Source organism: Mobula birostris, chromosome 1 (assembly GCF_030028105.1).
Source record: "Mobula birostris isolate sMobBir1 chromosome 1, sMobBir1.hap1, whole genome shotgun sequence".
NCBI lineage: Eukaryota > Metazoa > Chordata > Chondrichthyes > Myliobatiformes > Myliobatidae > Mobula > Mobula birostris.
The window spans coordinates 11,601,524-11,723,419 of NC_092370.1; the positions used below are offsets into that span (position 1 = coordinate 11,601,524).

A 121,896-nucleotide genomic window follows, 5' to 3' on the forward strand; every position below is an offset into this window, starting at 1 on the left:
AGGATTGAGGCTTCCCAGCCGGTTCTATCATGGGCACGATCTCCCCCGCCATCAGGGTCGCCCTCCTGAGGCCGTGCCCCAAGAAGGTGGCATCCATCATTAAAGACCCCCACCATCTGCGGCATGTCCTCTTCTCATCATCACAATCAGTGAGGAGGTGTAGGAGCCTGAAAAACTACTTTCAACATTTTATTGACCGAATTTTCCCCACCACCATCAGAGTTCTGAATGGTCCATGATCATGACCTTGTTATTTGCCTTTTGCGCTATTTATTTATTTATTTTGTAACTTAATAGCGATTCTAATGTCTTGCAGTGGACTGCTGCTGCATAACAACAAATTTCATGACAAATGCTTGTGATAAATAAACGAAATTCTATTCTGTTTGCCCATGTATCATGGACAACACATTGATTCATTTATCCATTCATTGTCCGAGACTGGAGACACCAGTGCATGTGCCTAAATAAATTTGAATTTGCATTTAAGTAATGAGGGAATAAAAGTTATACAACCTTTCATTTTTATCCTTCAATTTTCCAGTGGTTTACCTTACATTTAGTTGTTTTTCAGGAATGAACATTGGGCACATGGAGTACCGTTTTGGGACCCTTATCGAAGAACGGGTGTGCTGACTTTGGAGATGGTTCAGAGGAGGTTCACAGGAATGATCCCGGGAATGACAGGGTTAATGTACCAGGAGTGTTTGATGGCTCTGGGCTTGTACTCACTGGAGTTTAAAAGAATAAGCAGGGATCTTAATGAAACCTATTAAATATTGAAAGGCCAAGATAGAGTAGATGTGGAGAGGATGTTTCCTATAGTGGGAGAGTCTAGGATCAGAGGGCACAACCTCAGAACAGAAGAACGTCCCCTTAGAAGAGAGATGAGGAGGAATTTCTTTAGCCAGAGGGTGGAGAATCTGTGGAATTCATTGCCACAGACAGCTGTGGAGGACAAGTCATAGAGTATATTTAAATTTGAGGTTGACAGGTTCTTGATTAGTGAGAGTGTCAAAGCTTATGGGGAGAAGGTGGATGGTGTTGAGAGGGATAAGAAATTAACCATGATTGAATAGTAGAGTTGGCCTGAATGGCCTAATTTTGTTCTTATGATCAGTGTTTTACTGTTCATATTTTTATAAATGCTTTTCTTTGGTTAAATGTTTTATCAAACAGAGCAATTAATGTTTATCCAAATAAGTCTTAACACTCCACAGATGAATGCATATTTTTACTGCATCTGGAAAGCCAGTCATGGCTCAAACACACAACACTCAGGAATTCCACAACAAGATGGCAGTATAGAATATTGGCGTGACTGGGAAACTTCGCTTAACATTTCTTTCTCTTTAAGCAATACACTGATTGTTTTTGTATAAGATGTTTGCCCGTAAGAGTAACAGGTCCATAGCAGATGCCATCTTATTGGGTCTTCACTCAACCCTGCAATATCTGGACAGTAAAGATGCATACATCAGGATGTTCTTTATCGACTACAGCTCAGTATTCCATACCATCATTCCCTCAAAAGTAATCAATAAGCTCCATAACTTTGGCCTCAAAACCTTCTTGTGCAATTGGATCCTCAATTTCCTCACTTGCAGACCCCAGATTGGTGACAACATCTCCTCCACAATCTCCATCAGCACGGGTGCACCACAAGGCTGTGTGCTTAGCCCCCTGCTCTACTCGCTTCACACTAATGACTGTGTGGCTAAGCATAGTTTTAGTGCCATATTCAAGTTTGCAGACAACAGCACTGTCGTAGGTTGAATCAAAGGTGATGATGAATCGGCAAGTAGGAGGGAGACTGAGTGGTGCCACAGCAACCTCTTACTCAATGTCAGCAAGACCAAGGAGCTGATTTTTGACTTCAGGAGAAGGAAAGCAGAGGTCCATGAGCCAGTCCTCATTGGAGGGGCAGCAACTGGGGTTTTTTTTTCCTCAAACTTGGGCCCAACACGAAAAAGCAGTTACAAAGAAAGTATGCCAATGCCTCTACTTCTACAGATGTGTGGTGGAGAGTATATTGACTGGCTGCATCACAGCCTGGAACAGAAACACCAATACCCTTGAATGGAAAATCCTATAAAAAATAGTGGATACGGCCCAGTCCATCACGGGTAAAGACTCCCCACCATTGAACCCATCTACTTGAAACGTCACCGGAAAACAGCACCCATCATCAGCGACCCCCACCTCCCAGGACATGCTGTCTTCTCACTGTCGCCATCAGGAGGAAGATACAGGAGCCTCAGGACTCACACCACCAGGTTCAGGAACAGTTACTACCCCTCAACCATCAGGCTGTTTAGTCAAAGGGGCTAATTTCACTCAACTTCACTTTCCCCATCATTGAAACGTTTCCATAACCTATGGGCTCACTTTCAAGGACTCTTCATCTCATGTTCTCAATATTTATTGCTTATTAATATTCCTTTCTTTTTGTATTTGCTCAGTTTGTTGTCTTCTGCACATGGGTTGAACGTATTAGCTGGGCAGTCTTTCATTGATTCTCTTATAGTTATTATTCTGTAGATTTAATGAGTATGCCCACAAGGAAATGAATATCAGGGTTGTGCATGGTGACATATATGACCTTTGATAATATACTTAATTTGAACTTTGAAATAAACTTTATTTATAATGAATATTGATGAGAGGCATTGATCGTGTGGATAGTCAGAGGCTTTTTCCCAGGGCTGAAATGGCTACCACAAGAGGGCACAGGTTTAAGATGCTTGGGAGAAGGTACAGAGGAGATGTCAGGGGTAAGTTTTTTATGCAGAGAGTGGTGTGTGTGTGGAATAGGCTGCCGGCAATGGTGGAGGAGGCGGATACGATAGGGTCTTTTAAGAGACTTTTGGACAGGTACATGGAGCTTCGAAAAATAGAGAGCTATGGGTAAGCCTAATAATTTATAAGGTAGGGACATGTTTGGCACAACTTTGTGGGCCGAAGGGCCTGTATTGTGCTGTAGGTTTTCTATGTTTAATATATTTACAGAATAAACCGTGCAATCTCTTTCATTCTTACATTCATAGTCAATACTTTCAGTACTGTTCCTATTACATTTCTTAAAACCAATAGGAGGAACTTCATCACCCAGCCTGGCCCCTACCTCTCCAGCAGCGGAGGAACCCTATACTGTGGCCCTTCCCACTGAGCCCTTGTGGTGGCTGCACTAAGTTTCAGTGTGGCCCTCAGCACGAATGCCTGCAGCCTGGAATGTGCCAGTCGGCAGGATTCCATCACAATTCACAAAATACTGGAGGAGCTCAGCAGGTCAGGCAGCGTCTGTGGAAGGAAATGGACAGTTGACATTTTGAACCAAGACCCGGCTTCAGGACTTATCAGAGACGGGGATGGAGGACATGGTGCGAGCCTATCGAGGTTTTGCTTTCTACTTACACTGCAGAAGTAATTCACCTTGGTATTACAGGAGCTGCAAAGAAAAGAGCCATCAGGACCGTCACAGAGGCTGCCGAGCGAGCCTCCAGATGGTGATGGATCAAATGCTGTATCCCGTGGACCATTGCTGCTGTGACATAAGCCTGGGATATCTGATGCTGAAAGGCACAGATAGAGTGGACAAAGAGTCTCCCAAGTTTGAATAATCTATTACCAGAGGGCATGCATTGAAGGTGAGAAGGGATAGGTTCAAGGGGGATGTGAGGGTAAGTTTTTTACTCGGAGAGTCATGGGATGCGTGGAATGCACTGCCTGGTATGGTGGTAGAGGCAAATACATTAGAGGCTTTTAAGAGACATTTGGATAGGCACTTGGATGTAAGGAAGATGGAGGGATATGGACATGGTGAAGGTAGAAAGGATTAGTGTTTGGGTATTTTTAATTTGATTTTTCGATGGTTTGGCACAACATTGTAGCCTGTTCCTGTGCTGCACTCTTCTGTGTTCTAAAAGCCTACTAAAAGTGGTGGGTTCTGCCCAGCCCATCACAGGAAAAGCCCTCCCCACCATTGAGCACATCTACATGGACCAGCACCATCAAGAAGCTCCACCATCCAGGCCATGCTCTCTTCTCACTATCGAGAAGGAGGTACAGGAGCCTTAGATCCCACAGCACCAGATTCAGGAACAGTTACTACCCTTCAACCATCAGGCTCCTGAACCAGAGTGGATAACTTCGCTCACCTCAGCACTGAATTGATTCCACAATCCATGGACTAAGTTTCAAGGATTCTACAACTCATGTCTCAGTATTATTTATTTACTATTTATTTATTATTATTACTGGGGTTTCTCGTATTTGACAGTTTTGTCTTTTGCACATTGGTTGTCAGTCTTTGTGTGTAGTTTTCATTGATTCTGTTGTATGTCTTTGTTCTACTGAGAATGCCTGCAAGAAAATGAATCTCAGGGTTGTATGTGGTGACATATATGTACTTTGATAATAAATTTACGTTGAACTTTGCTTATCCATCCATTAGATTTGGAATTTTTGCAGAGGCAGAACCTGTGATATCTTTCCAGTGAATTGAGTTCCCTTTTGACTCAAAAGCTGTGAGAAAACTGTCCGCAAGGATCCATGACCACCAACTGGCCGTGAAGTGAGAAAACTGTCCGCAAGGATCCATGACCACCAACTGGCCGTGAAGTGAGAAAACTGTCCGCAAGGATCCATGACCACCAACTGGCCGTGAAGTGAGAAAACTGTCCGCAAGGATCCATGACCACCAACTGGCCGTGAAGTGAGAAAACTGTCCGCAAGGATCCATGACCACCAACTGGCCGTGAAGTGAGAAAACTGTCCGCAAGGATTCATGACCATCAACTGGCCGTGAAGTGAGAAAACTGTCCGCAAGGATTCATGACCATCAACTGGCCGTGAAGCGGTACAACCAACTCTCCCTGGTGGCCACCCACGGAGATCGAGAGGGGCACAAATTCAACTGGGACATCAATGAAAGTCATGGCGTAAGCAAACAAGGGAACTCCTGGAAGCGTGGCTTTCCACAAACAATTCTGTGAACAAACACGTTCTTATTTATGAGCCGACGCGGGCAACGTTCCGGACCACAGTACATGAATTTTGCCACATGGCCAATCAGCAATGAAATTTCCTCCCCGTGTTGTAACTGAGTTTCTGAAACAACGTTCAATTGAAAAGTATTTAAAGGCCAAGCACTCGGAGGACACACCTCAATCAACAGCGCACTGATGGTGTCTCCTCTCGTGGTGATGAAATATTTGTAAGTAAATTGCCAAGATGGGTGAGCAACTTAGCCCAACCATCAACCACCCAAGCTACACATCTTCCGAATTACTTCCAAATATAGAACAGTTTAGAACACAGTTCCCTAGCAGACCATGAGTTCTGCAATACACACACAATGCTGGAGGAACTCAACAAGCCAGGTAGCATCTATGGAAAAGAGTCCTGTTGACGTTTCGGGCGGAGACCCTTCATCAGGACTGGAGAGAAAAGAATGAGGAGTAGAGTAATAAGGTGGAGGGAGGGGAGATAGAAACACAAGTTGATCGGTGAAACGGGGGGGCGCTGAGATAAAGAGCTGGGAAGCTGATTGGTGAAAGAGATACAGGGCTGAAGAAGGGGGAATCTGATAGGAGAGGACAGAGGACCATGGAAGGAAGAAAAGGGGGTGGAGCACCAGAGGGAGGTGATGGCCAGGTAAGCAGATAAGGTGAGAGAGGGAAATGAGAATGGGGAATGGTGAAGGAGAGGAGGGAACAGGGGCATTACCACAAGTTTGAGAAATCAATCTTCATGCCATCAGGTTGGAGGCTAACCAGATGGAATATAAGATGTAGCTCCTCCAACCTGAGTGTGGCCTCATCACAATAGTAGAGGAGGCCATGGACTGACATGTCAGAATAGGAACGGGAAGTGGAAATAAAATGGGCGGCCACTAGGAGATCCCGCTTTCCCTAACGGGAAGCCCCAGTGGCCACCCAGGTGCTTGGTGAAGCGATCTCCCAATCTACATTGGGTCTCACTGATATTGGATACAGATTCATAGCTGAAGTTTGGGAAGACCGTTTGGGGCCTGAATAGTGGTGAGGGAGGAGGTGTAGGGACAGGTGTAGCACTTGTTCCGCTTGCAAGGGTAAGTGCCGGGAGGGAGATCAATGGGGAGGGATGTCAAGGGAGTTGTGTAGGGAGTGATCCCTGTGGAAAGCAGAAAGTGAAAGGGAGGAAAAGATGTGCATGGTGGTGAGATCCCATTGCAGATGGCAATTTCTGCAACAGGTTTGAAATTCCAGCTTTTTTTCTCCAGTCCTGCCGAAGGGTTTCGGCCTGAAATGTCAACTGTAATTTTTTCCATAGATGCTGCCTGGCCTGCTGAGATCCTCCATTATTTTGTGTGTGTTGCTCAGATTTCCAGCATCTGCAGATTTTCTCTTGTTTGTGAACAGGTTTGAAACCTTGCCCTTCAAATACATTAGAGACAATGGTGAATTTTATCTTCTAATAATAGGTGGTGGCAGATATATTCACTACAGAAAGCTAATCTCATTGAAAATCTTAGTGCCCATGTCCAATTCACATCAAGTCCTATGCATCCTGCTCGCTTGCTAACCTATTGGTAAAGCCTAATTTGGAGTATTGTGCACAGTTTTGGTCACCTACCTCTAGGAAAGATGTAAATAAGGTTGAAAGCATACAGGGAAAATTTACAAGGATGTTGCCGGGTCTGGAGGACCTGAGTTAAAAGGAAAGATTGAATAGGTTAGGACTTTATTCCTTGGAACATAGAAGATTGCAGTGAGATTTGATAGAGGTGTACAAAATTACAAGTGGTATAGAGAGGGTAAATGGAAGTGGACTTTTTCCACTGAAGTTGGGTGGGACTACAACCAGAGGTCATGGGTTAAGGATGAAAGGTGAAAAGTTTTGGGGGGGCCCAAGATCACGAGAGTGTGAGACGAGCTTCCAACGCAAGTGGTGCATATGAGCTCAATTTCAACATATAAGCAAAGTTTGGGTAGGTCCATGGGCTATGGTCCCGATGCAGGTAGTAGATAATTTAAATGGTTTTGGCATGGATTAGATGGGCCATGGCCTGTTTCTGTGCTATACTTTTCTATAGCTCTACATTAATTCCAGATTTATCATCACTTCAATCCTAAAATTCTATCCTTTGTTTTATCTTCATTCCATGCCCCTCCCTCTATCCATTTCCAGTAGTAACTTCCAGGCCTTACTGGTGAAAATATCATTTCTGATCTGTTAGGCAATCTCAGTTTGAAATTCCTTCCCTTCTGGTATTTGTTCCACTAGCTATTGCAAATCTAAGTTCAAATTCCTCCCCAGAACCCGTATCTCTTTCCTCTTCTTTAAAATCCTCCTTAAAATCAAGCTTCTTGGTTAAGCTGTTGGTAATATTCCTCAATTTTTCTTCCTGCTAAGACATTTTTTTGTGGGTGGCGGTTTGGAGAAACGTCTCTACCGAAGGAGGTGTAAGGTGTTCCTTCCCTCCACTAGCCTGCAGGTCACCCTTGGGTGAGGTGTGGCACCTGTTTAGCACCCCTGATCAAGGTCATGTGAAGCCAAGGAAGCAGGTGGTGAATGGTTATATTAGCAGCCGGTGCATATCACAAGTCCTGGTTACGTGACCACTGATGCCAGGCAGACAATCTCTGAAGATTGGCTGGGGTCACCCATCTTGTAAAGACACTGCCCAGAACAACAATAATGATTGCCTACATCATACGACATGGCACATAATGATGATGATAATGACACCTAGCTTAGTAATGTTCCTGTGGAGTAGGAGCATCATTGCAATGCATTAGAGACACCATATAAATGCAGATTACTGTTGTTGCAATAACGTGGTGGTGTTTCATGTATTTACAGGAACAGTATGAACTAAAGTCTTGTGTGCATCTTTACTTCCCCTTGCCTGGGTAAAAATGGTAGCATAGTTCATTAGTACAATCGCTCCACAGCACCAGTGGTCGCCCACGGCTGTCTGCAAGGAGTTTGTATGTTCTCCCCGAGACCACATGGGCTGCCTCTGGGAGCTCCAGTTTTTTCCACTTCCCAAAGATGTATGGGTTAAGATTGGTAAATTGTGGGCCTGCTGTACTGGCACCAGAAGCGTGGTGACCCTTGTGAGCTGGCCGGTACCCTGCACATCCTCTGATTGTGTTGGTCATTGACGCAAAACAACGTATATGTGACAAAGAAAGTTCTCTCCTTTATCTTTAAATTCTTTGTCGAAAGGCATTTTCAAGTTGGAAATTGCTGGTCTTGAACACTTCCCTAACTTAGAACTTTGTTTGATTTCTAAATTGCTTTATCACTCCCTTCAACAACCTTTTTTAAAACAATTCACGCATTATTTACGTTTAGTTCTCAAATTAAATGCTCAAGTACTCACCTAGGCTAATACTTGGAATACATTTTCTTCTCTAACAGAGTGGATTACAAAACAAAACAAAGTTCAAACAGCAAGAATTTTACTGAAAGCTAGTATTTAAGATCTAGCTTTTACACCAGTACAAAGCTCAAAGTTCAAAGTAAATTTATTATCAAAGTACATATATGTCACCATTTACAACCTGAGATTCATTTTCATGTGGGAATACTCAATAAATCTATAGAATAATAACCATAACAGAATCATAGAAACATAGAAAATAGGTGCAGGAGTAGGCCATTCGGCCCTTCGAGCCTGCACTGCCATTCAGTATGATCATGGCTGATCATCCAACTCAGAACCCTGTACCAGCCTTCCCCCCACCCCCCATACCCCCTGATCCCTTTAGCCACAAGGGCCATATCTAACTCCCTCTTAAATATAGCCAATGAACTGGCCTCAACTGTTTCCTGTGGCAGAGAATTCCACAGATTCACCACTCTCTGTGTGAAGTTTTTCCTAATCTCGGTCCTAAAAGGCTTCTCCTTTATCCTCAAACTGTGACCCCTCATTCTGGACTTCCTCAACATCGGGAACAATCTTCCTACATCTAGCCTGTCCAATCCCTTTAGGATTTTATATGTTTCAATAAGATCCCCCCTCAATCTTCTGAATTCCATCGAGTGTAAGCCTAGTCGATCCAGTCTTTCATCTTATGAAAATCCTGCCATCCCAGGAATCAATCTGTTGAACCTTCTTTGTACTCCCTCTATGGCAAGGATGTCTTTCCTTAGATTAGGGGACCAAAACTACATACAATACTCCAGGTGTGGTCTCACCAAGGCCTTGTACAACTGCAGTAGTACCTCCCTGCTCCTGTACTCGAATTCTCTTGCTATGAATGCCAGCATACCATTCGCCTTTTTCACCACCTGCTGTACCTGCATGCCCACTTTCAATGACTGGTGTATAATGACACCCAGGTCAATGAAAGACCACCCAACTTGGGCGTCCAACTAGAGTGCAAAAGACAACAAACTGAGCAAACACAAGAAGAAGGAAATAGTGATAATAAATAAGCAATAAATATTGTGAACATGAGATGAAGAGTCCTAGGCTGTGGTGGTGCAAGTAGAGTGAAGTTATCCCCTTTGGTTTAAGACCCTGATGGTTGAAGGGTAATAACTGTTCCTGAACTTGGTGGTGTGAGTCCTGAGGCTCCTGTATCTTAATCCTGATGGCAGCAGTGAGAAGAGAGCATGACCTGGGTGGGTGGGGGGGTTCTCTGCTGATGACGACCACTTTACTGCGTTGTTTCATGTAGATGTGCTCAAAAGGTGCAAAATGTTGTTCTTTATCTTATAGTGTACATTGCATCAGAATAAACTATCAAATAGCCTGTTCATCTCTACATTATAAATGCTGTCTTGATGGTGATTATTCTGTAATTCCAATTCGAATACTTCTAACATCTGCATTGTCCCTTCACACACCCTTTTTGCTTGATCAATAGATGCTTTCATTAACTTGATAACCTTTGGGCCCATCTTCTGAATTTATTGGTTGGATGATGGTAGGATTATTGGTTGGATGATGGTTGGATTATTGGTTGGATGATGGTTGGATTATTGGTTGGTATGCCTCCTGCTACATTTAATATTCAGCATGTCACTAGAGCCGGAAGGGCTTTTTCAGGACCATAGTTCCCAACTATACACTCAGTGCTCGCTCCATTAGGTACACCCGCTCATTAAACAAATATCTAACGTGGCAGCAACTCAGTGCATAAAAGCATGTTGACATGGTCAAGAGGTTCAGTTGTTGTTCAGACCAGGCATTAGAATGGGGAAGAAATAGGATCTAAGTGACTTTGACCGTGGAATGATTATTGGTGCCAGACAGGATGGTTTGAGTATCTTAGAAACTGCTGATCTCCTGGGGTTTTCACACACAAGTCTAGCGTTTACAGAGAATGGTACAAGAAAAAACGTCTAGTGAGTGGCACTTCTGTGGGCAAAAATGCCTTAATGTTTGGGAGGTCAGAGGAAAATAGCCAAACTGGTTCAAGCTAAAGGCGACAGTAACTGAAATACCCACACATTACATCAGTGGTGTGCAGAAGAGCATCTCTGAATGCACGACATGTTGAACCTTGAAGTGGATGGGCTACGGCAGCAGACCAAACATAATGCTGTTTATGTAACACTGTTTCATTTGGCTGTATTAATAGGCATTCACCTATGGTTGAATGACAATCAAACTTGGATCTGAACACACACTCAGTCAGCCTCTTTATTAGGTCTAGGAAGTGGCCACTGAGTGCAAATTTCTCAGTTGTTTTCGTTGTACCTCTGAATGTTGCAAGGAAATTTTTCTAAATTAAAGCAAAATGAAGGATGTTGTGAAAAGTACATTTATCAGCAGTGCTCAAGGCCTCGGTGATTAAATGCCAGGTTTTGACTGATACATCTTTTGGGAAGTATTTATTCTGCACCTTGTTAACTACCAGCTTTCTACTTGCAAGGAAAAAGAGTAGGGTTGATCTCTGACCATAAAAAATTTCTTTATGTACTTAAGGTGGTTTTTCTAAGCATCAATCTGTAGTCACTGCTTCTGATCTTTTGACTACCCTCAACTGGACTGTTGCTTTGCCTTTAATCTCAGTCTGGTTGCCAAGTCACCTGTTGTAATAATATTATTGACTGTGTATGAAACAGTAGAACAATTATTTCTGCTATCAGCCTTCATTTGCTGGCTTCCAACTATGGGTTTGGTCTAACATTCTCCCAGGGTCAAAGTCAAGTTAATTGTCATCTGCAAAAAACCGTCCATGTGTGCACAGGTGCAATGAAAAACTTACTTGCAGCAGCATCACAGACAGAGAGCATCAACGTCGTCACAGTGTTGATCTGGTGATTAGAGTTGTGCCGGTTAGTTTACGAACCATATGGTTGAATGTAAGTATCTGTTCCTGAACCTGGTGGCGAGACTTCAAGCTTCTGTACCTCCTGCCTCACAGTAGCAGTGGCCCACATAGTGGGGTTCTTTGACGTTGGATATTACCTTCTTAAGGCCACACCTCTTGTAGAAACTACCGATGGTGGGGAGAGATGCATCCATGTTGTTTTGACCAAGTCCACTATTCTTGGCAGCTGCTTACATTCCTGCACGTTTGAATTGCCATACCAGACCATTATGCAGCCAGTGAGGATACTTTCAACTGTACATCGTTACAAGTCAAACCTTCTTAATCTCCTAAGAAATTAGCCACTGGCGTTCTTTCCTTGTGATTGCATCTATGACTTCAGGACATTTTTCATGTCTTAACTGCAAAGGATTTTGGTCATTCTTTGCCTTCTGGGGGGGGGGGGAGTGTGGTAGTGAAAGTGAACATAGAAGCTTCACCCCTCACCTAGTTCCACCAGCTCCTGTCTCACCTTCTCCCCTTTTCATATTGCAGATGTTCCCTCTATAATTGAAATCTTAATCTTAATCTGAAGCAGGAGATAATGCTATGACCACTACCATTATCCAAGGGGTCCTTGGATTCCAGGTTGGGAACCTCTGCTCTAAAGACTATGCTGGACATACTGAGTTCCTCCAGCAGTTTGTTCTTTTGTTGGTCCAGATTTCAGTACCTGCGGTCTCTTCTGCCTCCATCTATCATGCAATCTCTTTTGCTCTTTTGCTGTGCTCTCCCCTCTGGTCTTTGTACATCCCACCTTTACCCTAAATCAAACTAAAGTACAACTAAGCTGATTCTTGCCAGTCAGCCACTGCATTTTATTTTGGATGTAATATTCTATAATTCTTTGTTTCCTCAGCACAACCTCAAAGAACATGGGATCTATAAAGGCCACTCAAACCAACTATTAGCTATCCAAGAAAGCCTGCCGGCACCCCTTTTCAAACATTTCCTCAATTCCAAAAAAGTTATCCAGATGTGTGTGTGTCTTAATAGGATCCTTTATACATGTTAAAGGATGCTTTGACATCCTTGAATTAATTTCTCTGTTCACCTCATATTGTTTTATAAAACAAATTTGCAAAATTTTTCTTAGCACATTGGTTGTTCGTCTGTCTTTATGTATAGTTTTTTCATAAATTTTACTGTTTAGTTTCCTGTAAATGCCTGCAAGGTAGTAGCTGTTGGCATATACGTACTGTGATAATAAATTTACTTTGAACTTTGAACAGACTATAATTAGGGCCTCGATTAATGGCGCACTGACCTTGGAGAGGAGGTGAACACTGATTCACTTGTCCTGCTAGTGTATGTAAATTTTGAGAATTTTACGGAGGCAGTGTCGATGGTCGTGTCAGTGCCTGCTGCGAGTAACTGATGATATGATCCAGAAGCATTCAGAGGGTGTAGTGATCATCGTTGCCCTGCAGACCATGAAAATGAGCTCCAGCGTCAAGCACTTTTCCGAGATGACCAAGAGACTGCAGGCGATGGTGCTAATACCACAACGTCAGCCATTGGCAAGAACAGGCCCACAAGGGCCATGTATAGCTGAAGCAGACTGCTAGGGGACCATTGTATTGAGTGCAAGATCCATAAACATTATCACATTAATTTCAACACTTAACACTTTCTCAGAATTATTTGCAAAAAAATTAAACTTTATTAGAGGCAAGTTGAATTTATGCATATCTCAGAATAAGATCTCTAAATCAAGAAAAAAAAGACAAAGTTGCTGGTGCTTATTGTAATCATAAATTAAGTGAAACAATACCTATGGCTGTTCTTTTTGCACCAGGACACCAATAAATAAAATGAAATTTGAAATTCCACACCTAAAGACACTATAGTGCTTTATTGTAAAAAAAATTCTAACTGCCGAATTGAAGTGGGCAGCGATGCTGAGTCAATTTGATTTCTATTCATAATGCTTGACCTGAAAACGCTCGAATGCCAAGTGATAATTATAATCCCTCAACATTTTTGAAAGTAAGCAAACAATACTTTATTAACATATCAGTGCAGTGAGATTTGGTCACAGAGGCACAATTATGATTTAAATCAATTATAGGACAATTACATTAATTTCTGCTTTCAAAAGCATAGGATGTGATTATGGACTTTTTAAAATTTATTATGTTTAAATACAGAAACGCCTGCCCTCTTGGATCTACAAGCGGTTGTGGGCCATTAACAAAACAAGAAGCTGTTGTTTTTCTCACAACTGCTGCCTATCTACAGGTAAAAGATCTGACGTTGAACTGAAACACTAATAAATGTTCAAATGCAGAACCCAGGTCAGGCTTACAACAAAGCTGCTGCCCCAGTTGTTAATAAGGTCACATGAGCTAAAGGAAGCCTGGGAAGTGGCGGGGGGGGGGGGGGGGCAAGCTGCCACACGGAATTGAAATCAGAATATCTGTCTCCCCTGCAGATTAGCACCTCAACTATATGATCTTGCAAATACAGTTTCAGCTGGGCAAACTAGCAAAGGCAATAATACATTACAGCACAAAGAAAGGCAAAACATTTTAAAATAACAGCATATTTCAACATAAATTTCAAAACCAATAATCGAGAAACCAGACAGGTAAGAGGAAGCATAAATGCTTCAAATGAGACAATTATTGTGCAAAACTGTATCTACTGGCCATTTTCCTCTTCGTTATTTATAAAGACCACTTTGAACCACAATTTCTGGACTTCAGGCCCACCCTCAAACTCATTGCATTCTGAAACGTAGAGAGGGTGCGGATGGTGGCAGTGATACTTCCAGAAGTTTCAAACTCACAGTAAGGTAACTGAACAGTCAGGCTGTGTTTTCAATATGAAACATTTTGTACAGTGAAGTCAGATTCTAACATTTACATGGATTTGCACAAAGTCCTTTGTCATAATAAAGATAGCTTCTATATGCAAAAATGTAGTCCAGCTCAATGGGGCAAATTACTTCAGAATCACATGGTAGCCTTCCATATTTTCAGCTGTAAAATTAAAAAAATATATAGTATCAGTCTGCTTAACATTAGGCTACATTTACAAGCTGCTTAAGAAAACAATTACCTTTCACTGTGCTGATTATAAAGCAACTTTCATCTTGGAGGTTGTGAACCATCTGCAAAACAGATTTTCAGAAGGTGAGCATATCTTGCAAAACCTCTCATGGCCGAGAACACATCCTCCACAGTCAAGAAAGCTCCCCAACTTATTTACTTTCTGAAGAGGCAGAAGGGAGCTCATCTATGTACTCAAATACTCGCAACCACTGAACACACCTACATGGAGCGCAGCCACAGGAAAGCAGAATCCATTATCAAGGACCCCTACCATCTCTCTTCTCGCTGCTGCCATCGGGAAGGAGGCACAGGAGTCTTAGGTTCCACACCACCAGGTTCAGGAATTACCCTTCAACCATCAGGTTCTTGAACCAGTGTGGATAACTTCATTCACTTCAACACTGAATTGATTCCACAATCTACAGATTCACTTTCAAGGTCTCTACAACCATGTTAATATTATTTATTAATCATTTATTATTCTTACTAGTTTATTTTTTGGTTTTTGCAGTTTGTCTTCTTTTGAACATTTGTCATTTCCCCATCTGTTTTTCATTGATTCTACCATGCTTTGCATTTACTGGGAATGCCCACAAGAAATGAATCTCAGGGTAGTATATGGTGACATATACGTAACTTTGATAAATTTATTTTGAACTTTGACCTTCAACAGATGAGACTCTAAACACAACCATCACTCTGTAGTACAGAAACTGCACTGCAGCGGACAGGAGTTTTTACATGTATATTGTGTACATACATCTCTTGATGCTTCTCGACACATCTTCAGTGATCTTCCTGGAATCATCGGATGTTTCGGGAATCCAAGGGGGAACCAATATTCTTGTGGGAAGATTTACTGGAGCTGTTGGGGGTTGTTTCAACTAACAAGACAAGGGATTGGAACCAGTATGATAGAGGTGAGGTTGAGCCAGCAGGTTTACAAGTAGATGATGGATGTAACATGAATGTAAGGAAGGACAATAATTGGATACAATTGCAGACAGAACAAAGAGTTAAATTGTACCATAGAGGCAAAATTAAAATGGGCGAAGAATGCAACTGAAAGTGCTGTATTTAAATGCGCGTAGCATTCAGAATAAGGTGGATGAACTCGTGAAGTAATTACAGAATGGTCGGTATGACGTTGTGGGCATCACTGAGTCGTGGCTGAAAGAAGGCCATAGCCAGGAGCTTAACATCAAAGGATATACTTTGTATCGAAAGGACAGGCAGGAAGGCATAGTCAGTGGAGTGGCCCTGTTGGTAAGAGATGGAATTACATCTTTAGAAAGAGGTGACATAGGGTCAGAGAATGTCAAATCTTTGTGGGTGGGATTAAGAAACTGCAGGGTAAAAAAAAATACCATTATGGGAATCATATATAGGCCTCCAAATAGTAGCCAAGATGTGGGGTTCAGATTGCAAAGGGAGCTGGAAAATGCATGTAGTAAGGGCAATGACACAATTGTAATGGGGTCTTCAATATGCAAAAGGATTGGGAAAATCAGGATGGTGTTGGATTGCAAGAGAGGGAACTTGTTGAATGCCTACGAGATGGCTTTTTCTTTTTAGAGCAGCTCATGCTTGAGCTTACTCAGGGAAAGGCCATCTCAGAATCAGAATCAGGTTTATTATCACCGGCACATGTCGTGAAATTTATTAACTTAGCAGCAGCAGTTCAATGCAATATATAAATAAGTAAACCAATTACAGTATACATATATTGAATAGATTAAAAATTGTGCCGAGAACAGCAGTAATATATATTAAAAAAGTGAGGTACTGCCCAAGGGTTCAATGTCCATTTAGGAATCAGATGGCAGAGGGGAAGAAGCTATTCCTGAATTGCTGAGAGTGTGCCTTCAGGCTTCTGTACCTCCTACCTGATGGTAACAGTGAGAAAAGGGCATGCCCTGGGTGCTGGAGGTCCTTAATAATGGATGCCGCCTTCCTGAGACACTGCTCCTTCAAGATGTCCTGGGTACTTTGTAGGCTAGTACCCAAGATGGAGCCGACTAAACTTACAACCCTCTGCAGCAGCCCCCCAATCTTAGATTGGGCGTTGTGTAATAACTCAGATCTTATTAGAGACCTTAATGTAAAAGAACCCTTAGGAGTCAATGATCGTAATATGATTGAATTCCATACTGCAATTTGAGAGGGAGAAGCATAAGTCAGACTCGATGGGCTGAATGGCCTAATTTTTCTATGTCTTATGGTCCAAGAAATAAGACACAATAAGCAAAGTTGTTAACACATATCTGCAGCGTAAGAAGCAGTTATTTCATTGCATAAAACACTACAGCAGAGGAACAATCCCCTTGATCCATAACAATGTGCTAAACTAATTACATTAGTAATCAAATGCCCAACTAAATGAATGCTATCTGACTATCAAACGTCCATATCCTTCTTTTTTCTGCATTCATGAGCCTCTTGAACAGAATTTACCTTTGTCACCACCCTGGCAGCATATTCCAAGCACCCAACACTGTATAAAATAAACACTTGTCCTGCACATCTCCTTTGAACTTACCTTAAACTCATGCCCTCTGGTATTAGACATTCCAACCCTGGGAAGAAAGATGTCTACCTATGCCTCAATTTTATAAACCTCAATTGGGTCTCCACTCAGCCGCTCCAGAAAAAATAACCCTGGTTTATCCAACGTCTCCGTATAGCATATGCCCCCTAATCTGGTCAGCATCCTGGTAAAAGGATACAGTTATCTAAATTAAACACACTAGAACAGACTAGAGCCATCTAAAAGGTTGACACATCATCATGGGTCTGTACTGTTCTATGTAATATTCTTTATGCAAGCTGAAAAAATACATGAAATCCTCTAGATTCAAGATTCAAATTTATTTATCATGTGTACATCAAAACATACAGTGAAATATGTCATTGTGTCATTGATCAACACACTGAGGATGTGCTGGGGGAAGCCCACATATGTCCCTACATGTTCTGGTACCAACAATACTCAGCAGAACAACACAGAAAACAAGCAACAAAGTAATAGCAGCAAAACAAGCCCTGTTTCTCCCCCCCACACACACATAAACGGTCCTTTGATCCTAGGACAGGACACTTTCTTTGGCCTCCAGCAGACCTCAGGCCTATAGACTGGGGGCTCAACATTCCCAGCAGACTCAGCTCTGGACAACAGATTCAACCCTTGGACCTCAGTCCTCAGCAACAACCCCACAACGTGCCAAGTATCGAACACCAGGCCTTGAACTCTGGACTTACCGGTGACGGCACCCTGAACACTAGGCTTTGTGAGCTCCTGTTTCACTGATTCGAAAACTCCGGGGGGGGGGAGGGTTCACAGTACTTGTTCTGCCTGCCTGCACAGAAATGACTCTAGAATCTGCCAACATCTTGCTGACCTGGAGGGCCTCGTCTACTTTCTGCCAGCACAACATCTGACCATGGATGTTCAACACAGATGTGTCATTAGCCTTCAAAAACAGAGTGGAGACTTCAGACTCCAGCCTCACATCTAATTCCCCCTCAATACTGTCCCTAAACACTAATCCATCTCTGTTCCCAAAACCATCCTTGTGAATCTAAAAAAAACAATTTAAAAACAAACCCCTCACCTCAGGTATCAACCCAGTGAATCTACAACAGGATCACCTTAAACACAGATCAAATCTGCCTATAACGACTTAATCCAGGACATGCGTACATTTTGTTTGTGGTTGAAATCCATGATCCACTGACTCAGACATGTGTCATCCACTGAACCAATTTAATTACAGACAGGCTTCGATCCAGCTCATAACAGTGGCAGCAGTTGTTAGCATTAATAAATGACCTTCAGACTTGTCACTTACCTGATCGCTGACAAGAACATGAATACCTGTAGGACCTTGTCTGTAAACCTGATTTATCTGATTTTGGGATATGCTAAAGACAGTTGCAATCTTTTTGGAAAGTTCTGCAGTTGTCAGCTCTTCCAGGTAGATGGCATGATACACTAGAAAGAAAACAGAATAAAAATGTTTTAAAATGTGATCTACAAATTCCAGCCTAATGAAAAAAAATAAAATTGTAACTGTAAATTTAGACTCCACTCTGATAGATAAAAAATATGAATTTAATCAAATAAGATGGAATTTGCAGTCTGCAATAAGCTAGTTGACCTAAAATAACGTGGAATATCCATGTTTTTGATGCTTCCAGTGCCAGCTTGTGGGAGAAAGCTGGTCCGTTCTTTTGTGACATTGCCCTATATTCCAGCCAGTTGATCAGCACAGGCCTTTAGTACTCGGCCGTCTGAGCAGGATGCTTTCTGAGAGTTTACCTTCATGAAGGCCTGACATTGGCCTCTGAGACTGAAATCACAGGGTCATTGGGGACTGTGAGAGCTTGTAAATGTTCCTCCACAAACTGGAGGTCAAAGTGAGCATAAAAGGCATTGAGTTAATTTGGGAGCCAAGACTTAGTGTCACTTGTGTTGCTTGGTTTTACTTTGTAGGATAATAGCATTCAAGACCTGCTTCAATAAGCATCCTTCAATGATTCAACTTTGGTTCAGAATTGTCACTTTGCGCGTGAGATGGCTTTCCGGATATTGTACAAAGGGGGGAGATAAAATACCGACCAGCTAAACAAAATACTGCCTGAGCCAGAACTGTCAAAACTTTTAAGTTTTGACATTTTATAAACATTTCAAAGCCAAAAAAAAAACTAAAGTATTTAAATAAATAAAAGTTAAATTAGTCTGAATAATGGCTGAAGTTGTTTGTTTCAATCCCTTACAGCCTTTGCCTTCAATTCAAATCAATGGGATTCGGAGTCAGATTATTTATCACGTCACATCACACACAGTGAAATGCACCATCTGTGTTAACAACTAACAAACTCAAGAGCAAAGTAGCAACTGCTGCTTTTGTGTGGGAGGCAGGAAGTGGGGAGAGGGTCTTCGGCATTCTAATGTTTCTGTCATTCACATTTGGGTTTTTTTCTGTTTCGTGGATGTTTGCGAAGAGTAAGAATTTCAGGCTGTATACTGTATACATTCTCTGATATTAAATTGAACCATTTGAATTTCCTCACTTCTATACAGAGAAATCCAGAGGCTGATGAGGCCAAAAAAGTCTCCAAATAAATGTGTCAACAGTAATGGCGACCACAAAGTACTAAACTGCAAAAGAAAACTGTTCCACTGACATCTTACAGGAAAGGAATCCTCACCTCAGTAATGATCTGACTGCATCAATATACTAAGAAACATAAATGCAATGAATGAAACTAACTTGCAATCAGATTCAGATGTATAGATAATGGCTGATCTTAAGAGATTAAAAAAAACTGGAGATGCTGGAAATCTGAAAAATAGAAAATTCTGGAAAACTTAGCAGGTCAGTGTGGATCTGTGGAAAGAGAAGCAGGTAAAATTTGGGGCTCAAGACCCTTTATCAAAACTTGGAAAAGGGAAAACCAAGTTAGCTGTCAGCAACAGTGAAATGGAGAAGGATTAACGAGAATATTTCAGGTGGCGTGAAACCAACTCAATTTATGGAATAGAAGTCATCCTGAAAACCAAGAGTAGATGTTCCAGAGGAACAATGACCTAATATGCATTTTGTTTCTCCAGTGTAGCAACCACCACATTCTGAACACAGAGTTCATTGTATTAGATTGGAAGGAATCCAAATAAATCAGTTTCACCTCAAAAGGCTGCTTGGATTCCTGATTGGTAGGTAGTGAAAAGGCAAAGGAAGGCTTTGTAATATGGGAACTGAAGGGCCGACTAGGGAATCATCAAGAGAGTAAACATTGTATTATGAAAAATCAAAACTCTTGGCAACTTACACCACAAAACCAATTCTATTTTGTTGCCATGACTATGAAGTTATTGCTCAACAAGAAACTGCTCTTCCAAAATACAAACCTTTTAATCATTTAATTAAGATTTGGCTGTGTTTTTGTCAGGTTGATACAAAAGAATGGTTTGCTAGGCCATTTGAAAGCTGGTGGCTGCATCAATTACCAATGTACAGGCTTATCAAAGCTCTGCTGGCATCTAGCACATCAGTTCATCTTGTAAATTATGCTTCCAATTGCCTCAATTCCCTTTATAAAGGCTCCAATTTCTTTGACCCTTCCAGAGGCAGCAAACTCCAGAAATTAACTTGCACTCTGGTAAAATTCTTCTTCACATCTTCTTTGTAACATTTGCCCACAGATTTGAGCACGTGACCTTTGATCTTTGAAACATTCACTTAAAGGAACAGCCGCCATCTAAATCAAACTTGTCCACCTCAATCCAGCCTCCTCTCAACCTGATTCATGGTCTCGACCTTTTGCCTCCATGGATGCTGCTTAACCCAAGTTATTGCAGCAGTTGTTTTATGTGTGTCTGCTGCTACCCTTTCTTAATCTTCTTTGATCCATGCTGAATAATTACAGATTCTCCAGCCAAACCTTACAGTTGAGGTCCTTTATTCCTAGGATCATCCTAGTAAATCCTGTTTCTCTACTATAATGCTCTATGATCCCACTTCGGATAAGTACAAGGATGAAAGGGGTGGAGGGACTGAGAATAACTGCTCGGCATGGGCTGAAGGGCCTTTCCTGTGGTGTAGTGCTCTATGACGTTATATGCTTTCTTGACACTAATAGCTTCACATTAGTCCTCAGATATGGCAACCAGAATTGGACGCAGCAAGTACAAAATGACCTGCTTATCTTAGACCATAAGACAAAGGAGCAGAATTAGGCTAGTTGGTCCATTGGGTCAGCTCTACAATTCCGTCATGGCTGATTTATTACCAAACTCAACTCCATTCTCCTGCCTTCTCCCCATAACCTTTGACGCAGTGACTAAGTAACAACCTACCAACCTCCACTTTAAATATACCCAATGACTTGGTCTCCACAGCTGTCTTGGGCAATGAATTCCACAGATTCACCACCCTCTGGCTAAAGAAATTCCTCCTCATCACTGTTTTAAATGGGCATTCCTTTATTCTGAGGCTGTGCCCGCTGGTCCTAGACTCCCCCACTATAGGAAATATTCCCTCCATGTCCACCCTATCTAGGCCTTTCAACATTTGATATGTTTCAATGAGATATCCCCTCATTCTTTTAAACACCAGCAAGTAAAGGCCCGGAGCCATCAATCGCTCCTCACATGTTAACCTTTTCATTCCCTGAATGACACTCATGAACCTCCTCTGGACTCTCTCCAATACCTAGTTAAGGGGCCCAAAACTACTCACAATGCTCCAAGTGCAGTCTGACCAATACCTTATAAAGCTTCAGATACAAGAGCAAAAGCCTCAGTATTACATCCTTGCTGTTATATCTTAGTCCTCTCGAAATGAATGCTAACATTGGATTTGCCTTCCTCACCACCGACTCAGCCTGCAAGTTAACCTTTAGGAAAACCTGCACAAGGACTCCCAAGATATTTACACCTTGGATTTTTGATTCTACCCCCCCCCGCCCCGTTTAGAAAGTAGTCTACCCTTTTACTACTTCTACTAAAGTGCATGACCATACACTTCCCAACACTGGCAGATACACATCTGCCACTTCGTTGCCCATTTTCCTAATCTGTCTAAGTCCTCTGTAGCTTCCCTGCTTCCTCAACACTAACTTCCCTCTCACTATCTTAAGATCATGCGCAGACCTGGCCACAAAGCCTTCAATTCCGTCATCCAAATCATTGACATCTATCATGAAAAAAAGTGGTACCAACAGCACCCCCTGCAGAGCACCATTAGTCACCCACAGCCAAAAAGAAAAGGCCCCCTTTATTCCAACTCTTTGCCTCCTGCCAGTTAGCTAACCTTCTATCCATGCTAGTATCTCCCCTGTAATGTCATGGGCTCTTTCCTTGTTAAGCAACCTCATGTGCAGCACCTTATCAAAGGTCTTCTGAAATTCCAAGTTAACAACATCCACTGACTCTCCTTTGTCTATTCTGTTTGCTATTTCCTCAAAGAACTCCAACAGATTTGTCAAGCAAGGTTTTCCATTACGGAAACACTGTTAGCGTTGACCCATTTTATCATGTTCCTCCAACTGGCCAAAATGTTCATCTTCAATAATGGACTCCAACATCTTCCCAACCACTGAAGTCAGGCTAAGTAGGTGATAATTTCCTTTCTTCTGCCACCTTCCCTTCTTAAAGAGTGGAGTAACATTTGCAATTTTCCAGTACTGCAGAACCATTTCAGAATTCAGTGATTCTTGAAGGATCATTACCACTGGATTCTCTTCAGCGATCTCCTTCAGAACTCTCGGGTGTAGTCCATTTGGTCCAGATGACTTATCTACCTTCAGATCTTTCAGTTTCCAAGCACCATCTCCTTAGTAATAGCGATTACACTCACTTCTGTTCCTTGACAGTTTCAAAGTTCTGCAATACAGTTAGTACCTTCCACAGTGAAGACTGATGCAAACGTCCCTCAACAATGCCTTAAAGGGATTAAGCACAATGAATCCAGTGTATACAAGAATCAGGTCCCTAGAAATTAGTCTCCCATTTTCTATTAATGTTCAACCAACAATATACCCAAAGTTCAAGTCAAAATGAGAAAATATCTAAATAATCTATTTTCCCCAGTACGTTCCAAACAAGGTTACATAAAAATACTTACCATATATTGCACGACTGTCGCCCTCACCATTTTCACTATCATGTGATCCAGCCAGCTGTGAAACATTTCGTGCGCGCTGTGATTCTTGGCAGACGTAGATGGTTAACCTCGGTCTCACAGATCTGTATCAGAAAATACAATCTTACAACAAGGATACAAAACTATAAGATGGACATTTGGTGAAAATGACCACTGACCAACTTAAATCAATGAAAATAAAATGTAAAGTCGTAATCTTGGCAATCAAAATTAAGGCAGACAGCAAATTACATCTAATCGGCCTCAGGTGATGAAGGAAATCAGTCTTGCATTTCTTATTACATTGTAAATAGAAAAGCTAAACCATAAAGCTGCAACTAGGATGCATAAAACAAATTTAAAAGCTTTATGATTTTAGGAGGAAGGGAGACAGCCATAATTTCTAAATCCCAGAAGGAAAAGTAACTTGAAACAGTGGAGTGATTCTGGGCCAAATGAAGATCCAAAACAGCAATGATAGTGTTGTATTGATCGAATAAGTGCAAGAGATTGCAAGTCCAACCCATTAAATGAGTCCCTTTGCTGATAAAATTCTTGCACTGCAAACAGGAGATAAGAGTTCCTGCTGATATGAGAATGGTGGTTACACCTTGAACAGACTCCATTCTTAAAGCAACATTCGAGAATTAAGCAAAAAAAAAGGTGCAAAATAGAAAAAGGTTTCTGGTGACCGTTTGACAAGATGAATGTTTTTGGCGATGGATTGCTTCAAAACTAAAAATACAAGTGATACTACGACTAGAATTGCTCTAAAATACATTCAATATCTTCAAAATCAGAATCAGGTTTATTATCACAGTGCAGACACAATGGGCTGAATGGCCTTATTCTGTTCCTATATCTTATTAGTTTTGCAGCAGACTTTATGATCTTTACACCTTTATAATAGATCTATTTAAAGCACAAATGCTAATTATGCACAAGGGCCAATTTATAAGAGAGGGGTAAAGTCAAGGGTGGTTTATCAGTAATATGTACAAAATGCTGAAGGTACTCAGTCAGCCAGGCAGGCAGCATCTGTGGAAAGGGATACAACTATTGTTTCAGGTCAGAGATCCTTCATCAAAACAACTCTGATGAAGAGCAACAGACAGAAAATGTTGGTAGAACTTAGAAGGTTGGAGGGAAATGAAATTGATTGTAAGGGAGTTTCGATTTTTATGTTACTGCGGAGGCTAATTAAAATGGCGTTTTTGTTATGTTAATCTGGGGAATGCGGCTTTGTTGTGTTAAACGCTGAGAAAGTTTGCGCTAGCAGCTTATTGTGGTTTAGAGGGTGATAAAAGGGTGCTATTAACCAATTGGGATAGTTGTTATGGTTTTGGTGTATTTGAAGATACTGTATGTGCGGAGTTTTGGGGCAGAAGGCGGGAGAGCGAGACAGAGGATGGACCAGGTGCTGTGAGTCCGCTAACGGGGTCAGACCCCGAGCGGGACGTTCGGCGAGGAGACGGAGACGGACTCGTGTGGAGCGTCTGGTCGACCGTTGTTGGTCCCAGGCGGCCGGTCGAGGTGGTCCGAGGGGTCACAGGGTGAGGAAGAAGGTCCTTGAGCTCCAACGGTTTTTGTGCACGAAGAGATTGAACTTTGATAAGTGTGGCGCCTTTTATTTTCCTTTTATATTTTATTCTCTTTTAATTATATAGTTCCAGTAATATCTATAAACTGTAAATCATTTAATTGCATCTGGTGTAATGTCTGTTATTTGGGCGGGGTGGGTACCTCACACAGCATCCACACAAACTAATTACCCAGTTTGGCGGGGCCGAGGCTGTTTCCCTAGACGACACTGAGCCGAGCGACCCTGAGGGTGGCCAGGGGGGCTGCATTGTGGGGGCTTTGTCCGGGATGCTTGAGTCTGTTGGTATGCTGTGTGGGTGCCCTGTTTAAATCTGTAATGTGTGTCTCTGTGGGTTATTTGCTGTTGATTGCTGTATGCGTTGTGGGTGCGGTCTTTGTTCGAGTTCAGACTAGCATTGACGAGTTAGAGGTGGCACTCGGGGCTGTCCATGCAGTTGGGAGAAAGAGGAAAGAGTGGTCTGATTTGGAGGTAGAGTCTGCGAATAAATGTTCTAGCTCTGGCAGGCTCCGCCTGGCAGTGGGGATAGTGTCCACCCCAGGAGGGGCGGAGACGTGTGAGACGTGGCGGAGCGGATCTCTCAGTTGTTAGATGAGTGGCAGTGCTTGGTTGAGGGAGAGCGACAGGGATTGGTTTAAAGTTTGAGTAGGCGGGCTGGTGACGGTGTTAGAGCTGTCAGGCTCACTTACACCGTAGTGACAGCTGTCAGTTATTTGAAAGGGGGGGAAAGTTTTCAGTGTGTCTTCTCTGGCGAGGAGGGCGGCTAAATTGCTTGTAGTGCCAGGGGGATCAGTTGTTCAGCTGATCAGAGAGGTGTCGGGAAACTTAGTGGAGGCCCAGTGGGGGAACGGCCTGCGGTCTCTGGGGAAGCACGTTCCTAGCAATGTACCACTGAACTTCCGCAAGGAAAAGACCCTATTCCTGAAGGCTTAGAGGGACCACGCCCCAGGGTGTCGTTATGAATAGAGGGAAGTGATGCTAAAGGTATCCTCGACCGCGGGGCACAGGTCAAGTTGTTGTACAGTTTGTTTTACAACCGGTGTCTGAAGCATTTACCCTTGACAACCGCAAGGGCACCGGAGACTTTGGGTACTAGTGCCGGTAATTATCCAGAAGACGATGATTGGTTAATGACCCTGGAGTTCATGGAGGCATTTTCTGGGCACCCAGCGTGTCGAGTTGCTTCTGAGGACGTGTGTAGCAGCCTTGAGCCAGTACCGAATTTAAACGAGACCCAGCGGTGGTACGGCTTGGGGAAAGTAGCTGAGGGTGAGACCCTCTTAGTAGATGCTCCGAACCACCACGAGGGAGGGGAGTTGACCGCTGAAGACACCTCAGTGAGAGAGAGGTCGCAGCAACTGGACCCTGGCGGCGTGGAAGATGAAGGCAGCGTGTGTGTGGATGATGCGATGTGGTTTAATGTGCTGCATCTGAGGGGTGGATGTTGCCAGATCCTGAGGAGTGCGGCTGCTGAGCTGAAGATGGCCTTTACTAGTTCCCTAGGATTCTTCCGATCCGAAAAGATGCCCAAGGGCATATCCGGAGCCCCTGCATCCTTCCCGCGGGGCATGAGGAAAACCATAGGGGAAGTGAAGGTGTGTGGAGTTTTGACGTATGTGGATGACTGCCTAGAGCTTGGATTCGCCTGAGGGGACTATGAGGCGAGGCGAGTGGCTGAGCCCGGGCGACCGAAGCGAAGTGTCAAATGCGGAGGAGTTTTTGGCCAGAGGAGTTTGGTGCAATGTGAGGAAAATGACCCGACATACCAGTTGAACTTCCTGGTGTTGGGACAGACGGTGGTGGACCGGGGAATGGAAACCCAGGTCGTCAATCTGAATGAGACACAGGGAAGAGAGGGGATTTGCACCGCACTGCGGTCATATACTGACGAATTAATCCAGCGAGAAGAAACAATGACCCAGCTTCGAAGGGATCAGCAGAAACTCAAGACGTCCATTCAGAACAGATTGGAAGATTTACAAGTTGGGGAAGATCAAGGAAGTGTTCTGACTAAGATCAACATAAAACCGAGAGCCCAGGGAGGGGAGTTTGACTACACTCCTGAGGAGGCAAAGAAATGGAGGACAGATCTCGGAAAAGGGAGGCGGACGCTTGAAAGGAACCTGAAGATGACTATCGCCAGTTTAAATAAAGTGGAAAAACTGAAAGTTGACCTGGAAGACGCCCTCAGGAAGAAACAACCGGAGGCTGAACATCCTTTAACTGCTGCTTTTCAGGTCAGGGTGGAAGAAGCTGGTGGGGTAACTGCATCCCAGACTGAGATGGCCAGGAACCCTGAGTCAGAACTGCTGAGGCGAGAGTTGAAGGAGTCCCCGAAGAAGCTGACGTCTCGGCTGCAGGAGGCTGAAGCGGTAGCCCCGGCTAAATGTTTCAGTTTGGAGAAACTTAACCAGCAGCTATCGATCGAGGGAATGAGGAAGGATACGGATTCGAAGGATGATGTGCTGCACATGTGGAACATGCTGCCTTTCGCTAACTTCCCCGTGATTGAGGAAGAGACCTTTGGCCCTTCTCCCACTGAGTCAGGTGTAGTGGGGAGGGCTAGCTGTGGGCAGTCTGAGTTACGGCAGGATCAGGAAGGAGGAGAGGCGGGGCCCCGGACACGGGACGGGGGCTCCGAGCTGTAGTGGTGGCCTGAGTGAGAGAGGAGTTGGCAAGCAGGCCCCAGGTATCCCTAGTAGTGTCTGAGCCTTTTGGGTTTAGGTGAGGGGGTACAGAGGTCTCAGAGGGTTAAGAAGCTCCCAGATAGGTTGGCCTATTTAGCGCCCGTGGGACGGGAGTAAGGTCCACTGTTTGGGAAGCACTGTCACTGTGTGTATGTGTGTATCTGTGTATGTGTGTGTTGTGTGTCTGTAGGACTGGGTGGCGAGTTATTTAGAAGTCATGAGGACATGACTTTATTTGGTGGGGGGAGATTGTAAGGGAGTTTCGATTTTTATGTTACTGCGGAGGCTAATTAAAATGGCGTTTTTGTTATGTTAATCTGGGGAATGTGGCTTTGTTGTACTTTAACTGAGAAAGTTTGCGCTAGCAGCTTATTGTGGTTTAGAGGGTGATAAGAGGGTGCTATTAACCAATTGGGATAGTTGTTATGGTTTTGGTGTATTTGAAGATACTGTATGCGTGGCGTTTTGGGGCAGAAGGCGGGAGAGCGAGACAGAGGATGGACCAGGTGCTGTGAGTCCGCTAACGGGGTCGGACCCCGAGCGGGACGTTTGGCGAGGAGATGGAGACGGACTCGTGTGGAGCGTCTGGTCAACCACCGTTGTTGGTCCCAGGCGGCCGGTCGAGGTGGTCCGAGGGGGTCGCAGGGTGAAGAAGAAGGTCCTTGAGCTCCAACGGTTTTTGTGCACGAAGAGATTGAACTTTGATAAGTGTAGCACCTTTTATTTTCCTTTTATATTTTATTCTCTTTTAATTATATAGTTCCAGTAATATCTATAAACTGTAAATCATTTAATTGCATCTGGTGTAATGTCTGTTATTTGGGCGGGGTGGGGTACCTCACACAGCATCCACACAAACGAATTACCCAGTTTGGCGGGGCCAAGGCTGTTTCCCTAGACGACAGCGAGCCGAGCGACCCTGAGGGTGGCCAGGGGGGCTGCATGATCTTTTGGGACAAGACTCCATCATGACTTGACTCGATGAAGAATCATCAACCTGAAATGTCAGCAATTCCTCTTTTCACAAGTGGTGCCTGATCCACTGAATGTGCCAGCATTATTTTTACTTCAGAATTTCATCACCTGCAGTCTCCTGATTTTTCAATCTTCCTTTACAAAGGGGATGCATACAATGAAAAGAACGTCAAACAAATGGGAGTAAAGTTGCTGGATAGACACTATGGCAGAACTTCCAATGGCGAAGACCAAGTGTGAAAGAGAAAATTCTCAATTTGTAAGAAATTTCTCTGTGACAAATGGTAGGAGGGAAAGAACAGAATTTAACGGACACATCCGTAGAGATTATACAAGTTAGGATAAAGCTTAAAAAAAAAGAGAAGCTTATAACAAATACCAAGAACTCGAAAGTGTCAAAGCTTGGTGACACAGAATGAAATTAAGAGTTCCAATACTGAAGGTGGTTAAGACAGTTAATGAGATCCTTGTCTTTAATCGTGAAGGCTCAGAATACAAGAGATATGAGTTATGCTTCCTCATATTAGCTATTTCTGCCCTGATATAAAGATTCTCACTGTCTACTCTATGCCTCTTATCTTATACACTCCTATCAAGTCACTCCTCATCATCCTCTCTAAAGAGAAAAGCCCTACTTCACTCAAACTATCCTCATAAGATAAGATCTCTAATCCAGACAGCATCCTGGTAAACCTCCTCTGTGCCCTCTCTAAAGCTTCCACATCCTTCCTATAATGAGATGACCATAACTGAATACAATACTCCAAGCACGGTCTAACTACGGCTTTATATGCTTCTTTCTTTTTCTTGACTAAATTCACCACCTTTCTCGACATCTTTATTAATCTTTTTATTGATTTAAAAGGAACATAAATACAAACAAGAGGAGAATTATCTTAAACATATACAAACCCCATTTCCAGAAAAGTTGGGATATTTTCCAAAATGCAATAAAAACAAAAATCTGTGATATGTTAATTCACGTGAACCTTTATTTAACTGACAAAAGTGCAAAGAAAAGATTTTCAATAGTTTTACTGACCAACTTAATTGTATTTTGTAAATATACACAAATTTAGAATTTGACGGCTGCAACACACTCAACAAAAGTTGGGACAGAGTTAAAATAAGATTGAAATGTGCACAGAATATCCAAGTAACACCGGTTTGGAAGACTCCACATTAAGCAGGCTAATTGGTAGCAGGTGAGGTATCATGACTGGGTATAAAAGTAGCGTCCATCAAAGGCTCAGTCTTTGCAAGCAAGGATGTGTCGTGGTTCACCTCTTTGTGCCAAAATTCATGAGAGCATTGTTAGTCAGTTCAAAAGGAACATTTCTCAACGCAAGATCGGGAGTACCTTGGAAAACCATTGTCACTCAACACAGTCCATTGCTGCATCCAGAAATGCAACTTGAAACTGTATTACGCAAGGAGGAAGCCACACATCAACTCTATGCAGAAACGCCGGCCAGTTCTCTGGGCCCGAGCTCATCTCAGATGGACCGAAAGACTGTGGAACCGTGTGCTGTGGTCAGATGAGTCCACATTTCAGCTTGTTTTCGGAAAAAATGGGCGTCGAGTTCTCCGTGCCAAAGATGAAAACGACCATCCAGATTGTTATCAGTGAAAGGTGCAAAAGCCAGCATCTGTGATGGTATGGGGGTGCATCAGTGCCCATGCATGGGTGAGTTGCATGTATGTGAAGGTACCATTGACTCTGGGGCATATACTAGGATTTTAGAGTGACATATGTTGCCATCAAGGCGATGTCTCTTCCTGGGACGTCCATGCTTATTTCAGCAGGACAATGCCAGACCACATTCTGCATGGGCTACAACAGCATGACTTTGTAGACACAGAGTGCGTGTGCTTGACTGGCCTGCTGCCAGTCCAGGTCCATCTCCTACTGAAAATGTATGGCGCATCATGAAGAGGAGAATCAGACCACGGACTGTTGAGCAGCTGAGGTCTTATATCAAGCAAGGATGGACAAAATTTCCAATTGCAAATCTACTACAATTAGTATCCTCAGTTCCAAAACGATTAAAAAGTGTTATTAAAAGGAAAGGTGATGTAACACAATGGTAAATATGCCTCTGTCCCAACTTTTGTTGAGTATGTTGCAGCCATCACATTCTAAATTTGAGCAACACACATCAAAGTTGCTGGTGAACACAGCAGGCCAGGCATCATCTGTAGGAAGAGGTGCAGTCGACGTTTCAGGCCGAGACCCTTCGTCAGGACTCTAAATTCTAAATTGGTGTATGTTTACAAAATACAATTAAGTTGGTCAGTAAAACTAATGAAAATCTTTTCGTTGTACTTTTGTCAGTTAAATAAAGGTTCACGTGAATTAACATATCACAGAGTTTTGTTTTTATTGCATTTTGGAAAATATCCCAACTTTTCTGGAAATGGGGTTTGTATATCAATAACAATACAGACAGATTGAAATACACATTATCAAAATCATACATAGTTTAAGCTAGTATATAATATATACAAGAGAAAAGAGCAATTCTCCTCTTATCAGTTCATGAAGAGGAAAGAAAAAAAACTTTGAATTTTAAATGAAGAAAAAAAAGACCCCCACAACACCATACAAAAAAAGGGAACTGGGCAGTCCATTCTGAGGATACAACCAAAAAAAAAGAAAAACTTTCTCATCAGATCTAAAACTTCAAAAAAAAATAAATGGAAGAGTAATAAATCAAATCAAATGAAAATATTGAATAAAAGGTCGCCAGATTTGCTCAAATTTAAAGGATGTATCAAATGTCCGGCTTCTTATTTTCTCTAAACTTAAACAGGACATAATGGAGGAGAGCCAATAAAAGACAGTAGGTGGATTAGAATCCTTCCACTTCAGTAAAATGGCTCTCCTAGCCAATAAAGTTGAAAAGGCTATCATACGTTGAGCAGAAACAAGAATATATGCAACACACATCAAAGTTGCTGGTGAATGCAGCAGGCCAGGCAGCATCTCTAGGAAGAGGTACAGTCGACGTTTCAGGCCGAGACCCTTCGTCAGGACTGGAATATATCCTGGTTTCGATGGGGTAATCCCAAATATTGTCATAAGTAAATTAGGTTGTAGGTCCAGATCCAAGACTTTTGATAATATTTTAAAAACATCTCTCCAAAAATTATCTAGCCTTATACAAGACCAAAACATATGAGTTAAAGTGGCCAACTCACTATTACATCTGTCACAAATAGGATTGATGTTGGAAAAAATACGTGCTAGTTTATCCTTTGACATATGGGCTCGATGCACTACCTTGAACTGTATCAAGGAATGACGGGCACAAATAGATGAGTTGCTAACCAAATGAAGAGTTTTACTCCATTGATTATCTGAAAATGACTCTTGAACTTCCAATTCCCAAGCACGTTTAATTTTATCGTTAGTTATCATTCGTAAATTCAATATCCGTTTATAAATTATAGCTATCAACCCTTTTTGAAGTGGTTTAAGCTGAAAAAGAGCATCTGTCATATTAGGTGGATAAGCAGAAGGATAATTTGGCAGCAAACCACGTAAAAAATTCCTAATTTGTAAATATCTAAAGAAATGTACATTAGGTAAACCATATTTATCCACTAACTGAGAAAAAGACATTAAACAGTCCCATGGTGGTGTTGTAGATAGTGTAGAGGATTGTCGAAGATTGCAGAGAGACACTGACAGGATGCAGAAGTGGGCTGAGAAGTGGCAGATGGAGTTCAACCCGGAGAAGTGTGAGGTGGTACACTTTGGAAGGACAAACTCCAAGGCAGAGTACAAAGTAAATGGCAGGATACTTGGTAGTGTGGAGGACCAAAGGGATCTGGGGGTACATGTCCACAGATCCCTGAAAGTTGCCTCACAGGTAGATAAGGTAGTTAAGAAAGCTTATGGGGTGTTAGCTTTCATAAGTCGAGGGATAGAGTTTAAGAGTCACGATGTAATGATGCAGCTCTATAAAACTCTGGTGAGACCACACTTGGAGTACTGTGTCCAGTTCTGGCCGCCTCACTATAGGAAGGATGTGGAAGCATTGGAAAGGGTACAGAGGAGATTTACCAGGATGCTGCCTGGTTTAGAGAGTATGCATTATGATCAGAGATTAAGGGAGCTAGGGTTTTACTCTTTGGAAAGAAGGAGGATGAGCGGAGACATGATAGAGGTGTACAAGGTATTAAGAGGAATAGATAAGAGTGGATAGCTAGCACCTCTTCCCCAGGGCACCACTGCTCAATACAAGAGGACATGGCTTTAAGGTAAGGGGTGGGAAGTTCAAGGGGGACATTAGAGGAAGGTTTTTTTAACTCAGAGAGTGGTTGGTGCATGGAATGCACTGCAGTTCAACTTTGAAGGATTATGCAGAAATTTTGACGTTAATAACTCATCAGGGCTGATTGATGTTCGTAGCCTAAGGTAGAAGGAGATGTTATTAACTTCAAACTTTCTGTACAGCTCATCTCCTTTTACCATAGGCCACGAACTTATCAATAACCCCTGCTGTGGACACTTACTGGAGGTCCAAGATCTGTATGCTCCACGACCTCTGGACTAAGTGTGTAAATGTAGGAGGGGACGATGTTGAAAAATAAATGTGCTAGGTTTTCTAAAACTGACTCCTTCTACCTTAGGCCACGAACTTATCAATCACCCCTCATACTTCTGAAGTGTCTCTCACAGTCTAATACAAGGGCCAGCATTTTGGCAGGGCCCACATTAACAGAATTTGGAGATCATATCTTCCTCCTCTACATACTATACAGTTGTAAAACATGCTATTTTTCAGTAGTCTTTTAAGGACCTGAGTATTAAATAGCTTAAAGAGTTATCTACATTTTCAGTATTTTTTAGAACAGCTGTAGGACCTTTGGATACAAACTGACCCATATATGATTTCAGGGAACAGCTTAAAAACATATGGAGTCAATTGCTGCCTGGGATGTGTTCCTACCAGACAAATAATTGACTCTAGATCAGGAGTTCCCAACCCTTTTTTTTAATAAATGGAGCCTTACCATTAACCAAAAGGGTTGTGAACCCCAGATTAATCCTCACAATCATCTCAAGCAACCTGGTTGCAATTATTTCAACTCCAAATAACAACTGCAGAATCTTACACATAAGGAATGATATAAAATCTGTTAGCTTCATACTAAAAATACAGGGAAAATGTACTGATTTTAATTACATTTACTATATATAATAATGTGGATATTGCCATGTACATTGATATTTTGAAATCAAACCCAAGAGATAAACAGATTTTGTCATCTTCTATTTAAGCAAAGGATTTTATTTGGTTTCTGAAACGTTACCTTGCTTTAAGTGCATTGTACAATCTAATTCCATCGGCGGAGCCACAGATCTGGACCAGATCATCTCGAGTCAACTTTAATAAATCTGAACCTGTGGAAAGAATCTTCAGTGACACACAAATTATGGGACTTTAACACAGTTTAAGAATTTAAGTTTCTTGACTTGGATGTGAACAATATACTTTGTGTTTCCTTACACTGGTACTACAGATATTTATTTGCAATTGTGTTAAGCAAAAAAAATTCCACTTCCTTCTCAAGGACACGACCCACCCAACCAACACACTTTTCGTCCCTCTTCCCTCCGGGAGAAGGCTCAGGAGCTTGAAGACTCGTACGGCCAGATTTGGGAACAGCTTCTTTCCAACTGTGATAAGACTGCTGAATGGATCCTGACCCGGATCTGGGCCGTACCCTCCAAATATCCGGACCTGCCTCTCAGTTTTTTTGCACTACCTTACTTTCCATTTTTCTATTTTCTATTTATGATTTATAATTTAAATTTTTAATATTTACTATCGATTTGTAATCCAGGGAGCAGGAAGCACAAAATCAAATATCGCTATGATGATTGTACGTTCTAGTATCGTTTGGCGACAATGAAGTATAAAATATAAAGGCTGAGATATTAATTGTGCCATTTATTGGAATCCTGGTGCCAATTTGTTTTACTATCCTTCTCAGATCCAAGTACCATCGGCAGAGACGAACTGATCTTTGGCAATTCAATCTTAGAATAGAGCTAGGGTTTGTTTGTTTTTAAATTACTCCCCTTTTACCTACATTCTTGACCTACCTACTCCTATTGCGGGAAACAGATATTCATTCAGCAGTTCCAAAGATTAAGTTGAGAATGGGAACTAATTCTGCATTCTTACATGTTTCCAGAAGGACTACAAAATCCCATTTCACATCTCATTTCAACAGTTAGCATTACTTTTTAGTGACTTAACCACAGTTTTTTTTTGTAATGCAAACACCAGCAAACAGTACCTGAGAAGTTTGAAAATAATCTTGCGTACGTTGAGAATCGATTCTTGTGCAACCATTGCTGGGCCTCCTGTATTGTTGATGCCGGGCAGAGTTGCTGCAGGAGAAGGTGAAGGAAAAGGAAATGTTATTAATTTCAATCAGGTCTCAAAATATATTGACGAAGCATTAAACCTTCCTGCTGCAAACCCAACCAATGTGTAGAATGCATTAAAGCACTGATCTTCGAAAAATATTTCTCCCTTTTTTTTGACAGATATATTACATGGTACTGTTTGTTTAGAATGTCTTGTACATTTTAGAACAAAAAGTAAATAAAGCCTCTGAGGGCAGTACATGATACAGGTCGACCTTCACTAATCCGGCACCATTAGGACCTGAGGAGTGCCGGATTAGTGAAAATGCCAAATTACAGAAGGATCACATTAAGCATATATCAGTGCTGGATTATCGAAGGAACTGGATTACAGGTAGTCGGATTAGTGAAGGCTGACATGTACTTGTAACTATTTCAGGTCATGTTTTAGTCCAGAAAAGTAAGAGCTATATATAAGGAACAGAATTATGCTATTCGGCCCATCGAGTCTGCTCCATCATGGCTGATTTATTATCCCTCTCAAAATTCAAAGTATAGTACTGTTCAAAAGTCTTAAGCACATGTAAAAATCATTCTGTAAAGTGATGATGCTTTCAAAATAAATGAAGTGAAAAGCTTCTAAATATCAAAAGGATTACTATAAAGAGCAGTAAACGGTTAAAAACAAACTAAATCAAATCACCTCTCCTCCCCCCCATCTTCTAACTCTGACTCCTCATTCTTTTTTTCTCCAGTCCTGATAAAGGGTCTCAGCCTGAAACATTGACTGTACTCTTTTCCATAGATGCTGCCTGGCCTGCAGAGTTCCTCCCGCATTTTGTATGTGTTGCTTGGATTTCCAGCATCTGCAGATTTTCTTTTGCTAGTAAATCAAATCAATACTTGGCGTGACCACCCCTTGCCTTTAAAACTGCCTCAATTCTCTAAGGTGCTATGTACCTTAGCGAATCCAAGCATCTTGGAGAACTTGCGAGAATTCTTCTGCAGACTTAAATTAGTGAGGATTGTGCAGGGCAGCCGTGCTTTCAGTCCTAACACAGCATGCCTACAACTTACTAACCCGAGCTTGTAAGTCATTGGAAATTGGGAGGAAACCGGAGCACCCAGAGAAAATCCACGCAGTCATGGGAAGAGCATACAAACTCCTTAGAGATATCGGCGGGAACTGAACATTGATCTATTTCTCTGACCTGCTCAATGAGTCCATCTTCCAAAACTCAAGGTCAGTCAAAACAATCCATGATAAAGTAGCCCACTCACTCAACCACCGTACAAAGTGGTTACATTGTATAATATCTACAAAATATACTGCAGTTATTTGCCGAGGCTACTTCAATGAGAAGAGGTTAAGTCTTGGGTGATGGAGGTTCTTAATATGGATGCTGCTTTTTTTGAGGCATCGCTCCTTGAAGATGCCCTGGATACAATGGAGGCTAGTGCCCATAATGGAGTTAATTAAGTTTACCACTCTCTACATCTTACTTTGATTCTGTACAGTAACCCCCCACCCCCATACCAGATGGTGATGCAGCCAGTCAGAATACTCTCCATGGTACATCTGTAGAAATTTCCAAGTGTCTTTGGTGACATACTAAATCTCATCAAACTCCAAATAAAATATAGCCACTGTGGTGCCTTCTTTGTAGCAACATTGATAGATATCCTGCCCAGGATAGATCCTCTGAGATATTGACAACCAGGAACTTGAAACTGCTCACTCTCTCCACTGCTGATCCCTGAGGACTGATGTGTGTTCCTTCGTCTTACCCTTTCTGAAGTCCACAACTAGTCCTTTGGTATTACTGACATTGAGAGCGAGGTTGTCGCTGCAACACCACTCAACTAGCTGATATATCTCGCTCCTGTACGCCCTATTCTGCAGATATTTATCATGGGTATAATATCTGTTCAAGGATATCCTTAAAATGATATAATATCTTGACCTGGGAATATGTTGCTAGTCTCTCTATCACTGTTAGGATGAAATCAGTTCCCCATTCAGCATCATCATGAACACAAATATCTGCAATGGTTCATCGCAGCAGCTCACTGCTACATTCAACAGCAAGTAGAGATGAACAACAAGAATTGCTCTTTGTAATTAAGCCCAGATCTCAAAAATATATTCAGAAGAAGATGGTTAATTTTCAACATGCCTTTCACAGAGTATGACTCAAAATCAAGACCACTTCATGTGAAGTCAGAACGGGTAACAGAAAATGATAGTAAGCTGGAATCTAGACAACAGAATAGTCTATATCAAGACTTATAAAAGCAAAGCCTAAGAGATTTAGAACTTGGAAATCCAGAGGAGCTCAGCAGATCTATGGAGAGGAATAAGTAATTGGCATTTCGGGCTGAGACCCTTCATCAGTACTTGACTTATAAAAGCTTAGGAAACAGCTCTGATCCTGGCCCATTGTTTGGAGAGGATTTAGAACAGCTATTTAAATTTGGGGATAACATCAAACAATACAGTTCATACCAAAAATACATTGCAACATCTCAATTAGTTTTTGTTTTTTAAGACCCGTCCCAAATAAACATCTGCCCCAATTAATCAGTAGTCAATTAACTGGAATCCATTGTATTGTTAAATTATTGGATAATGCACATATCTTTATATTTCCCACCAACAAAGCTTTTCACAGAAGGACCATGATTTGGTACATCATTCCCTAAGCCTTTGAACAAGTTATTTTGAAACAAGTTGCTGTTGGGTCCTGCCGAAGGGTTTCAGCCCGAAACGTTGACTGCACTCTTTTCCTTTGATGTTGCCTGGCCTGCTCAGTTTCTCCAGCATTTTGTGTGTGTTGCTTGGATTTCCAGCTTCTGCAGATTTTCTCCTGATCCTGTTGAGTATACTATTTATTCTTTTCCATGGATGCTGCCTGACTTGTTGAATTCCTCCAGCATTTTGTGTGTTATTCTGAAAATACCTCTTTTAGTTTCATTACCCCTACATTAACTGGAAACTAGCAGCTGAATCAAACCAGTTTAATCCAAGGAAACCAATTCATGTTTTAGAAAGAAAACTATACTTAGCAATTGGATTTACTATTCTATGGCATTAAAGGAATGCTTATTCTGTGATATCATTCAAAACCCTGCACAACAGTTTGAAACTGAAACACATCACTGAAAGCCTGCTAGAGCCCTGACAGATTTGCCTAATATTAAAAGCAATCTGCATTCCAACAACATCTTCATTTTAAAGAGACTCTACATCAAATTGAGAACAGTAAATCCTCAATATTTTATTTAGGATGTCTGCTCAAGCAAATTATAATTGAGCAGATTATTTTTCATACATGCACCAAATAAATCCTTAAAAGTGCGATAGTTACCATTTGATAACATGAAAATTAGCTTTATTTATCAATGTACATTGAATCTTACAGTGAAATGCTTCATTTGCATCAAATCAAATCAGCGAGGATTGTGCTGGGTAGCCCACCAGTGTTGCCAAGTTTCTGGCACCAACACAGCATGCCCACAACTTCCAAACCCTAACTGTACATTTTTGGGACGTGGAAAGAAACTGGAGCACCTGGAGGAAATCCACACAGTCATGGGGAGAATGTTATATTCCCAGTTGAACAGTTATTCACCCTCAGTCTTTTTTCTTTGTAGGCAGCTGCACAAATAAAGCAATCGTGGATAGTAGAAAGGTAAGACAGTAAAGGAAGCAGCTTTTCCAAATTCACCCCAAAAGACCATATGTGTTATCTATTTCATGCTGCGAACTTAATGTTTTCAAAAATCAGAGAAGACAGCTTTTGTAACAAAAAATATTTTCTTTTTGATAAAGGTAATCCACTGCCCACCAGAAATAATCTTTACTGCCGTGCAGTCACATACCTCCACTACAAACTGTGGTGTTCCTTCTCCTTGATGATTTGGCGAAGAGGAATTACTGCAAAACAACAGCATTTATGAGATGCAGTTCCGACTTCAGGCATTTTTTTTAAAAAAGGAAGAAGACCGTATCTGTATTTTGAGATATTAAGCATACCAGGGCTAATAACCACTGTAGATTAAGTGTATTAAACTATTCTGGCAATGCCGTACCTGTCAGGAACACTGTAAGCACCAACTTGCCCTGGTGCAAATGCAGGAGTGGCAGAAGGACTACTGTTCACATATGCATTGTCTGGCCAAGGGGAGCACTACAGCATCAAGAAGGAAAAAAAAATGAGGTTAGAACTTGAAATTTTTAAAGAAAGCTGTGGACAAATGTTTGATGCATTGTGCATGGGAGGAAAGAATTGATAATTGAACATATTTCCAAATGATAAGTTGCTAAGGACAGCTAAACAGATCGAACAAATCTTCCCGTTTCAGCAGATAACATGAAAAATTGCCACCACATGACATACAAAAACAAAATGAACTTGGCAGATTCCAAACTATCCATGCACAACACAAATAAAATGCTGCAAGCCAGGTGCATATTTATAAAACGCCACAATGGTCTGTCTGCATTATCTTAAATTCAAACTGAGGCAATGAAAGTACTGCAATTTATTTTCCAGACATCATTTTGCATTATTTAGCAACACCCGAAGCGTTGCTGAGGATTCCTACCACCCATCTCACAATCTCTTTGACCCACTACTGTCAGGAAGGTGGTACAGGAGCATTAGAACTAGGACTGCCAGTATGGGCAAGTCTGTGAGACGAATGAATACCCCAACCCTGCCACCACCGAGGTCTCGTCACTAGGACAGCCAGCTGTTTACTGTACTAGTACTGTTTACTCTTTACCTGTGCTGTGCACTACATACACTGAATTATCTTTTCTAATTTTATTAACTTATTTCTGGTAATATTTTGTTTTATGTGCTGATACATGGTATTTATTTTGTGGGTGCACCATGGTCCAGAGGAACATTGTTTCGTTTGGTTGTATATATGTACAGTCAGATGACAATAAATTTAAACTTGAGATACTGCACAGTGCAGGAAGCGGTAAACATTCAATTCCTACTGAAGATATTAATTTAGCCCAGTATCATTCACATTTCTCAATTACTGCAGTTTGATAAGTTAGACTTTACAGAACTGTGAACAAAACTATCAATGCTCAAAGGACAGATGATTTCAGCCAATATTAGAGAGAAACTACTGACAATATTACAAGATTAGTTAAACTGTACCATAAGCTGACTAAGTAATTATTATTTGGATACATAACCATTCTTTCAGCTTGCCAAAACAGAAAGTGAAGATGCCCCAGGGATAGAGTGCTGCCTTTCATCTTCATGACTCCTTTCTAAGTGAATTTGGATATTCCCATCATTATCACAAGAAGCAAATGCTCGCATCCAGAGTCAGGGAATGTTCTGATGTTGTGATTAAGGGAAATTGCTACAACAAAGCAAATGCTCCAATCCCCTGGATTTAATTTGGGCATTCAAAGAGAAATTTTGCAGCATTCATAGATTTTTGTCTTAGTGAATAGAAAACTTTTGCAAAAATCAATGAGAGGGGTCATTCCAAAAGTTTCCCAATAAAACAAACTACTGCAAAATTCAGTTCATGACTTTCAGTTACAGCCAATAGTACAGAGATATGCACGAGTCAATTTAGGCACAAGGGAACTGCAGACAACAATTAAGTCTTAACAGTCAGTTAGTTTCTTTATGCTTATGCTGGTTGAAAGATGACATGATTGGCAAGGAATGAGGAAAAACTCCCTGTTGTTCCCTGACAGTGCATGGAACCTTTTCACATTGACCTACATGGATGAGATTTTAAACCACCAACTCAAAATACACTTCATTGATTATGTGGCATGACATTATGCAAAGTCCTGGAATGAGACCTGAACACTCAATCAGCAAGAACAGAAACTACCACCCAAGATCACTGTTGAACAGATGAGTAACGTCTCTTCTAAAAAACATAAAAGACTGCATACTTTGCAGTATTCTCCAAAGAGGTTTCTCAGCAAGACGTTATATCCGGCTAGAACAAATATTTTCCTTCTATAAAGCAAACTTTCAATGGTCCACTATAGGCTCCAATCCAATTCAGCTTAAGAAAACAGTTTTCAAATGACTAGTGCTAATTTTTCTTCCTTTTCCCTCACCTGGATCCATTTTCTCTTCAACAGAATTTCCTAACCCTAAAACAAATGAAAACATCTTTGCCGACATAGAAGATCCTAACAGGATTTTTTTCCTCATACCTCAACTCTGTTCCAAATCTACTTGTCTAATTGCCCTTCTGCTACATCCATGGCACCTCTCACACTCTGCACTATTTTGACAACCTCTGATTCCCTACCCTCCACTGCCTAAGAGTAATTCATAATCTGCCTGGGTAGCCGACAACCCAATGGTGGTATTAATGAAGCTTCTACCTTTGGATAATCCACACTCGCTATGTTACTTTCTCTCCTTACGGTCCACTACCCATCCCACTGCTAACTTTGCACCGATTTGCCCTGCTCAGATTATTAGTATTACAGTGGAGGAAAGGGAATTACTGAGGCATGAGAGAGAAGTTGGCCAGAATTGACTGGAAAAGAACATTGGCAGGGATGACAGCACAGTAGCAATGGATAGAATTTCTGGAAGCAATTCGGAAGGCACAGGATATATACATCCCAAAGAAAATGTAGTATTCTAAAGGAAAGATGACACAACCAGAAGTCAAAGCCAATATAAAAGCCAAAGGGAGGGCATATAATAGAGCAAAAATTAGTGGGAAGTTAGAGGATTGGGAAGCTTTTAAAAGGCAACTAAAAAAATCATTAAGGTAAAGATGGAATACAAAAGTAAGCTAGCCAATTATGTTAAAGAGGGTACTTCAAGTTTCTTCAGACAGATAAAGTATAAAAGGGAGGCAAGAGTGGATATCGGACCGCTGAAAAGGTAGTAATACGGAACAACAAAATGGTGAACAAAATGAATAAGTATTTTGCATAAGTTTTCACTGTGGAAGACACTAGCATTATGGTGGAAGCTCTAGGTGTCAGGGAGGATGAAATGCACATAGTTACCATAACTAGCAAGAAGGTTCTTGGGAAACTGAAAAGTCTGAAGGTAGATAAATCACCTGGACCAAATGGTATACACCCCAGAGTTGTGAAAGAGGTGGCTGAAGAGATCATGGAGGCATTAATAATGATCTTTCAAGAATCATTAGATTCTAGAGCGGTTCCAGAGAATGGAAAATTGCAGATGTCCCTCCACTCTTCAAGAAGGGAGAGAGGCAGAAGAAAGGGAACTATATGGTAACGCACTTTGGTAGAAGAAAGGAAAGAGTTGACTATTTTCTAAATGGAACAAAAATATAAAAAAAACTCAGGTGCAGAGGGACGTGGAAGTCTTGTGCATGATTCCCTAAAGGTTAATTTGCAGGTTTTGTCTGTGGTGAGGAAGGTAAAAGCAATGTTAGCATTCATTTCAAAAGGATTAGAATATAAAAGCAAGAATGTAATGTTGAGACTTTATAAAGCACTGGTGAGGCCTCACCTGAAGGACTGTGAGCAGGTTTGGGCCCCTTATCTTAGAAAGGATGTGCTGAGACTGGAGAGGATTCAAAGGTTAACAAAAATGATTCCAGGATTGAATGACTTGTCATATGAAGAGCATCTGATGGTTCTGGGGCTCTATTCACTGGAATTCAGAATAATGTGAGGTGACCTCATTGAAACCTATCAAATGCTGAAAGGCCTGATAAAGAGTGGACATGGAGAAGTTGTTTCCTATGATGGGTGAGTCTAAGACTAGAGGACACAGCCTCAGAATAGACGGGCATCCTTTTAGAATGTATGTAGAATTTTTTGCCACAGGCAGCAATGGAGGCCAAGTCTTTAAGTATATTTTAGGCAGAGGTTGACAGATTCTTGATTGGTCAGGGCATGAAGGGATACAGGGAGAAGGTAGGAAATTGGACTTGAGAGGAAAACTGGATCAGCCACGATGAAATGGCAAAGCAGACTCGATGGGCCAAATGACACAATTTTGCTCCTGTATCTTATGGTCTACTATGATGAACTGCATACAAGGCTTTGAGCCTAGTCCAGGCTGCTCCATGGATCCGGATCTAAGGACTTGGTTCGGAATGCTCGCTTCTATTGTTTATATGATTTATTTTGTCGTTTTTTTCCCTCTTTCTCTGTGAGCACCGGGTGGGGGGGGGGGGCACTGGTCTTTTTTTTTTAAATTGGGTTCTTTCAGGTTCCTTGCTTTGTGATTGTCAGCAAACAAATCTCCAGGTTGTATACTTTATACATTACTTGATAATAAATGCAATTTGAATCTTGGTTCCATTTACAGATTCCAGTATCTATGGCCTCATATCTCTACTTACGACTATTCAGTCGCTATCTCTACCTCAACCTCTTCCTTGTCCCATCTGGCTCCATCTGTCTATCATCTTCCCCCTTAGCTGATTCCACCTATCGCCTGCTAGCCCCTGCCTTAAACCTCCTGCTTTTCACTGGTATTCCCCCAACACCCTCAGTCCTGAGGGAGGGTCTAAACCTGAAAGTCAACTATACATTTGCCTTCACAGATGCTAGTCAACCTGCTGAATTCCTCTAGCACAAAATGGAGAAATCTGTAGATGCTGGAAATTCAAGCAACGCACACAAAATGCTGGAAGAACTCAGCAGGCCAGGCAGCATCTATGGAACAGAGTACAGCAGACTTTGCGGGCCAAGACTCTTTATCTGAATTCCTCCAGCAGATTGCTTTATGCTCCAGATTCCAGCATCTGTGGTCCCTTCAGACTTTTCCTGCTCCCCGATGTGTGTGAAAAACAAGGCAATGGCAGATTCACAATTCCTGAGTGAGCTGAGGATATTGTTAGCTATAAACATCATCCATTCTAAACTCTGCTGTCTGTAACCTGTTGTCAGGAGAAGTGGAGGTCAATAACTGACATCAGGACAGGCACTTAAATGGATAAGACAGAGAACACAGAACTAATGTTGGCAAAGGACAATGGTGAAGATAGGCAAAAAGACATCAGCATGGAATTGACAGACCAGGGCCCAGTGGACACGCTCAATGAACACCAGTGTTTCTCACGATAATGGCAAAATGAGGAATTGTCTCTTTAATAATGATACATTTTACTTTGTGTAGATTGTCATTAGTTATGGTTCCATGTTAAAGCTAAGATAATGCAGCTTAAAAAGGAGAGCAATGGGAACACAACATTGCTTTTCTACAGCAATAGTAACTTGTCTGGAATTCTCTCAATTAGGCCTACAGAAGTACAATTAAAATGAAGTATGCCAAAGACACTGTACTTGCAACAACCATTTAAAACTGACTTGAGATGAGGCCAAAATTGTTCAGTTTAGTATCCCAGCCCAAAGCATTGTGCCAAATCTTGTTGAAGCAAAATAGCATGTTCATGATGGAACATGCAATTCCAATTTACCAGTCATAAATCATCACTGTCTGATCACTTTTCTCAGCTCAAACATTCCCTCACTCTCAGTCTCGCAAGTAACAACATTTTTTTTCTCACATTAATTCCACAGTAAAATATTAGTGCACTTTTAAAGAAAAAGAGCAAGTAGCTTTTTAATGACCTGCTTTTAAATGCAATGACAATTATGACAAGAAGCATGATTTGAACTATATGTATTCATTGCAATATTTGAGACTTAAATATTTTTCTTGCATGTTTCTCTACTATTTCTGATGCTTTCACTCATTTTTCTTTCTAATCTGCATTCTTCACCCCAAGCAGTGAACCAATTTGTTTTCTAGTCCTTAAAATTTCAGGTAGACAAGTGCCCAGTATCACATTTCCCATTTTCAGGATAAAACTTCAGGCTGCTGAGCGCTAGAGAATTGATTTTACTGCACATTGAAGGCCTGGACCAGCCAGACTTAAACCATTGGGCCAGAATATGCTGCCAAAATAACAGGAAGACTAATGACACTTCATTTAAGGTCAAGGACCAGCTGCACAGTTAAGTGCAAACCCACATTCATTTAAATTATATTGGTTTCTTAGTAAATTTATGAAAATGATTGCTTTTAATCTTTTTTGTGATCGTGATCATTAAACTCAAAGACAATGTCATCTCAAGTACACATAGCTTTACACAGTAGGTGTTAAAGACTTTCAACTGATCCCTCTTGCATCAAAAACAACGTATGAAATCTCATTCCCTCAACTGTGAAGTTCTGGAGGAAAGGAGAAAGTTGATTACTTTCCCTTTTAGAACAAAGAATAGCACAGATCCTTCAGCCCATGATATTATACTGGTTCTTTAATCTATCTAAGATAAATCTAATACCTCTCATATAGCCATCCATTTGTCTATCATCCATGTACCTATCCAAGAGCCTCTGTTCCTAATGTATCTTCCTCTACTACCATGCCTTGCAGGGCATTTCATGCACCTACCAGCCTCCGTGATTTCCTTTGCAATCCCCAACTACGTTCCTCCCAACACTTTAAGGTTGTACTCACCCCTTGTACTAGCTATTTCTGCTCTGGAAAAAAGACTGACTGTCTATTCGATCTATACCTCTTATCCACTTTATCCTTCTTCGCTCCTGTTTTTCTTTTTTTTTTCAAAAGATGGGGTGGAGTTTGTTAGGTGTGTTCCGGAAGGTTTCTTGACACAATATGTAGATAAGCCTACAAGAGGAGAGACTGTACTTGATTTGGTATTGGGAGATGAACCTGGTCAGGTGTCAGCTCTCTCAGTGGGACAGCATTTTGGAGATAAGTGATCATAATTCTACCTCCTTTACAAAAGCATTGGAGAAAGACAGGAACAGACAAGTTAGAAAAGCATTTAATTGGAGTAAGGGGAATTATGAGGCTATCAGGCAGGAAATTGGAAGCTTAAATTGGAAACAGATGTTATCAGGGAAAAGTACAGAAGAAATGTGGCAAATGTTCAGGGGATATTTGTGTGGAGTTCTGCATAGGTACGTTCCAATGAGACAGGGAAATTATGGTAGGGTACAGGAACCGTGGTGTACAAAGGCTGTAATAAATCTAGTCAAGAAGAAAAGCTTACAAAAGGTTCAGAGAGCTTGGTAATGTAAGAGATCTAGCAGATTATAAGGCTGATAGGAACGAGCTTAAGAAGGAAATTAGGAGAGCCAGAAGTGGCTATGAGAAGGCCTTGGCGGGCAGGATTAAAGAAAACCCCAAGGCATTCTACAAATATGTGAAGAGCAAGAGGATAAAAGAATAGGACCTATCAAGTCTGACAGTGGGAAAGTGTGTATGGAACTGGAGGAAATAGCAGAGGTACTTATTGAATACTTTCCTTCAGTATTCACTGTGGAAAAGGATCTTGGTGATTGTAGTGATAACTTGCAGTAGACTGAAAAGCTTGCGCATGTAGATGTTAAAAAAGAGGATGTGCTGGAGCTTTTGGAAAGCATCAAGTTGGATAATTCGCCGGGACCGGATGAGATGTACCCCAGACTACTGTGGGAGGCGAGGGAGGAGATCGCTGAGCTTCTGGCGATGATCTTTGCATCATCAATGGGGACGGAAGAGGTTCCGGCGGATTGGAGGGTTGCGGATATTGTTCCTTTATTCAAGAAAGGGAGTAGAGGTAGCCCAGGAAATTATAGACCAGTGAGTCTTACCTCAGTGGTTGGTAAGTTGATGGAGAAGATCCTGACAGGCAGCATTTATGAACACTTGGAGAGGCATAATACGATTAGGAATAGTCAGCATGGCTTTGTCAAGGGCAGGTTGTGCCTTACGAGCCTGATTCAATTTTTTGAGAATGTGACTAAACACATTGATGAAGGAAGAGCAGTAGATGTAGTGTATATGGATTTCAGCAAGGCATTTGATAAGGTACTCCATGCCAGGCTTATTGAGAAAGTAAGGAGGCATGGGATCCAAGGTGACATTGCTTTGTAGATCCAGAACTGGCTTGCCCACAGAAGGCAAAGAGTGGTTGTAGACAGGTCATATTCTGCATGGAGGTCGGTCACCAGTGGAGTGCCTCAGGGATCTGTTCTGGGACCCTTACTCTTTGTGATTTTTATAAATGACCTGGATGAGGAAGTGGAGGGATGGGTTAGCAAGTTTGCTGATGACACAAAGGTTGGAGATGTTGTGGATAGTGTGGAGGGCTGTCAGAGGTTACAGCGGGACATTGATAGGATGCAAAACTGGGCTGAGAAGTGGCAGATGGAGATCAACCCAGATAAGTGTGAAGTGGTTCATTTTGGTTGGTCAAATATGATTGCAGAATATAGTATTAATGGTAAGACTCTTGGCAGTGTGGAGGATCAGAGGAATCTTGGGGTCTGAGTCCACAGGACGCTCAAAGCAGCTGTGCAGGTTGACTCTGTGGTTATGAAGGCGTACGGTGTATTGGCCTTCATCAATCGTGGAATTGAATTTAGGAGCCGAGAGGTAACGTTGCAGCTATATAGGACCCTGGTCAGACCCCACTTGGAGTACTGTACTCAGTTCTGGTCACCTCACTACAGGAAGGATGTGGAAGCCAAAGAAAGGGTGCAGAGGACACTTACAAGGATGTTGCCTGGATTGGGGAGCATGCGTTATGAGAATAGGTTGAATGAACTCGGCCTTTTCTCCTTGAAGCAACAGAGGATGAGAGGTGACCTGATAGAGGTGTATATGATGATGAGAGGCATTGATCATGCGGATAGTCAGAGGCCTTTTCCCAGGACTGAAATGCTGCCACAAGAGGACACACGTTTAAGGTGCTGGGGAGTCGGTACAGAGGAGATGTCAGGAGTAAGTTTTTTTTACTTAGAGCGTGGTGAGTGCGTGGAATGGGCTGCCAGCAAAAGTGGCAGAGGCGGATACGATAAGGTCTTTTAAGAAGCTTTTGGATAGGTACATGGAGCTTAGAAAAATAGAGGGCTATAGGTAAGCCTAGTAATTTCTAAGGTAGGGACATGTTCAGCACAACTTTGTGGGCCGAAGGGTCTATATTGTGCTGTAGGTTTTCTATGTTTCTGTGTTTCTAAACTGAGGTTAAATTTATCCCCTTTAATGCACTCTCCATCTCAGGGCTTTTCTTTAAATACTAATTTTCAGTCACGAACAAGGACCATTCCTAATTGCCCTTGAGAAATTGGTGGCAAGTGCCCTGTTTGCGCTGTTGTCCTATTGGGTTGCAAAATTGCCTTGCTCATTCAGTTCCCAATTACGTTCCATTTCTTTGTTGTCTACTGTAATGTTAGCTGATCATTTTAACAAATATGAGCAAAACTGCTTCGGATACAGGTGCAACTGTTGTGGCAGACTGCTCTGCAAACGAGTTCTACTTCAACATGCTCGGACTAGGTGTTCTGAAGTAGACATTAATTAATCTTGGAAAACCACGAGTGCATTCAAACAGACTGTCAACTTAATTCCTAAAATAAATAGACGCCCTTTGCCCTTTTAGCTGTGTTATTTTGAAGTTCTGTTCCAAGTTCTAAAAACTCAGCCAAAATGTTTGAAGAACCTGATGCGAACATTTAGCTTCCCAAACATCAAGGCTGGAACATGTATGCAGTTAGTTTCTACTTTTAAAAAAATCCCTTCTCATGTGATAACAGCAGGCTAGAGAATGACCTGGAGCAAGACAATATTTCAATAACCCATTACTTGTTACCCCAAGGAATCAGCCGTCGAATGAGTGACCGGAATCTCACGCAGGATAGGAATTTTGTGAACTATTGATGTTAACTCCTATCATAGTATACTTTTGGCACAAACATTATTACATTTAATTTTCTACATTGGCATTGGAGTTTACGGCCCACAGGTGTAACTTGTGAAATAAATATTAAGCTACTATATCCCACTCCTAAAAACTTTGATCTTTTCAAGAACCTTGCAAACTGACAAAAAAAATGTTATTTCCAGATACTTAAAATAATGCTTTGTGTTAAGAGTAATTTGAAACCTGGAAAATGCAGTCAAGCAAGTTTTAAATTCTCTATGAAAAGAGAATATGGAACAATTATACATATACTTCCCAAATTAACAAACAGCCCTCGAAAAATTATTTATAAACTCTTTGCATCTGTGCAAAGGGCATTTCTGCTACTCTGGGATAGAAAAGTATTAACAGCATAAACAGCTAACAGCATTTCAAAAAGGCAAGAAAGACAAAAGGCAAAAAAAGCAAAGGAAAACCCCAAGATGTACAAATTCTTCGTAACAAATTAGAAGTTTGAATTAATCTACTATGCACTTGTTAAATTATACAAAATGTTTCAGTAATTTAGGCCACAAAAACCAAAGTATATATTAATCTTTATACAGAACATTTTTGGGGGATGTGGAGGGGAGATATTAATATAATGTATAAATTTTTAATAAATCCTCAAACAGTAATTTCCCCCTGAACATTTTTATCTCAACTATTGTTGCAACTGCTCAAATTGGCAGGCAGTTTAAAATATGAAAATTAAGACAATTCATATTAAACAGACATTTTTGTGGCCTTTGAGGAATTAAGAGCTTCTGTATCAGGTGTTAGATTTAGGAGAGTTAAGGACGTTAAATTGAAAATTTTGCATTAAAACATCCAAAGTACGTCCTTTCACTGTTAAATGTTACGTGACTATAAAACATAATCCTATATCTAACACTTTGATTGTATTCTTGCACAAGCCATCTTGTACAACAAAAAGGTAAGCAGAAGTCCTTACACTGCCTCGCTTTGCCAGAGAATCACCGCAGTCTGCTGGCAAAGTCCGCTTGGTGGACTTTTTCTGCTCATGTTCAAGTGCATCTTCAATAATAGGCTCAAGTCTCATCTGGACAGACACCAAAGACTAGTATCAATTTATACAGTACATCATGAGCACAACACCTAGCAGTGTAAGCATTTCTTTAACACAAACAATTGTTTTAAATTCGATTTTCATATAGAAAAGAGAATCTTTCTAGACCTTCAATTTATGCTTCTGATGCTATGTATCAAATCTCTCAATATCTCATCTACAACTGTCAAGGAATTCTTGTCTCAATGGAAGAAATACTATTTTGCCAATAGCTGACTTCACAGTGGCATAATTAAATGTATATCAATCCAAACATCCTGAACATCCACTTAAAATACAAAAAAAACTTACACCAAGTTTATAGATTTTAACTTAAAAATTTCACGTCTATGTTCTAAAGGCATTAACAACATTTCAGAAATGGCCAAATTCAAGTTATATTGCACATTTATTCCAACAGTTGCAACCTTTTGCGCTAATATTAAAACCTTGGAATAATAAGGTACCTCACAATCAGTGATTAAACGAATACTTTCTACCATATATAATGCTGGAGTAAATGTATAGCAGGGAAAAAATCTCACCCATAAAGGAAATTTGTACTTCAGTTACATGAGAAATCCAGCCATTCTTGGTTTTAATCATTTGTAATCTTTGTATGGTTTTTCTATCTATCAATCGGTCACATCACTTAGCTGGGTAATAAAGAGTTCTAATCTTAATATCTCTATGCTGCTAGAAGTACACAATATCAGCCTTTTCCCTCCCCGAGAGCACTTCCCTTCCACATACTAGCCAAACTGGTGCAATTCAACACGTTAAGACTTAACTCGGAGCTCTAGGACTCAAAATTCCTAAGGATTCTGTCTACAATTCTTTTATAAAGGCTTAATAAAGATACACCTTATTCTATTTAGCTGGATAAACGCCAATGAAATTAGTATGGCTATAGGTCATCATCCCAAGGGATACACCAAGTCCTCAATATTCATGAGAGATGTGGGCATGGACTTCCTGCAGCTAACTATAACTGCTAATAGAACTCTACTCTGTAACCAACACAGCCACAAAACAAATACATATTACAGTAAAATGTTTAAATGTTAAAAGGAAGGATTAGCTAACAAGTGCCAATAATCTATTATCTGAATATTCAGGAAGTCCAATGGTTCCATATCTGGCTCATTGGATAGTGTTTAAGATACTCCCTTTCCACTTAGTAGGGAGTAGAGAGCATTTGAACTTAATGAGATCACAGGAAATTTATCATACGATATAATATCTACAAAATGAATTAAAAGAGTATTGAAGTATTGAATGAAGTAACATTCAACAGTTTAGAAAATCTGCCAATCCAGCCAAGTCCATAGCGTGCTAGATTATCAGAATTCAACTACTGCCAATGACACAATGACAATTTTGACATCACATTGGGGCAGCATGGCAGTGGTTAGCACAATGCTTTACAGTACAGGTAACCCAGGTTCAATTCCCACTACTGCCAGTAAGTAGTCCCCATGACCATGTGGGTTTCCTCCAGGTGCTCCAGTCTACTCCCACAGTCCGGAGACATAATTGGTTAATTGGCCATTGCAAATTGTCCCGTAATTAGGCTAGGATTATGTCAGGGGAATGCTGGGTGCTGCAGCTCACAGGGCCAGAAGGGCCTATTCCATGCTGTAGCTCAGTAAATATATATAAAATAAAACAAGGTACATCTGTGCAAACTGCTCTCAACTAGAACACTGCACAGCAGAATCACCTGACAAAGGGGATCTGGAAAACAGATCATGGTCATCCATCAGTGATGGATTCCTTGAAGCATCGAGATATATTTGCCAGTAAAAATTCAAAATGGGGCCTGCAGCTGACTTTGAGAGTTCTATAGATAAAGTGTACTGCGTGTGCTGCCAATACAAAACAGTACCGGCCAAAGCATTCAAATTTAGCCCAGGAGTTCAGCTTTTATGAGGCAAACTTGCTTTCTCAAAGTAATTCAAAGCACACAACCACTAAATACCTACCAAAGCCACACCTATGCACATTAATTAATGGTTAAAACATAACTGGAGATGGAGACCAAGTAATGTTTTTTGGCTCACCTATTCAAAAGTACTCTTGCAAGCCAAAATGAACTTCCAATTTCAAAACTTTTAATTTCAATGCTACACATTTACTAGATACTTGAATTTGAATAACCTTAAAATAATCACAAATGGAAAGCTTCCTCCTTCAGAATGGAACAGACAACATCAGCCTGACTAGTAAGAAATTTGGAGTTATTTCAAAAGGATTTCCTCATACTTCACGCAACACTGACAACTGGAACACAGTCCATGCAGCTATGGAAACCTAACAAATGCAAGTTTTGGGAAAATTCCAGCACCTTTACATCACTTAGCATGCAATAAAGTCATTTATATCGCCTTTATTCACTTGAGGAAATGCATTTACCCAATCCAGAAGCTTCAATTGTCTAGTCACCCCTCCAACTCCAAGTCAATGAATGTTGAAGAGAAAGAAAACTACACTGTATTGCATTAACATCAAGCATGCAAACCTTCAGTCCGATTGACTGAAAATTTCTGACAACTAATGTTAATAAAGAGGCCAATTACTGCCAATAGCTCCAAAACGGTTGAGTGCACCCTGCCAAAACTGACTTATTTCAGGTACAGTCAAATGGATGAACATATTTGTAGGGTGTAGCTCGGACACCAGTGACAGCATAAGAATTCAATTAGAACAAATCGGGCACTGCTATCCTGAAATACACAACACTGAAGGTTATTTGTACTATCATACATTTAAGGTAAAGGAAAAAAATTGTATAATTAGAGTGAAAACAAAATTCCAAATACAAATCAGTGAAGTGAAATGAAATTTGGCAAATGAAAACATGTGGGATGAACAAATGAGGAGAACAAAACAAAAACATAATTGTGTTAAGTGTGTTTCACTGTAGTCAGAAACACTAATAAAAATGGTGCAAATTGGATTTTCTTTCCCAAACCCCAAAAAACTGCCTTCATCAAAAAAAGTCAGCAGCATCGCAAAATTTAGTACATTCGCAAAAATGCACAATTAACGTTAAAACCAGGTGGCCATGTGATCAGAATAAAGAGTTGAACACAAGAAACTTTTGATCCATTTATGGGATAATGCTAGGCAGAAACAATTTTACTGTGTATTCAGGGATTCTGTAATAGGTGCAAGGTCAGGAAATAAAAGATATACAACTAACGAATGTCCAATGAATAAGGAATAGGAGATCAATTAGTGTGTGAATATTAACTGTTCACTGAAGCACACTGGCACTGTGAAGCTATGATCACCAAGTTATTTTTCCATGTTGGAGGTTGAAAGTCAAGGCACTTAGCTTCAGGTCAAAGTAAGTTATTTTAATCACACACTACTAACAGTGTTTTCCTGAAAGAAACATAATCATTTGTAAAAACAAATTAGTGGACCAACAAAGATCAATACACTAAAAGGCAGCTGAAGAAATTAAAGCTTCCAGTTATGAGGAGACACAACAGGTATTCATAAACATAAAAGAAGATCAGTCATGTTGCATCATAAGGTCTAACCCAACAAGGTAATTTGATTTTTAATGGTTTTCCCCAAGGGTTTTTGTTTAAACATGTCCAGAAACTTGAAGGCACTTACATACTTTAAAGAAAAACATGCCCTGAATAATTTGAAATGTGCTAAAATCTGCTATATTTAATATGAAATTAGCCACGACGTTAACTTTGCTGGTTTTGTTTTTGGGAGGGGAAGAATTGAACCAGACTTTCCATCATATTATAGTTATCTGCATCAGCCGCAGTGGCCTCCACAGTAAGTACTGTAATCGAGGCAATAATGACAGAACAGCTAATTGTGCAAGGTCTCCCGGGTTTTCAGTACTAAAGATATTATTAATCTGCACCTGCAGACAAGGGGAATGTTAGCTTGATAAAGGAGTCTCAGAAAAGATAACCGTGAAATTACGCCTAAGAATGAGAGACAGCATGTGCAATAAACCCTTTTACCAACATGAGGAAAAGCTCAGCACGGAATAAATGTATTGACTAAATAAATTATTCTGAAGGTCTAGGATAGAATATCTTCCAGAGAAAAATAAATCACCTACAACTAAACACCACTGATTCTAGGATACGTAACTCCACTCAAGATGTTATACTGAAGGATTAGATTGTGAATAAAGGCAAAAGCTGAGACATTATAAGGCATTGGTCAGGCAGGGCAGCTAGAGGCCATGGTCCACATCAATACCAATGACATGGGTAGGATGGGTGATGAGGTTCTGTAAAGCAAGTTCAAGGAGTTAAGTGTTAAATTAAAGGACATGACCACCAAGATTGAGATCTCAGGATTGCTACACGAGCAGATGAGGCCAGAAATTGAAAGATCATACAGATTAACATCTAAGGAGATGATGCAGGAGGGAGGGCTTCAGATTTTTTGAATCACTGGGCTCTCTTGGAGGAAAGGTGGGACCTGTACAGATAAGTCGGTTTGCATCTGAACTGACAGGGGACCAACATCCCTGTGAGAAGATTTCCTTGTCCTACATGCGGGGGTTTAAACTAGAGTTCCAGAGATTGGAACCAGAACGCCAGAGCAATTAGTGCAGTGGTGTGGTGAAAGATGCTGTTAAGCCTACATACAAAGTCAGGGATCGAAAGTTTCAGCATGGTTGGACTAATGTTCAGAGTTATGCATATTTCAATGCAAGAAGTATTGTAAGAAAGGCAGATGAACTTAGTATATAGATCCTCTTGTGGAATTCTGACATTGTAGCCAATAGTGAGGCTTGACTGCATGAGTAGCAGCTCAATGTTCAGGGTTCCCTTGTTTCAGAAGTGACAGAGTGGAAGAGATTAAAGGAGGTGGGTGGCATTACTAGTCAGGAAAATTGTCACAGTAGTGCACAGACACGACAACAGAAGAACTTGTCTACTGAGGCTGTACAAAGAACTGGGGAATAGAAAGTGATAACCATGTTAATGTCCATCCAGTACTCCATGAAACTTAGAGGAGCAAATTTGTAGAGATTACAGACTGTTGCAAGAAACACAAGGTTATCAAAAGTGCTCAGGAAAGTTTCTTTAATCAGTACTTCGAAATCCCATCTAGTGAGGGTGTGATACTAGATCTCCTATTAGGGAATGAGACAGGGCAGGTGACAGCCATCTAGTGATCATAATGTCATTAGTTTCAAGGTAATTGTGGAAAAAGATAAGTCTGGTGCTTGGGCTGAAATTCTAAAATGGAGATAGGCCTATGTTGGTGGCATCAGAAAGTATCTGGCAAGTATGGACTGGGTCAGGTTATTTTCTGGCAAAGGTGTAATAGGTAAATGGGAGGCCTGAGAGAAATTTTAGTGAAACATGGTGAAAAGTGAAATTTTGGGAATAAAGAGTTTATATGTTCCTGTCAGAATAAAAGGCAGGATAACAGCTTTACAGAATATTTGCCTTCAAGAGGTATTGATTCAAGAAAAAGGTGTGTAGCATGTATAGGCAGGAAGGAGCAAATGAGTACTTGAGAAATATAAGAAATGCAAGAGAACATTTAAGAAGGAAATCTGAAGGGCTAAAAGAAGGCATGAGGCTGTTCTAGCAGAGATGGTGAAGAAAACCAGAGTAGGACTTGCACGGTGAGTAGTAGGGCACTGAGGAGTGTGGTAGAACAGAGGGATCTGGGAATACAGATCCACAATTCCTTAAAAGTGACGTCACAACTAGATAGGGTCATAAAGAAAACATTTGGCACATTGGCCTTCATAAATCAAAGTATTAAGTGCCAGATTTGGCATGTTATGTTGAAGTTGTACAAGATGTTGCTGAGACCTAATTTGGAGTATTGTGTACAGTTTTGTTCACCTACCTACAAGGAAGATGTCAATTGAAAGAATGCTGAAAAAATTTAAATCTGTCCTGAGGACCTGAGTTATATGGGAAGATTGAATAAGTTAGGACTTTAATTCCTAGGGCATAGAAGAACGTGAGGAGATTTGATAGAGGTACACAGAATTATGAGGGGCACAGATAGAGTAAATGCAAACAGACTTTTTCCTCTAAAGTTAGGTGAATATAGAAGTAGAGGTCACATGCTAAGGATGAAAGGTGAAATGCTTTAAGGGGAACATAAAGGGGTACTCCTTATCTACTCAGTGGTGAGGATGTGGAACAAGCTACCAGTGGAAGTTGTGGATGTGGATTTCAACATTTAAGAGAAATTTAGATAGGTACATGGATGAGAGGGGTATAGCAGGCTCTGGTCTGGGTGCAGTTTGATGGGACTAGGCAGATTAACAGATCAGCACAGAACAGTTGGGTTAAAGTTCCTGTTTCTGTATTGTCATGTTCTATTACCCTACACTCGCAGGAATTTATAAAAATGAAGGGGAGGAGATCTCATTGAAATCTATGAAATATTGAAAGACCTAGATAGAGTGGACACTGAAAGGGTGCTTCCTGTAGTGCGGATGTCTAGGACTAGAGGGCAAAGCCCGATAATACAAGGATGTCCCTTTATAACAGAGATGGGAAGGAATTTCTTTAGTCAGAGCATGGTGAATCTGAGTGATTCATTACCACAGGTGGCTGTGGAGGCCAAGTCATTGGGTATATTTAAACCAGAGGGCGATAGGTTCTTGGTTAGTAATGGCATCAAAGGTTACAGGGAAAAGGCAGGGGTCGAGGGGGATTATAAATCAGCCCTGATGAAATGGCGGAGTGGACTCGATGGGCTGAATGGCACCTATGCATTATGGTTTTAGGGTCTAAAAACCTTGAAAGATATGCTCAATTTTTCGGAACTTCCTGTAGTGTCCACAGAAAGGGTAACTAGCACATAATAAAATGCTTTTTTGTAACCTTTCTACATGAGCTTATTATATTGCCATGCTTGGTTAAGATTTGCTGCATTCTTCAGAGCAATGAAATCAAATAAATTTAACAATCTGAACACAAAATTGCATGAAATGGAGGTGGTAAAATAAAATAAAAAGCAAAAAGATAACAGTAACAATGCATTTTTGAAACACTTTCACAGAAGTCAATAGTTTAGATGGTCAGAATTATGATGCATTGTTTATTCCAAATTTAAGAGAAAATGCATTTGCACTACCTGCATTCTCACTGTTCCTCCTTAACCTATAATTTCCTGTATTTTACCTCAGTCAAGATAGTTGTTTCATATGAAGGCTGATACTTTTCTTTCTCTTGAGGAGTGCGTTTCTCCATTTTTTCTCTGTCTGTTTTCTGTTTTCTGTCTGCTCCTTTTGGCTGGAAAAATAGAAAAGCATTAGTCCTGTAACTGAAAAATGAGGTAGAGAACTTAGAGACTGCTACGAAGTCCCAGTTACCCCAATTATACTCAGGCAGCCACAGCGTTACAGTACAGGATCAGGCCTTTCAGCCTACCAAATCCATCAACTATTCCTTTCCAATTACCCCACTTTAATCCCATTTTTAAAAATTCTTCCAACATCCCCATCTGAGGCACAGCCTCAGAATACAAGGGTGTCCCTTTAGAACAGTGATAAGGAGGAATTTCTTTTGCGAGGGGGTGGTAAATCCATGGAATTCATTATCACTGACAGCCATGGAGGACAAGTCATTAGTCATAATTAAAGCGGAGGTTAATAGATTGATTTGTAAGGGCAGCAAAGGTTATGGGGAGATGGGCAGGAGAATGGGGTTGAGAGATATAATAAATCAGCCACTACCAAATGGCAGAGCAGATACATTCAGCTGAAAGGCCTGATTCTGCTCCCTATGTTTTACGGCCTAAATCTCCCCAGATTCTGGCATTTATCTACACACTAGGGGCAACCTACAGCAGCCAATTACTCTCTGTCACACACGCCTTTAAGATGTGGGGGGAAAGACCAGAGCAGCCAGAGGATATCCATGCGTTCACAGGGAACATTTGTAAACTCCTGACAGACAGCAGCACAGTACAGGGTTCAACATGGCTGCCTGGGGCCTTGGGGCCTCGAGGCAGTGGCAGTTACTGATGGACCCAGATGCTACAGGATCATATGTACCAGCAGAACAGTAAATGAACTAATCAAATTCAGATATAACTGGTATGTAAAAACAGGTTGAGGGCCCCTAATACAAAATCCGAATTTTTTTTTTCCCCAGCACTGACATGACATCAAATGGAATCATAGTTGGGAGTGATCATTCAACTCCAGCAGACTGTGGAGGATCCAACTCCATCACATCAGACTGTGCCCCGACTGTGGACTGTTTCGCCCATCAAGTCCGCTCTGCAATTCCACCATGGCCGATTTATTATTCCTCTAACCCCATTCCTCTGCCTTCTCCCGTAACCTTTGATGCTCTTGCAAATCAAGAACCGGTCACCTTCTGCTTTAAATATTCCCAATGACTTATCCTCCACAGTGGTCTGTGGTAACAAATTCCACAACAGACAAGAGAAGGTAGAAAACTGCCAAAATGCTGAAGAAGAAAAAAAATCCTAGTATCAACAAATAGAGCCCCACATCAAGCTATCATGATATAAAATGACTATGTTTCCATAATACATGCGCCGCAGAGCTTCAGGCCATTGAAGATCGATTCTTTATCTTGTATGATCACCTTTTAATGCACCAACATAAAGATCAAAAGAATATCTTGAGGTATGCAATAGGGGATTTTAGCTTGCCTACTTTTCCACTTCACTGAAAAATTTCATCTTGGAAATAAACAGAATGCCAATCACCACAAACATTTGATTACAGCAGATGCATGAAACTCACGAAAACTTTTAAAAGACACATTTCTTCATCAGGTATTCTACAAGGGCACGATTGTCAGCAAGGGCCGCGACTGAACTCACATTTACCTTGGCCAGAGAAAGGGCCAATTTCACTGACCACCCCCACCTCGAGTTGGACAGAGGCATGAGAATGAAGATTGGGTGTCAGACAGCAGGGGTTCTCCTGTCCCGTACTGTCAATCTTTGACAGAAAGCAAAGATGGGAGTGGAGCAGGTAAATCTGTCCGATTTTAAATAGTAAAATCTGTCCTGGAACAAATAAAATTGAAGTCATGTAAATAAAGTTAACTTAAAATGCTAGGGAATGATTTAACCTAAAGCAAAATAATGGGGAAAAACTCACCTCTGCACTTGCCTCTTAGCTTACAGGTTTGGAATTCCTTTTGTAATCAATGGAATCTCACATCCCATGCCAGGTCTGATTCTAGAGATTGACCACCAACACCTCCCTCCAACCAAACATAGATCCCGTCTGTGTCTTCAATGTGAAATCTAACTATGGAACGCAGACAAAGATTCAGCGACCCTCTGTTCCCAACCCCCATCATCAATTCAAAGTTGCTGGTGAACGCAGCAGGCCAGGCAGCATCTCCAGGAAGAGGTACAGTCAACGTTTCAGGCCGGGACCCTTCGTCAGGACTAACTGAAGGAAAAGTTAGTAAGAGGTTTGAAAGTGGGAGGGGGAGGGGGAGGGGGAGATCCAAAATGATAGGAGAAGACAGGAGGGGAAGGGATGGAGCCAAGAGCTGGACAGGTGATTGGCAAAGGGGATATGAGAGGGTCAATTCAATCTGTCTGCAAGTTCTGCATTTTCAGCCCAGAACTTAATTCACTCAAGCATGGACTTTGGTGGCTCCTTTCTGAATTGCAAAATTCAGACCAATAAATATACACCACGAAATAAGAATTTGTTTCAAATTGTATCATCAAGGCTTCTAAACCCTCAGGACTTTGGATTTATGATAAGTTTGCACAAACTTATCATCTGACAAATGTACTTACTGTGTGTTCTGCAGTACAAGAAAACTAAAGCAGCTGTAACATCTTCAAGATGTAGCAAAAGCAGAGGCACCTTAAATGTAAAATAAATCTATAGACAATACCTTAAAAACTTTTATTTGGCAGCTGGCTGAATGAAGATGATCTGTGTACTCTCCAGTTTCATTTTGCTTGAATGTGTCTATCTGAATCCTGAATGGAACTCCCTTCTCACCCCCGTGCTTTCTGGGCGTAAATTCTGTGCTAATGCAATGTACCTGAAAGAACAGTCAGAATTCCTAGGTTTAAAACTATACTGTAAAAATAACCACACCACAAGATAAAGCATTTTATACATTTATTGATAAGTTACAGCGAGCAACAGTGAAACTGGTCTAACCACACAAATGTTTTTGTGTAATATCAAACATTATTCACAAAACAATAAGGTACAATCAGAGATCAAACATCAGATCACCACTCTCATGTATCATCATCACCATTGTGCCATTTCATATGACCTAGGCAATCATGGTCTTGACCATGATTGTTCTTGGCAAATTCTTCTATGGAAGTGGTTCGTCGCTGCCTTCTTCCGGACAGTGTATTTACAAGTCATGTGAACCCAGCCATTATCAATGCTCTGCAGAGAGTGTCTGCCCAGCGTCAGTGGTTGCATAACCAGGACTTGAGATGTGCACCAGCTGCTCATACAAACATCCACCACCTGCTCCCGCGGTTTCATGTGACCCTGCTCAGCAGGGCCAAGGAGGTGCTACACCCTGCCCAAGGGTGAACTGCAGGCTAGCAGAGGGAAGGAATGCCTTACGCCTCCTTTGGTAGATATTTATCTCCAGCCCACCACCCTCGACAAGCTGTAACATCATTATTTACACTCGTTAATTACAACTTTTAAAACAGGAAGCCAACTACACAAACCTGAATAAAAGCGGAAGTGCGTTTAGTTGGGTCCCATAAGAATTCAATAGTATTCAACTGAGCTGGATTAGTTCTGGGGTCAATAATTCCAACTGACATCGGGATATCTGTATTAAAAACAAATAGTTGTCATAAATCCAACAATAATACACAATCAAAACACATAGAAGAAAATCTGCAGATGCTGGAAATGCAAGCCACACACACAAAATGCTGGAGGAACTCAGCAGGCCAGGCAGCATCTACGGAAAAAAGTACAGTCGACCTCGTCCTGCTGAAGAGTTTCGGCCCAAAACGTTGACTGTACTTTTTTTCCCATAGATGTTGCCTGGCCTGCTAAGTTCCTCCAGCATTTTGTGTGAGTCAATCAAAACACGTCAGGATTCAGTTATAAAGAACAAAATTTCAACAGAAGAGAGCAGGGACAGATGGGATATTCTGCACACCACAGTTCCTGTGGAGAAGATGGATTTTGCATAATTAGGCACTTGGCAAAGGTCTATAAGAGAAGTTGGGTTTAAGCAGAGTGGCTATTGTGTGACTGGATCAGTGTTAGAGTGAGAAGTTCAGGCTTTGGCTCACAGAGGCTTCAGCGAGGAGAGGCAGATGTTAGAGGACAGGTAAGATGTTTTTTCCCTGGTTAATTATTTTTCTTTATTATTACACAGTTAGAGCAGTGGGGAAGTGCAGGATAGTGGAATGCTCCTCTTGTAGGATGTGGAAAGGCAGGAAGATCTCCAGTGTCCCTGATGACTACACCTGGCCAGCTACAGCTTCTTTCCGATTGTGTTAAGGAATTGGAGCTGGAGCTGGATGAACTCTGGATCATTCAGAGTGCTGAGGGGTTGATTGACAGGCAATAGAGGAAAGTAGTTACATCCATGGTGCAAGACACAAAAAACTGGGTGACCATCAGGAGAGCGAAAGGGGATGGCAATCAGTGCAGAAAAACCCTGTGGCCATTCCTCTTAATAAGAGGCCAGTAATGTTGTGGGGATGGAACTGGACTCTCTGATGGTGGCGTCTGAAAAGAGGATGCTGTCCAAGTTGCATGCCATCTTGGACAATGTCTCCCATCCACTACATAATGTACTGGTTGAGCACAGGAGACATTCAGCCAGACTCATTCCACCGAGATGCAACACAGAGCATCACAGGAAGTCATTCCTGCCTGCGGCCATCAAACTTTACAACTCCTCCCTTGGAGGGTCAGACACCCTGAGCCAATAGGCTGGTCCTGGACTTATTTCCTGGCATAATTTACATATTACTATTTAACTATTTATGGCTTTATTACTATTTATTATTTATGGTGCAACTGTAACGAAAACCAATTTCCCCTGGGATCAATAAAGTATGACTATGATTGTAACAGTCATACCACTTTGGATATTGTTGAGGGTGATGACCATGCAGAGAAAAGTCACAGCAGTCAGGTCTCTGGCATGGAGTCAGACTCTGTGGCTCAAAAGGGAAGGGGGAGAAGAGGCATGCTGTAATGCCAAGGGATTCATTGATTAAGGGAATAGACAGCAGTTTGGTGGACAAAAACAAGATTTGCAGATGGTATGTTGTCTCCTGGGTGCAAAGGTCAGTCTAAGGTGAGTCCACAGCATTCTTAAGTGGGATAACGTTGTGATGGTGTGGTCTACATCAACGGAGGTAGGAAGACTGATGATGCCTTGCAACACGAGTTCAGGGCGTCAGGTGATGTTAAATGACAGAATTTCCAGGGTTGATATCTCAGGACTGGTGCATGTACCACCTGCTGGTGAGGCCAGAAATAAGAAGATCAGAAAGATTAACATCTAAGGAAATGGTACATGAGGGAGGGCTTCAAGGACCTGTGCAAACCAGATGGTTTTCACCTGAACTGGAGTGGGATTAATATCTCTGTGGGAAGATTTGTTAAACTTACATGGGGGGGAAGGGGGTTAAACTAGAGTTGCAGGGACATGGGAACCACACCACATGATGAAATATGGAATGGTGTGGCAAAAGATGCTATTAAGCCTACATAAATGTTCAGAGTTGTGAGTACTTCAATGCAAGCAGTATTGGTAAAAAAAAAAGGGCAGATGAGCTTAGGGCATGGATCAGCATGTGGAATTATGACACTGCAGCCACTGGTGAGACTTGGTTGCAGCAGGGACAGGGCAGCAACTCAATGCTCTGTTGACTGAAGAACAACTGCACAGGTGTGTGGACATCCGCGAGTTAGATTGGCAGGAAGAGTATAAAAAGAAGGCAGCTTTATAGAGCGGGCGACAGAGTAGGAGGGCTTTGGCTCAACAGGGCTCCGGCAATAACGGGTCGAGGTAAGTTAAGTTACTTGTGAAGAATAGGAATAGGAAGTACGTCTGTGAGGCCGGTGTTCTATACTGCATGTCGGATATGGGATGTCTGGGTAACTCCCAGCCTCCCTGATGGCCACACCTGCACCAAGTGCATTGAGCTGCAGCTCCTTAGGGACCGGGTTAAGGAACTGGAGATACAGCTCAATGACCTTCATATGGTCAGGGAAAGTGAGGCGGCGATAGAGAGGAGCTATATAGGCAAATAGTTACACCAGGGCCTCGGGAGATAGACAAGTGGATAACTATCAGGAGAGAGAAGGGCAAGAGTCAGATACTAGAGAGTACCCCTGTGGCTGTCCCCTTTAACAATAAGCACTCCTGTTTGAGTACTGTTGGGGGGGGGGGGGGAACAACCTACCTGGGGGAAGCAACAAAATCTGGCTCGATGGCTCAGAAAAGTAGGGAAAGGAAGAAGATGGCAGCAGTGATAGGGGACTCTATAATTAAGTGGTCAAACAGGTGATTCTGTGGACGCAGGAAAGAAACACAGATGGTAGTTTGCCTCCCAGGTGGCAGGGTCCAGGATGTTTCTGATCATGTCCACAATATCCTGAAGTGGGAAGGTGAACAGCCAGAGGTTGTGGTACATATTGGTAGCAAAAACATAGGTAGGAAAAGAGAGGGGGTCCTGAAAACAGACTACAGGGAATTAGGAAGGAAGTTGAGAAGCAGGACCTCAAAGGTAGTCAGCTCGGGATTATTGCCTGTGCCACACGACAGTGAGTATAGGAATAGAGTGAGGTGGAGGATAGATGCATGGCTGAGGGATTGGAGCAGGGGGCAGGAATTAATATTTCTGGATCATTGGGACCTTTTTTGGGGCAGGAACGACCTGTACAAAAAGGATGGGCTGCACTTCAACCCGAGGAGAACCAATATCCTGGCAGAGAGGTTTGCTAAGGCTATTGGGGAGAGTTTAAACTAGAATTGCTGGGGGGTGGGAACTAAACTGAAGAGACAGAGGAAGGGGCAGTTGGCTCATAAATCGAGAAAGCTTGTAGACAGCGTGAGAGGGAGGATAGGCAAGTGATAGAGAAGGAATACACTCAGACTGCTGGTTTGAGGTGTGTCTATTTTGAAGCATGGTGCATCATGAACAAAGCGGATGAACTTAGAGCGAGGATCAGTACTTGGAGGTATGATGTTGTGGCCATTACAGAGATTTGGATGGCTCAGGGGCAAGAATGGTTACTTAAGAGTGCCAGGCTTTAGATGTTTCAGAAAGGACAGGGAGGGAGGCAAAAGAGGTGGGGGCGAGGCACTGTTAATCAGAGATACTATCACGGCCGTAGAAAAGGAGGAAGTCACGAAGGGTTTGTCTACTGGGTCTCTGTGCGTGGAAGTTAGGAACAGCAAGGGGTCAGTAACTCTACTGGGTGTTTTTTATAGACCACCCAATAGTAACAGGGACATTGAGAAGCAGATAGGGAGACAGTTTCTGACATGGTGCAATAATAACATGGTTGTCATGATGGGAGATTTTAATTTCCCCAATATTGATTGGCATCTCCCTAGAGCAAGGGGTTTAGATGGAGTGGAGTTTGTCAGGTGTGTTCAGGAAGGTTTCCAGACACAATATGTAGATAGCCTATAAGAGGAGAGACTGTACTTGATCTGGTATTGGGAAATGAACCTCGTCAGGTGTCAAGTCTCTCAGTGGGAGAGCATTTTGGAGGTAGTGATCACAATTCTATCTCCTTTACCATAGCACTGGAGAGAGATAGGAACAGACAAGTTAGGAAAGTGTACAACTGGAGTAAGGGGAAATATGAAGCTACCAGGCAGGAACTTGGAAGCATAAATTGGGAACAGATGTTCTCAGGGAAATGTACGTTAGAAATGTGGCAGGGGATATTGGCGTGGTGTTCTGCATAGTACATTCCAATGAGACAGGGCAAGAATGGTAGGGTACAGGAATCATGGTGTACAAAGGCTGTTGAAAATCTAGTCAAGAGGAAAAGAAAAGCTTATGAAAGGTTCAAAAAACCAGGTAATAATAGAGATCTAGAAAAGTATAAAAAGTATAAGGCTAGCAGGAAGGAGCTTAAGAATGAAATTAGGAGAGCCAGAAGTAATAGAGATCTAGAAAAGTATAAAAAGTATACGGCTAGCAGGAAGGAGCTTAAGAATGAAATTAGGAGAGCCAGAAGTGGCCTTGAGAAGGCCTTGGTAAACAGGATTAAGGAAAATCTGAAGGCATTCTACAAGTACGTGAAGAGTAAGGGGATAAGACATGAGAGAATAGGACCTATCAAGTGTGACAGTGGAAAAGTGTGTATGGAAATGGAGGAGATAGCACAGGTACATAATAAATACTTTGCTTCAGTATTCACTACGGAAAAGGATCTTGGCAATTGTAGGAATGACGTACAGCACACTAAAAAGCTTCAGCGTATAGACATTCAGAAAGAGGACTTGCTGGAGCTTTTGGAAAGCATCAAGTTGGACAGACCACCGGGACTGGACGAGATATAACCCAGGCTACTGTGGAAGGCGAGGGAAGTGATTGCTGAGCATCTGGCAATGATCTTTGCATCATCAGTGGGGATGGGAGAAGTTCTGGAGGATTGGAGGGTTGCAGATGTTGTTCCCTTATGCAAGAAAGGAAGCATAGGTAGCCCAGGAAATTATAGACTAGCAAGTCTTACATCAGTGGCTGGTAAGTTGATGGAGAAAATTCTGAGAGGCAGGACTTATGAACATTTAGAGAGGCATAATATGATTAGGAATAGTCAGTATGGATTTGTCAAAGGCAGTTTGTGCCTTACTAGCCTGACAGAATTTTTTGATAAAGGTAGAGCAGCAGATGTAGTGTATATGGATTTCAGCAAGGCATTTGATAGGGTACTCCACGCAAGGCTTATTTAGAAAGTAAGGAGGCATGGGATCCAAGGGGACCATGCTTTGTAGATCCAGAATTGGCTTGCCCACAGAAGGCAAAGAGTGGTTGTAGAAGGATCAAATTCTGCGTGGAGGTTGGTGACCAGTGGTGTGCCTCAGGGATCTGTTCTGGGACCTCTTCTCTTTGTGATTTTTATAAATGACCTGGATGACGGAGTGAAGGGATGGGTTAGTAAGTTTACTGATGACACAAAGGTTAGGGGTGTTGTGGATAGTGGGGAGGTCTGTCCGAGGTTACAGCGGGACATCGATAGGATGCAAAACTGGGCTGAGAAGTGGCAGATGAAGTTCAGCCTAGGTAAGTGTGAGGGAAAGGGTGCAGAGGATATTTACAAGGATGTTGCCTGGATTGGGGAGCATGCCTTATGAGAATAGGTTGAGGGAACTTGGCCTCTTCTCCTTGGAGCAATGGAGGATGAGAGGTGACCTGATAGAGGTGTATAAGCTGATGAGCGGCATTGATCATGTGAATAGTCAGAGGCTTTTTTCCCCCCAAGGCTGAAATGGCTAGCACGAGAGGGCACAGCTTTAAGGTGCTTGGAAGTAGGTACAGAGGGAATCAGGGGTAAGTTTTTTTTTAAAAACGCAGAGAGTGGTGAGTGCATGGAATGGGCTGCCGGCGACTGTGGTAGAGGCTTTTAAGAGGGTCCTAGATAGGTACATGGAGCTTAGAAAAATAGGGGGCTATGGGTAACCCTAGATAATTTCTAAAGTAAGTATATGTTCAGCACAGCATTTTGGGCTGAAGGGCCTGTATTGTTCTGTAGGTTTTCTATTTTTCTATGTTTTAGATGTGATGGAGCTGAAGAGATTAAAGGGGGTGAGGCAGCGTTAATAGTCAAGGAAAATATCCCAGTGCTCAGACAAGACAGCCAGGAGAGCTTGGCTAGTGAGGCTCTATGGGTAGAACCAAGGAATAAGAAAGGTATGGCCATGTTCATGGGATTATATTATAGACCACCCAATAGTTACGGGATTTACAGAGAAATCACAGACTGTTGCAAGAAACATAAGTTGTGATAATAGGTGATTTTAACTTTCCACATTTGACTAAGACTCCCATACTATAAAAGGATTAGATGGAATAGAGTTTGGCAAATGTGTTCAGGGAAGTTTACTTAATCATTACATAAAAATCCCAACTAGAATGTGCAATATAAGATCTCCTACTGGGGAATGAGAGATGGCAAGTGACAGAAGTTTGGGTCAAGGAACACTTTGCATCCAGTGATCATAATGCCATCAGCTTCAAGATAATTATGAAAAAGGGCAGGTCTGGTCTTCTGGTTGAGATTTCAAATTCTAAAAGTACCTGGCAAATGATGATTTGGACAGAATGATTTCTGGCAAAGCTGTGCTTAGTAAGTAGCGGGCTTTCAAAAGTGAATTTTTGAGAGTACTGAGTTTGTATGTTCCTGTCAGAATAAAAGGCAAGGATAACGAGTTTAAGGAACCATAGTTTTTGAGCGATATTGCGGACCTGGTTAAAAAGAAGATGTGCATATAACATACTTCAGGAGTATAACAAATGCAAGAGAACACTTAAGGAGGAAATTGAGAAGGCTAAAAGAAGGTATGAAGTTTCTCAAGTGGAAAAGGTGAAGGAGAATCTAGGTGAAGAATAGCTTCTACAGGTTATAGTAAAATCAAAAGGATAGCAAAGGAGAAAATTGAATCTCAAAGATCACAGAGGTCACCTATGTATGGAGCCAAAAGAGATGAGGGAGATCTTAAATGGATTTTTTGTATCTGTATTTACTCAGGAGATGGACACAGCCAATACAAGTGAAGCAAATCCGCAGTGAAGTCATGGACCACATACAGATCACACAGGAGCGGGCGTTTGATCTGCTCAGGAAAATAAACCCCCAGGGCCTGACAAGATGTTCCCTTGGACCATGTCGGAGCCTAGTGCAGAAACTGTAGGGGTCCCAGTGGAGATATTTAAACTATCCTTAGCCAAGGATGAGGTGCCAGAGGGTTGGGGGATAGCTTATGCTGTTCTGTTGTTTAAGAACAGCTCTAAGAATAACCCTGGAAATTATAGGCCGGTAAGCCTGGCATTAGTCTTAAGTACGCTACTAAGAGATATTCTAAGGAACCGGATACACTTGAATAGTTAGGCACTGATTAGGGATACTCAACATGGCTTTGTGTGCGGTAGGTGGTGACTAACCAATCTTACAGTTTTTGAAGAAGTTACCAGGAAGGTTGATGAAGGCAGTGGATGTTGTCTACATGGACTTTAGCAAGGGCTTTTGACAAAGTCCACATAGGAGGCCAGTCAAGAAGGTTCAGTTGCTTGGCGTTCAGGATGAGGTAGTAAATTAGATTAGACATTGACTTTGCGGAAAAAGCCAGAGAGTGACGGCAGATGGTGGCTTCTCTGACTGGATGGCTGAGACCAGTGCTCTGCCACAGGGGTCTATTTTTATTTGTCATTTATATCAACATCTGGATGATAATGTAGTAAACTGGATCAGCAAATTTGCTGATGATGCCAAGATATCCATTAAGATGGTGGTGCGCTCAGATGCAGCGACCTCTCTGAGTCCATTTAAAAGTGTGATTGTTTTCCGTTTACATCTTTTTCATGATCACAACACACTGCTATTTATCAAGAACATCAAATACTGCAAGTCGATCCCACTAGCAAGTTGCTGCATAGCGATGAAACTGGACCTGTGCTCCGGGTTGCAGCCTGCTTCAGCTAGGAACTCGTTGTGCGTTTCAAATGATAGTGCAAATAATTGTCTTTGGTGTTTTGCTTTTGAGAGCAAGATCCTGTCGGATGGTGGTAATACAGAACACCGCAAGTCTGATTCACTGGCTCATTGGCGAGACCGACAGCAGGAGAGCTGTTTGGCCTCTGTTGTGGTGTGGACCAGGCCCTCATTCAGGCCTTGGAGCCATCTGCTGCCGCTGCCAAGGAAGGAGACACCGCTGGATTGGGGGCTAGCTCTTCCAGTCAGTGCTCTCCAATGTTCACTGAGTGGAAGACAAGCTGGGTTGCATTTGTCTGCACTGCATGATATGAAGAACTGCTTCAGGCTGTTCTTGCAGAAATGTGTCTCCAGGATAACATCCATGCACCATCAATCTACAGGCCATGACACTCAGGGACTACATTATTATTTTTTAATGTTTTATTGTAACGATGATGTTCTGCTGTACATGCTGTCGGTTCTAAGTTTTGTATCCTGTCTATATTTGTCCGGCTGTATTCATGCATATGGTTGAATGACATTGAACTTGAATTGAGCGGAGTAGTGGACAGCAAGGAAGGCCATCAAAAATTGCAGTGGAATCTGAACAAGATGGAAAAATGGCTGATGGAATATATTATAGACAAGTGTGATGGGTCGCAATTTGGGAGGACACGAGGGTAGGACTTGCATGGCGAGCAGTAGGGCACTGAGGAGTGAAGTAGAACAAAGGGATCTGGGAACGCACAAAGTGGAGGCACGTGTAGATGTGGCTGTAAAGATAGATTTTGGCATGTTAACCTTCATAAATCAAAGTATGAGTATTGGAGTTGGGATGTCATGTTGAAGTTGAACAGGACGTTGGTAAGGTGAAATGTTTAAGAGGAACATTAGGGTGATCTTCTTGACTCGGTGGTGAGAGTGTGGAACAAGCTGCCAGCAGAACTGGTGGATGCTGGTTCAATTTCAATCTTTAAGAGAAATTTTGATAAGTACGTGGATGGGAGGGGCATGCAGGGCCATGGGCTGAGTGCAGGTCAACATGATTAGGCAAATTAATAGTCCTGCGCGGAATAGATAGGCTGAAGGGACCGTTTCTGTACTGGAGTGTTCTATGACTAAGACAAATTATATTAATTCACTTCAAACCGATAGAGTCTAACTCACATTCTCAGCATTTATTTATTTAGTTGTTTACTATTTGCAGAGCTCCTCTTCTTTTGCACATGAATTGTTTGTTAGTCTTTGCGTGTAGTTTTACATTAATTACACTGCATTTCTTTGTTACCTGCAAGAAAATGAATCTGGACCTGTCGCCACTGGAGTTCAAAAGAGTGAGCAGGGATCTCATTGAAGCCCATCAACTATTGAAAGGTCTAAGATAGAGAGCACGGAGTACATGTTTCCTACAGCAGGGATTCAATGACCAGAGGGCACAGCCACAGAATACAAATTCCCCTTTAGAACAGAGGAATTTCTTTAGCCAGAGGATGGTGAATCTGCTAGGGATATTTAAAACTGAGATTGGTAGGTTCTTGATTCATCAGAGCATCAAAGATTACTGGGAGAAAGAAAAATGGGGATGAGGGGGATAATAAATCAGTCGAGATGGAATAGCAGAACAAACTCAGTGCATTGAATGATCCAAATCTGCTACTAGATGGTGATACGTACATACTTAGTTCATAAATTTACTTTGAAATTTGAAGTCATTAAAGAGAAATGGCAGGAACTGGCTGAAGTCCAAATATGAGATTAAAGATTCCCCACAAGCCAAGGGTACTTCCCCTTCATGTACATTTAAATCATTGCATCATCTAGGAACTACAGTAGCTTTTCTTCCATCATTAAATAACATTGAGCTCCTAATCAACATTTCAACAGTTATCTTAAGAAACAATTAGACAACCACCTGGAGGCACAATGGAAAAAAGATGAATCACAGTGTGTATATATTTATTCAAAGAGATCGAGACAACACTATCTCCCTTCTTTGCATCAGAGGACAGTTTCATTTAGCAATAGTTTGGAACATTCAGACTGTAAGGTCCGAGTGCATTATTAGAGTAAACTGGGTATTTTCCATCAACCACAAACTCACATTTAAAACAGAAAAATAGTGCAAGGTCCAAATTCAGGCTACTTTATTGTCATAAACATCAGGGGCAATGACATTTCTTGCTCACGTAAGGTTGACTGTTTACTCTTTCCCATAGATACTGACTGGCCTGCTGAGTTCCTCCAGCATTCTGTGTAATCACAAGTATCACAAGTATAATTCAATGCCACCTTGAGAAGGTATGTAGAGTGCCAATAAGATTCTAGAGGTGAACTCCCCTGGTAAATAAAAAGGGCTAAACTTTAATAGGAATTCCAGATCAGAGGCATGATAACATAACAGTTAGAGTAATTCTTTACAGTACCACGACCAAGGTTCAATTCCCAACAACGTCTGTATGGAGTTTGTATGTTTCCCTGTGACTGTAGGTTTCCTCTGGTTTCCTCCCACATTCCAAAGATGTATGGGTCAGCAGGTTAATATGTCACCTGGGTGTAATTGGGTAGCACAGGCTCCATGGGCCAGAAGAGACTGTTACTGTGCTGTATCTCTAACTTTAAAAAAAACTGACTTAAGACAGACATGTCAACGTACCATGAAGCCCTGATCATAACACAGACATTGCTGCATTTCCCAATTTCCCAGTGCCTGAAGATATTGTAAGGGCATGATAAAAGATGGAGAAACCCTCAGGGCCGTATCAATGGATCAACTGGATGAGCCACGTGTCAATGATACAAAAGGCACAGCAGTTCCCAAGCTCACTTTGAAATGGCAGGCTTGCTGGTTTTTTGGTGATTGAACATTAGCTAGAAGTGTGCTGGGTGGTAGGGGCCGAAATCTCCACTGTTTCAGTCACACCAGGAGGCTCCATGACTGCCATTCTTCTGTGGTTGGTTTGTACTCTCAGCTGCACCAGTAGCTATTCCAATAAGTCCCTTTGATTTAGCAATGTTTTAAAGCTGACTTCAGTGCTGGATTCCCAGGATTGGATGTCTGTCTAAGCAGGAGGCATGAGGGCAAGTGAGATGGTGAACCGAAGAGTTCAAGGCCTGGAGTTTGAGATCCTGTCGTCAGTTAGTCCAGTGATCGGTCGCTCTCTATGACTGTGTCTGTGGGTGTGGATGGGTGGGGAGGGAGATGAGGGGCTTGTTTTGCTGCTGGGTGTTTTGCTTTGTTTTGGTGTGTTTTATGTTGTTCTGCTGAACATTGTAGGCACGCTATGTTGGCACCGAAAACATGTGGCAACAGTTACAGGCTGCTCCTAGCACATCCTCAGGTTGTGTTCGTTGTTAACACAAACAACACATTTCACTTTATGATTCGATGTACGTGATAAATGAATCTGAAATTGAATCAGTATATTTAAGTAACCTTCCCATTTCCTAACCACAGTTTCTTCATGACCATTAATGACAAGGCACTCAAATACATCTTCACTCAGCTCTGCTCCACAACACAGCAAGGAAAGGGTTCTACTTGTCCTCATGTTCTACCCCAGGCACCTTCACTTTCAATTTCCACCTCCTTCCTCACCTCAGCATCCAGAAGAAAAAGTGTTCTCTTCAAACACCCTAGCTCGCCCTTCCATGCCCAGCACCCATTCTCTTTCTTGCAGAACTCTTCCATCTGTTCACAACTGAATCCCTTTCATCTTCTCTCTTAGTTTCAATTTAATTACCAATAGATGGCTTATCTAGAGCTCCAGTTCACAATTCTGTGATCAATCATGGGCCTGTTCCTCAGAATGGAAAACTTTGTCTTTACAGAGAGTGGTGGTGTGTGGAATGTCCTGCCAGGGTGGTGCAAGAAGCAGATATATTCAGGACATTTAACAGCCTCTTAGAAAGGCACATGGATGAAAGAAAACTGGAGGGCTACGTGAGATGCAAGGGTTAGATCAATGCTGGAGTAGGTTAAGAAGGTCAGTGGCACGGTAGCATAATAGTTAGTTCAATCACTTTACAGCAGAAGCAATCACTGATTGGAGTTCTATAAGGAATTTGTCTGTTCGCCCCGTGACTACTTGTTTCATCCAAGTGCTCTGAATTCCACATATATTCCAAACAGGTACAGATTAGGGTTAGTAAATTGTGAGCATGCTATGTTGGCACCGGAAGTGTGATGGCATTTGTGGGTTAACCACACACACACACACAATCCTTGTCAATTTGAGTTAACACAAGCTATGCGCTAATCTGTATATGCCTTTCCAGTTTAAGATTGCGCTACTGAAACACAGCAACACTTCCTGACAGCAAAGAAAATTACTAAATACTTTATTAATCAGTTTTTCTCAAAAATGACCATTGCAAGCAATAGCCTGCAACTTCCCTCTCAAAGGTGAGCTGTACAGCCTGGCATTTTTGCACTGTGAACTGAAATCTTGAAGGTGCAGTCTTATTCAATGGTTTTAATTGGGTTTCTATATTTTATGGCTGCCTGCAAAGAGACACATCTCAAGGTTGCATATAGTATACATACTTTGATAATAAATGTATTTTAAACTTTGTAAGCTTCAATGTTTCAATGTACGTGTGACAAATAAAGCTAATTTTTAGACATTCAAAGGCAAAAAGGCTCCTTCCACATCCATAGCAATTCACTTTATCTGGTGTACTGCACTTGGTGCTCACAACATAATCTGCTCCACAGAGATACAAAATGCATATTGGACGAATGCTTTGCAAGGGTCATTCCAAGCTTCCGTTCAAATGACTCCTCCCCAGCCACTCTGGCCTCTTTCTCAAGCAGCATATTCTCTCCCCACAAAACCCACTGTGAGCTCCAGGAAACACACACAAAATGCTGGAGTAACTCAAGATGATAGGTGAAACCTGGAAAGGGAAGGATGAAGTAAAGAGCTGGGAAGTTGACTGGTGAAAGAGACAGAAGGCCATGGAAGAAAGGCAGGGAGGCAATGGGCAGGCAAGGAGATAAGGTGAGAGAGGAAAAGAGGGGAGGGCGGGAGCATTCATGCCACAAGTTTGGAAGCTACCCAAACAGAATATAAGATGTTGTTCCTCCAACCCAAGTGTGGCCTCATCACGACAGTGAAGAAGGCCATGGATGGACATATTGGAATGGGAATGGGAAGTGGAATGAAAATGGGTGGCCACTGGGAGATCCCACTTTTTCTGGCGGACCCTTGTTTTGGCCTGAAGCATCGACAATACTCTTTTCCATAGATGCTGCCTGGCCTGCTGAGTTCCTCCAGCATTTTGTGTGATCTGCAGATTTTCTCTTTTTTGTGTGCGTTGGTTGGATTTCCAGCAGCTGCAGATTTTCTCTTGTTTGTAAGCTCCAGGAACATCACTTCAGCTTGCATCTGGAATTTTGTAGCCCTGGGACTCAATTCGGAATGCAACTATTTCAGATAACTAGTTTCTCCAGTTTGTTTCAATCCTGACACAAGATATTCCACCTTTATTTAGTTTATCCACTCTCCACAGATGCTGCTTTACCTGCTGAGTGTAGCCGCATCGCTAACAATTAAACCCAAAAGTATAACGGGAGGCAATGCCAACTTTACAAAAGCAAAATTCATTCTGAGAAAAAAAATGGTTTAGAACATATAGAACATAGAAATCTACAGCACATTACAGGCCCTTCAGCCCACAAAATTGTGCCAACCATGTAACCTATTCTAGAAATAAAAGGGGGAGAAAACTGCCTAAAATTACCCTATTGCATAGCCCTTGCAGCGACGAGAAGGAGGTGGAGGCCTTCTACAGTAAAATTCACGAAGCTGTCACCTCAATACCAGCACATAACTTCCTGGCTGTGCTTGGCGATTTTAATGCCCAGGTTGGACTGGAAGATGGTCCATACTCATACCAAGACTTTACCAACAGAAGTGGACAATACCTGGATGATTTCATCCAGGAACACAGTCTCATTGTCGCCAACACACAATTCAAGAAGCGAGCTGATAAACTATGGACATACAAGAACAGAGCCTCCATCTACAGGAAACAGCTGGATTACATCCTCGTAAGAACCAAATGGCGTATTTGTGAGATCAACACAGAAGCCTACAGCACCTTCAACTCGATCAGTTCTGACCACAGTACTGTCAATGCAAGTGAGACTGAGCCTGCGGCAATCCAAAGCCACAGGTCCCAAGGAGAAGGTAGACTGGAAGGCATTCTCCTCACAACCTATTCTTCCAGCCCACTACAGTGGAGCTGAGAAATTGCTTCGGCCTACTGGAAAGGGAGAAGGAAGAGACTGCCTCCGACTGCTATCAATGGCTCATAGACGCACATACAGATGCAACAAAGAGTTTGCCTACTGTGAAGCGAATCAAGAAGAGCTGGATCTCGAAACATGCTGATGTCATCGCAGCAAGAAGCGTGGTCAATGCTCGTCATGCTGAACTTAGGAGCGAAACAGAAGAGCTAAGAGACAAGTTCAAGACAGCAAAGAAGAATCTCTTTGCCACCTACGACCGACTGAAGTAAGAGGAACTAGCTGAGAGGATTAGCAAGGTAGACGCTGCTAATGAAGATATGGAGAAGCATGGCGCCTAGTCAATGGGATCAGTAGATGGACTAAGTCCCCATCAGGTCAAATAAGGGGTAAAACAGCAGAGGACCATGTCCAGACATGGTTTACCCACTTTAAGAACCTGCTGGGAAGCCCTCCAACATAGAAGAGGAGGAGGACATACCCACGATACTAACGCAAGTCGACATCGATGACGGCACGTTCACCATTGAGGAACTGAAGGCAGCCAAATGTGCACTCAAACAGGGCAGGAGTGTTGGATCAGATGGAATAACACCAGATGTCCTGAAGAACTGTGACCTGGACGACATCTTGCTGGACATTTGTAATACAGCACTGATGAAAGGTGACAAACCAGAACAGTGGTCACTCTCAAACATTATCCCAGTCCCCAAGTCTGGATCCCTCACAAAGACAGATAACTACCACGGTATCAGCTTGACCTGCATCTTAGCAAAGTTATATAATCGGATGATCTTGAACAGGATTCGCACCGCCATTGACCCTAAGCTAGGATTCAATCAGAACGGTTTTCAGCAGAGTGCACAACAGTAATGCAAATATTTGCTCTCCGTAGGATCATCGAGGAAGTCAAGAACAACCTACCAGCCGTGCTTGTTTACATCGATTTTCGCAAAGCTTTTGACTCCATTCACCGAGGTAAAATGCGGAAGATCCTGAAAGCTTATGGAGTGCCAGACCGTCTACTGAGAGCAATAGAGTCCAGCTATACCAAAACCATGGCAAAAGTTGAATCACCAGACGGAGAAACAGCAGTGTTGGAGCTCCTAGCTGCTGAGCTGCAAGGAGACACTCTGGCACCCTACATCTTTATAATCGTCCTTGATTACGCTCTGCATCAAGCTACCAAAGATCATGACAAGCTTGGTTTTACCATAAAACCACGACGAACCAAAAGGGTCAGACCAGTTATGCTCACAGATCTTGATTTTGCAGATAACATAGTCCTGCTCTCTGACCAGATGGAGGAAACACAGCAGCTACTGACAAAAGTGGAAATTGAGTTCAATAAAGTTAGACTTCACCTAAACGCTAAAAAGACAGCGGACATGGTGTTTAACTGCAATGAAGGTACTCTCAAGACCGTAAAGAATGACACCATTAAGAAAGTCGTTGACAAGTATTTCGGGTCAAGAATGATGAGTTCGGAGAAGGACATAAAGATACGGAAGGCACTGGCATGGAGGGCTATGAACGACATGAAGGAAATCTGGAAGTCGAACCTGACCAGAGGGCTTAAGAGGATCTTCATAGCAGTCATAGAGTCCATTCTCATATAGGGATGCGAGACGTGGACACTCACCAAGACTATGCGAAAGTCTCTAGATGGTTGCTATACACGAATGCTCCAGATGGTTCTTGATGTGAGTTGGCAACAGCACGACGAACATCAAGCTCTATAATGACCTACCGATGCTCACCACTAAAATCGAGGCGAGAAGACTGCAACTAGCAGGGCACTGTCTACACCACCCCGAGCTACTTGCCAGCCTAGTCATCATATGGGAGCCCAAGCAGGAGAGGATGAATCCTGGGTGCCCTCCCAAGACTATGGTCAACACGCTCCTAGAAGACAGCGGCACGGCTAATGTAGATGAACTGAACACACTGATGAGGGGGAGGGAGAAGTGGAGAGTCCGTCATCCTGCCCAACGCCGGCCCCCTAGGCCCGAGTCGAAGTAGTAGTAGTAGTAGTAGTAGTACCACCCTTTATTTTTCTAAGTTCCATAAAACTTCCATCTCAGAATTCCAGACAGTATTTCCAGTTTGAGAAGTCACACACAAGAATAGTTAATAGTCTGTGAAGTTCTTCAAGAAAACTCGTCATTTCTCTCATTATAGAATTGATGTGGAAACTTTAGACAGGGTATAGAGAATCTTTCCCTGGATGCTGTCAGGATTGGACAGGAAGTCCTACAAAGATAGGTTGAATGTGCTAAGGGTTTTCTCTTTGGAGTGAAGGATGAGATGTCACTTGATAGAGATGTACAAGATGTTAAGAGGCATAGATCAAGTGGTTAGCCAGAGACTTATCCCCCAATGCGGAAATTGTTAGCACAAGGGGGCATAACTATTTTATTTGGAGGGAAAGGTCAGATTGATCTGAGTAGGTTAAAAAGCAATAGATCAAGTGGACAGGCAGTGGCTTTTTCCCAGGGCTGAAATGGCTAATAGAGAGGGAGAAATTTCAAGGTGATTGAAGTATAGGGGAAGTCAGAGGTGTCGGTGTCTGTGCACACTAGATAACTAGGTGACCCATTGGGGCACCCTTTGAGAGAAAGCTAGTGCAGTCTGATGTGATGTGCTTTGGAAATTAAAGAAGAAAAACTCAGTTTATTAAAGAAGAAAGACACGTAGCAAGACAAATATAGCTCCTCCTTGTTTAACGAAGGACACTTCTGATGACAACATTTCTGGCTGATCTGCCACCCTTCAAGAATATTCTAACGTTTTCATTTATTTTTCCCCCACTTAAAGCCACATACAGCTGACCATGCTGGAACACCGGTTTCTCCAGAAAAATCAGCACACTCTCCATGGTTTGGCCTTGCACCTTATGTACAGTCATAGCAAAGCATGACTGTATCGGGAACTGGCTCCGCTGAAGAGGGACATCTTCCCCTTCTGATAAATAGAGAGTAATTCTTGGGATCATGACAATGTCATTTTCAAATGCACCAATGTTTATCTTTGCTACGATGAGATTGTCGTGCATCATTCGCGTTCCATTGCAAAACCTTGGTGGATCCAAGTTCCTCATTGAAATGATGGGAGATCGATCTCCTCTTCAATTCCAGTTTATGTGGTGGCAATCCAGAGAGTTCGACCGCATCAAGGAATTCTGTTGGAAAATGAGTGGCGTTAGCTCCTTCACTTACGGTATGGAAGGAACAGTATTCTTTCATGATTCCGGGGAAGCGTCTAATGCATGTGAAGTTTATTTTTCACATCATTTCATTGAGAGGAACCAACATAGAATTCCTCAAGAATAGTTCTGCAGGACTGTCGAATGTCGGGTAGATGAAATCAATGCATTCTTCCATAGTTTTTGCTGGCAGAATCATATCTTCAGGTAATTCGATTTCATCGTTTTCATTTTTCAACATCTTGTCTCCTCCAACATCCAATAAGAACTCAGAATATCATCCTTCTCCCTCACTCAATCATGTTTCTCTTCAGTTGAAACTTGATGAAGCTTCTCCATAAGTAGGATTTTTTTATGTATGATTCTCCACATCAGCATCATTTCCACATTTCACAACTGCTAGAAGCAGATGGAAATCGCCACAGCAAATGGTTAAAATACACCCGAAGGCCTCATTCTTGCTGCATACATCATGAAGAGATGTCCACGGTTTCGAAGCTCTCCCTCCTAATCATGGGGTACTCATCCCAAGACAATAAGCCTCACATTTTGGAGTAAATTTGCAGTATTGATGTTTTTAAATCGATGTTACAAAGGGCACCTTCATTGACTTTAAGGGGTATTTTGAATCTTGAATGTGCTGTCCTACCACCAGGCATCAATGTTGCTGCATTACCTGATGATGCTACAGCAGTAGCAACACCTCCATCTCCCCTAACTTTAGCGAGGACCAAGTTGATGATAAATGTCTTGCCCATTCCTCCTGGTGCATCAGTGAAAATCATTAAAGAGAGATTCCTTTCCAAGCAGTTGCACATATATTCATATACTGCTCTTTGTTCATTATTCAATAGGGTACTCTTCACCGCATATTCTCGAGTTGATCTTTCCCTTTCTCCTCTGCCTCTTCCTCTCTCCTCCTTCTCTGCCTGTTTTTGTCATTCTGGAGGTGTGCAGCCCTTTCATCCTTCGTCTCTTCATCTCTTCTACCATTTGTTCTTTCTCTCTGATCCTGGAGTCGTGCGGCCCTGGCCAGATCCGATTCTTGTTCTCTCCTCTGCTGTCTCTTCTTCTTTCATCTTTTTTGTCCTGACTCTTTGATCCTGGAGTCGTGTGGCCCTGGCCTCATCCGATTGTTGTTCTCCCCCTCTCCTTGCCGCTTCCCGACGACGTTTGGCATCATCTCTTGACAACAATGCCCCCCTTCTCTTTCCCTTTCCACGCAGCATAATTAGATTGTCCATACTTTTTTTTTACCCTGATGCTTGATAGAAGATACGAAGCAGTAACACCAAAGCCTCCGGGATGCTGATTTTTCTTGATGATGTGGTTGGCGCTCTCCTAAATGGACGTGATAGCCCTGCCCTTTTGCTGCTGTGAGCATCATGAGGGGCTGCTGAGGCTGGCCGTGTTCATGCGTCATGGTGTTGCATCGCTGTTTCCATGGAAGGTGGAATCAGCTTGGGTTGTGGAAAGCAGGGCCTGTTGATTGATGAGTGAGCAATTTTATACGCATATATAACCCTGAACTTTGCATGCATTCTGTAAGTTAGCGCATTTTAAGTTGATTTAGTCAAAAAAAAAAGTGCCGCTGTAATGCACCGTTTGGGCTAATTGGAAGTCACAAACAGACAAACAGAGCATGAGAATTTTAGTATATAGATACATATAACAAACACAAAGTGGGTGCACTGAACATTCAGACAGGGATGGTGGTATGGGCAGATACATTAAAACTTTTAAGAGACTCTTAGATAGGCACACAAATGATAGAAAAATGGAGAGCCATGTGAAGACAAGTGTTACATTGACCTTGGAGAAGGTTAAAAGATCAGCACAAAATTTGGGCTGAAGGGCCTATAATCTGTTGTACTGTTCTATGTTGTGTTCTATAAATCATAGAGAATTGATTGCTTAACTAGGATGTTTTCTGTACTTATTGATAGATAGAAAAGTAGAACACAGGCAAGGGCCCTTTAACCCATGACTGCACACAGAATTGTGAGTTGGAAAGTCTTGAGAGGCCACCCATGAGCAATTAAATTGAAACTAAACCTCATGAAGAAAGGAAACAGTTGCGAGGCTTCATTATTCTCAGTGCTGTGCTCAAAGTGTGAAAAGGCTAACAGTCTTGGAACCAGCAAGATAGGGACCATTTGGTTGTATGAGATAAGAAACTAAAAATTTCCCATCAGCACACATCAAAGTTGCTGGTGAACACAGCAGGCGTTTCCCATGGTATCCAGGTCTCAACAGCGGTCGGAACAATTTGTTGCCATGTCAGTAATAAGATATAAGAGGGGTCGAGGTTAAAACAGCAGAATAGTCATAGAAAACTACAGCACAAAAACAGGACCTTCAGCCCATTTAGTCCATGCTGAACCACTTAAATTGTCTTGTTTAAACCGATGGTTAGACTAGTCATGATACTCACTCAAGAAAACAATTTAATCACAAATAACATCCCGCTTTTCTGTGCTGACAGGCACAGTTGGCATATGGAACTGTAGCACTGTGAAAAAGATTGGCGTAAAAACAAAAAAAGCAAACAGAGTACATCAGCAATTGGTGAACAATTACATTTGAGCATAGCCCTGGGGCTCCACTTCAAAACTCATGACTGCAGCCCATCAAAATAAACCAGGCTAGTTCATCCTGCACCAGTATCAGAGTCCAAGTAAGACATTTTATGATTTAACATGCTGAGTAGCAAGATACACCCAAGGTCATGGAAAGTTATCAAGGTTAATTGAATTCTTGTATGCTTTATGAGATTTAAGTACAAGACTGAGTTGCATTAAACTTTTGTTCAAATTGTTTCTTTGTCTAGCATGAACTCCTGGTGGAGTCAGAGGGACAACACTGGATATTTTCTGGAATATTTTTTGTTTCAGATTTCAAGCAACTGTCTGCCTCTCCAAGCTCCAATATTCTTCACCTAGCTATGCCTCTCAGATTTTTCTATTAATCTCCAACATTCCAGAGAAATCAGTCCAAGTTTGTCCAACTTCTCCTTGTAAGCCAAGGATCCTTAATCTAGAAAACATCTTGATGTAACTCTTCAGCGCCCACTCCAGAGCTTCCATATTCTTCCTGTAATGTGACAATAAAATCTGCACAGCACTCCAAGTCAACCTGCAACATGACTTTTGACTCTTACTTATTGATTGACTAATTTATTGAGGGCTTTTCCGGCACTTCGAGCTGCATGGCCCAGAAATCCCCTGATTTAATCCTAGTCTAAGCATGGGACGATTAACAATGACCAATTAACCTACCAACTGATGCATCTTTGAACTGTGGGAGGAAAGCTGGAGGAAAACCACATGATTATGGAGAGAATGCACAAACTCTTCACAGCTGGTGGTGGGAATTGAACCCAGGTTGCCTATACTGTAAATCAGGGGTCCCCAACCTTTTTTGCACTGCGGACCGGTTTAATATTAACAATATTCTTGCGGACCAGCGGACCCAGGGGGAGGGTTGCCGACGGACAAGAGTAGCAGTCAAATACGTTGGGTTTACCCCGAGAAAGACTACAATGACCATGAAGACTTGCGCGGGCACCAGTGCACATCCGCGTACATGTAACATGCCGAATTTTCTCTACAAATCGTTTTTGGCGATTCTGTCGGGGGGGATGTTAATCACGACTGGAACGTAGGTGATAAGTTGCTAATACACTCAATTTCATTTCTAAAAGGGTTTATCTAACGAATTTAATATTAAACACACAGCACATATTTTCCTTGCACGAATATAGTGATAAATCAATTATCGGGGGAAGACAGGGGAGCTTGAAGTAAGTGTTGAACAAACTTCCAGCAGAAGTGGTAGAGGCAGGTTTGATATTATCATATATCATATATTATCATTTAAAGAAAAATTGGATAGGTATATGGACAGGAAAGGAATGGAGAGTTATGGGCTGAGTGCAGGTCGGTGGGACTAGGTGAGAGTAGCGTTCCGCACGGACTAGAAGGGCCTGTTTCCGTGCTGTAATTGTTCTATGGTTATATACGCAAGTCAATAGCCTCGTAACATTTTAAGTAACGTTTGGATATTAAACACACAGCACATATTTTCCCTGTATGAACATATAAAATCATTGCAACACACCAATATCGCTGAAACAGTGGGAGCCCTGGGCTTGTTTTCCTGCAACAAGATGGTCCTATCGAGGGGTGATGGGAGACAGCGATACTCGAATGGGGTTCCTTATGTCCGGTCTATTCCACAATTTAGTTTTCGTTGCATTCATTGCAGAGATACGTTGGAAATGGAAGCAACATTTTCAGTGCTTTCGTGGCTATCTCAGGATATTCAGCCTTGACTTTGATCCAGAATGCCATCAGAGATATTATGTCAAACATACTTTTCAGCCCGCCTTCATTTGCAAGCTCGAGGAGTTGATCTCCTTCCCATGCTGACACAGATGACGCGCGGGTCATGCCCTCGCGTGCGTAATGGCTGATCAGTGGCCGTGACAGGGAATGAGGAAAGGTGCAGCTGTCTCATATCGCCAAATCATATCGTTTCCTCACAGCCCAGTAGCACATGCTTTGCGACCCGGTACCGGTCCGCGGCCCAGAGTTTGGGGACTGCTGCTGTAAATCATTGTGCTAAGCATTACGCTACCATGCCGCCCTTCTCAATGTCAATGAAGTCCAGCATGCCAACTGCCTTCTATCGCACCTTATGTAAATATGTAGCCACTTTCAGGAAATTACGGACGTATGCCATCCAGGGTCTCCAAAACAGATCTCAGTTTTTCCCATGGACCTTTACAACTCTTGCATTTATTAAAAATGATTCTTTTTCTCTACTAATCTTTACTTATTCCTCCCCCAAGGGTGCCACAGTAGCGTAGCAGTTAGTACGACGCTATCACAGCTCAGGGCATTCCAGAGTTTTGAGTTCAATTCCTGTGCCGTCTGCAAGGGCTTTGCATGCCCCCCCACCCCATGAAACATGTGGGTTTCCTTTGGGTTCTCCAGTTTCCTCCCACAGTCCAAAGGCATACTGGTTAGTAGGTTAATTGGTTATTGTAAAATTGTCCTATGATTCAGCTCATATTAAATAGATGAGTTGCCTGGCATTTCTGCTCATTGGGCCAGAAGGGCCTGTTCCACGTTGTATCTCTAAATAATATAATAAAATAAAATAAAAAATACCTTTAAATTACCTTGGTACATGAGCTTTCATTCCCCACAGCAAATTAAACCTTAAAATACTTTTTACTCAACTCTGTGTCACTGACCCTTACCCTTATGTCAGAAAGGAGGTACAGAAACTTGAAGGCACACACTCAGTGATTCAGAAACTGCTTCTTCTCCTCTGCCATCTGATTTCAAAACAGACACTGGAACCCATGAACACCTCACTTTTTTTTTCCCCATTTCTGTTTTTGCACCACTATTCTTAATTTATCTATGTACATATATACTTACTGTAATTCAATTTTTTTTCTATTTATCATGGATCACATTGTACTGCTGCCACTAACAAATTTCACAACATATGCTCATGATATTAAGCCTGATTCTGAATCATGATTATCATTGATAAAAGACATGAAAATTATATATAACTGTACTATATATAAGGTTAACTTGCACGTCAAGTCAGCGGTAAGGAAGGCAAATGCAATATCAGCATTCATTTCGATCATCAGTCAAACCACATTTGCAGTATTGTGAGCAGTGTTGGGTCTCTTAACTAATATCGGTGTTTGATGGCTCTAGCGCTGTACTCACTGAAGTTTAGAAGAATGGGGGGGCGGGGGGAGGAGAGAGCAAATCTCATTGAAACGCCTAGAAAAAGTGGGTGTGGAGCCAGTGTTTCTTATAGTGGGGAAGTCTAGGGTCAAAGGGCACAGCCTGAGAAGTGAGGGACATCCATTTAGAACAGAGATAAGGAGGAATTTCTTTAGCCAGAGCATGCTAATTTATGGCATTCATGGCCACAGACAGCTGTGGAGGCCAAGTTATTGCTATATATAACGTGGTGGTTGATACGCTCTTAATTAGTCAGGACGTCATAGGTTACAGAGAGAAGGCTGGAGAATGGGGTTGAGAAAGATAGTAAATCAGCTATGATGGAATGATAGAGCAGACTGGATGAGCTGAATGGGTTAATTCTAGCCCTTATTATCTAATTCAACAATTTATGCCTGTAACTCACCATTACATGAACGCACCACAGAGACCACAACTGAAAAAGAACGTGAGATTGTAGCAAACTCACCCAAATCAAGGAGTCTGTCACCAGGGCGGTTCCATTTCCAGCCTTCCAGCTGCTGATGCTCTGTGTATTGGAGTCTCCGGTCATGGAATACAACTCGAACTATACTCTAGAGTAGAAATGATAAATTAGGTTGCTTTTTGAAACAATGAATCTTTTGTTTCAAAGCTCAAAATTTCACGTCACATGCCAGTGATAATAAACCTGATTCTGATATTCCAGAGATACCTCATTCATCATTGAAAATTAATATAATATCTTGGTGTGCATAGGTTTTTTTTTTAACCGTGCTGCTTAAGACCATTAAAAATTGAACCTGGGGCAATTTTTCATCTGCGTTATAACATAAGGACCTGCAGTGGTGCAACAATAAAGGAAGGTGAATATGAGCAACCAGGATTTCTGCTCCAAAGTTTCTAGCAATTTTGTTTAATCTAGGACTCTATTAACCTCGATGTACGTGACATAGCAGTTCCCTGTTTATGTGTCATTGAGTAATGTAGCATGAATAATGACCTTTCAGCCCAACAAATCCATGCTGATCACAGTATCTACCCAGGTAGCCCAATTTTCTGCCCTCAGTTCCACCCCTCCACATACCACCGATCCAAGTACTACGTAAATGATACTACTGCACCTGCCTCAACCACTCCCTCTGGCTCATCACATATACTCACCATGTGTGTGGAAAAAGTTGCCCCTCATGTCCTTTTTAAATCTTTCTCCTGTAACCTTAAACCAGCGGTCCCCAACCACCGGGCCGTGGACCGGTACCGGGCTGCGAGGAAACGATATGATTTGGCGATATGAGTCAGCTGCACCTTTCATCATTCCCTGTCATGCCCAGTGTTAAACTTGAACGCACGCAAGGTCATTACGCACGTATCATCCATGTCAGCGCGGGAAGGAGATCAGCTCCCTGAGCTTGCAAATGACAGTGGGCTGAAAAGTATGTTTGACATAACATCTCTGCCGGCATTCTGGGTCAAAGTCAAGGCTAAATATCCTGAGATAGCCATGAAAGCACTGAAAACGTTGCTTCCATTTCCAACATATCTCTGCAATGAATGCAACGAAAACTAAATTGCGGAATAGACTGGACATAAGGAACCCCCTTCGAGTATCTCTGTCTCCCATCACCCCTCGATGGCACCGTCTTGTTGCAGGAAAACAATCCCAGGGCTCCCAGTGATTCAGCGATATTGGGTGTGTTGCAATGATTTTATATGTTCATAAGGGGAAAATATGTGCTGTGTGTTTAATATACAAACGTTACTTAAAATGTTATGATGCTATTGACTTACTTATATAACCATATAACAATTACAGCACGGAAACAGGTCATCTCTGCCCTTCTAGTCCATGCCAAACGCTACTCTCATCTAGTCCCACCGACCTGCACTCAGCCCATAACCCTCCATTCCTTTCCTGTCCATATACCTATCCAATTTTTCTTTAAATGATAATATCGAACCTGACTCTACCACTTCTACTGGAAGTTCTTTCAACACTTACTTCAAGCTCCCCTGTCCTCCCCTGATAATTGACTTATCACTATATTCATGCAAGGAAAATATGCGCTGTGTTAGATAAACCCTTTTAGAAACCAAATTGAGTGTATTAGCCACTTATCACCGATATTCCAGTCATGATTAACCCCCACCCTCCCTCCCCCCCCGAACAGAATCACCAAAAACAATTTGTAGGGAAAAAAAAGGGCACGTATATGCATGCGCACACTGGTGCCCGCGCAAGGCTTCATGGTCATGGTAGTCTTTCCTCAGGGTAAACACAACATATTTGACTGCTACTCTTGTCCGTTGGCAACCTCCCCCCACCCCCGGGGTCGGCCGGTCCACAGGAATATTGTCAATAATAAACTGGTCTGTGGTGCAAAAAGGGTTGGGGACCCCTGCCTTAAACCCATATCCTCTAGCTATGGATTCCCTTATACTGGGGAAAAGACTGTTACCATCCACTTTATCCCTGCCATTCATAATTTTAAACACTTTCTAGAAGGTTGCCCTTATTCTCCAACTACACCCACGTGCAAGAATGGAAAAGGCTACAGAAAGAGGTGCACACAGTCCAGTCCTTCGTAGGTAAATCCCTCCTCACCATTCAGAACAATTACATAGAGCACTGCCACAAGAAAGCAGCATCCGTCACAAGGTCACGCTCTCTTCCTGCAACTACCATTGTACAGAAGGTATATGAGCCTTGGGTCCCACACCACTAGGCTCAGGAACAGTTATTAACCTACAACCATCAGGCTCCTGAACCAGCATGGATATCTTCACTCACCTCAACTCTGAACTGATACTCCAACCTACAGACTCACTTTCAAGGCTCCTTTACAGCTCACGTTCACAGTATTATTTTTATTTGTAGTTTTTCTTTTGCGCATTGGTTGTTTTCAAGTCTTTGTATATTTATATAGTTTTCTGTAAAATTCTATTGTATTTCTTTTTCCTTACAACTGTCTGCAAGAAAATGAATTTCATAGTGACAAAACATTTACAATAATGTTACTTTGAACATTACAAGGAATAAGTAACTCTTTCCAGTTTAACTACATCTCTCCTACAACACAGTGACCAAACTTGAACACCGTCCTCTAAGTGAAGCCTCACCCACGACATAAACAACTGCAATATAATGTTCCCCTAGTAGTCACTGTCATACAGCACATACACGACCATCTTCACAGTACTTTGTCTCAGGAAACTTAATATCATCAAGGATGTCTACTACCTTGGCTACTTCCTTTTCTCTCTACTGCCTTCTGCCAACAGGTATACAGGAGCTTTAAAAAACACACAAGGGTTGGATCTGAAGCAACAAACAACATGCTGGAGGAATTCTAAGTTGAGCATTATCTGTGGGAGGAAAGGAATTGTTGAGTCTTGATACAGGGCTTCAATTTCAATCATTGACAATCCCTTTATCCCCATTAACATTTATTGCTCGATCTGCTGAGTTCTATAAATCTGCCAATGACAACTATTGTTGGCAAAATTTCAGATGAGGAGACATAAAGGAAGAGGATGTATCAGCTGGTTGAGTGGTGTCACATCAACCTGGCACAATGTCAGTAAGACAGAGGAATTGATTGTGGACTTCAGGAAGAAAAGTTGAGGGAACACACACCGGTTCTCACTGAGGGACCAGAAGTGGAAAAGGGTGAACAGTTTCAAGTTCCTGGGTGTCAACGTCTCTGTGGATCTATCCTGGGGCTAACATATTGATGCCAGTGAGCTGTGGACAAATGGAATGAACTACATAATTGTGTGTTGAGAGTAGTACCTTAGAGACCTTCAAATCTAAACTCGGTAATGATTTCAAAACTATGTAAATAAGATTTTGGCAAGTTTGTTGGGCCAAATGGCCTGTTCTTGTCAAAAACTTTCTAATATTCTCATCTTCTAATAACAAAGGCACGACAGCAGCAATATTTCATTAAGAGTTTGAGGAGACTTAGTATATCAAAGACATTGGCAAATTTCTACAGATGTACTGTGGAAAGCATTCTAATTGGTTGCATCACTGTCTGGTGTGGAGGGGCCACTCACAGGATTGGAAACAAGCTGGATAAAGGTGTAAACTCTGCCAGCTCCATCATGGTCACTACCCTGCCCAGCATCCAGGAACTTCAAAAAGTGACACCTCATAAATGTGGCATCAATCGTTAAGGTCCCCCATCACCCAGGACCTGGCCTACTCTCATTACTACCATTAAGGAAGTGGTACAGGAGCCTGAAGACACACACTCAACATTTCAGGAACAACTTCTTGCTCTCCAAGATCAGATTTCTGAATGGACAATGAACCCATGAACACTACCTCAGTATTTTCCCCCTCTCTTTTGAACTTCCTATTTTAAATTTACTTTTTATATACAGTGCCTATAAAAAGTATTCACTCACCTTGGAAGTTTTCATGTTTTATTCTTTTACAACACTGAATCACAGGATCTAATTTGGCTGATTAATAGGAAAAGACTTTCGTGCCAAAGTGAAAACAGATCTTTACTAAGTGATCTAAATTAATTACAAATATAAAACACAAAATAATTGATTGCATAAATATTTATCCCCTTTAATATGACACACCAATTCATCACTGGTGCAGCCAACTGGTTTTAGAAGTCACATAATTAGTTAAATGGAGATCACCTGTGTGCAGTCAAGATGATGCAACTGATTGTCGTAAAACTACACTTGTAACTGGAAGGACCAAGTGCTGGTGAGTCAGTATCCTGGCACAAAATACACCATGAAGACAAAAGAACACTCTAAGTGAAAAGGTTATTGAAAAGCACAAGTCAGGAGATGGATACAAGAAAATTTCCAAGTCACTGATTATCCCTTGGAGTACAGTGATGTCAATCAAGAAATGCAAAGAATATGGCACAGCTGTAAATCTGCCTATAGCAGGACATCCTCAAAAACTAAGTGACTGAGCAAGAAGGGGACCAGTGAGGGAGGCCTCCAGGAGACCTGTAACAACTCAGGAGGAGTTACAAGCTTCAGTGGCCAAGAAAGGTGAGACTGCGCATACAACAACATGAAATCATGACTAAGAGTTTGCAAGAAGGTATGTGGGAGACTCTGAAGTCGGCTGGAAGAAGATTCTATGTCTTATGAAATCAAAATTGAGCCTTTTGGCTATTAGACTAAATGCTGTATCTGGCACAAGTCAGGCACTGCACATCAAAAACACACCATCCCTACCGTGAAGCATGGTGGTGGCTGCATCATGCTGTGGGGATGCTTCACTGCAGCAGGCCCTGGAAGGCTTGTGAAGGTAGAGGGTAAAATGAATGCAGCAAAATAAAGGGAAATCCTGGAGGAAAACCTGATGTAGTATGCAAGAGAATTGTGACTTGGGAAAAATTTGTTTTCCAGCAAGACAATGACCCCAAGCATAAAGCCAAAGCTACACAGGAATGGATTAAAATCAACAAAATTAATGTCCTGCAGTGGCCAAGTCAGAGCCCAGACTTCAATCCAATTAAATGTCTGTGGTTGGACTTGAAAAGGGCTGTTCACTTATGATCCCCATGCAATCTATAAGAGCTTGAGCAGTTTTGTAAAGAAGAATGGGAAAGTTGCAGTGTCCAGATGTACAAAGATGATAGAGACCTATCCACACAGACTCAAGGCCATAATTACTGCCAAAGATGCATCCACTAAATATTGACTTGACGGGGGTGAATACTTATGCAATCAATTATTTTGTGTTTTATATTTGTAATTCAGATCATTTGTACATCTACAAGACCATAAGATATAGGAGCAGAAGTAGGCTATTCAGCCCATCAAGTCTGCCCTGCCATTCAATCACAGGCTGATCCAATTCTTCCAGTCATCCCCACTCCCCAAACCCTTTGATGCCCTGGCCAATCAAGAACCTATCTATCTCTGCCTTAAATGCACCCAATGGCTAGGCCTCCGCAGCCACTCGTGGCAACAAATTCCACAGATTTACCACCCTCTGACTAAAGTAATTTCTCCGCATCTCTGTCCTAAATGGACGTCCTTCAATCCTGAAGTTGTGCCCTCTTGTCCTACCTAGACTCCCCTACCATGGGAAATAACTTGGCCATATCTAATCTGTCCAGGCTTTTTAACATTCGGAATGTTTCAATGAGTCCCCCCTCATTCTCCTGAACTCCAGGGAATACAGCCCAAGAGCTGACAGATGCTCCTCATATGGTAACCCTTTCATTTCTGTTTTCACTTTGACACAAAAGTGTCTTTTCTGTTGAACAGTGTTAAAAAACCCAAATTAAATTCACTTAAATTCACTGTGATTCAATGTTTTAAAATAACAAAACATGAAAACTCCCCCCCCCCCATCGGGGGGGGGGGGGGGATTTTTTTATAGGCACTGAATACTTATTGTCATTAATAGTTTTAATATTGCAATGTACAGCCGCAGCAAAACAACAAATTTCACAACATATGCAGTGATATTAAACCAGACTCTGATTCCTCCAGATTATTTGTTGCTCGAGGAGTTTATGATTCGACTACTACAATGCGAAGTCTCTTCCATGAAGAAGTTCAAATCTTCCAGTCCTGATGGTCTCGGCCCGAAACAACGACTCTTTACTCTTTTCCACAGATGTTGCCTGGCCTGCTGAGTTCCTCCAGCATTTTGTGTGTGTTACTTAGATTTCCAACATCTGCAGATTTTCTCGTTTATTTTATGTAAAGATACAGTTCAGAACAGACACTTTAAGCCGCACAACCCAGCAACTCCCGATTTAACCCTAGCCTAATCATGGGACAATTAACCGACTACCAGAATGCCTTTGGACTGCGGGAGGAAACCAGAGCACAGGGAAGACGTACAAACTCCTTACACAGTACGATGGAATTGAACTTCCAACTCCAAATACCTGAATTGTAACAGCATCATGCTAACCACTAAGCTACTGTGGCACCCCAATTACCAAATGGAATTAGTGTTATGATGTGTTGGATTCAAGTACAAAGTATATTCCAAAGAATATCAGGATCACTGTTTGGTTAGATTAAGAGGCAAGTACCATGTGGAACGCAGATAATTTTAAAATAAGGCGAGGTCTCAAATATGACACAGAAAATGCAGAGTTAGTGGTTAATGTAACTAGAGAGGCAGCTGCGAAAAAAAAACTAAACAAAGTAATCAAGAAATTGTAAAGTTGGAATCCTGAACTAAAACAAAGTACTGTAAATATATGTAGATAAGCCATCATTTGTGGAGAGAAAAACAAAACATTTCAGGTCTTTAGAAAATAAAATAACTTTTATTCAACTTTGAATTGTTTTTGTTTTTATTGCAGAGATTACTTATCTCATTTCTTTTGGAACAAATGAAAGGGGGCAATTGAGGGTTTCAAGGACTTTTGATATCTGATGCTAATTATCCATAGAAAAGAAACAATTAAAAAGGACCAGTCAGGGTAATTGTCTAACCAACTGGAATGTTTTAAACAGAAACTTTGAATGTTAGTGTCTGACTCCATATGTGTCTTAAATAAATAGTAACATTTGACACAGCTTCCCAAGTTGAAGATGTGCAGTGTTTGCACTGGCCAGTGTGACATCAGTCACATCAAAATCGGGCTGATTGAAAATTAAAAGATGCAGGTTCACCAAACAGGGCTTCCGAGAAGATTTCCCCTGCAGCCAAATTAATAGTAGCAATTGTGTCCCAACTCAGTCCCCAAAAGCCTATTCAGCTCTTGGATATGCAAACATCAAGTCTTCAGTTGAATAATTACCCGGGCTTCTACTGCATGCCAATATAGTAGATGGCAACAGTGACATAGCCAGTAGAGCCATTGCCTAACAATGCCAGCAACCAGATTCAATCCTGACCTCGTGTGCTCTGTGTGGAGTTTGCATGTTCTCTTTATGGCCACTTGGATTTCCTCTGGGTGCTCCAGTTTCCTCCCACATCCCAAAGACATGCAAGATGGTAGCTTAATTAACACTGTACATTGCCCCTAGAGTAGGCGAACAGTAGAACCTGGGAGAGAGTTAATGAGAATGTCGAGAGAATGAAAACAAAGGATTTGTGTACATTTAGTGTAAATGGGGGGCTGGCGGAAGGTGTAAACTTGGATGACAAAAGGCCTGTTTCTATGCTGTATCATGTCAGTCCAAACTATTTCTTTGTTCTGTAGGGAGATTCAGTGGGCTATTCACCAATTTATGGGGCTGGAAATTAATGTGATCAGGAAGGATAACCATTGAGCACGTCTACATGAAACACTGTCATAGGAAAGCAGCATCTATCAAAGATCCTCACCACCCAGGTGGAAGGTACAGAAGCCTCAGCACTTGCACCACCAAGTTCAAGAACAGTTACTACCTTAAAACCATCAGACTCTCGAACAAAAGGGAATAACTACACTCATTTGCCCATCTACTGAGATGTTCCTACAACCAATGATCTCACTTCAAGGATTCTTTATCTTGTTATTTCATGCTCTCATTATTTATTGCTATTTATTTATATCTGCATTGGTTGTTGTCTTCTGCACTCTAGTTAATCTGTTATTTATATGATAAATTATAGAAATTTATACATTTCTACAAATTTGCTGAGAACATCTACAGGAAAACAAATCTCAGGGTTGTATATTTATGTGACAGATGAACTCTGATAATAAATTTTACTTTAAACAGTTATAGCACGACATTTGCAGACCTAGCAACTAAACAGCCTTCCCTGAATTATAAGGATAAATACAAAAATAAACTAAGCTGCAGCTGGCCAAAAATTGTCCACACAGCAAGGCAAGGAAGATATACACAAGGTACACCTAGGAAAGACAGCAGTAATGCCATCATGGCTACAATGGCATCAACTGGAAGTGAGGTGAAGGTCACCACCACCACCACGAAGGTCCAAACTGACCATTTATACTCCGAAGTATTGCTGCTGTTAAAAATTTTAAAGATTAGCTTTGTCATCTGCACGTCGAACATGCCATTATGTGTCAATGACCAACACAGTCAGAGGATTGTTCTAGGTCAGCCTGCAAGTATCACCATTCTTCCAGCACGAACACAGCATGCCCACAGATTGCAAATGTATTCATTTTGTTATTATAATTGGCATAATCATTGGCTATAATCAATTCTATTTACTTATTAATCCCATCAACACATGTAAACGATGTTTTAGCAGTTCATAAATAAAGATTTAAGTGTTTGGATTTAACTCTTTCATCTTCATAGTTCATGAAGATGACAAAGATCCTGATCTTTTTACTGACACTTTAGTGGGTGTCAATGCCTCTATCCTAAAGGCTTCTCATCTATTGATACACTGACAAAGCTATTCTATTAACATTGTACAAGTGTGTCAATTAAATGAATTACCCACCTTAACCATTTTCCCACTCATTTCTGGCAAATCTCCTATTTTTCGGTTATCCAACATTCGGACTTCATAAGACTGACCTGTTAAAGACCAGAAACATTTGTTATAAATGACAAACAAATGTGGTTTAAAAGCGATATTAAAATTACGTAGTTACTCAGTGGGAAGTTACTGAAGTGCAGTGGCCACTATGGTCTATTCAAATCCTACAAGACACAAGGTTTATAAACACTTCAAATTTTAACAAAAATAAGCATTACTAGGCTATAATACTTTCAAAACAGCAGTTATTGTAGTCAATAAACTTCACTGCAATAACACAATAAGCTGAAAATATTGGCTCACTTAGCATAAAATCTCTGTTAAGACATTCAGAATAGTTGTAACCCATTTTCATTAAAGCAGTGCAGATTTGGTTAGCGCAGACTTAACGGACGTCTGCACACTGAAGCATTATCAATTATCTATAAAATTCTTCATTGAGGAAGCCTTCTCTTAGACTGTACCATGGAGGCTGGTGGCGCAACGGCATTGGCGCCGGGAGCGGAGGTTCCCGAGTTCGAAACTAGTCGGGTCCGCCCCCGAGTACACTTTCCATCCATGCTGGGTTGAGTGTCGAGATCGCAACTCGACCTCGTAAAACAAAGAGAAAATACTGCGAAAAATGTCTGTGTGAGGAGTGGCGCGTCACACAGTCTCGCGCTCGCTCTCTCTCTCTCTCGCTCTGCACCCTGGAAAAAACCATGAAAAATCCATCATCACGGACGGACGCACGGATATGCAGACGCACAGACTCGCACGCACGCAGGCACACGCCAAAATAAAAACTAATTCTACATTAAAATAGGTGTGCTTAAGAGGCTCTTAGGTAGACACACAGATATGCAACAAATGGAAGAAGGGATTGGTTTAGTCGGGTATTTGATTACTACTTTATTGCATTCGGCACAACACTGAGCTGAAGGACCCATTCCTGGGCTGTACTGTGTTCTCTGCTCACGATCACCATACAACTTAGGTGAAGTGAAACCAATAGAACATAGAATAGTACAGCACAGTACAGGCCCTTCAGCCCACAACGTTGTGCCGACCCTCAGACCCTGCCTCCCATATAACCCCCCACCTTAAATCCCTCCATATACCTGTCTAGTAGTCTCTTAAATTTCTGCCTCCACCACTGACTCAGGCAGTGCATTCCACGCACCAACCACTCTCTGAGTAAAAAACCTTCCTCTAATATCCCCCTTGAACTTCCCACCCCTTACCTTAAAGCCACGTCCTCTTGTATTGAGCAGTGGTGCCCTGGGAAAGAGGCGCTGGCTATCCACTCTATCTATTCCTCTTATTGAATATTGACAAATTAATTTTATACCTATTATTCTAAAATTACTGCATTAAACATGAAAATCAGGCCCCAGCTCTTCAAGCCCACTCTTAAAGCCAACCTGTCTTCCTTTAGACATTAATTACTCAATGTGAAGAGGACACAAAAAGCTAGTGTGGGTGTTTAGACAAGAGATTTAGGGCTGAGGAACCCAATTCTTTGAGAAATCGGAGGAAACCAGAGAATTTTACTTATTTTCATTTAGAGGTACAGTCCAACAAGCTTGTGTGCTCAATTACACCCACATGACCAATGAACCTACTAACCTGTACGTCTTTGGGATTTGGGAGGAAACCCACACAGTCACACAAACTCCTCACGGAGGGTGACGGGAACCGCAGCCAGGTCACTGGCACTGTAATAGTGTTACACTAACCACTACACTACCATGCTTCTCCGTGGATTGTCACCTTGTCGTGGTGGAGAAGCTATGCTCCTGGTGGGTCACCCATGGCGGTAAGGTCGAGGGTGAGGTCCCTGACAAAGAACAATCCAACCAAGACCTCAACGGTGGAACAGGCGGACGAAGTTACTTCAAGCTCAACGGCTGTGAAGGTGGATGAAGGCTGCATCAAATCCATCAGCTCCAATCGTCGTGGTTTCCATGCCATTGGAATCAGTTGATTGATTTGTGAAGTATTGTGTGCTTCTTGGAGTGCAACATCAAGTACACGTTAAACAAATACACGCACGGGCGTCTTCACTCTGTGGGCCACTTCAGAACGAAGACCATCATCCTCGACCTCGAGGGATAGCCACAACGACGGCACTACCATGCCACACCAAACTCAGTGGAAACCCATAACAGAGAACATACAAACTCCAAAGAGGCAACACCCAATGTCAGAAATGAAAGTTTCTAGCACTGAGGCAGCAGGAATACTAGTTCAGCCACTGCGCCAAACTTTGTAGAATTTTGATAGTCTCTGTTAATCTCGGAGTTCTGTAGAGGGACGATTTTCAGCAAAGCTGTTTGGAAATACGTCTACATTTCTATACAGAAAGATGCAGGAAAAAGGCCAGCAATATCATGAAGGATTCTGCCCACCCTGCTCATGGACTGTTTGTGCCACTCCCATCCATGCCAGGACCACCAGATGCAGAAACAGTTACCCACTAACTCGCTCTACAACTCCCACTACCACCTTACCATTTCCTGTCAGAGTCACCTTTTGTACAGACTCCCCTGTACCTAGCATCACTTTATGTACACACAATCAATGTATATAAGCTATCATAAGAGGACATACAGCCTCCTTAGAGCACACCAGGATTGAACTCCAAGCTGGAAGAGTACCGCAGTAACTGCTATGCTACCATAGTGCCCAAAGTAAACATATCTGAAGGCACAGCAAATACCCAAAGTCACAAACCTCAAACCCCAATAGTTTCCATCCACTTTAAGTTACATTATAGCACATACAACCTCTAACACAAAAAAATTTCCAATCTCCAAACATCAGAAGGTTTCAAATAGGTGTGCCATTGCATCAAGTTGAACGCAGCAATAATTCAGACAGCCAGCAACACTGGAACAGCTTACACAATCAAGGAACTCTTGCACTTCTGAGAACGCCCAAGTAGTTTTGAAGTATAATCACTGATATAACACACACACAAAAAAAGGCAGTGAATTTGCACGGTTCATTAGCACAATAATGACTAGTTAATTTTAGATCAGTAGGTCAAGAGGCAGGACTGAACACATGACTATTATGCTCTCTTCTTGCACCATTTTAAAATATATTCTTATTGCAATTGATATTAAGTTTTATGTATTGCACGGTACTGCTGCCGCAAAACAACAAATTTCACAACGTCAGTGATAATAAACCTGATTTTGATTCTGACCAATTCATTTACTCTGATAGTGCCAAAAAATTTGTATCCACCTAGAAACAAATGGGATTGCCATTTAACACCCCATTCCAAAGCAGCATCTCCAACAGCACCTTGGTGGATCTGTGGAATTCACTGCGACAGATGGCTGCGGGGGTCAGGTTATCGGTTATATTCAAAACATAGGTTGATAGGTTCTGGATTAGTCAGGGCATCATCGTTGAATAGTGTAAGAAATAAGAGCTGAGCATAGAAACAGGCCCTTCAGCCCATCAGACACCACCATGTCCAATCTATACTAGCCCCACTTACCATCATTTGGTCTTCAGTGTTTTCTGTTTTGGAGTTTCAGTTATTCATCTAAATGCTTTTTTAAATATTCCAAGTCTTGCAACCAACTTTTGGATGATTTTTCCTTTCAGATCCTCCGATTCCTCACCATAATCCCATGCTTCTTGGTCTCATGTATTTTTGCCACTGGGTAAGATTTCACACTTGTATGCCTTTCATATTTTTGTGCAGCTTTACCTGATTCCTCAGACATCTAATACTACAAGGAAAAAAAAACAGCCAATCTTGGCTCTCCTCATAACTGAAACAAGTCTATCCCAGAGGACATCCTGGTGAATCTCCCTTGCATCTTCTCCAGTGCAATCATGTTTCTATAGTATGGTGATCAAAACCACAACAATATTCCAGTTACAGCTTAACCAATGTTTCATTAAGTTGTACCAAGACCTCCCTGCTCATACCTGGTAGAGCAGACACAATTGCCAAATAGCCTAATTCTGCTCCTATGTCTTATGGTCTTAGACTGGAAGTCTCTGACTAGTGGTGTGCCCATGCTGGGCCCATTATTGTTTGGGATCTATGTTAATGATTTGGATGAGAATATACAGTACTGTGCAAAAGTCTTATAGCTAGGGTGCCTAAGACTTTTGCACAGTACTGTAATTTTATGTATTGCACTGTACTGCTGCAAAAAAAATCAAATTTCATGTCATACGTGAGTGATGATAAACCCGACTCTGATATGGGTCTCTATTGTGGACTGAGAGTGGGAAGGGAGCAAGGAGAGAGAGGAATCATGGTAGGGAAAAGGGAAAGGGAAGTGGAGGCACCAGAGAGACATTCTGTAATGTTCAAAAAATCAATGTTTGAATTGCCTGGTGTCTCAAGGCTGAGTGTGTCTGCACCCACACCACTTCCTGCCTTTGCCACTCTTCCTCCGCCACCTGAACTACTCCCTTTCCACAGCATACACCTGAAACATTTGTAAATTACTGTGCTAGAAAATGTTAGTAAGTTGGCAGATTCTACTAAAATAGCCAGATAGAGCATCAAGAATTGCCACGGAAACTTAACCGACAAGGTAGGTGGGGGAGGAAAGGCAAATGGAATGTTACATTTTGAAAGAATAAATCTAGGTAGGACTTTTGTATTAAATGCAAGGGACTGGGTAATTTAGAATAGTATATTGGTATAATGTAATATATATCCACAATAGTATAGTAATAAAGTACAGTATTAATGGATAATAAAACAGATGCACAGCTGAAGGAGAAATCACAAGTAAAAAGGTATATTTGCAAAAATATCCAAATATACCTTTTTATTTCAAGCACGTTTTCAGTTGCTGTGCTGGTCTTACAGCCCATGCCCTTCACCTTTGTTCAAAAATACTGGTTTGTAATTATTATTCAGGGCCCAATTTTATGTGAAGCACAGGTGTAAGTCACAATACCCACTTCCAACAGCACTGGAAGTAGTGACATCATTTTGGATTCTGGAGCCTGAATATTTCAATTCAACAAGGGCATCTTGCAAAGTTTCAAAAGTGATTGGATACGAGAAGGGAAACAACAGCAGACTTCCTAAAATCTTAAGTCCTACCTATTCTTTTGATTGCATCCGCGGACAGGTCCTCCTACTCTGCATTTCACAACTCACACCTTCTTTTGTCTAGATTTTCACCCTCTAACTACTCTCCTTAATTCACCCTGTTATAGCTCATCCCCATGGTCACTCTGATTTTGCCCTTTAAAGAAACCCCCCCCCTTCCCCAGTTTTATCAATTCTGCTGAAGGACCTCCTTTCTGAAACATTGACCGTTTCCATCCCACAGATGCTGTTTGATCTGCTGGGCATCTCTGCTTTCCAATTCCCTACAAATTACCCAACCACCTGTGCTGTCAATGCAAGAGTGAGTCAACTGTTCCCAGACTAGCCACCTCAGAATCCTCAATTCTAGGAAACAGGACTGTTACTCAAGGAACATGGGATTATAAATGCAGAAACACTTTAATTTAATAAGCATATGAACTGGCTTCTTGAGATTAATTATCACTTTGCAACCTCCGAACAACTGAAAGTTACAGCACAGGTTAAGAAATGCATCTCCGTCTGACAACAGTTGTACAGAGATTTGAACCAATGTTTCCTCTTAAGTACTTTTTCAAAGACAGGAATAGTAATCCTCATCTCCAATAACACTTTTCAATGTGAGCTGTTTCTAAAACATCCCACTTCATGGAAATTCCCATGAGATTCTACATCAGACCTACAGTATTTAACAAAATATTCCTACATGCTGAATTCTATTCAGCTAGTTGTATTTAAATAAGTATATAAAGTACAAATCCTCATATCTATTTTCCTGTACAAATCCTTAATGTTCCTATGCTAGTTTTTCATCACAAGTATGAACCAATATTCTCAATAATCTAATGCCTGGCAGGATGTGGCACATGATAAATAACATATTTTGACACTTGTAAGATTGATTTATTTAGTTGTCTTAAGTAGGGATCAATTTTTTAAAAAGCCTTATGTAGTACTGTCCATGCGTTAAGTTGCCTTGCTTTCAGATTGATAGAAAAGCCACCACGGGAAAAAACCAGGGATCCCCAACCTTTTGCGCACCGCGGACCGGCCGGCCGGGGCGGGGGTGTTCAAGTTCAACAGTGCGTGACAGGGAATGAGGAAAGGTGTAGCTGACTCATATCGTTTCATATCACCAAATCGTATCGTTTCCGCGTGGCCCAGTAGCACATGCTCGCAGCCCGGCGGTTGGGGATCACTACCCTATACAGCAAAACTCCAAAATTCCACCATGCTGTTGTTCAAAACCACCAATAACTCAGCATTGAACTTACCTGTTTTCGTCGTAACCTTTAAACACACCCAAGTCCCACACTTCTTTTAGAACTCAATCCCAATTCTCGTGCTCCATTTAAACACACCTAGCTCACAGGTAAAAGTAATGTTAAAAAAAAGTAGTAATATCCTATAGTCCAGAAAGCTGTCAGTGCAGCAAAGGGCCGATTATTGTAAGTTCACTTTATTAAAACATATCCATGGCTGTTGCAATTGTCTCAACAATAAATGCCTTTAAAAAATACAACAGAAGTTTTAGAACTAGTAATGTTAGAATGATGCAAAACTACATCATGAAAGCAGGCTTTTCATCTAACCAACCCATGCAGATCACCAAAGCACCCACACCTACCCTAACTCACGAGTGTGGTGTTTGAAGTCAGGATTGAATCCAGGTCACCGAAGTCCTGAAGCAGGAGCTCCACAGGCTGTGTCACCCCACTCTTGGATTCTCAATACATGATGATGATGATGATGACGATGTCGACTCAGAGCTGAGAGGCCAGCGTCGGGCATTTTTCATGCCTTACAAGGCGCAGTTCGAAAGCTGTGTGGGGTGCCACTCCTCGCACAGACATTTTGGAGTATTATTTTACGAGGCTGAGTTCCAAGCTCGACATCAACCCAGTGCGGATGGAGAGCCTGGCGCTGATCTCACTGCGCCACCAGCCGACCTTTCTCAATACAAACACTGGTTAAAAACTAGTCTGAACTGATGAGCTACCCCTTTCAACCTTGAAAACCAAAATACAGATCACCTTGAGTATTGATAGCAAACACTGTTGCAATAGACCCAATACAATTTGGCTCCAGCCACAGGGGACCACAGTGGGTACCATTCCCTAGCCATACAATCATCTCTGGAGCATCTAGTCCAGGGGTCGGCAACCTTTTTGCCTCTGTGGGCTGGATCTCGTATTAATGAGCAGACGGTGGGCCAAATAAATGCCATAAAAAACTTGAAATATGGGAATTATCCATTTAAATACATCTAGTTATGTTTTGCCTCAAATTAATGAATAACGCATGCTAGAAAATGATTTGTGCTAAAGGTTGCCTATCCCTGATCTAGTCAGTAGCGACACTGAGTTTTGAACCAAATAGACTTCTGTTTATTGACTACAGTTCTGTCGTCAATATAACTCAAAGCGAAGTCATCTCCAAACTCCTAGATGTGGGACTCAACACCTTCTCTGCAACTGGGTCCTCGACTTCCTGAACAGTCTGTATCAGTAAGGATAGACAGAGAAACTTCTGCCACGATCATCCTCAATGCTGGTGCTCCACAAGGTTGTGCCCCCTCAGCCCCCCACTCTACAGCCCGTACACTCATGACTGCGTGGCCAGATTCCGCTCCAGTGCCATGCTTGCAGACAACACCACTGCAGTGGACTGAATCTCAGAGTTAAAGGGAGGAGGCAGAGTCTAGTGCAGGTGTTTCCAACCTTATGACTTCAGGAAGTGGTTTATGTATATACTGCACTCCTTTTTACATCACAGTGCAGAGGTTGAAAGGGTTGAGAGCTTCAAGTTCCTAGGTATAAAGACTAACAGCCTGTCCTGGTCCAACCATGTCACTATCACAGCCCAGTGCACTAGAGCCTAAACTTCCTCAAGAAGCTGAATAAAGATGGTATGTCCCCTTTGACCTTCACCCATTTTTAATCAATGCAACACAGAAAGTTAGGTGGCTGGGTGTTGATACATCTCCAACGGAGGTGTAAGGTTCTCCTTCCCTCCGCTAGCCTGCAGGTCACTCTTGAGCAAGGTGTAGAACCTGCTTAGCCCCTGTGTAATAGGGTCACATGAAGCCATGGGAACAGGCGGAAGATGATCGTATGAACAGCTGGTGCACATTATAAGTCCTGGTTATGTGACCACCGACGCCAGGCACACAATCTCTGGAGAGTATTGATAATGACTGGGATTACGCATCTTGTAAAGACACTGGTTCAGAAGGCGGCAATGGCAAACCACTTCTGTAGAAAAATTTGCCAAGGAGAATCACAGTCATGGAAAGACCATGATCACCCATGTCATAGCACATAGAAAGTACCCTATCCAGATGCATCAGAGTTTGGAATGCAACTGCTCTACCCAAGACCACAGGAAACTGCAGAGTTGTGTACACAGCCCAACACATCACATAAACCATCCTCCCCTCCATGGAATGTCTACACTTCTGACTGCCTTATATCATCAAAGACCCACCCATCGCAGACATTCTCTCTTCTCCCACCTCACCAGACAAATTTTAAAAAGCCTGAAAGCACACACCACCAGGCTCAAGGACGGCTTCTATCCCACATATAACACTAAACAGTCACATACAAATTTAAGACAGCCTCTTGACTTCAATCCACTTTGCACTGGCTTCGCACCTGCACTGCAATTTCTCTGTAACTGTTAACACTATGTGCCTTTTCTGATTTGTTTGGTTCTTTTGTGCAGGAGGGATTTGAGGGGTTGATGTTCCTGTTCCAATTTATTCATTTTTTTCATGCGGGGGGGGGAGGGATTTGGGGGCTGATGCGTTTGTTCCTTTTCATGTGGTGAGGGGGGATTTTGGAGTTGACAATCGGAATGCCTTTCTTTTCTTTCTTGGTTTCATGGCTACCTAGAGAAGAATTACTTCAAGTTGTATACTTTAATAAATGAATTTTTGAACTATTCTGCATTCTGTTATTGTTTTCCCTTGTACTACCTCAATGCACCAATGCAATGAGATGGAATGTATGGATGGCACGCAAAACAAGTTGACCCTCAGTATATAACAATAAACCTATCTGATAAAATCATTCAACCATTTTGACTGCAACTTAAACTCACCAGCATCACAGAGAATTTTAAAAATAATTGCATCTGGTGTGCAAATCAGCTTCATAATAGAAATTCCATCACCTCATACCCTTACCAAGACCAATGATTCACAAACACTCGGGTGTAGATATCAGCAAGCATACAGTGCACTGAGCAGAACCAACAGCAGCTACTTGTCATTTTTGGATATTAAGTTATACAGCCAGGGTAAATACCCAAGGCAAAACATACCAGAGCCCTACACCCTATTTACACTATGCTACAAAACTTGGTTGAAAACTATACAGGCAATCAAGGCTAGCCTCTGATACAAGATCATAGCCTAGCATCAGGATGGTCATCTTCACTTGACAGCAGTAAACAAAAACTACCCCTCCCCCCATAAAGATGTTTAAGATGTCAAAGAATAGGGGGCGTAGGTTTAAGATTCAAGATTCAAAAAACATTATTTTCATTCTAACCATACATCAGCTCTGCAGGGCAGAATGAGACAGCGTTTCCCAGCAGCAGTGCAATCATAACATAACAAACGCAACTCTAAATAATAAATGTAACAATAAATAGTAAAACACAACAGCCACATATCAGTTAAAATTAAGTGTCCAAAGCAGAGTCAGGTAGAGCAGCTATTTAGCAGTCTGACTGCCTGTGGGAGGAAGCTGTTTAGTAGCCTTGTGGTTTTAGTTTTGATGCTCCTGTAACGTTTGCCTGATGGTAGAAGAACGAACAGTTCATGGAGAGAGTGTGAGGGGTCTTTAATGATGTACCATGTCTTCTGGAGGCATCAACTCTGAAAGAGGTCTTGGATACAAAGTAGGGAGACCCCAATAACCTTCTCTGCTCCCCTAAACACCCTCTGCAAGGCTTTTTTGTCGACAGCACTGCAGCTGGAGTACCAGGCTGTGATGCAAAAGGTCAGCACACTCTCAACCATGCCTCTGTAGAATGTAGTTAAGATGTTACTGGGGAGTGATGCTTGTTTAAGCTTCCTCAGAAAGTGCAATCTCTGCTGGGCCCGTTTCACAATCCCAGTGGTGTTCCTGGACCAGGTGAGATTGTCCGAGATCTGCACCCCAAGGAACTTGATGTTTTCCACTCTCTCCACTGTGGAGCCGCTGACGCTGAAGGGTGTGTGCTCAGGCTGAGACCGTCTGAAATCGACAATCATCTCCTTGGTTTTGGTGACATTAAGCATCAAGTTGTTATCACTGCACCAGCTCTCTAGGTGTTTGACCTCCTCCCTGTACATTGTTTCATCATTTTTGCTGATAAGCCCCACCACTGTGGTATCATCAGCAAATTTAATGATCAGGTTCTCCTTGAATCTGGCTGCACAGTCATGTGTTAGCAGTGTAAACAGCAATGGGCTAAGCATACAGCCTTGTGGGGATCCAGTGCTCAGTGTGATGGAGTCAGAGATGTTCCTGCCAACACGGACTGACTGTGGTTTCTCTGCCAAGAAATCCAGAATCCAGCGACACATGGCAGTGTTAAGGCCAAGCAGCGACAGACAGGAGATTTAAAGGGGAACTGGGGCAAATTACTCAGTGGTTGGGGACTGGATGCACACTTGCCCTAGTGACAGAGGCTGCTACTCAACACTTAAGCAACATGCAAGCAAATACTTGAGTCACCTAGCACAGAAGACCAAATGTAGTCAAAAGCATTAATGTTGGTAGGTACAAGTGGAACAGCTTGCATCTGTGTGAAACAACTCCATGACTGGAGTGACCTGGATCCTGCAGTAGTGGCTTTACAAGTTTAAAACTTTGCTATTAGCAATGTAAACTAGTCCCAAAGTAGTAAGAAGTTGATTGAAGACCTGGTCCAGAATTGTTGTGAAGTCCAGAGAACCAATTATTTTGTTCTCCTTTATACGATGTACTGGAAATAACTAAACAACCTTGAAAAGTGTTGGTGTAGATTTGTTCACAGTGGTGTCATCGCTCCAATGCTGGCAGTAAACAGATTGACTCTCTGATCGGAATCACAGACATCTTGACATCATTTAGCAAATGTACAAGGGAACTAATTTTCCTTGAAGACAGATAAATGAGAAGGGTGCTCCTCAATACCCTCTGATAGGAGGAGCTTTGAGATTAAAGGCCACACAAGTACCTGTCACTGTACACCACATTTCTCTTGGCATTTAATGCACTGAAGAGCATGACAATTATCCCTCTCAATGGTTTGAATTCACACTTGTAATTTAAACAATAGGTCTTCAGCAAATGGCAATGGTTGAAGACCATCTTTTAAACAACCTTTTCTACAGCAAGCAACAGGGAAACACAAGCAACAGGAATTCTGCAGATGCTGGAAATTCAAGCGACACACATCAAAGTTGCTGGTGAACGCAGCAGGCCAGGCAGCATCTCTAGGAAGAGGTACAGTCGACATTTCAGGCCGAGACCCTTCGTCAGGACTGGAAACACGTCTCTTTTCTCAAAAATGGTCACAATGATAGCATCTGAGGTGCCTTTATATCTTCTCCTGCTCCTCCTAAATTTAGGGATGAGGTTGTGCAAAGTCCCACTCCAAGATTTATAGCTACAACAGCAAAATCATCAGCTTGAGCCTGGCTCATTCCATGGGTGAAAGCTGAGGGGGACACAGGAGCATAGTGGTTACATAATGTTCTACAATGCCAGCAGTCACAATTCAATTCCTACCACTGGATGGAGCTTGTACGTTCTCCCGGTGACCACGTCCAAAGGCGTATGGGGTAGGGACAGTAAACTGCAGGCATGCAATGTTGACACTGGAAACATGGGACACTTGCAGGTTATCCCCAGCACATCCTCAAATTAAATTGGCCAATGACACATGACATATTTTACTGCATGTTTCAATATACATGTGACAAATAAAGCAAATCTTTAAAATATCTTTAACTTCCAATAAGGATTTTTAAAAATTTGAATTAGATAGGGAACGTAGAGTGAAATTAAGGGTATTTGTGCCAAGACAGAAACAGGGTAAAGCATTTCTCTGAAGTTCACCTTTCACTTTGCTATCCTTGGTGGAAAGGATAGCTCCTAGTGGGACAAGCTTTTGGGTGTTAAGTGGTCTTTTCAATGCTGAGGAACCTATATATGCAGTGCTAATAAGTTACTTGGATCTCATGTGTTCTTTCTAAATACCAGCTGTTGTTTAGACACAGTCTAGGTGCTTTCTGACAGAAGATAATAATGTCTTCATATGTGCTAATTACAGTGGACAAAAGCACAGTTCAGATACAGAAAGGACACTGCAGTAGCTTCACATGCCACAGACATCATCTGAACAGAGTTTTTGAGTGGTCCTTAAGACATCAATGGATTTGTTTCTAAAAACAGCATTTTTGTTGCGATCTGTTGAAGCTAGATCAAACGGAAGTAGCAAGGCAGCAGATTCAGCAAGGCAAAGAGACAACCTGAAATATGAATGTTTCCTTTCAATCCCTTCCAACTATTAAAACTGGCATTAAAATATTCCTCAAAACTCAATGAAAGCAAAGTTACAAAGACTCAAAACCCAGAGAGAAAGCAAGGCATTCCTTATGGATAATCATTCCGTTTGTGACACTTCATTCTCCTTCCTCAATCTCTGTCTCCATCTCTGGAGACAATCTGTCAACTGATATCTTTTATAAACCTACTGATTCCCACAGTTATCTTGATTATACCTCTTCCCGCCCTGTCTCCTGAGACGAAGGAATTGAATTTCTCAATTCCTTCGTCTCTATCGTATCTGTTCCCAGGATGAGGTATTCCTTTTCAGGACATCAGAGATGTCTTACTCCTTCAAAGAACAGGCTTTCTCTTCCTCCATCATTGATGCTGCTCTCACCCATAACTCAACTTCCTGGACATCTGTGCACACCCAATCTTCCCACCGCCTTAAAAATAATAGGGTTCTTTGTCTCACTGTGAAATGGAGTCACCTCTTTTTCCCTTATTTTGAGGGAGAGGGAGAGGGAGAGGGAGAGGGAGAGGGAGAGGGAGAGGGAGAGGGAGAGGGAGAGGGAGAGGGAGAGGGAGAGGGAGAGGGAGAGGGAGAGGGAGAGGGAGAGGGAGAGGGAGAGGGAGAGGGAGAGGGAGAGGGAGAGGGAGAGGGAGAGGGAGAGGGAGAGGGAGAGGGAGAGGGAGAGGGAGAGGGAGAGGGAGAGGGAGAGGGAGAGGGAGAGGGAGAGGGAGAGGGAGAGGGAGAGGGAGAGGGAGAGGGAGAGGGAGAGGGAGAGGGAGAGGGAGAGATATCAAATACCGGGTGAACGAGTAGTCTTTGGGGTACTGCAAGTCTGTGTCTTTATTGATGCTTTGCTGCATGGTTGTGTGCTTAGTGGGGGGGGGCACTGATGCTTTCTTTTTGCTGGTGGAGGGGGGGATTGTCACTCTGCTGCTGCGTGGGAATGGGGAGCTGGGGGGGGGGGGAGGCTTCAGGCTTCTAACATTTAACTGTCATTCATCCTTTGGGACACACCTCTGTTTTCATGAATGCTTGTGAAGAAAAAAAATTCAGGATGTATATTGCATACCTTTCTCTGACATTAAATGTACCTTTGAAACCTACTACCCCATGACCCTCGCAACTAATACATCATTCTTTGCAACTGCCGCCACCTCCAAAGGGATCTTACCACTAAATACATCTTTACCTCCTCCCCAATCTCCACTTTCTGTCGAGATTGCTCCCTCTATGATTTCCTTGTCGATTCATCCCTCTCCACTGATCTCCCTCCCAGCACTTAACCTTGCAAGCAGCAGAAGTACTACACCTACCCATTCACCTCCATTCAGGATGCCAAATAACACTTCCAGGTGAGGCAACACTTCACCTGTGAATCTGCTGGGCTCATCTATTCTGTCCAGTGCCCTCGATGCAGTCTCCATTGTAAATTGGTGGATCGTTTCGTCGAGCACCTCACCACCATCTGCCAAAAGCAGAATTTCCCAATGGCCCAATATTTTAATTGTTTCACATTCCTGTTCCAACTTGCCAGTCCACAGCCTCCTCATGTCACGATCAGGCCACCCTCAGAGTGGAGTAGCAACATCTTATATTCTGCCTGGGTAGCCACCAACCTGATGGCTTGAATATTGAGTTCTCCTTCCAGTAAAAAAAAATACCCTCCCCCCCTTCTATTCCCCACTCTAGCCCTTTACCTCTTCTCATCTACCTATCACCACCTCCTTCCTTTTTCCTATGGTCCACTCGCCTCTCCTATCAGATTCTTTCATTCTCCAGCCTTGATCTTTTCCACCCGCCTGGCTTCACTCATCACCTTCCAGCTAGTCCCAGGGTTTGAGGTCCATGGAGGCAGAAGGCATTAAGTTTCACCCACCACCCCACCCCCACCCCAGGTCAGCATATCTGAAGGTCAAAGTCCCGTGATCAGCGAGCTCTGGAGTCGACACCCGAACACCAAAGTCAGTCAGTCCAGAGGTTGAGGGCTTAAAGCTGAAGTGCCTGTGTGTGGGCATGTTCAGAAGTCAGAGGCCTGATGTCCATGAGTCTGGGGCCAAGAGCTGGAGATCATAGTCAATGAGGCTGCCTGTCATGGTGCTGCAGGTGTGTCTAAGTAAGTGGGAAGGTGGGAAAGAGGGCTGTTTTGCTATTGTTACCTGTGCATCCTTAGGCTGTGCTGGTTGTTAACACACAAGCAGGGTATTACACTGTACATCATAAATAAACCTGAATCCAAAATTGAAACTGGGTAACAGCCTCTTGCATTATCATCTGAACAGAAAGAGCAGTCAAGCAGGTCCTCCACCCTAATATATCTACAATGTTAATTGCCCACTGATGAATGTGGAATAAAGGACTTTTTGGCAAAATCTTTAGAGTAGCCTTTACCAAATAGTGACAGTAGATATTCTCTGAAACATGAGCAAAGTTGATACAAGTTTAACAACTTGCCTAATCAGATGAAGTTTTCAATGCAGTCATGTCTCACTAACATGAAGGAGCTTTGTATCAAATTAACAGGGATTAACACTACAGTATTATTTGTATCTCAAAGGTTCAAATCTCACATTTGGAAATAGCAAAATATCAATTTCATCAAAAGGCAGAATGCTTTCAGGTTTTCATTTGTAGAATAAGTTTAGTATTCCTCCTGAATGTACAGATCTTCAAGTTCACAATGCAAGAAAACATGATCAGCACCTACATTGCCATAGCCCCCAGCAGTTTGCATGCCACCACCCTATCAACTAACTCACCCATTGATGGTTTTGTAAATCACATTAAAAAGCATATAACAAATAACAATGTGGAGCAAAGCTCTTCAAAATGTGTAACATACCTTGATTCAAATAGGTGAGTGTTTCATCGTGTAGCTTAACAGCAGGCGATGTGGCTGCGTAGAGCACGTACTGGAATGGTGGATGTTTACTTTCATCCTCTGGAGGAAGGTTAGAATCTTCTTGTTTGAAAATGGGCAGGGCCAAGACGTCACTGCAAAATAAGAAACTCAATCAATTCATCATTTTCAAGGGAAAACTAAAAGATACCACTCAACAGAATAGACACCAAAATCACAACTGAATGTTACAAAGAATCTTCCTCCATCATAGTTTCACCTACATGTTGTTTACAATATATATAAGTGACTTACACGAGGGAATTAAATGCAGCATCTCCAAGTTTGCGGATGACACAAAGCTGGGCGGCAGTGTTAGCTGTGAGGTGGATGCTAAGAGGATGCAGGGTGACTTGGATAGGTTAGGTGAGTGGGCAAATTCATGGCAGATGCAATTTAATGTGAATAAATGTAAGGTTATCCATTTTGGTGGCAAGAACAGGAAAACAGATTATTATCTAAATGGTGGCTGATTAGGAAAAGAGGAGGCGCAACGAGACCTGGGTGTCATTATACACCAGTCATTGAAAGTGGGCATGCAGGTACAGCAGGCGGTGAAAAAGGCGAATGGTATGCTGACATTCATAGCAAGAGGATTCGAGTACAGGAGCAGGGAGGTACTACTGCAGTTGTACAAGGCCTTGGTGAGACCACACCTGGAGTATTGTGTGCAGTTTTGGTCCCCTAATCTGAGGAAAGACATTCTTGCCATAGAGGGAGTACAAAGAAGGTTCACCAGATTGATTCCTGGGATGGCAGGACTTTCATATGATGAAAGACTGGATCGACTAGGCTTATACTCTCTGGAATTTAGAAGACTAAGGGGGGATCTTATTGAAACGTATAACATTCTAAAGGGATTGGACAGGCTAGATGCAGGAAGATTGTTCCCGATGTTGGGGAAGTCCAGAATGAGGGGTCACAGTTTGAGGATAAAGGGGAAGTCTTTTAGGACCAAGATTAGGAAAAACTTCTTCACACAGAGAGTGGTGAATCCGTGGAATTCTCTGCCATAGGAAACAGTTGAGGCCAGTTCATTGGCTATATATAAGAGGGAGTTAGATATGTCCCTTGTGGCTAAAGGGATCAGGGGGATATGGAGGGAAGGCAGGTACAGGGTTCTGAGTTGGATGATCAGCCATGATCATACTGAATGGTGCTTTGCTCCACCATGTCTGTACATCATCATCATCATCATCATCATCATCATCATCATCAGGTGCCATGCCCAGTTTGAGCTTTGACTGCCATGGCCCACACACTCCTGTTTCACGTCAAGTGGATCAATTCATTGGTATTCATTTCCAGTTCTCTGGCTGCTGTCTCCATCATTTGTCTTCCTCTTGCTTTCTTCCCTTCAATCTTTCCCATAATTACCGTGCATTCTAACTCCTCTTTCCAAATCACATGTCCAATGAAGTTACGTTGCCTTTTCATGATCTCTTTTTGTGTTTGCTCTGTTCATGACATCCTCGTTAAATAATCGTTTCGTCCATGATATTCTTTGCATCCTCCTCAAAAACCACATCTCTGCTGCTTCAATTCGTTTCCTCATGTTACTAGATATTGTCCAACATTCTGAGCCATATAACATAACTGGATAAACGTAACATTTTAGTACTCTGAGACGGGTTGTCATGCCTAGTTTAGTATTGGTCAGTATACTCCTCATTCTCATAAAGGTGTTTTTTGCCATCCCTATTCTTCTTTTGATGTCCAAATCGCATCTGCCATCTGATGTCACCGAGCTTCCTAAGTAGCAAAAGTTCTGTACTTGTTTTATGTCATCCTCATTTATTCTCAGCCCGCAGATAGGATTCCCCTTCTTTTTGGATATCACCATAGATTGTCTTTTTGTAATTGATAGATAGACCCATTTTTGCACTTTCTTCAACAATTATATTAAGTTTTGTAGTTCTTCCTCCGTACTTGCAATTAACACAGTGTCACCTATCACATTCCAGCTAGCCTCCTTCCCCTCCCATACCTTTTTATTCTGGAGTCTTCTCCCTACCTTTCCAGTGCTGAAGGGCCTCAGCCCAAAACATCGACCGTTTATTCAATTCCATAGATGCTATCCAACGTGCTGAGTTCCTCCAGCATGTTGTGTGTATCACTCCAGATCTCTATTTCTTTTCAGAAGCATATAGTCATGCACTTTGCTCGAAGGAATAAAAGTATAGACTACTTTCTAAACGGGGAGATTTTTTAATCCAGGATGCAAAGGGACTTGAGAGTCCTCGTGCAAGATTCCCTAAAGGTTAACTTACAGGTCAAGTCAATGGTAAGTAGGGCAAGTGTAATGTTAGCATTCATTTCAAGACGACCAGAATATAAGAGCAAGGATGTAATGCTGAGGCTTTACAAGGCATTGACCAGACCACATCGAGTATTGTGAGCAGTTTTGGGCCCCTTATCAAGGATGTGCGGCCATTGGAGAGGGTTCAGAGGAGGTTCATGAAAACCATTCCTGGAATGAAAGGGTTATCATACAAGGAACATTTCATGGCTCTGGGCTTGTACTCACTGGAAATTATAAGAACGAGGGAGAATCTCATTGAAACCAATCAAATGTTGAAAGGCCTAAACAGAGTTGGTGTGGAGAGGCTGTTTCCTATGGTGAGTGAGTCTAAGACCAGAAGGCACTGCCTTAGAATAGAGGGATGTCCATTTTAGAACAGAGGTGAGGAGGAACTTCTTTAGCCAGAGGGTGGTGAATCTGTGGAATTCACTGCCAAAGGCCAGGTCATTGGATGTATTTAAGGTGAAGACTGACAGGTGCTTAATTAGTCAGAGTGTGAAAGGTTACAGGGAACGGGGAGGAGAATGGAGTTGAGAAGGAAAAATGGAACAGCCATTGGGGGAGCAGACTAGATGGACCAATTGACCCAATGCTGCTCCCATGTCTTGTGGTCTTTTACATTCTAGAACTGCACCTCATGCAAGTGTAATTGTCAACATGGACATTGTGAGCTGATGGGCCTGTTGCGGTGTTCTACGACTCATTCTTGCTACTAAAGTGCATCACTTTACATTTCTCAACATTTTCATCTTCCACCTATTCCACCATAGGGGGCAATGATTCCCACTTGTCACTACACCTTCAAGTAGTGAAAAGTAACGTAGTGGTAGCGTAATGCTTTACAGCACTAGCTCCAAGATCCAACATTCCAAGAGGGCCTATGGGGTAAGGTTAGTAAACTGCAGGCGTGCTACGTTGGTGCTGGAAGCATGGTGACCCTTGCAGGCTGCCCCCAGCACAATTACAGAATGCAAACTAGCGTGGCTGACGCAAACAACTGTGTGTTTTGATGTGTTAGTGATAAATAAAGCTATCTTTTAAAGTTATCTTTAAGTGTTGTAACGGCACCCTCTATAAGTAGGAGTCATCTACATTAAGAAAAGCAATGGTTCTTGTAATTCTTTTGAACTCCAACTACACTTCCTTACAGTCCCAGAAGAAGTTTCAGATTGAAAAGCAAAAACACTAACAATGCCGGAAGCCTGATCCAAAAAAAAAAATCAGATGGAAATACTCAGCCGATTTGTTTCTTTGGAATGTGCTGAAAGATCAGCCTAAAGCACCAACCATTTTTATCTTTGTTGAGCCTGTATTTCCACAATTTTCTGCTTTAACAACCTGTGTCCTATATATTTGTAAAGCGGGGGTTCCTAAGCTTTTTTATACCACGGAGTGATACCATTAAGCAAGTGGTCCATGGATCCCAGGTTGGGAACCTCCGCTCTGCAGCTTTACTGACTCTTACCTTTTGCCAACTGGAGCAACAAGGACACTCATACAAAATTTTAACTCCCATCAAGTTACAACACCTCAATTCATGTAGAAATTAATACTGCATCACTACAATAAATACCATCACCCAAGTAATATTAGCAACAAACATGGAGCAAGTTATTCCACTATTACACAGTCATGTAGTACTACGCAAAAGCCATATTCTTCTCTTCAATGTAAAGCACAAAGGCTATCAAAGATAAGGGACAGAGCAGAATGGGGCTGATAGAGATTTATAAATCATGATGGTTGAATGGCAGACTTGCTAAACTGAATGGCCTAATTCTGTTTCTATGTCTAATCTGCTCCAGCACGAACATGAGGAATTTTATGTTTTGACTGTCTCACCGAAAACTTATTTCAACTAAATGCTGAAGAATAAAGAAGCAAAAACACAAACATTCATTCCAAGTGATAAGGAAATTGGTATCATAATAAACCGCTGTTAACGTGCGTGTACGTTATCCAACTAAGGTTGGTTTCAGTAAACGAAGAAAATGAAATATTGTCAAAACTGGGTTGCATTGTAGAGTTGTGGTTAGGATAACACTACTACAACACCAGAGATCAGCCTTCAAGGTTTAATTCCTACCGCTGTCTGCAAGGAGCTTGTACATTCTCCCCATAACATTTCCCCATGCTCCAGTTTTCCTCCCAAATTCCAGACAGAAGAATTAGGGCAAGTGAGTTGTGGATATGCTATGTTGGTGCCGAAGGCATGGCGATACTTGTAGGTTGCCCCAGTACATAATCGGACTGCACTGGTCATTGACACAAATGATGCATTTCACTGTATGTTTCGATGGGCATGTGACGAATAAAGCTAACCTTTCATCATCTTAGATCGCTCAAATACCATAGTCAACTTTAACCTTGGAAATCTCTCTGCATTTGTTCATACTCCCTTGGGCTGAGGCAAACTGCCTCAAACTGCAAAATTGTTAACGTTATCATTATTCAACTATTGGAAATAATTAGGAAGATGTGTAGCTCGGGTGGTTGATGGTGGGGTTGAGTTTCTTCTCCAAGCTTGGCAATTTATTTGCAAATGTTTCATCACCATGCAAGGAGACATCGCCAATGCGCATGACTGTGGTGTGTCTTCTGAATGCCTGGCCTTTATATCCTTTTCAATCAGCTGAATGGTCATCATTTCAGACACAACTGTGATGCAAGGAGGAAATCTCGCTGATGTGGCTATGTGGCGAACTTTGTGCACCGTGGTCTAGGATCGGCTCAATCAACAGGATTGAGGTATACATGTTTGTTTACAGAATTGTTTGCGGAAAACCACGCTTCTAGGAATTATCTTGTATGTCACGTATTCGCTTGCGCCATGACTTTCACTGGTGCCAGTGGAATTTGTGCCCCACTGTTGCTCTTTCACAGTCCCTTGGGATTGAGGATGCTGTTACGCTGGTTGTTTGTCACAAAGCAGCTGGTGAAGTCAACACAGTGCCCACAAGCTCTGCAACAGATAGGAGAGAAGGTGCAGGCAAAAAAGTAGTTTTAAAGTTCTTCTGTTTTTGTGTTGTCCCAAACAACAAACTGAACATTCTCAGTCTTTTTCCAAATGCTTTAAAATTACTGTATATTTTTCCCTTTATAAGAGACCCTGATCTTAGACTGAATTAAATCACTTTCAACATTGATAAGATTTTAATCAATGTTCATGGCTCGCTCGTCGCTAAATCAATTAATAGAAACATAGAAAATAGGTGCAGGAGTAGGCCATTCGGCCCTTCGAGCCTGCACCGCCATTTATTATGATCATGGCTGATCATCCAACTCAGAACCCCGCCCCAGCCTTCCCCCCATACCCCCTGATCCCCATAGCCACAAGAGCCATATCTAACTCCCTCTTAAATATAGCCAATGAACTGGCCTCAATTGTTTCCTGTGACAGAGAATTCCACAGATTCACCACTCTGTGTGTGAAGAAGTTTTTCCTAATCTCGGTCCTAAAAGGCTTCCCCTTTATCCTCAAACTGTGACCCCTCGTTCTGGACTTCCCCAATATCGGGAACAATCTTCCTGCATCTAGCCTGTCCAACCTCTTTAGGATTTTATACGTTTCAATCAGATCCCCCCTCAATCTTCTAAATTCCAATGAGTACAAGCCCAGTTCATCCAGTCTTTCTTCATATGAAAGTCCTGCCATCCCAGGAATCAATCTGGTGAACCTTCTTTGTACTCTATGGCAAGGATGTCTTTCCTCAGATTAGGGGACCAAAACTGCACACAATACTCCAGATGTGGTCTCACCAAGGCCTTGTACAACTGCAGTAGTACCTCCCTGCTCCTGTACTCGAATCCTCTCGCTATAAATGCCAGCATACCATTCGCCTTTTTCACCGCCTGCTGTACCTGCATGCCCACTTTCAATGACTGGTGTATAATGACACCCAGGTCTCGTTGCACCTCCCCTTTTCCTAATCAGCCACCATTCAGATAATAATCTGTTTTCCTATTTTTGCCACCAAAGTGGATAACTTCACATTTATCCACATTAAGTTGCATCTGCCATGAATTTGCACACTCACCCAACCTATCCAAGTCACCCTGCATCCTCTTAGCATCCTCCTCACAGCTAACACTGCCGCCCAGCTTCGTATCATCCGCAAACTTGGAGATGCTGCATTTAATTCCCTCATCCAAGTCATTAATATATATTGTAAACAAATAGGGTCCCAGCACTGAGCCTTGCGGTACCCCACTAGTCACTGCCTGCCATTCTGAAAAGGTCCCGTTTATTCCCACTCTTTGCTTCCTGTCTGCTAACCAATTCTCCATCCACATCAACACCTTACCCCCAATACTGTGTGCTTTAAGTTTGCACACTAATCTCCTGTGTGGGACCCTGTCAAAAGCCTTTTGAAAATCCAAATATACCACATCCACTGGTTCTCCCTATCCACTCTACTAGTTACATCCTCAAAAAATTCTATGAGATTCGTCAGACATGACTTTCCTTTCATAAATCCATGCTGACTTTGTCCGATGATTTCACCGCTTTCCAAATGTGCTGTTATCACATCTTTGATAACTGACTCCAGCAGTTTCTCCACCACCGACGTTAGGCTAACCGGTCTATAATTCCCCGGTTTCTCTCTCCCTCCTTTTTTAAAAAGTGGGGTTACATTAGCCACCCTCCAATCCTCAGGAACTAGTCCAGAATCTAACGAGTTTTGAAAAATTATCACTAATGCATCCACTATTTCTTGGGCTACTTCCTTAAGCACTCTGGGATGCAGACCATCTGGCCCTGGGGATTTATCTGCCTTTAATCCCTTCAATTTACCTAACACCACTTCCCTACTAACAAGTATTTCGCTCAGTTCCTCCATCTCACTGGACCCTCTGTCCCCTACTATTTCTGGAAGATTATTTATGTCCTCCTTAGTGAAGACAGAACCAAAGTAATTATTCAATTGGTCTGCCATGTCCTTGCTCCCCATAATCAATTCACCTGTTTCTGTCTGTAGGGGACCTACATTTGCCTTTACCAGTCTTTTCCTTTTTACATATCTATAAAAGCTTTTACAGTCAGTTTTTATGTTCCCTGCCAGTTTTCTCTCATAATCTTTTTTCCCCTTCCTAATTAAGCCCTTTGCTCTCCTCTGCTGAACTCTGAATTTCTCCCAGTCCTCAGGTGAGCCACTTTTTCTGGCTAATTTGTATGCTTCTTCTTTGGAATTGATACTATCCCTAATTTCTCGTCAGCCACGGGTGCACTACCTGCCTTGATTTATTCTTTTGCCAAACTGAGATGAACAATTGTTGTAGTTCATCCATGCAATCTTTAAATGCTTGCCATTGCATATCCACCGTCAATCCTTTAAGTGTCATTTGCCAGTCTATCTTAGCTAATTCACGTCTCATACCTTCAAAGTTACCCCTCTTTAAGTTCAGAACCTTTGTTTCTGAATTAACTATGTCACTCTCCATCTTAATGAAGAATTCCACCATATTATGGTCACTCTTACCCAAGGGGCCTCTCACGACAAGATTGCTAATTAACCCTTCCTCATTGCTCAAAACCCAGTCTAGAATAGCCTGCTCTCTAGTTGGTTCCTCGACATGTTGGTTCAAAAAACCATCCCACATACATTCCAAGAAATCCTCTTCCTCAGCACCTTTACCAATTTAGTTCACCCAATCTACATGTAGATTGAAGTCACCCATTATAACTGTTGTTCCTTTATTGCACACATTTCTAATTTCCTGTTTAATACCATCTCCAACCTCACTACTACTGTTAGGTGGCCTGTACACAACTCCCACCAGCGTCTTCTGCCCCTTAGTGTTACGCAGCTCTACCCATATCGATTCCACATCTTCCCGGCTTATGTCTTTCCTTTCTATTGCGTTAATCTCATCTTTAACCAGCAACGCCACCCCACCTCCTTTTCTTTCATGTCTATCCCTCCTGAATATTGAATATCCCTGAATGTTAAGCTCCCATCCTTGGTCACCCTGGAGCCATGTCTCTGTGATCCCAACTATATCATAATCATTAATAACAATCTGCACATTAATCCTGAGCATGAGCTCTAAAAAAAACCTGGAGTGTCATTAGCACCTCAGCCGACAGATCTAGATACCAGAATGGAGGCCTTTCAGCCCACTGACTCTGCACTGATCATCAACCACACATTTATACCAATTCCATTTCATTCTCCAGTTACTTTACTCCCTCGACTAATTCACATCCATACATAACGGGCATATCAAGAGGCCAATTCACTTACAGGTGCCAATGTCTTCAGGATGCAAGAAGAAACTGTTGCAAGTACACGCAAACTCCACAAGACAGTAAGAGATCAGAAAAATGGAAAATCCTACAAAAAGTAGTGAATACAGACCAGTCCACCAAAGGTAAACCCTCCCCACCAATGGGCATGTCTACATGAAATGCTGTCGCAGGAAAGCAGCATCTATCACCAGAGAACGCCCATCAAGGCTATGCTCTTGTTTCACTGCTGCCATCAGGAAGACGGTACAGGATCCTCAGGACTCTCACCACCAGGTTCAGGAACAGCCATTACCCCTCAACCATCAGACTCTTGAGCCAAGGGGATTAACTTCACTCGCCCCATCACTGAACTGTTGCCACAACCTATGAACTCACTTTCAATGACTCTTCATCTCATGTTGTTGATGTATTGCTTATTTAACAACTTTCTTTTTGCTACTGTAATGCACAGTATGTTGTCTTTTACTCCGGTTGAATGCCCAGTTGGTGCCATCTTTCATTGATTCTGTTGTGGTTATTATTCTATTGAGTATGCTTGCAAAAAAATGAATTACAGGGCTGTACATTGTACTTCAATAATAAGTTTACTTTGAACTTTGAAATAATTCCAGGTTGTTGGAGCTGAGAAGTAACACAGCAAGCTACATTTGTGTTGTACTACTTATACACTTGTGTTGCCCCCACTATTTAGTATGACCAGCTCAGACATCCCCATGATTATTGAATTAACCCTCTTATCTTACCTGCACTGGGTAATGTTGTGTCTTTACCATAGCTGTGTGGGGAGCCCATTAAGGAATTCTGCATCTCATTGATTCTCATTTCAACGGCACTCCACACGTCCTGCCCCGTCCCCAACCCTTCACTTTGTCACACTTGCCTTCCCAACTCAGTTCCCAGGTTCATAGTGACATTCGGGGAGCACAATAGCTTAGCGGTTAACGTAACGCATCTACAACACCAGCAACCCAGGTTTAATTCCACAGCAGTCCGGAAGAATCCCCAAGGCCGTGTGGGCTTCCGACAGAAGTTCCGCTTCCCTCCCACACCCCAAAGACATACAAGTTAATTGGTCACATGGATTAATTGGGCAAGACTGGTTGGTTGGGCCAGAAGGGTCTGTTACATCTCTAAACAATAATCACCATTGGGTGCTCATTACCATTCTGAAGCAGAGAGAGTTGAAGAAAGAGGAAGTGGCTTCCATCACATCCACCATGATAGAAAAATTGGTATGCATGAGGAAAATTAGAATATTATAAAAAGTAGACAACATTGTGGGCTAAAGTCTGTGCTGTAATGTTCTATGTACATCGGGTGGGGATAAAAGAGACAAGAGGATCCGGGCATTCCAGCAACACACGGGCAGGGTGCAGTCCTGAGCCCCACATCTTTCACTCAGCAGCTGTACTGATTAGCCTAGCTAGCCAACAAGGAACCAGTCCACACCGAGCTATTGAGCTACAGGAAAAGTGACAGCAGAGGAAAGGAATTTGTGCCAAATTCTCAGCAGGGCAGGAGCTGTGAACAAGGTGCCCACAATAGACGGCAGCATGCAGCCCAAGTAGACGTCTTCTTTAAGGTAGGTACCATATTGCAAGTTTGAACTAGAGGGCAGAAGACAAAATCAGCACTCGGCAGGATAGCACTATGCCAAGTTTCTGTGTACAATCATCTATCCATACACTGACAAGCACAATGCATAGTCTTCAAGACCATTCCATACAAAACCAGGAATCTGCAGCATCCACAGGCACTACAATGTCATGGTTGATGGACAATAACTGAACCCCTAAAAGAAATAACACTCATGTTATATCATAGGTTGAAAATACTTAGAAATATTGAATTATAACAAGACACAAGTAGAAGAAAAATACAGTTAATAATAATATCACACACAAGTCCTGAAGACCAAGTCCTGATGAAGGGTCTCAGCTCAAAACATCGACCCTTTATTCATTTTCATAAATGCTGCCTGACCTGCTGAGTATTGCTCTAGATTGCCGGCATCTGCAGAACCTCTTGTGCTTCTCATAACAGCATTCGGCTTCAAATTAATTTCCTTAAACACTACCTAACCTGCTAACCATTTTCAGCAACCAGCTTACAGCATAACAAATCACAAGTACTGGAAATCAGGTCAAACAACTGTGCAGATATAAAATTAACATTTCATGTCAAAGATTGCAGATATGTTGCAGCATTATAAAGCTCTAGTTAGGTGACATCTGCAGTATTGCACACAGTTCTGGTCATCCATTACAAGAAGGACGTTGAGGCTTTGGAGAGGGTGCAGAAGAGATTTGCCAGGATGTTGTCTGGATCAGAAAGCACGTGCAAGAGGTTGGACAAACTGAAGTTGTTTTCTTTGGAGCAGCAGGTGCTGAAGGGAGATCCAACAGAGATTTATAAAATTGAGAACCACAGATAGAGTAGACAGAGAGCATCTTTTTCCCCCAGAGTTGAAATGCTTAATAGAAAAGGGGTAAAGTAAGAGGGGTTAAGTTCAAAGATGCGAGGAGCAAGTTTTCCTCTTTACACACAGATACAGTGGTGAGTGCCTAAAATGTGCTGCCTGGGGTGGTGTTAGAGGCAGAAACATTAGGACAGGGGTTCTCAACCCAAGGACTACGGAACCCTTGCTTAATGGTATAAAAAAGATTGTGAACTCCTTGCATTAAGGATTTATTTTTAAGAGACGTTTAGACAGGCGCATGAGAGTGAAGAAAATGGAACGATGTGGACACTGTGTAGGCAGAAGGTATTAGTTTAGTCGGCCATTCGATTACTAATTTAATTGCTCGGGCACAACATTGTGGACGGGAAGGCCTGTCGTGTGCAGTACTGTTGTAAATCTGAGGAAGCGGTACTTGAAATGATAACCTCCTGCGTGTTTCAGCATTTCTGTGTTTGTTTACCCTAGTTTTGGGTTGATTTTGTAATACATTCGCAGGCCGGGTAATTCATCTGAAACCCCCCGTGTCAATTGAAGAGCAGGTACTTCCTGGAAGCCATCAACAACAAAATATATTTAGAACGAGAGTGGCGATGAAAGAGCAGTGCATCCTCATGGGGAGGGGGGGAAGAGGGACAGAGAAGAGAAAAAAAGCCGAAAAGGAGGGAAGCTTGCGGCGCCCTTACAGATCATTGCAAATGCGGAACAAAGAGCTCAGGCAACGGGCTCCACTCCGCTCACCTCATGCTGTAAGCCCCGGAGCCGAGCTCCTGGCCGATCCCCGACAAGCTGGAGTCGAAATCGTGCACAAGGCCGGACTCGATGGCTTCGTCCATCTTCAGCACCCAGGCCATGGTGAGTGAGGGCAGCCGAACCCGTCGCTACTGGAAGGGGGAAGCGGGTGTCGGCAGGAGACGCTGCCTGACCCCCCCGGTCCCCGGCTCCCGGCCCTTCACTGGAAAAGCGGGCCTGCCTTCGCACTCGCTCGCCTGCTTCCCCGGCTCGGCTCAGGCCACCATAGCGGCTCCTCACACACCCAGTCACGACTCCTTGGTGGGCGGTGCGGAGGGGGGAAGCGTGACGCCTTGCGATTCCCTGCCGGAGTAGAACTGCTCGCTCACGCACAGCCCGGGCTGGCGCCGTCGACGCCGCCGCCACCTCCTCCACCCCTCGGCGCTCTCACCGACTCGGGCACAAACATGGCGGCAGGCCGCTCGGCCCTCTCCCAGCCGACGGCCGCTCCTGCGTCACCTCGCACGCTGCGTCGGCGGCCACTCGGCCCCTCTCCTGACCACGGCTGCGTCGCCGCGCCTGAGGTTCTCTCAGCCGCATGGTTGCGTCACCAGCACGCGACCTTCTTTCTCTGCCAATTGGCTTACGTCACCGTGCACGCTGCGTCTCCAGCTCTTGTTATAACTGCGCATGACACAAAACCAGCTATCCACCCAGCACTATGATGCTACCACCATCTAACCAATCAACGGCTCCCTAGACTGTTGGGTTGCTCAGTGATTGGTCAATTGGTCTTATTGTCACATATGAAAACATCTTGCAGACTGTTCATATAAATCAGATGGAGAGAAGGAAAACTGGTAGAGATGTTGGCAGACATCCCACCCTGCAAAAACTCATTTCAGGGAGGTAGCACCACCATATCACTCCCCCCCCCATCGACCTCCAATGTAATCACCAGCAACTTTGATGTGTAATACTTTGTTTGGTGATTTTGTCTAATCTGTAAACCAAGTTGGGTAAATGCAGAAAATGTGACATTAAAATATGTACTTATATTATCATGTTTACTCCATTACAACTTCAAGCAACTCTACAGGGAGTTTGGCCTCATCACGTAGGACATCAATAGAGTAGCTCCTTCGCAGCTAGCCAGCTAGTTTAAATAACGTTAGCTATGCTAATGAATGAAATTTTTAAAAAATGAATGAATGACACCTATTAAACTCACCTCAACGTGTCTTTTACATTTTAACCCACCACGGCCAATAGAAAATATACTGTTCCAAACAGTGCAGCGAGCAACACTCATTATTTTTGAGGTCGGCTTTAAAGCCCGCCCACAGAGAAAACTGATTGGTCTACTTAGCACAAAGAGAGACCAATCAGGATGCTCCCTCTCGCTCTCAAAAAAGTTGATTTCTGGGATATTGTACATAATTTCCGGGCGTCAGGGAGCCGCTATCAATGTGCGGGAGACTCCCGGATCTTCCGGGAGAGGTGGGATGTCTATGTTGAGAAGTGATGAGGAAGACGCAAGTTGCGAACGGAAGATGGTGTTGGCTGATAAGGAGGAAGGGAAACAGAAAAAAAATTTGTCACTAGGCGAATTGAGGATCGTAGTAGTTTATTGCCTAGTGATGAAGGTAGTGGACAGGATGTAAATATAAGATGGAAGAGTTGAAGGGTTTGCTAAGTTTTGAGCGTGAACCTGTTTCTGATATCAATCCAATTAGATTAGCTCATGATTTGGGAAAAAGGCGTTAGGAGATATTGTGGGCACAAGACCTTTAGGAAATTGGGTGCTCTTGGTATTGTAAAGGCAGTAAGCAACGTGAGAAAGCTTTGGGGTTTGAAGTTGAGGGAGGAAGGAAAGTAACCCCAAGGAATTATATTGAACGATGAGGCTTTGGGGAATCACAAGAATGCCTCTTAGAAAATG

General features: G+C 42.2%; 1 protein-coding gene across 6 annotated transcripts; it reads right to left on the reverse strand.

The window, feature by feature from the left end:
* Positions 1-12,955: 12,955 nt before the first annotated feature.
* LOC140194927 (upstream-binding protein 1-like) lies at positions 12,956-120,573 on the reverse strand. Of its 6 annotated transcripts, XM_072252342.1 has the most exons (17): positions 119,964-120,573; positions 108,156-108,307; positions 92,674-92,750; positions 83,791-83,896; positions 60,127-60,233; positions 59,313-59,465; positions 56,592-56,702; positions 49,327-49,434; positions 38,759-38,856; positions 38,549-38,603; positions 34,594-34,687; positions 33,601-33,691; positions 22,999-23,120; positions 18,220-18,362; positions 15,132-15,255; positions 14,379-14,430; positions 12,956-14,299 (listed from the first exon to the last, which is right to left on the reverse strand). In XM_072252342.1, exons 1-16 carry the CDS (start codon positions 120,074-120,076, stop codon positions 14,408-14,410), a joined length of 1,677 nt encoding a protein of 558 aa, XP_072108443.1. In that variant the 5' UTR covers positions 120,077-120,573; the 3' UTR covers positions 12,956-14,299; positions 14,379-14,407. The 6 variants fall into 6 exon arrangements, with proteins under 6 accessions (XP_072108443.1, XP_072108462.1, XP_072108453.1 ...); XM_072252361.1 differs by lacking the exon at positions 49,327-49,434 and having other exon boundaries at positions 119,964-120,569; XM_072252352.1 differs by lacking the exon at positions 15,132-15,255 and having other exon boundaries at positions 119,964-120,569.
* Between the last annotated feature and the right edge of the window lie 1,323 nt (positions 120,574-121,896).

Excerpts from the sequence above, each read along its gene's own strand:
- LOC140194927 (XM_072252342.1), bottom strand. The coding sequence starts at position 120,076 with ATGGCCTGGGTGCTGAAGATGGACGAAGCCATCGAGTCCGGCCTTGTG. Across the intron at positions 92,751-108,155 it reads ACTCACCTATTTGAATCAAG|GTCAGTCTTATGAAGTCCGA; the intron begins GTATGTTACACA and ends GGTCTTTAACAG. Across the intron at positions 83,897-92,673 it reads TGAGTGGGAAAATGGTTAAG|AGTATAGTTCGAGTTGTATT; the intron begins GTGGGTAATTCA and ends TTTCTACTCTAG.